The sequence below is a fragment of the Semicossyphus pulcher genome, unplaced genomic scaffold (assembly GCF_022749685.1).
Source record: "Semicossyphus pulcher isolate SPU_LCO1_2020_fin unplaced genomic scaffold, fSemPul1.0.p SCAF_22, whole genome shotgun sequence".
In the NCBI taxonomy this organism is placed as follows: domain Eukaryota; kingdom Metazoa; phylum Chordata; class Actinopteri; order Labriformes; family Labridae; genus Semicossyphus; species Semicossyphus pulcher.
In genome coordinates this window covers 7,153,901-7,298,079 of record NW_027211696.1, presented here as the reverse complement: position 1 = coordinate 7,298,079, position 144,179 = coordinate 7,153,901, and the positions used below count along the sequence as shown (strand labels likewise).

The window sequence follows — 144,179 nt, the reverse complement described above, 5'->3', positions numbered from 1 at the left end:
TCATATTTATTCTTGTGCACTTGATAAAATAATCAAAACGCTTTTAGCTGTTGCTGTAAAATGTGTCAAATTCGATCATGATTACTGTCCATTATGATTCAATGTAACTTCTTTTCATTCAACACTGGGCCTATAAAGGCATTTTGCAGTTTGCACGTAGTAACAAGAAAGTGATTTCTTAATTTAATGAGTTTATTTCAAGATGCTGCCTTTATATAAAAACAGACGACGATTTGTAAAGTCCATGTAATTACAGTATTTGCTACCTCATTCTACCTAAGCCTTGTTTCGTAATGTGTGCTCAAAGTCCATGGGAGCTGTCGCTTCTTAAAACTCTGCACATTACTCTATGTTGTTTTAGGTGTTAATGAATGCAAACATCTCAGGGACACGTGGTTTTGAATCACACACAGCTCCGTCTGACTCTTCGCTTCCCCCTGGTGGTGCAATGTTGTTCCTGCAGAAAATGTACGACTGGTTTGATGTTTATTTTAATGCATTGAACTGTTAAAAATCTGCTCTTACTGGGATATCTGATATAGTAATTATGTTTTATCTTCTTGGCAATAAATGCTACTTGACAAATATCACTTTAATGATCATTTTTTATCAATTTACCGTAAGTCATTCCCATTATGACACATGCATTTTCTGGCTCTTATCACTAAGTCTGTGGTTAATGTACACTGAGCACTCATGCAGGCCTTGAATACGTGCTCTGCTGCTGAATCATTTATGGTCACTGCCTTGGACTTGCAAGCTTTGTTCTTTGCAGTTTTATCTCTTTTTATACCTGATTAATCCCCCACATGCTTCATATTACTTCATATCAGCTGTAATCACTTGTCTGGCAGTGATTCTGCTGGCCTGTGTGGTGACTGAATGTACCAAACCACAGTCAAAGGTCACCATGGAGGCTTGTCTCACTCTCAGACATTCTTTCAGCGCTGCAACCCAAAAGCCATCTGTCAGCCGCTTTTACCCACAGTGATGAGTAATGAAGAGACGGGACGTGTTTTGAATTCTTAGAAAACTGCAAACAGATGAGTTGATTGTGATAAACAGCCTATATAAAAGCTTTGTCTTTTTCTTATGTACTTTTTTTTCTTTGTTAACCCGGGGTGCAGCCTGAGCAGTCAGTCTTCACCAAGACTGAGAAAATGGTTGAGCCGTCTTACTTCACAGGAGTCACAATCGTCATTTTAACGTGAATATTTTCTCATAAAAATGTGACCTTTTGAGCACATGAGGGCCTGTATATACAGCATTTTGATATTTTTATTTGCTGTCGTGTCCTATAATACTTTAGACAAACAGAACACCCATCACAGTGTCATATCTATATCCCAAAAGTTACCGAAATATCTCTCTGACATGGTCCCATCAAATAATACAACACAATAATAACTATTGTATTGGAGTTCATGAATCTATTCTGTTCAAAGGAGAGCACTTTGCTCATTAATCTTACTTCTGTTTATTATTAAAAGCACGCAGAACAAGATACAAAGCAGCCCCCTTGTGGCACAAGAGCCACATTACACAAGACGAGGTACATCATAAAACTGCAGTGGAAGCTTTTTAGGCCGCAGGTAGTGGAACTTTTATGTTACGTAACAGACATTACTCCTCAGGTTACTAGCACGGTGAAAAGTGTATTCAGTGCAAAAATGTAGCTTTGGCTCACAACAACGTTTTTGCACTCGGCACAAGTTGCAGAGCCCATTCACGAGCAAGTGTGCATGCAGTTGTAATAGACTGGTAGTAATGAAGGTAGGGCCCTCTCTAGCATGTGACAGGTCTCATTGCCCCAGCAGCGACAGAAATACAGGTCTTTAGTTCCTTACAAATCCCTCTGAACTTCACTTGACCTGTTACGACATCAATGTGAAAATTCTTATGGGAGAAAACAACTCAAAAGACCTTGACTCACTCCCTACAAGTTTATGGTCCAATGAATTCACGACTGCGAACCTCCCACACACAGTTTTGTAATGCTTTGGTCCTCTGACGTTTGAAAAAAAAAAATGTACAACAGTTTGCTGGGTTTTTGGTTCTTAAACAAACATCATAGTTTTTTTTTGCAATCAAAATGTTATTGTTATTGAACAAAACATACAAAATAAAGACAGGCGTGACTATGAAATATATAACATGGTGAAAGAATGATGGTGTTGGCATACTTTCAGTAAATATACATACAATGGGCCCATGAAATAAGAATGCTACTAACAATCAACAATTCTAACTGCTACAAGTGCTTTCCATATCTCTTACTTTTAAAACCTGACCTTTGCCCTATTTGTACCCCTATGTATTGAAGTAAGTATGTATTGAATCGCAATATCAAAATATTGATTAAAGCTGATTTTTTAATTCTAATTAGGTTAGAGATTTGTGAATTTAGCAAGCATGAAACTTTTGATGACTTTTTGAGTATTTTACTTCAATAAAAATTGACAAAGGATGTTTCGAACTTTACATTTGGATGTTGTCTGGATGTTGTCTCCAAGTCCTTGTAATCAATCAAACTACCCATAGGCCTAATTAAACACAGGAAACTCTGTTTCTTACTAATAAAACAACATTGTAATAACTTTTTTGCCCTTTACCTTAGTTACAGCTCTGTGAAGAGACATTTAAGCAACCTAGAAATATTCCAAAACCACAACTTGCATATTTTGTATTTCACAAGTGGAAATAGAAAACAGGAAGTTGTGGTTTAACAAGCAGCCAAGTTAACTTCAGTTTTTAGCTAATGACTGTCAACAGCTAGCTTAGCCCTGGCTCTCCAGAGGCTACGGGTTCACCCACCCTCCAACTTAGGACTTCACCAGGTGATTCACGACATCTAATTAACACAATTTTAGACATATCAAGAGCATATGCCTTTCTTCTGGTTGCTCTGGAAAGTTAGCCGCCACTGAGATGAAACCGTCTCGAAGTCTCCTTCAAACTCCTGGTAAGACGAGAAAGTTAACACAACCCCACAAACTATAGTGAAGTAACTGAATTTAAATGTACAGTGACCTTTTTACTTACCCTATTTAGCTAAAACACGCTTAATACAAGCATTAAGTTAAATGTTTAGAATTAAAATCCAGGCTAAATAACCAACTATAGAGATATAAATGCGTATTTGTATACGGTATTTATCAGTAGCTTAATTATACTGTCTGGAAGGCTACAAAAACATTTTATACTGTCAATGTGTTTTCGGCCTACTAAAGGTCCTATTGGCAATTATTATTATCTATTTATGCACCAGCTGACTGTTATGAGCTTTAGTTTTTATACATAACGTAACAGTGCTGGAATTATCCTCTTAAAAATACACCATGACTATTGTGCATAAACCATTTATGAAACGTTTAAAGGGTATAGCCTTCTGCTAATAAATGCTAATTACTGGGGCTTAAAGTAAAGTACAGCATTGTCCTAATCCCTTATAGAAGGCTGCTTGTGACAAAAAATAAAACAAATATTTTAATATGGTAATATGTAACTAATTACTGGCCAGAACTGGTTATGACTTTTAAATGTAATTGAGAAATGTATTGTCATTGGCTTTAACAACATGATTTTGAGCTATCATCCACAGCTTGTGGGCTAAAAGGGTACAGAGTAGCCTTTAAAGCTAGTATACTGTTGTACAGTATATGGGTAATACCAAGTAACCTGGGTTTCAGGAACTAATTTCATCACGTTGAGCAATACTGCAAATCATTCTTGAACGTCTGATTTCGCAGAAGTGTTATAAAAAAGCAAGCTTATTCAGTTGCAGCAACAATTTCAAAACTAGTTCAAACAGGAGATATTCGGCGTCCAGATAATCTGCTACGCTGTGTGACGTTTTGCTCATTTCATTATGCATTTGACATCCCCATTATGTAAGCACAACCCTCTTACATTGATAGAAAATCACATCATGCTCTTCTCCTCTTTGATCTGAGGATTATTCATCGGTCAGCGCGAAAGGGCTTGTGCAGACACAAAACTTATTAAAATCCTCGTTATGCAACGTCGCTGCATGTGCAGCATCAAATCTGTGGATGCTGCTTTCAAGTTTCTGTGTGAATTTATAGAAACTCAGCGGTGTCAAGTTTAGCATTGAGGTGTCCTTGTTTTTAGAGGATTCAAAGTCTGAGAGAGGGATGAATACAAACGACACCTCTCTGCTGTGTTGTTGTGGAGGATGTGCTGGTATAGAGCCATTTCTGCAGACATGAATGAGATCAATGTGTTGAGATGATGGATCTGTTTTTCCAAAGCTTCCAGTCTGATAAGGAGTTAATTTTTGAGTGATGTTATGCTTTGCTTTGCCTTCTCAGATGTGCTGCACCGACTAGATTAGATCTATGTGCACCAGCTTCCTGTATTTCCTGTGTGCCTGGTAAGTGTACTTAACCATATGTGTGTGTGTGTGTGTGTGTTAATATTTCATTTAAAGTGTGATTCATGGCTTTCAGTGCAAAGTCTTCATATCCCAGACGGCTGCGTGCTGATGTTTGTACATAAATGTGCACGTGTGTGTGTGTGTGTGTGTGAGAGAGAGAGAGAGAGTGGATGTGTGTGTGTGCATATGTGTATTTAGGTGGGGGGGTGGGGTGGCTAACATTGTCAGCGTTCCTCATTGGCTGAAATATTTTCTCTGGCAGCTAGAAAACGTGATCCTGCCTGCAGAGGCACTGCAGTGTGTGCTGCAGCGAGAGAGCAGTGAGAGAGAAAGAGAAGGAGTGTGTGTGAAAGAGAGAGAGAGAAAGAGAGAGAGAGGAGGGGGTGGGCAGACAAAACAAGCTTCATGCATAAGGAGGGAGCCAGAGGCACAGAGACAGAGAGGGAGAGTGTGTGTAAGTGTGCATGTATGTGTGAAAACACTGCGCATGTGTGACTGCCAGGCGCACTGACTGGAGCAGACGGAGAAGGAGAAAGAGGAGTAATGATCGGCAGCTGAGACAAGAGGAGAGATAGCAAGCAGAGGAGAGGGGAAGAAGGAGACGTGTGGTATTACCTGAAGAATAGATGAGAGAAAAGGAAGGAAGAGAAGGGGACGTACACGCACAGTAACACAGCACAGAATAAGCTTAATATTTGACAAGGCTCGGGAAGAGTGATGGAGAGAGAGAGACCAGAGGGAGACGCTCAGCCACGGCTCGGAGGAGAAGGAGTAAGGGTGGGAGAGTGAAGGGCAGAGGTACCAGAGAGAAGAGGAACGAGGGATGCGGAGCTCGACGGAAGCAGCCCGAGACATGACGCATCCACCTTGCAACAGCTTCCTCCATCTTACATCTCCTCCATGTTTTCCTCCCGCCGCTGCTGCGCGTCGTCAGTCCTGTTAGAATCCAATGGACAGGAGCGAGCATCCTCCCTGTGCTGAGACATCGCAGGAACAAAGAGACTGAGCGGCTCGGGCGAATCTTCACAGGGCGACATCAACAACGTCGACGGCAACAACTGGAACGGGAGCGAGGAGGAGAGAAAGAACTGGAACAAGACGAGTGCGCAGGCAGACAGGTGAGGATGAGAAAAGGCTTAGAGATGATACAGAGGATTTTCTGTGTCTTAATCTGCATGTTTTGCACCTGCATGTGTCTCATCTGTGAGGTGTGTCTCTCCTGTGTGGGTTTGATGCTCTTTTCTTTATTGCTCTCTTTGTGCGAGCATAAAAAAAGACAGAGGTGGTCTTCTGCTTTGTTACGTTAAGCTGGGATTTACATGGTTGTTGCATCATGGCCGTCCATTTTGCAGACGCACACACAGGCACACACCGATGCATGAATGGAGACACACATATGTGAAACACCTGCACACATAATCATCTGCATTGCCCACAAAGGAAGGTTAGAATCTGTGAATAGACCGTGATGATGTGTGAGTTTGGGTGTAGATGGTATCTTCAGGGTGTCATGTCTCCAGCGGTTATGACATTTCACAGACCTCTGCACAGACAGACAGCGGGGAGGCAGGAGGAGGAGGAGGAGGAGGAAGGGGTGATAGGGACAGGGCAGGAACTGCCTGTTCTGTAGCTGTCAGCAGCACTAAGGCATCTCCATATTGGCCATACATTGGCGCTGCAGTGAGAGTGCTGGGCACACCATGCTGCGATTGCATAACTGCTCCTCACCCCTCCCGCACGCTAAAGCTGCTCCATCTCGCACGGTCCAAATATTTTGGCCACCTCGCCCTCTATCTCACAGGCGATGTCACCTTTGAATCTGAGCTCAGGCGACATCAACAAAGCTTCCACCTGAAAAACTCCGAGTGCTGAAACAGGCTCCTTAAAACGAAAAAATCAATCCGCCCCATCAATCAAACCCGTGTTGTTATTGAAGAGCTGGACATTCGCTGAACCTTCCCCTCATAAATCTTCCACGAGGTCCGTGTCAGACGGGCCGAGGATGGTTATCGCTTTTATTTTTCTGCCTGCGTGTGTGTGCAGCTCTGCCATGTTGCTGCGAGAGTAACACAGGCGAGAACAAAGAGCACTTGGCTGTAATGAATTGCGAGGCAAAATGGCCGATGTGTGCCATGAATGACAGCAGGCTGAATTATTAAAAACAACACCTCCGCACATACTCACTGAGCACTTGCTGCCCATGCTGCAACACAAACATGAGACAGCAGCCTATGGAAATACTGCATGTCATCGCGTCTTGATGGATTGACTGAAGATTTAAGAGAATCAGGGGAAATATCTAGATGTACTTAAGCCTGGCATCAACGTGCTGTTTACTACATGTGCTTTAAGCAAAGGCCCACAGAAAGAGAAAGAAAGATCAGACAAAAATACAGTATTTGCTTTTGAATTTTTTCATATTATAGCTTGAACAACAAACATTTAAAACAAGCAAAACAAGAAGAAGCATCGCTCATCAGCATTCATACTTCTCATCTTGTCCTATGTGCCATAGATGCTAATCCTCCTGCATTTGAATCATTAACAATGTGTCTCTAAAGTGCTTCCCTGAGTGAAGCTGCAGCAGCCAACATACAGTCAATCTCTGGATTTGTCCTCAGATCACGCAAAGGTCACAACACGTTATGCAATCAAAACACACCATAATATCCCACACAGGTCCGAGGAGGGACGAGGCGATGCTTTTTTACCAGCCGAGGCATGAATGTGGATACACATCTCAACATAGCTGGCATACCTTACATACTGTCGGTATGTGGTATAGGGGCACAGAGACCGGACCGTCTGTTCTGTGCATGCCTACAGAATGCTCACATAGATAGATAGATAGATGCATGAGATGGATAGATAAAGAGAGACAGGTTTCCATTGAGAGAAAGGAGAGAAGGAGACAGGCTGATGCAGGGTTTCTATGACTCATTCAGAACATGGTGCCCTTCCTGCTCTTCGATCTGCACAGGTGGAATCAATCCAGCGAGATCGTGGAGATCCTGGAACGTGTGTGTGAGTGAGAAGGAACATAGTGGGAGTGTGAGGGGATGGGAATGTTTTCCTCTCTCTTCAGGTGTGTGTGTGTGTGTGTCTGTGTAATCGTTTAGAGATAAATCTAGCATGACAGATAGCGTACACATTTAAAAATACTCCTTTTAGCCTCATATCTGTCTGTTATCTGTTTGTTTGCACGTCCGCTGGAATGTAAAGGGTGGTGCCGAGTACGTGTTGGGGAGTCGTCCGAGGGTGAGAATGTTCTGGATGTGTGTGTGTGTGTGTGTGAGACTTTATACCGTGTTTGCAGCTCAGTGTGTGTTTTAATGGTATGAGGAATTTGCTGCTGAGACAGACTCCTCTGACATCCCTGCGGTCAGCCCTCCTCTTCCTCCTCTTGCTTGTGATGACGAGGTCAAATGCCCGCCATGATTTCATTAGTGTAATAATTCCTCTGCAGGGAGAAGAGCTATGTATACACACACACACACACACACAGTCAATGTCAGGACTGTGTGAGAGCCGCAGCACTGTGTTAATATGGTGGCTGGGTCGGAGAGATGAGCTCCTTACATAACATGAGAGGGCTCCGTCGATTAGGAGGAGGCTGCGCCAAAGCTGTCCCGTCAGCAGGCAGCCTGCATCACTTATCAGCCCTTTTCATAGTCCTGTCACCAAATTAGAGGTAATTTTAGCTGCTTCGTCTCCCCCAGTCTCAAAGGCTCCTCATGCAGAGTGGCTACTTTATCAACTTGACCCCTGAGGGGACCAGGCAGACACGTTTACTCAGGCTGTTTATATCCACTCAATGGTTCTAGACGTATATCTGTGAGAAGTGGAGCTGGTTATGTGAGTTTCAAACAGCAGTGCAACTGATAATTTAGGCCAACCTAAATCTGATAACGATGTGTAGGCTGACCAGTACACCAACACAAGAATATCTGCTGCCAATAATGTTGGCTAAACAAACACAGAACTTTGCCAAACTAAAAACAATATAACAAATTAATTATTTGAACTATTAGGAATCTGAGCAGTAAATAAATAAGCATGAGTAAGAGTTCTCATGTCACACATGTATTTTAATTTGGTATCTAGTATGGTTATATTGTGTGTTGTAGAGATATTTGCCCACACCAGTGCAATAAAGTATATATATGACTGTTTTTGATATCATTGTTTTCAAGGCCCGGTTCAGTACACTGAATCCTAACCCTTAAAACAAGCTGAGCTAACATTAGCAGCAGCCCAGCTTGCGGGGCCCCCTGACATCCTGTGCTCGCTGAACAGCAACATGAAACTGATACTGATCACATGAAACAGTTAGTCAGAAGTGAAAAAAAGCCTTAAAGTGATCATCTGGAAGATTTTCATTTAAATATATATTGTCACTATCTATCGCCGAATGAGATAACACAATGATTGAGCCAATAGCCCACTGGTAAAATGGACTGTACTCATATTGCGCTTCTTCCAACCACTAGTCTTCACATTCCCCCTTTAAGACTCACGTTCACACACTGATGGCAAAGGCCTAAGTGTCAATCTCCAATCAGATCTATGTCCATCCATACCCGATGGCTATGTCACCGGGAACAGGTTCAGTGTCTTGCCCAAGGTCACTTCGACATGTGACTGTAGCAGTCAGGGATCGAACTGCCAACCTTCCAATTGAGAGACGACCGTTTCTCCCACTGAGCCACAGCCGCCCCTTTGCAGTGATGAAAGCCTTTGCATTTGCAGTATTACAGACTGGGTGTCTGTGGCGACTTTTGCAGAAAAAATCACAAGCGGCGCCCAGTTAGTGATGCATTTTCCATCAGCCAGCAGTGGTTGGTCTGCCAGAGAGGGTAGGCGGAGCTAAGCGGCTGCTTGTCCGGTCTCTGCAAGTGTTGCGAGTAAACAGTAATCTACTATGGCTGAACAAACAAAGAAAAGATGAATGACTACAGATACAACTTCAACAATAAGTGAAAATCCAAAGAAAAAGAAACAAATTCGACACTCAGATGAAGGCAAACAGTCTAAAGAGGAAAGCGACCGTCAGCGAGGAAAATCAAGAGCTGTATCTGAGGCATCTTCGATACCGATATCAGTTTTGCAACAACTCGAGTGTATCGTTTTCACAAAGACGAAGATAATGATTCGAAGGAGCCAATTAGTTGCTAAATGTGTTTTGAATTTCTGGGAAGAGTTTTATGAAATATAAGAAACACAAGGAAATACAAAGAAACAACTTTGTATTGAATATAAATGTGATTTTTATTTTTGCCACTTAATGATTCATATAGGAAAAAGGTCGTCTATTCTTTATCTCACAGGCTGAGAGACTTCTCTCATAAATATCTTCAAGAGGCACCAAGCATCACCCCCTAAGTATATCACTATCATCGTGTTTGGATGAAAATAACATGGCGTTTTATTTTTGTTGCAAACAGACATCTTTATCAAAGGTGTGTGAATGCATTCTGTGTTTGAGAGAGGATGACAAAGAGGCTATTTTGGGAGGAGTGTTGCAGCACTGCGGTGCTGGAGGAGCACATTTGGTGAGATTGTGAGTGATTCTAGCTAACAGCTCTGCGTGTGTGTGAGTGTGCGGTGAACAAACATATCAACAGATTAATCGACAAGGGATGAAGGGCGAGAAGCAAACGTCTGCCTGCTTGCAGAATATGGCTCGCTGCGTCACGTGAGAGTGGTGGGCTAAAGCACTTCTGCCTGTTAGGTACATCTCTCTTATTCGGTGTGAATCTTCAGCAGGGGTCGGGGGCAGGAAACCACTAAGACGTGCATAGATAAACAAACCATAAATAGAAACCAAGGCCAGCGCTGCTCTCGCTCTTCTCTCTTTCAATCTTTTTCTCTCTCTCTCTCTTCATCGCCATGTAGGTCACCTCCTCTGCTCAGTTTTTTTCCTCCTCCAGTGAATCATCACTGTTGACAGCCGTGCACAGAATGAAAGATGCGTCATCCTCCTCCTCTGCTGGTTGGCAGCTATTGTACTGGTCAAACTGAACGATTTTTATTCATGCACTTGTTCTTTTTTCATAAACCCACACACGCAGTATGACACAGACACCTTCATGCAGATTGTACACCGGGTCCTACGCATGTTTCGGTCTAACTGACGCAACTGACGAGATGAGGGCTGGCAGGAAGCAGGAAACATGACAAAAGCAGGGCCGCAACATGTGTCACAATCACCTGCTCAGACCAGACAGTGTGGCAGGAGTTGGATTTCATTACTTGTCTGTTACAATGACTATATTTGTGCATCTTACAGCACTGTTTACCTTATACAACTGCTACACAACACAATGTGAAAGGTCTTTACATGTGGATGTTTTGGGTGTAGGATTTTCACACTGCTGACAACAATTGTCGATGTCAGATCAAATGTATCTTCACTACATTGAATTTAAGTTTTGCTTATGCATGACAGAAAAAAGGATGTTAAGAATAAACACATCTAAACACTGGTAAAGAGATTAAACATATATGATATCAATCATACAAGTAGTGGCCACATTATTAGGTTCACTTCCAAAACAAACAACTCTATAGAGCACACATAAAGCACACCGCCAAAGACGACTAGGTGTGCTGCGTTTGTGATTCTAACCTCTAAATACATCACATATCCACATAATCTTCTGACTTTGTAGTGCACTTATTATGTTCAGTTAAAAGGCGTGCTATCTCTGCCGTGCCAAAGAGCATGTGCCAACATGATAATTATCTCTCTCTTTAAAGAGACGCACCTGAGCAGAGGCCAAGCTGCAAAGGGAAATGGGACAAAAGGTTTCTGTGATCCGTCATGGCAACCTCCTTCAGCATTAAATATAAAGAAACAGATACAGGCTTTTAAAAGTTTCAAACCAATCATGCACAAGTACAAGCTTTGAAGGAGTGTGCCAAAGTATTATCACGGTCGACATATTTCTGTGAAGAGCTGACCCTGTATTCTCCACGTGTGTACATTCAGTATAAAATGTAATGCGTTATAGGAGCGATGACTCATGTATTTACACATCTCTCTACTGTTTCCACAGGTACATGGACCAAAGGAATCCTGAGTCTGAGTCACTGAAAAGGGGAGACAAGCACAGAGGCATCCTCCAGACTGTTATCACATCTGCTCTTTTGGGAGGACTGTCTGAAAGTTAAATCCCAAACCTTCACTCCCACCTCTGAGGAATTCAGGAGCCTTGGAGTTTGAAGGAGTCACAAAAACAGCTTTCCCGGAGCATTTTAGGACGCCTCCTCAAAGGAAAGGACCTCCTCCGTCCTCCTTTCTTATCAACAAGCCACACAGACCCAGGGTCACCTGACCAACCTGGACCAAGAGCAGAGAGAAAGACTGGAGGTTATTCTTTCTTTCTTAACACACCCGCGGCCAAAAACAGGAAGTGAAGCGGTTAAGCTAGAAACACACGCAAGGGCTAGTTTGAGAAGGCAAGAGTTTCCGTGGCAGGCTACAGGATATAGTTTCAGACAATACCTCTTGGACCTTCGTGAACTGCCTGAACTCAATACCCCACCCCCACACCCTTCTGTGAATGCAGAAATCAACCAACGTGTACTGTATGTATATATGTGAGCATCTGTGTGCATATGAGATTATTTATTGGTGTTATCACTGAGTGAGAACAAATCTTTGTGCTAAAGTTATACCCGTCCTTGCGTGTAAAAACAAATTTCTGCAAATAAGCTTCAGAGACAGCACAGGATCATCAGCATACGTGAGTAGAAGCAACAAAAAGCTACCTTTAAGTAGTCAACACTGGTCGGATACGGTAAGCTGGACTGTTAAATCATCTGTACATATCAGCAGTGACAGAATAAGAGCTGCAGGTTGTGGTGCTCTGGCTGAGCTCCTCTATCTGTCTTCCCCTCATAAAGACTCAGGCTGACAGTAGCACCACCCAGAGGGGAATCTGAGGGAAACATGGAGGAAACCATCCGTCCCCATGTCCCCTCTAATGGCTGACTTTAAAAAAAGAGAATAATTTATCCCCCTTGCCCAGAATTAGGCAGGGTCGTCCAGTGCTGATTTGAGCCACAGCCCCTCTCTCTCACCTCCAAAAACTGTGCGAATGTCCTGCCTCAGGCGTCAGCCCGTCACCATCCCCATGGACACCGTCAAGATCATCCAGTCGGAGAAGTTCCCCAGAGAGTGCCCTGTGCCCGTCACCCAGCCGCGCTATGCCCCGCCCCCCAGAGTGGCGTGGGACGGCGGAGGTGAGGGCGAAATCATCGTCAACCAGGCGTGCAGCGACCTGACCCTGGAGATTACAGGGTCTCCCCGGGCGATGGTGTCCTCCCCCGTCCCCGTGACGCGCAGGGAGCAGAGCTTCCTGGCGCAGCGCAAAACCAGTGCCAACGAGATCTGCTACCACCAGTTCCACTACAAGATGGAAGACGTCATCGTCAATCAGTACGTGCTGCGCTCCTCCTCCACCTCCTCCTCCACTTCCTCCTCCTCCTCGTCGGGACCCGTCATGCCCTGTGAGCCCCTGGATTGTCCCACCTGCGGTCACACCTACAACTTTGCCGGCAAGCGTCCGCGGATCCTCTCCTGCCTGCACTCGGTGTGCGAGGAGTGCCTGCAGATCCTCTACGAGTCCTGTCCCAAGTACAAGTTCATCTCCTGCCCCACGTGCCGGCGCGAGACGGTGCTGTTCACTGACTATGGCCTGGCTGCTCTGGCCATCAACACCAGCATCCTGAGCCGTTTGCCCTCTGACCCCAACGGGCCTGTGCAGTGGGGCGGGGACGCCGACCGCAGCTGCTACCAGACTGTGCGCCAATACTGCCAGTCAGCCTGCACCTGCCAGATCGCCAACCCCTTGTCCTCCTGTGGCATCATGTAGACAAGGGGGGGGCACTGCAGGCATGACTCGACGCTGCCCCCCCCAACACTCTTTTCGTCTATAAGCTCGACCCTTTCTGCCAAACTCTCCCCCCTCACACACACATACAGTGAATCAATCCCTCCACAGATGTTATCTCTATATATTTAATAGCACAGACGGATGCTGTGTGGGACTAATGGATGCCGGTGGTTCGATAAATAGTAAATAAATGTATTTTATGTATGGACTGGAATCCTATTCACCCTCTCTCGTTTGGTTGGACGTGTTTGTCATTGACATCTCTTTACATGGGAATGCCAGGGGAGGTCTATCCCCCCAACCTAGGTGAATAAAGATTAAATAAAAGATTAAAGTAACTCTGTGTGCTTGTTTTCTGTCGAGCTGCAGAAAGGACTCAGCCGCAGAATCTGGTTCCAAAGAAGGAAATGGGGATAATAAGGGATTATTATAATAACAATAACTTTATTGATCCCCAAAGGGAAATTCACTTGTCTGGCATCTCATCTACCATTTACTGAAGAATTAAACAGTCTGATGGCTGTGGGTACAAAGGATCTATATCTCTCTATTGTTTCTTTGGTCCATCAAGGTGTTATGAAGTGGATGATCCGTGTTGTTTAGAATGGCCTCGACCTTCTTCACATGATTGAAATCTCCTGATATTATTAGAAGTGCCTTGTGATGTTGAGTCTGTATCCTGGCAACTATTTCATGGAGAACTTCACATTGAACTCCAGCAGCTGCCTTGGGTGGGATGTACACCAGCATTGTTATGATATGACTGAATTCTCCTGGTACACAGCACGGTCGCACACCAACTGCCAATAATTCAATATCTGGACAACACATCTTCTCCTTGACAGCAACAAGGGCTCATTAGAACCAATAAAAACACATTAACTTTGCCACTTATGTACTCCAATATTTCTATATTTAAAGTTAGAATCTGGAAGATTTTCATTTAAATAAATGTCTGTTAAGTCACTATCGATTGCCGCATGAGGGAATACAATGGCGATTGAGCCTATGGCCCACTGATTTGCAGTTTATAGTATTATTACGGCCTGGGCGTCTGTGGCCACATTCACAGAAAAAAAACACAAGTAGCGCCCGGTTAGTGACGTGTTTTCCATCAGCCAGCAGTGGTTGGTCTGCCAGAGAGGGTAGGCGGAGCTAAGTGGCGGAGTGTTGCGAGTAAACAGTAATCTACAATGGCTGAACAAACAAAAGAAAAGATCGATGACTACAGATACAACTTCAAAAATACGTGAAAATCCAAAGAAAAAGAAACAAACTCGACGCTCAGATTACAACAATGAAATTGCCTTTTATCACCACAAGGTGCCGCCAAAGAGAACTAAACAGAACTTTGAGGTTATCACTTTAACGTTGTGTTATTAGAAAGCATAAGGTATGCAGTTATCAGATTGTACCTGTTTATTGTTCTTCATTTGTTGACATTCAGCGAGTATTTGATGGATGTGATTTTTCTCATGTTGCACAAAAACACAAAGACAAATTCATTTTTCTGAAAATGATTTATATTTACATTATATTCATGTTATGGTGAAATATACTGTGGAGTGCACTCGAGTATTCTTTATACATTCGGCAGCTTTTATAGGGAAGCATTTGTTCCCCTTTACAATGTTATAGAGAATCAGTATAAATAATAAAAGCAAGTATACAGCAGACAATAAATATACATGGCAGATTGCTACATCACATGGGCTGAATAGGAAGTCATTTTGAAGCAGTGGCAGAGCTCAGCCTTTTATTAGAAAGCTTTCTCCTCTTCAGAGCTGAAACTAAAACGTCCAAACACGCAGACAGACGCACTGTGGGGCTTTTCACGCCGGCAGAGTTCTCCTGCCCCTCCTGAACAGCTGGCTCAGGCGTCGTCGGGCCGAGTTTCTCTCAGATGGCTGCATCTGTTGGCTGCAGATAAAAAATTCATCAGCTCGAGCTGAGGCAAGACAAAAGCTGGAAGCGGTATGTAAGCCGAGTTTGGTGAAACAGGGACAAAATGTTCGAGAGGAAAGAGAAGCGCTGACTGAAGATGAACTCCCAGCGAAGCCTGTGCATGCACTGTGCATTAGCTCCGGACCACTGCGTCGGTGTGGCCGGCTGCCATGTTGGAGCCGCACACACATCTCCTCAGAGCATCATGCATCACAGGAGATTGATATTACTGCCCTCTTACAGCTTACAGTTATAAATGTAATGCCTCACCCTGTTGGATCTCCCACAGCAGACTCCTCTCTTCTCAAAGAGGCTAATTTTAACCTCCAGTTCTTGTGGGTAACATTAGCGTCCTCTTTTCTTGACTCCTGAAAAAAGACCGTTAAAGATTTGCGAGTCTAAAATAAAAGATTATGAGAAAAATACAAATAAGGTCACATATTTCTATTAAAACTGTGTTGCATTTGAGAGTATTCTACCTGCTTTTTATGGACTTCCTCTTCCTCCTGCTCGCCATCTGTACTCAAATGCTGCCCTCTGCAGTCTGTAGCCATCTTGCCTGTGCCAAGAAAACACACAAATATATAACAACAATACACACAACAGCTTGTGCATCAATGACCAAATTGAATATACAAAACAAGATCGCCAAAAGGTGCAAAAGGGAAGCAAACAGGTGGACTGTGACCCACTTAAATGCAGCATTGCAATAGATGTGTCTGAAGCCGATCTCTGCCGAAAATGCCTCCGCTGCTGGGGCCTAGCCTCGAAGCTTTTTGTATTTTCAAGCCTTCGACAAAAATCGAGCTCCTCCTCTGCAGCTTTGAAGTCGCCCCGACAGGTGTCCACAGCCTGAAAGAGAGCCAAGCGAAGGGGAGGACGATGCAGTTTAATCTAAATGAACCCTCAGGCTTATGAACGAGTGCGTGAAAGTGTGACAACTTTATACTTTATTGCAAAGGTGTGATACATGAATGCGTTCACCTGGCTCACCTCCATGTCTTGATGTTCCCGCAGGGCGTCCATCTCCTTCTGTAATGCTCGGCTGTGCATCTGCTGACGGGCGATTTCCTCCAACATTTGGCACACCTGCTCCAAGTAGCAGAGACCGGGGCTCAGAGCGCTCCCCTCCTCCTCATGCAGGACCTGCACAGATCATTAAGTGAGGAAAGTGTTGATTGTAGGATCAACATAAAAGTTCAATTTGTTCTTCACAAGTGCTCTGCAAATGTTTGAGAAATACTGCTGAAATTGTTGTTGACATTATCCAGTTGCGCTTACAGGCCTGGCTCTATGAAACAATGTTGGTCATCATATGTTTATTACTTTTCAGTTCATCATACTGTCTCCAAATGTCCAGAAGCAGTGGAAAAATTTCACGTTATGTCAAAACCTTTAAAGTAATTATCTCGAAGATTTTCATGTAAATAAATGTCTGTTAAGTCACTATCTATCGAACACAACACAATGGTGATTGAGCCTATGGCCCACTGACGAAAGCCTTGCACTTGCAGTATATAGTTTATTACAGACTGGGTGTCTGTGGCAACATTCGCTGAAAAAATCACAAGCAGCGCCCAGTTAGTGACGCGTTTTCCATCAGCCAGCAGTGGTTGGTCTGCCAGAGAGGGTAGGCGGAGCTAAGCGGCTGCTTTTCCAGTTTCTGCAAGTGTTGCGAGTAAACAGTAATCTACTATGGCTGAACAAACAAAGAAAAGATCGATGACTACAGATACAACTTCAACAAGAAGTGAAAATCCAAAGAAAAAGAAACAAATTCGACGCTCAGATGAAGGCAAACAGTCTGAAAAGGAAAGCGACCGTCAGTGAGGAAAATCAAGAGTTACAACCGTAACAAAGGGAGCCAAACGTTGACGTCTGGTTATCTGGGGCGTGTGCCACCAAAGAGAACGAAACTGAGAACTTCGAGATTATCACTTTAAAGATGTCCGATTCATAAGTATATGTGGAAGATAAAATGTAAAAGATAAGCAATATACCAATACAATATCAACATTGGTAACACTTAATATTAATGTAACTATATTGCGTGTTAGCATGCATATAATTGGCATGTTGGCACATTTAGGTCACTGTAAAGCAATTTAAATGCTTTCTTCTTCAAAGGCGAGGCCATAAATTAAGACTCATCACTCAACCTGAGCCAGCATATTAGGAATGTAACTCATGTACTTCCTTATTTACTATCAATCAAAAGTAATTGAGAGGTTTAACGAGGGAAAACTCTTAGTTCATGCTCTAGTAGTTGTACATTATGGGCATGCAGAATAAGGCATTAATAGGGGCTTTGTAATGAGTAATAAAGAACCAATAAGCGTCTAATTCATGTTAATAAGAAGCTAGTAAATGGTTAATATATGTACATTAATATAAAGTGTCTTAATCTTATACTTATAGATCCTTTATGGCGGGGTTGATAATTGCCTTTAAACCCTGGACTTAACACAGTAATTAAGTAATTAACACACACACCCAAAGATTACTGTAATAATGAAATACAACTAGTACAGTTAATCCATTCCTCTGAGAGCTGCCAGCATGACCTGTTTTCACCCTGAGCATGCACACACATGAAGAATGTGAACACAAACACTTCTTCTGTCTTCTTTTGCATGTCGTTCAAACTTTCAAACTAAGTCTAATTTCTCTCTGCAGCCTGGTTAAAGACGCGTCTCTCACTTTCATCCAGAGTTCAACACACCGCTGAACTTCCCCCCACACGTCTCCATCCATTCCTGTCATACCTGTGGGCGTAAAGTCACCTGGGCAGACTGGTTTACGATCCCTCGCACCACAGACGGCCCGGTGACGACTTTTGAGCATGAAAGAGACACTGTAATGACATGCCTCTCCTACTTTAAACGTGAGAGCAGAGTTGTGTTGCAACCCTTTAACTACGGTAAAAGTAGACGCCTCGTTGCACTGGTGGAACTTTCTTTCAGGTTTTTCCTTTTACGTTTACGAGCCCGGGCTGTGCAAGACCACACATGTTACTGTGAAACTTATGTAATGCTGGAAGTGGTCCCAAACACGCACAAACAGGAATCACTCAGATGTTTGTGTCTCCTCTGCTAAATCCCTAAATATTTGAATAAGGTTTGGTTTGTGATGGAAACAGCATCTCACCTTTGGTCTTGTCTGCGTGCCACAAATCATAGACATGGGCCGTCTGCACATTTCTGACATCTGCCTTGCGGGTACTGATGACCTTTGACCCCTCACTACCTCTGATGTGTGCCGTTTCGGCCGCCGCCTGAGCACCTCATCCACTGTAGGGGTCCCTGAGTTTTCTTGAAGACATTTAGAGTCCGTCCTCTGTAGTGCTTGCTCCAGCTTTTGGTGTAAGGCGATGGAGCTCTCCCGAGGCCCGCTGGGAGACAGGTGAGGCGATGAAGACGCGGACGACAAGAGCAAAGGAGAGGAGAGCACGGGAGACTGAGATATTGATGCGTCTATTTCTGCGTAATCAGTCGAGACGGAGCAGGATGTCGCAGGAAAAGACGTCTCAGAGCTGGCCGTCTCCACTCCAGAGTCCACAGATTCTGAGCGCAGGTTTGAGGACGGTGTAGGAGAGTCTTCATCGTTAAGTCCCAGCCATTCTGAGTCCATACTCCGTCCCCCTTCAGTCACCCAGGCCTCCATGAGATTCCCAAAACTCCTGTAGAGATTCATCCTCACCTCTGCCTCTGAGCTACCACAAGAAAATGAAGCAGTTTAGACGTCCCACACAGTCATTAGCTGAGGTAAACTCGCTGCATAGAATTCAAAACATCCTTCTGATCCGCCTCTGATCCTTCACCCCGCCTCTCTGCAGCATCTGCCCTGTCACAGCGCAGAGCTGCATGTTGATACCCGCCGCTTCCTGTCACTGAATACTGGGAAAGTGTGACTCATGTGGGGGGTTAGTAGAAATGCTGGAATTTGACTCACACCTGTTTGAAATTCAAGACACAACAAGACATGGTCACATTGCATTACAGACAGTACTAAGAATTGAAAACACATAACAAACTTAGGTAATAAAGTGCTTTCCAGGCACAAAGGGGCTGCAGAGAGATTAAAAACAGAGGACTGCTGATTGGTAAAATCACATTAAAGATAAAGCAACAAGTCTGAGTCTGAGAGGTGCAGTATGAATGAGTGTAAGAAAGGTGACACAATATGTCCTCAATGTCATACCGATATTGTGAGATTGTGAAAAGAGGAAGTGTAAGAAGAACCTGAAACAATAAACGCTCTTTCGTCATTTCAACAACATTTATCTGCGAGTGCAGGAATGTGGAGAATGAACGTCCCTGTCCCGTCTGCTGATTTGATCTACATTCCCCAGGTGATCAGTGACAAAACAGGTCACCTGATTAAACAGAAAAGCATGCTCACAATCCTGGAAAACAAAAGTATTTGGAGTCAGTCTGCTCACAGTCACGTCTGTTGTTGTCCTGAAGACTTAGAGGCCTTGTAGGGCCTCTAGTTTTATTTGCTAACAAAACAACCGCATAGAAACTACACGTTTTGCTCATTATTTACAGAGAGAGCAAAAGAACATACATTGTTTACATGAGTAGGAATACAGATACTTATTGTTGCGTTAATTTAGGTCGAAATCAGTCCTGAGGTTCAAGTAAGAAGTTCAGATATTTGTGTTAAAATGTAGGGAAGAAAAATAAAAGTCAAGAAATCAACACAGATACATGAAAACTAAGTATTTGTACTTCCAGCCTTTGATTATTTTTTTATTTAGCTTTTTTAAGAATATCCTAATACATTACACACAGGTCCATATGAGGGCTGGTCTGCAGCTACAATTGAGGAGACTGAGGTTGTGTTGTCTGTATTTTAAAGGGGGAAGATCCACCGGGACGAACTGTACATAAAATAATTAAGGAATAAAATGTAACAAAATAACAATAAACACAGATTGAAATATTTTCTGCTAGTGTAGAGAAGGCTTTGAAACACCATTTAGAGCTTTATAACAGAAACTGAACAGAAAACCAAAAGATAATAAAAAATATTTAATGAACTTTTTTTTAATGAATGCAAATTTAAAAATCTATTTATATTCTTATGGGTTTATTTACTTGACTTATAATAAAAAAGTCCATTACAGGCTACAGTAGTGACCGTAAACATTCCTCTCCTTTACAAATTAGCTGTAGAATTGCAGGAGGTCGCTAGGGGGCGTCGTTGAGCACTTCTCAAGAATAAAACACTCAAGAAGTCATTCAAAATAACCCTTTGAACAGTCGCCATCGTTGCAGTCAACTTCCTTAGTTTAGGTGTATTCGTCTAAATAAATAGAAACAATAAATTTTGTTGTAAAGATAATGAACTCAGAGGCAGCTGAGGTGATGTACTGGAGTCATTGTGTCACATAACACGCACTTTGAATACCGTCCTCAGGCTGTAAATTCTGATAAGATAAAGTCTTGGAGCAAACAATATCATGTTTGTCCCGCAGAAGATGTTTCGGTGCTCACGTCAGTTTAATGACACGGAGCTCCATCGGTGTGTTTGTGTTTAATTCTCTGTAGCAACCAGCAAACACCGAGCTCAGGAATCAGACCTGTCTCAGGCGTCAGCAGGACCAAGATGGAGAAATACGCCCCGAACTTAAGCAAAGTTATGCTGACCCCTGATCCGCACTACACCCCGGGGTGAGTACATGTCTCACGAGACTACTTAGAAAACATTTGAGGCTCGTTTTATCGCAGATAAAACTATTTAAACTTGACTATAAAGGGTTTAAAGTCAGCGTGGGATCCATATTACTTTTAAATCATTACAGTTCGAAGATAAGACACAAAGAAAAAATACATGATAACATTTTAAAAACACGGACACTATCACTTACCTAGATTGATGCTATAGGCTATTTTTGCAGCCTTATTTGCTAGTGGTGTATATGTAGCATAAGTAATGTAATAAATGCAATAGTAAACTTTTTGCTCACTATTGGACAGCACAATTATGTTATGTCTACACTAAATATGGCCACAGCGTAATCAATTAGCGTTTAGCAAAAGTTAGCATTTCTCCTTTACACCCAGCAGATTTTTCTCAGAATTTGAGTTAAATCTGATTTCCATCAGTATATTAACTTGACCTGAGTATTTCTAAAATCCCGGTCATTGGTCACCGTAAACAATACTATAAATGTACATCCCATCAACTCAAAAGCTGCTACTAAAGTACTCCAGATGCTGTTGTTTGTGTTTAAACCGATGATATTCTGTTTCCAGCTTTGCAGGTCACTGCCCTCAGCTCAAGTACAATGTGGGGAAGTCTTACGCCCGGCTCAAGTCTGAGCTGCTCAGCAGTCCTGAGGTCAAACGCTCTGGTCGTCTGGTCCTCCAAGATGCTCACGTGCCCTCAGCTGAGCATGACTCTGCTCTGACACTGAGGATGATAGCAGGATACACAGGTGGGTAACACACACTGACACAGAGGAGCCAACAGACTAACTGATGAATTTATATTGCAGGCAAACATTTAATTTACAAGATGGTTATAACCTGTTTATGAAATTTAATTGAGCGTTATGTGTCTGTTATAACTGTAATCTGGTATTTACGGAGCAACAACATGAGTCTACGAGAACCTGAAACTAATCTGTTTCCGCTTACTCAATTATTAAGTATAACCGACCAGTTCAGTTGAACAGTGTGGAAAATCAGGATAATCTTCACCAAACTTATATACCAAAGAAATAGTCCCTTGAAAACCTCTTCACACTATGTTCTCTGGTTCTATGGACCGACAAAGAGATTCTATCTACACCACCAGGAACAAAATCTATCCATCTGCAGAGTATTGATAGTTGTTAACGTTCCTTGTTGCTTTCAGGCTTCATCCCAAAGAGTCAGAACTACATTGCCAGCAGTTACTCCGACACATGTCGTAAAGCGATGTCAGAGTTTAACAAGGAGAGACAAGAGAAGATCCAACAGAGATCATCAGACCTGCCAGTTGTTGTCAACTACACCAAGCAGCAGTTTGAAGTAACCTCTCTGTCACACTCAGACATGTTGACATGGCACATCTAAACAGGTTCACTCTTGTTTAATTATCCATGGTGAAACTCCAGTGTCAGTTCACTGTAATGTAATCCACCTTGAATGACAGACTGAGAGGCCGAGGCTGGTCAGCTATACAAAGAACCCAACAGATTTAACAATTATGTCTCTGAGATACACATTCATTTGCCTTATTAATTAGTTAGATTTTTTATGGCGTAGGTTTACATTAAACCTGTGTTTATTGGTGTTTTTAATATATAAACTATAATCTTATGTAGAATCTTTATATGGAGTCAGACAATATCATATGTTTTCTTAGTCATGCATGTTTTAATGTTTCTGTTTTCTTTGCACTAGAGACCAAGACCTCCTTTCACAGCGATCTCCGACATAATTTTCACCTACAAGCCCTTGAAGCCTTTTACACCCCTCGGAAAACCATATTTGATGGATGATGACGACCCGAACAAGTACTTTATCTCAGGTACTACAAAAATAACTAACAGTTTTTAAAGCATTCAGCCGGGGCGCTGGTTTAGCTCAGCGGTGAAATCGCATCCCATATACAGAGGCTACAGTCCTCGATGCGGCGGCCCCAGGGTCAACTCCCACCCTCGGCCTGCTGCCGCGTGTCATCCCCACTCCCTCTTCCCCTGTTTCCAACACCAGCCACTGTCCTCTCTGTCTCTCAATAAAGGCCAAAAAACCCCAACAACATTCGGCTAAATCTTCAACAACAGGCAGACAAATATGATTTGTTTAGTTTAGATTAGAAATCACTTGTTTTTGTCGCCACTCGCTCCTGAGGGCATTATCTGACTCTTAATCTGGCAAATGCTCCAAGAAGACAGGTCAGGTCAAGAGAGAAAATATTGGGAGGAGAGAGCGTGGGATGACATGCAGCAGAGGGCGGGAGTCGAGCCTGCGGCCACTACGTCAAGAGCTGTAGCCTCTGTTTATGGGGCGCCTGCTCTACCAGGCCAAAACCAAAGCAGCCAAACCGGTGCCGCTTTAGAGCTGCTTTGCAGAGAACATCAGTGTGCTGTGGCCAAAACAACACACTGTGAGTGAAATGAACCTGGGAAAAAAAGTAAATAATGTAATGGAAGATTTAAATAATAAGCTGAAGGACACAAAAATGGCCCATAAAGCTGAATGTAAGTACCTGTTTGATGATAATTCTCAACACAAGCAGTTCCTGTCCAATTTAAGCAGTCATGTTTAAAATAAGAATTATAGCAGCTTGGCCACTAGGGGGCATAAAACCCCCCAAACAAGCTGACAGTCTGACATGTTATTATTTGAAAGGGTCATATGGTGGACACGTTTTGTGAAAAAATAGGTGGTAAACTTCTTAAATTAACAAACAGCAATAGTACCATCGCATCAGTCATGTTTCTAGCGCATATTTACCGAAACAGATACCTGCTTTGGCTGGAAATAAAACCACGTGTTAAACCAAAACAATGAGCTGAAAGACAGTTTTTTTCTTTTAATCTCCCGATCTAACTGATTGATGTCTTTTCAAAGGTTTCATGGGACATGTGCCGAAATCTCGCTTCCTAGAAATCGGCAAAGGTTACCCAATCATCACCAAGCAGGCGCTGAACCTGTTTGGGCAGCAGCAGCGGAGTGACCCCACCTCCCTGAACGTTACTGAGAGGAAGGACGGCGCAACAACCGCCTCTCCCTCGAACAGGGGGGTGGTGCCGTATTTCACAGGACACATCCCAGGTGAGTTAGCAACATTGTGATCAACTGTACTGCTACTTCAATTTCAAGCATTTCTAACTGTATGCCGTCCCACAGGATTTAAATTCATGCATGGACAAACCTTTGGTCAGCTTTCCCAGAATGCACTGGAAAAGAGCGGCATCAAGAGGAGCCTTCCAGACAAATCAGAAAACCTTCAATAAAACGTTAAAGTTGAAGCATGAGACAGGAAGGAAGTCGTTATGTTTATGTTAGGCACATGAATCAGTAAATATTCCTACCTTTCACTTACCAAGGAGAAGACAGGTTAATATGTTAAGTCTTTATTGACAGACTTTGATTGTCACTGGGCATCAGAGGAAGAGGTTGAGAAAATGATGCTGGGTGGAATAAACTCACAGACTTCACATTATTGCAGTACATTACAAATCCTCTATTTAACGCGCAGAGAACAGATCGTCTGTTTCTTTTCCCCTCTCTTCTAACCACCAATCTATCAAAATATACCTGACACACGTTGAAATACCTGAAACAGCCACAAGAGGGCTTAGATTTGTGCAACTGAACAAACCTCACTGGAAGACATCCTACTGAATTCAGACTTTACAGCTATAAAAACACAAACAGGAAGTCACGAGATCTAGTAGGTACTGATGGACCTACTGTATTTTTTTAAGTCATGCATCCACAGTAAATCCATGCTGAACATTTGCTCAAGAAAGCACGTAAATAAACATCACTGACAGTCCACAAGGCTGGTGTGCAGAATATTTGGCACTAGTAAAAGTGTCTATTGCTTTTTTCTTTCTCGTCCACACATGACAGGTACAGCTACGCAGATAATGACATGTGATATGAAAAGTTTCGCACCACAAGAATGTCCAACAGTCAACAGCAGGTCACTTTTTTTGATTGATATTTGTCTACAGGAAATACAAAGGAGAGTTACAGGAAACAGAAGCACCTTTTAAACGGTTATATCAGAGTGCAATTGCAAATCGGTGGAGCTGGCCCAAATTCATCAAGCTGCTTCCTGGAAACGAGCTCAAGGACAACAACTCTTCTCATTGTATTCATGAAGTTTAGTCTCACAACTAATATGAGCACGAATCACAAAAGTACACTGATGAAACAACAACCAGGGGAGGATTTAGATCAGGAGTGGGGCTCCCCAGGAGCAGGTTGCAGCAGCTGTTCGAAAGTTCAAACAAAGCCCAGGCCTGCTTACTAAGATGTGCGCATAACTAGTCAGGTTTTACTGGAGCAACTCGATGCATTTTGTTTTTTAAGATTATTTTGTTGGGCTTTTTTTGCCTTTATTTGACAGGACACCTGAAGAGAGACAGGAAATGTGGGGTGTAGTGAGTTGGGGATGACATGCACTAAATGATCGGCAGACCCGGAGTCCAACCTGCGATCAGCCCGTCGAGGACTGTAGCCTCTGTACATGGGGCGCCTGCTCTACCAACTGAGCTAAACCAGCGCTCCTTGATGCATTTTTTAAAAAGAATATATATTTGTCCCTTTTGCCTTTATTGTGAAAGGGCAGCGTAAAAGCGGACAGGAAATACTGGGAGGAGAGATTGGGGATGACATGCAGCAAAGGCCGAGGGTCGGAGTCGTGCCCGGTGCTGCTGCAGCGAGGGCTGTAGCTTCCGCACCAACTGAGCTAACCCAGCGCCCCCAACCTTATAGGCCTTCCACGTCTCTGTGTGTGCTTTCCTTATCAAAAGAAGGCGAAAAAACCCAAAGAAATAATCTTAAAACACATAAAAAAGGACACAAACTTAGTGATGAATTTCCAAACAGATGTTGCAACACAAAGCCTGATGGATACGGGCCGTGAATCCTATATTTGTTGATTTTCCAATCAGTCCAGGAGCAATTTGTACATACTGTATTTTCATGCAGTTAAGACTTTTTGTTATTACAAAACCCACAGAGGGTTTTTCCATTCAGGAGTCTTTGTCGGACTGAGCTCCTCCTAGCTTGAATGACCTGATGGATTGAGCCAAGAGTCCAAGGTGCGTCCTGTCCAAATGCAGCCACTGTGACGGTCGCTTGTACCTATGAAAGGAATGATAAAGAGGTGTACTCAGAGAGGGTAGTTTCGGTCACAGATTTAAAGGCTTAAGTCACAAAAAAAGAATACATTGGAGAAGATATTTTGACTTTAAAATCTGTTACTTCTTACCTTCTGGTTTGAGCTCCAATTTGACTCTGAAAAACTGACTCGGACCGTGTGTAAGTATCAGCTGCTCCGAACAGTTTGGCCCAGCGCAGTCCACCCTGACACGGACTCTCAGCCTTGACAAAAGCTGATGCATCTGGGGTCTCATTGTCTCTCTCTCCCCTCCTCTCCTCTTGCCGGCTGTCCATACTTATTTGAGACCAACTGTCTGTATTATTCTGGCTACAGTCCTCCCCTTCAGCTACACCGTCCATAAGGTCAGACTCTTTAGGCCACCACTCTGGAACAGGAGCCAACAACGGACTCCTGCTGGCTCCGCAATCCTGCTTACAGCAACTCTGAGAACCAAGCGACTGTTGCTGATTCAGATCTGACGTGTGTGAAATGTTAGTTTGATGAACGCTGCGGCTGATTTCTACCTTTCTGTCAGCTTGGAGTAGCGGCCAGCTGGTCACTAGGAGGGCGGAGCACGGCTGAGGTGGAGAAGCGCCCTGCTCCTCCGGACACAGCTGTCTGTTTCGTAACATTCGGGGCTCCAGGAGCAGGTTGAGGTCGAAGGGCAACACAGAGAGCGGCTGCAGGAGGAGTAGAAGCTCCTCGAACAAGGGCCGACACCGGCCGAGTGACATGGACAGGAAGCCCCAAGAATGGTAGTACGTCGTCACCACATCTGTTGGGACATGCAAGAATTTGTGGGTAAAGTTTAAAAAGAGTTTACAGACATGCAGGCAGCAACTCTAGCTGTGTCCCAATCCAGGGGCTGCAGCCTTCAAAGGAGGTGATCCACAGAGGTCGTTCTTTTAAACGTGTAACGCTCGCTGTTCGATTGAGTTGAAACCAAAAACGTTTACATTTAAAAGTATGTCCCTCTGCCGCGTAACGGTCCACCATCTTGTTTGAATTGGCGCGCAATGCATCTCGGGATACATTGGGCCGTGATGGATGCGGGTGGATCGCGGCCCTGGGAAAAGGAGGGTGCATTTGTCGGCCACATCTGAAGGAGCCTTCGAACTGGGACAGCCTTCAACGCACTTCTGTGACGCAGTCAGCCTTCAAAGGCTGCAGCCCCTGGATTGGGACGCAGCTTCTGTGAGGCTGTTATTGAGCTAAATGCCAACTTCATGATGGTCAGAATGTTAACATGCTGATTCTAAAGGTCATTCTTCACTCTTCTCACTCTTATTTCAGTGTCCCCTTTTTCACGCCTTTCGACCAAACCCTGCAGGATAAACACTGGGATACTGGGACCTTACTGGCAGACTAACGGACACTGCTACTGTTAGCATAAAGAGCAGTACATTATCTGTGCTCACCTTTTTGACTCTGCAGGTGACTGAGCCAGAATTCCAAAGCTCTCAAACTGAAAGAGAGAAAATAACCAACAAGAGATAAATGTTAATAAGTGCAGTCATTTCATTCTTAACAATCATGAATGTGATCATTTCTGTGCGTACTTCAGCAGCCCCATGATGAAGGCTCTCAGTCTCATGCAATGGCTGCCGAGCTGGGGACATTGCCTGATTTTGGAGACCAGGCTGTGAAGGACCCTGGTGGATGGACCTTTAGTGGAGTTTGACAGAGAGCAAGAAGAAAAAACATTACAAGACACCAAGCCAAAACCACCTAGAACGACCAAGCATACTGGTGCTTTATTTCCAGTTATGATCACTACTTAGATTTACCGATCCTGGTAGAGACTTCCACCACACCCCAGGAGTGGTTGCGGCGCTGCCCGATGATGACATCCAGTTTGTGATCCCTCAGACCGTCCTCTAAAATATTCTGGATCGTTGGACACAAATGTTCCAGGACCAGCCCGGCGATCGTGGGACTACGAGAGCTGTTACCCAGACGCATCTGTGGAAAGAGAAACACGATACAGCATATTTTCCTGCTGAGAGATGTCATTTGACTCCGGTCCTAGAATGTGAGTAATAACAGTTTGGCATTTTTCCATTGTGACACATCTTTTAAGCTCAGCTGGTTCATACCTTTTCTTCAGGGTCTCTGCTGCTGCCAAAATGAGCCATGATCAAATCCACCGCCCGGCTCACGGCCCTCAGCAAACCTGCAGACAGTGGACGAGGGCAGAGGTTGGACGACCTTCATACTACTGTATGGGTGGGACAAAATACTGATACAGCAATATAGTCCTCGCGGTGGCGCTTGTGACATTAATAACTGTTAACGGTTAACGTGAATAGAAATTAATTAGCTGAAGAAGAAGTTAATCAGATATCGTGATGTATCATTATATGATTGTCTTGTCGCTGTATTGTGATATTATTGTGTATCGTCTCGTGAGTTACCCTGTGATTCCCACCCCTACTTCTGCTCCAAAACATGGATATATTTATCAATACAATACATGTCACATTGCAAATTTATTATTATGTAATATATGTGTTTCATTGATTGCTGAAGGACTTATTTTGTTAAATCTGCTACAAAAAATCCTGTAAAATTCAACTTGTTCTATCATGCTAGTTTCAAGTCAGATATTAATTTTTTGAACGATCTTTAAAAAAGATGATTTGATGTAAACAGGTTTAATTGGGGCTTCTGCACTCACTGATTTTTTACTTCCTACAAGACTTCATAGAAAGCCATGTTTTTTAGATTCTCCCTCTCTAACTGGGTCAATGCACAGGAATATTTTCAAGGTTCATTATCATATTGCAGGAACGCAAATGTGAAAAAGAGCTACAGATGATCGAGTCAGTTTTCCATTTCAGCAGCAACCCTCAGTGACTTGCTTTGCCCCTGTTTTTCTCTCTTTATCTCAAACAGGCTCGCCTCTGCAAATGTCACAGTAAATTCTTAATGCATGTTGAGGCTGCCTGCAGTGCTGCACCACATTGACTGTTTTAACCTCTGCTGCCAATGTCTCCATCTTTAATCATCCATTGCATAAGGTTCATTTATATAATTAAACGTGCACCCAGTGGCCCATATGGCAGCGCTGAAACAAAATGGTTAGCTGTGTTGTAAATCACTAGCACTGTTTCTACTGCATCATTCTCCTTCATGTTCCTCTGTTGGAGCTCGCAGTCGCACACACATAGGCTACAGAGCAGAAGGCTCAGCCAATCCTGTGCAGGGAGAGTTAAAAATAGGTCATGTTTGAGAGGAAGCCCCTTCAGGGTATTGAAGACACTGCTGCAGCACAGAGAGTTTTTATTGCTGCTCTCAACAGCTCATGACTGGTGAGACAATCCAATCAAGGCGTATTCCAATCATTTCAGTTACTGGGTCACTTTTGACTCAAAGTATGGAATACACTGTATGTAACATCCCCTTTTATACAAACAGTGTGAGTCATCAGTCATTAATTAACCATATTCACACAGCAGCCATTTTCCTCTGACATCACGCTCAGATTGGGAAGCTCATATGCAGTTATAAAGTCGTACCTCAGGTTAATTGACAACATGTACGACATTTTAAAAGTGTTTCCATTGATCAAAAACTGAAAACGCAATGGACTCTTATTGGTCCATATTTGAAGTTAAAACAACTTATTTAATATACTATCAGGTACAGACAGCTAAGTCACTACAGCTAACGTTAGCATTTAACCAGTAACTTGCTAACACAACAATTGCCTAGCTAAAAAAATTGTACACCCACATTGCTGTTAGCTAGCTAGCATTACCGCTAGTATGCCAGTTGCTAGCCTTACCGCTAGCTAGGAATCAGGCATCACTTTCGTACAATAGGAGCAGATGGAGACACGTCGTCCATCTATATATACAGTCATTGCTCCTAGCTAACAGAACCGTTGGCTCGCTAACATTGCTGCCAGCTAGCTAACATTACCATTGGCTAGAAATGTATGTTTTTCCTGTCTAAAACTATGAAGTGGTAATGTTAGCTTGGAACTGGTTGAATGCTAATGTTAGATGTTTAATGGATGCTAATAAGTTACCGATTATGGCTTGAAAATGGCACATTGGCATCGGCAGATATGTCATTTTTTTGCCGATATTTTCTGCAGATAAAAAAATGCTTTAATTATGCCCAAATGCTCAATGACTCCTTAAGCAAGCTTGACAAGTATTACAGTATTATTTGAAAAATAATGTTATATGTGTGTACATATATACAATATGTTGATGTTACATACAAATAAATATGGCATTCTGTACATAACCTAAGTTCAAGTAGTTTTCTTATATTGCCCAGTGAATTTAAAAAGCACTGCATTATGTTATTTCTGCATCTGCCAGTGGGCCACTACAATAAGAGTAGGCATGACATCAATTCCACTACATGGGAGACTTTTCGACATTTAGGTGGAAAAAACATGTGCCTAATTTATTGTTATCAAAATCAGCAAATGGCAAAAAGGGTTGGAAAATATCAGCATATCGGATATCGGCAAAAAAGCTGATATTATGAATCCCTAGTTTTAACTTAAAACATGGCCCTGGCGAACTGGCTAACCTGTAATACAGACACACAACATTACAGCTTCCCACATCAGAGCAAAATGGCCACCACATGAATATTGTGAATTGGCCTTACCTCTCCTCTGGAGATGGCTGATAGACATGGACTCATAAGACGTATCGGGTGAGAGACAGAACTCAGCGGGCGGCTTGTCACTCAGGATCAGAGATTCGGTGTGTTGGCTCTGACTCAGCTTCCCGGCAGAGTCCGGGTTTTGCTGTGGGTGCAGCCCGGAGGCAGCCATGGAGATCAGGGAACTCAAGGAGGAGAGAGGAGCGACTGAGGAGAGGGCAGCTGTGAAACTACCGTAAAAAAATCCAGAGTCAACCACAGGGGCCGTACGGTTCTGAGGGAACTCCTTTTCTTGTTGTAAGCTTGTGGGAGGAGACAGGGACGCCTGCAGGTTTGGGTGATGGGTGTCAGTGATTAGGGGTAAAGTGGGTGGTGTATTAGAGAATACTGAATGATAGGAGGTGTGGTACTGATTGGGACTTTTGGCCTTAGTGTTGGCATGGCTCTGCTCCGGTGTGAGGTTAATAAGGTCCTGGTAGGTCGGGACTTTAGCGAGGCTGGACTGATTTGGGGCTGGGGTCTCATTTATAAAAGTGTTAGCCTGAGTTTTGCCTGGGCTTGTTTTATCTTGATCCTGAACCAGGTCGGGCTTTGGGCTGGTGTGAGGTGGCTCCAGGCTACTTTTCGATGTACATGGACTATTGCATCCTTGGCCTCTGCTGGACTGGCTCCATGTGTGTCTGCGGCTGAAGCACTCGGGACTCGGCGTGCAGGTCGAACAGGTATCGGAGCTCGATGGAGCCTCCAGGAAGATGGGGCAGGCGCTGCCCATTGGTGAAAGCTGAAGATTAGTGAAGCATTGACTCCTTTTGCCCCTGAACTTGAAGCCTGATTGGGTGCTACTGGACTTGCTGGACTTCTGGTTTATGTACTGGTCCAGAAGACAGCCCAAATGCTGGGTCTGGGGTTTGTCCGCTGGGGCCAGAACAAAGGGCTGGATGGGCAGCGAGGTTGGTCTTTGGGCCTTACTGTAGCGTACAACTGCGTTTTCCATTGAACACGCTCCTGGGATGGAGGAAGAGGATGAGAAACATGCATCACTTCACACTAAATATAATTTATTTTTTTCTGGTATTGTGTCTATTTTTCTCTAACAACACATTTAAAAAAAAAGCCCTTATTAATTGTCTTACCCCTCATAGCATCAGTATCACAGTGCTGCTGGTCCAGAATCACAGATGGCAGTGTGGATGCAGAGCTTGTGCTTTGGCATTTACTGCTATGTGGGCTACACTGGCTGGGGCACAGCGAACAGGGCGAGTAGAAGTTTTGGATGCTATCAGTGTGTTTCTTCCTGCAGAGGGCTTGTTCAGTGGAGGTGCTGGCTACTTGGTAATCATAGGCCTGGAAGTGCGAGGCGCTGCACTGTGCAGAGATCTTCTTTTGTTGATCCTCTTTCTCCTGATGGCGACAAAATAAATAACTTACACAACCTGAAACAATTCTTTTTGCACATCTTGATGCTTCTCTATCTTAAAGCACTATGCTGCTGACACTATGCTATTTATTAACTATAATTACATGAAGCTATATAAGTGGAATAAGGATGTTTAAAGTGTTCATATTTCAGACTCTAGTACATACATTGCCTTCTGTTCTGTGCTATCCCAACATTACCTTCTTGCTGTCTCGGTGTCCTTCTTTCTTTTGATCAGCACAGAGCGTCTCAGAAGGAGGGCAGGGGCTACTTCTGCTCTGAGAACTCTGACCCTCGGGGCAGCTGGTGACGCTGGACCAGGCCGGGCTGGGCGACTGGGAGGAGAGGTCACAGGTCACCAGCTTGTAGTACTTCTGGTTGGTCCCAATGGCCAGTGTGGCCTGGCTCTGGAGACAGGCGGTCAAGTCTGATACCTCCAGCGAGGAGAGACCCGGGGGCAGTGGCTCCAGGGAGTACAGATTGCAGTTAGAGTCGAGGCCCTGAGGAGACCAGGGACTTGACTTTTTCTTTTCTTTCATCTCATCATGTTGGAGGTCCTCAGCTGGAGTCTTGGGAACAGGTTGGAGGTTGAGGAACACAGATCCCTCAGAGGAATGTGTAGGTTGAAGTGCAGGACTGTTGAGGTCATGAGGCGTGGCGGGGTTGTTGCTCCGGTTGTAGATGGTGCAGAAGTTCACCAGGACGCCGTCGGAGCTGTTACAGGAAGAGTCGCTGACGTACTCTGGCTGAGCGTTAGACAAGAGCTCTGGGGAACATTTGTGTTGGCTGTGGATGCAGGAAGACATGTTATCCTTCAATCTGTCCTGTTCCCCAAAAGCCATGTTGCCAGATCTGCTCACATGAAAGCACTGGCACTCCAGCATGGTCCCTTCATTACCCCATTCCCTCTCCAAGTCCCCATAATTTCTGCTACCACTCTGAGGCCAGTTTGAATTTCCATGCAGCACAAAAGATGAGTCCTCGTGATATCTATGTAGATTCCCTCCATCACTATCTTCGTCCTCCTCGTCCTCGTCTAGCTCGGAGTTGGGAAGGAATGAGTTGTGCAGCCGCTGACTCCCTCTCGCTGCCGAGCTTTCCTTCTTCACCTGTGAACTCGTCTCCTCAGGTGACGAGGTGGAGTCGTATCTCCCGCTGCTGTCGCTGCCCCCTTCTTCCTCCGCTCGCTCCTCATTGAGGCTACTGTAGCTGCTGGAGAAATGTTTCCGACCACCTGTGAAGGTGTGTTCTCTGTTCAGGGACTCTCGCTCGGGGAGGGACACGGCTCGGGTCAGGCCCGCTGAGCACAGCCGGCCGGGCCTCTTAGCAGAGCTGCACAGGGCCTGAACAGGAAGTCGCCAAGTGGGGAGTGAAACCACAGGGAAGTGGCAGGCGATCAGGGTGTCCCCCGAGAGACTGGAGGTTCCAATCATGATGCTGGATGAGGCTGCACGGACAATGTCTCCATCTTCCTGAAATCAAAACCTAAAGGAAAAGGACAAAAAAATCAGTTTCTGTATCAGTATCGGTATAGATATCAGTAATGGTATCGGTATTGATATCTGTAGTGATATTAGTATCCATTTTGGTAACGATATCGGTAGTGATATTGGTATCCATTTTGGTAACGATATCGGTATCGATATTGGTAGTGATATTGGTATCCATTTTGGTAATGATATTGGTAGTGATATTGGTATCCATTTCGGAAACGATATCGGTATTGATATTGTTAGTGATATCGGTATCCATTTTGGTAACGATATCTGTATCGATATCGGTAGTGATATTGGTATCCATTTTGGTAATGATATCGTAAGTGATATTGGTATCCATTTCGGAAACGATATCGGTATTGATATTGTTAGTGATATTGGTATCCATTTTGGTAACGATATCGGTATTCATATCAGTACTGATATCGGTATTGAGACAATGTTACAGTGTTAATGTTCCAATTTCATTTAGCAGATGCTTTTGTCCAAAGCAACGGACACCGATATCGGTGCGATATCGGGCATCCGTGATAATGCCTGTCACGCCTGTATGTATCCGTGATGTATGACAATGATGCATCGGATGCATATCATGTTTGTGGATACACAAAGCACATGAAACAAACCAGTCCTCCCACTGCTCCTGTGTTTTCCTTACAAACACTGTTTGATTGTCATGCTTGATGAAAGATGCATTGAACTAACTTCTTGAGAATATCCTCATAAGAATTTAAAAATGCAATAAATAAGTCACAAGTATTATGGCTTCTGAACAAACTTCCTGGGGCTCCTACGACAACATGAGTCATATAATAATAAAGTTAAATAAAGTAGCATAAGACTCTATAAGGGATTCTGAACGACAGTTAGACTTAGAGTTCTCCCCTAAGAGGGAGAGGTACAATTAAGCACCATCTTAGTTTTAATTTGAGTGAAATGTATTATTAATTTGCACAGCTGGCCCATAGAGACATGTTTTAATGCTGCATGTAAATGTACTCTGGCTAATCTTTGCTGTCGGTGCCTGCAGATGAAGTGTTTGTGTTGCTCTCTCTGTGGATCTGCTTCTTGGTTTTTAACAATTCTCAACCCTCAAAGCTGTAATACTGTGACATTCTTAAAGCCTAAGGGACCTAATTATAGATTTTAGTGGAATAAATTGCATCTTTAATTCCAGATTAAAAGCATCCCAACAGAATAGAGAAAGATTAAAACAACTGCAGGCAGAGTGTGCTCCCTTCACTTTACACCGCTGGTCCTCCAGTCAAACTCCTGCTCTGGTGTCTGCTCCTGGCCCTCAGCGCAGCCTCCCCTGCATAATTCAGTCAACCATTAACAAACCCCTCCCCTCTCTCTCTCTCTCCCTCTCTCTCTCTCTCTCTCTCTCTCTGCCCGGGCCAACCACAGCCACTCAGCCGCTCTGTAACTAGGGCACCTGCACTGCAGAGATGCTCCGCCGGCACTGCTAAGAGTAAATACATTTACAGTTCAGTTAATTTTAACGTGCTCTGCCATTTACACACGCATGGCTCCTAATTTATAGAAGACAGAAGCTTGAAAACTAAAACTTAAAAGGTGGCATAATAATGATCATTATCCCTTCATGAGATACATGCATTAGGAATATTGCTATTAAGTACAATTAGAGCAATAAAAAAGCAAGTGAATAAAGATGAAATAAGTTAAGTAAATAGGGTAAATTATAAGTGTTATTTATGTTGTGAGGATACAAACACACTCTGATGTCTGCCTTCAGTGTTTCATAGTCTTGGTGCTACAGTATGTTGTGAATTTAAATCTTCTTCACATATTTAATATTCTAGATGCAGCCGTCTCAACGTCTCTTTCGGGCTTTGTGTTGCACGTCAATCATTCACTGACATTAGATTGCTGTGTTACTGTCTGGGTGGGGATACAGCGTAAACAACCTAAACATCTGTTCCGGATGACCACGAAGAGGTAATCCTCTTTATCATCACATCGCTACAATAAACAACTTCCTTTTCATGGCAGCAAATGGTAAACAAGTCAGTACGCTTAAAGGAAGTCATACACTTTGCAGCACCACTCTTCTGTTCACAAATACCATCCCCAATACATTTATTATAGGATATAAATTTATGTTGTGGACAAATAACACTTCTTTAAGGTTTTATGTTTATTTATATGTCATGTTATTCACAGATTCAAGTGTCTCGGCAGCTAAATGTGCCACCCAACCTGGAACGTGCTCTCTTCTTCTTGTTAAAGCAGGTTTAATTAAGATTTCTGAACTACTGAACAAGCTGCTTAAAGACTTTATTTTCATTTAAATAAATGTCTGTTAAGTCTCTATCTATCGCCAAATGAGGTAACACAATGGTGATTGAGCCTATGGCCCACTGATGAAAGCCTTTGCATTTGCAGTATATAGTATTATTACAGACTGGGTGTCTGCTGGGCCTTTCGCAGAAAAAATCACAAGTGGCGCCCAGTTAGTGACGCGTTTTCCATCACCCAGCAGTGGTTGGTCTGCCAGAGAGGGTAGGCGGAGCTAAGCGGCTGCTTTTCCAGTCTCTGCAAGTGTTGCGAGTAAACAGTAATCTACTATGGCTGAACAAACAAAGAAAAGATAGATGACTACAGATACAACAACGAAAAATAGAGTGCGCACACTGGATCATACTCCCAAGTAGTTTTTATTTAACTACCACCACGGGTAGGTAACGTTTCAAGCATATGCTCTTCTTCAGTCTGAAGAAATCCAGTGTGCGGACTCTATTTTTCGCTTCCACAGATACAACTTCAAAAATAAGTGAAAATCCAAAGAAAAAGAAACAAATTGGACGCTCAGATGAAGGCAAACAGTCTGAAAAGGAAATCGTCCGTCAGCGAGGAAAATCAAGAGTTACAACCGGAGCCAACCGTGGACGTCACACATGCGACACTGTCTGGATATCTGGGAAGTGTGCAGTTACCGTTGATCGCCACGAAACTGAGATCTTCGAGATTACAACGTTAACATTCTCAAACCAGCAGGTAAAGCCTTTCTACCATTTCCAATAACCCAGAGATGGTGATAAATGTTCAAGATGTTTTGTGCTAAGCATCAGTATTTCATGTGAGCCAAATTCAGCCTATGGAAGCAGAAGGATTGCAACTTCTTATCGGTCTAAAATTGGATGTGGCTCTGCTGCGGGAGCCGGTGGATCTTCGTCAGAACTCTGATTCAAACAAAAAAAAACTGAGCGTTTCAGAAAGCTTAAAATTCTGTTCTGCAACACCAGAGCCAGGTTTGTCATTTGGCCAACCAATCTTCATACAGTCTATTTCCAGTCTAGTGTTGACAGATAGGATCTAATTACATCACATGATCTTTACTTTAACGTTTAGCTATTCAAAAACATAAAAGAGAATATTGTTTGTAACCTTATTGCGTATCTACAAAGCAAACTATTTTTGTAAGGGCTGCAGCTCGAGGGGTAAAGCAGATAGGGCCTTAATTATGGGGTTTGTGCTACAAGTCTGCTACTGCTCCATGCAAACGTGTAGCTGTGAGACAAATAACATAACCATGCTATTTTTACCTTCAGCCAAAAAAAACATCCACATCTGATTAGTAGGATTATTGTCTCCACAATGCATTGAATCCCCTGTTCATTGTCAACAGTTCGATAGTTCAATACCACAGTAAAGTAGGCCACTGTGGCTGACTGGCTGTCTGCAGAGGACCCGACAATTCTCCTGCAAAGTGGATACAGCTCAAGTCCTATAATTTGCAGCTTTAAAGTCTGTGCTGAACGTCTCTGTCGTCTGGGTACTGGAGCACACTGAGATGGTCCAAATTAACTGAATCATTGCAGTGGAAATGTCTGTCAGGTCAAGTCAGCATCTCACATGAGGGATGGGACAGTGTGGCTCTGTGAAAAGGAAGAGTCTGAGGTCCACGGATGTTGTTTTCATGCTGGAAAAAAGACAGCTTGTTATAGGTGATGTCTCTTTGTTATAAGACAACATAATATCAGCTCGTTTTTTTGAGTTTCTACACAACCCAATGATCAGATGTGATGTTTGACCCGCTTATAAGTAAAAGACATAAATGGAAAAAAGAAGAGGAAGTTCATAGATAATAAAAACACTATACATTATCCGTGCTGGCTTTCAAAATAGTAAATAATAAAGTGGCTGAAGTAGGACAACATGTTAGCCAACAAGAGACAGTGTGAACACATGCCAAAACAGCCACCCATGACAGAGGAAGCCTCTCTTCCTCTCTCTCTTTCGCACACAAACACATACTATCACTCACAAAGACACACTTTAACCCCAGAGTGAAAAAGAGGTTAAATAAGACGCAACTGGATAATTGAGTTCAAGGCAAAGACGCTAAAGCACATCAAAAAGATCACAATTTAGGGTGAAAACGTGATATACATTTCAACATTAACACCTACTTGAACACAGTCGTCAGTTAAAGGTGATATAAAGCCTCTTCCTTCAGGTGACTCTAATTTAAATACGTGCTAATGTCCAAAATCATGCATCAAACAGAATATTTTCAATAAATCATGCTAGCCTGCGTCCTATTTGACGTCAAAGCTACATTGAAAAGCGAACATTATCAGCTGACTTACCTGAGTATCTGCGGATAAAACCAAATATTATCCCGGTATTTTACAACTATATCCTCGAGTAGCGTGAGACCGGTCCGACACAGAGGTCCGGACAGACACAACCGTCCCCACGCCGCCGCTTCAGCACGGCTCAGCCTGATGGAGATGTGACGTCACGGCGACGTTAGCCAATGAAGATGAAGAAGCGCCTGCCGCTCAAACTATCCAAGACACCTGGTAGGAGAAGAGTTCATCATGAAGTCTGTTTCAAAGAATGATAAAAATAAACATCACGAGTAGGCTGATCACTTCTGACCTAGTTATTACTACAGTACCTATAGGCTACTTATGTCTTTGTTTCTTATTATAATGATACACATTACTCACTTTGTTGTAGGCTATAGCCTGCGAAGGAAACAAATATATTCTACATTATCTATTATTAACTATGTAATGAGTTAACAGTGTGGCCATATTATTCCAATGTCCAATCCTTATTTTTTTTAAATAAACTTAAATTATTTTCACTTTTCCATAAAAAAACAAAAACAATAATACAACTTCCCTAAATCAGTAATATGGTTTTGACATGCTTGTAGTAATAATTAGTTTTATTTAAATGCCCCCCAAAAAAACCCATAATTTATAAAGTTACATTAGGGTGACTATAAAACAAAGTAATTGCAGGATTAAAAATTTAAGCTGTTTATAAAATACTACCATTTGTTGGTCAAATCGATAAATGTGCTGATGGTATATTGTCAGTAACCCTGGCTCATGTCGCCCTCTAGTGGTGAAAACGCGCAGTAAGGTTTCAGCTATAGATTTTCAAGGCCAGTTGTGCAATATACATCATGTGGTTACCACTTCTGTATCATACAGGCAACTAAAGGTAAAGATTACATCTAAGTGTATAATCTACATCGTGGTAATGGTATCTGTAGGCATCAAAAAAGTCATCAGTAACATCGGGGACGCCGGAAGTCAGTCAGAGTTTGGGGTGCTGAGTGAAAGTAATGCATCCCGTTGTCACACCACTTCAGCGGCGCATTTAGACACACAAGATATCCTCTTGCGTCTCTCATTGACGCAAACGGTAGCTTCAAATATTATATTTGGTTAGATTTTGGCAAATACAACTACATCGGTTGAAACGATGACTCCAAGTTTACTTTTGGTTTCTAAGACTAGAACCCTTCCCTCTTTTGTAAAGATCCTGTGTTGATTGGTTAAAAAGGGTGGGGACAGTTTAGACTTTTGTATTAGCCTGTTTATTATTATTATTATTCCTAATCTCAAGGGGTGCTGCAAGGTCTTTTATACCACTGGGTGTGGGTCTGGGCCTGAAGGCCTTTAGAAAGAAAACACAGGTCTGAGAGTAGCAACACCTTAACATGGGATATATAAACAAGGGCATCACTACATGTTAGCATATATTCCAGAGAGAGGGGAAGCCTCGCCAACTTTATCTTGTCTAAATACTGGACTGATGAATAACATGAGCATATTTACTTTTACAATAAATATCAGTCTTTTGTTTAACCAGCCATCTTTTTCCATTGCAGTGACATAGAGAAAGAAACTGTGATAGACATTTTAATTTGTTCTGAGCTTGTTTACAAAAAGAATTCTGGCAATACAACCTCGTAAAAAAAGTTGAATATATTTAAATATTTACATTGTTTACAATATGTACAAATAACTATATAATAACAACAAGTACTAAGAAAGTCAGAGCACCTCACACACTTTTTGGAATATTTATATTTTCTTATTAAAAACATGTTGACAATAATGCAGCCTGTCTGATGTCCTGCAAGTGACTTCAACAAATTAATGATGTAAATTATTTTTCGCACTAGATGGAGCCATTGAGCTGAATGCAGTCTGATGATCTTATTGCAGGTGTTCGGTTCAAGCCAGTCATTTCGTGCAGGGTTCATTTTGAGGTGCTTTGGTCCACCAGGCAGACGTTTGTTTTGTAGACGGTCAACCTGATGGAGTTAAGTTTGTGTTTCCTCTTCAGCTGGAGTTCCAGAAGGAACAAATATTTTTCCTGTAAAGATAAGGAGCAACTTTATGGCAGTGTCATTACTTTCTGACTTTTGCCACACCGTGCAGAACACACGTGGACAAACTTTTTACACTACACAAATACATACACAGATTTAATACACTATATACAGAACATGCAAACTTTTATTTTAACAACATAAACATTTCAGTTGGAGTAACATGGTTTCTCATTAAAATGTCACATTTCTTCTCTTTATGCCAGATGTCTGTGGACTTAGGCGCCAACATACCTGCAGTACTTAGTGCCACACTCTAAGTGTTCCCTGCAGCTGGCACCTACAGGCTTCATGCTGTTCCACCGCCACAGAAGTGAGCGTTTGGTCCGCTGGATCAAACCTCTCCAGTCTTCTGTAACTGGCATCAAATTGACCTGTAGGGGCAAATTAAACATCCTTAAAGAATCTCATGTTGTATGGTGATAAAATCCTGTTCAATTAAAAAATAAAAGCTGTGATGTTCTGTTGAGCAACAAAGCAAACTCTCAGGGCAAAAACAGTAACAGTAGAAAAGTTATTGGCTTACCTGAACAACGCAGATCAGACAGAGAACAATAGAAAGGACGACGACTTTTTCCTGAAAAGTCCCCATGCTGATTCCAGATCAAGTTCAAGAGAGAAGTTGCTCTGCGTCGCGGCTGCTGTGTTGTCCCATGCAACTTGTATTAAAGGCTATAATTGGGTCTGGGAGGAGCTACCATTTCATAGATACGAAAGATTTATTCTCCTATTCCAAACTTTGGTGATAGAGGCTGAGGTTTGGCAGAGAAGCTGGTCTCAAGTCAGAGCCAACATAATGTAAGTCTCTTTGAACAATGGTACCTATCAGTTTTATAATGACAACCCAGGTCAAAGGATATCTGCGGGGAGTCAAAGTACACCTTAAGCCAGTAATTGAGGACAATTCCACGTCGGAGGAGCTGTTAACATGTGTCAGGGACTGTAGAAAAGCATTAATTTATTTCCTTCTGTTTCCTTCACAACTGGTGTTTCCAATTTAACAGCAAGTTCTATAAGTTCAGGTGCAAAAACTAACTTTGGCCAGACACTAACTCCTTTTTCTATCCTAATTTACCATATTGACGCAGTCGCCATTTCTCCCTGACATCTCGCTCATAGTTAGAAGCCCAAATAAAAGTTATAATATTGTTCTGCTGTGTTTCCAGTTTGTAAGTCGTATACATTTAGAATATCTGACAGCAATTATCATCTCACCTCTTCCTGATAAATTAGCGACTGACATAATTAAAGCCAAAAAACTGCTGAGTCATCATCCCATATTTCAAGTTAAAACAACATATTTGATTAGATACGATTCGAAAACAGCTAATGATAGCATTTATCTATTTACTAGCTAACGCTACGTTAGCAAGGAAGTGAATTCCTAACTAAGGCTACGCTAGCAATGAAGTCAATTCCTAGCTAACATTTCATCAGCTAAGAATTTAATTCCTATCTATTGAATAATCTAAAACTACCAAATGGTATTAGCTTTCTAACTAACGATAATATTACCTAGGAAGGCTATCGGCTGTAGGTTCACAATAAGCTAGTTTTTGTTAGGTCGGAAAATTTAAAAAATGTACCCCCTTGAGCGCTGAGTTAACACATCTGTAATCATGCCCATTAAACCTACAGAATGAAGTGACCCGTTGAATAATGAGATGGTCGGAATCATTAGTCCCGTGTTACGATGGATTAATACATTTGAGAGTTTAAGCCAGGCCCCTCAGATGAACTATATTGCTGTACATGCTCTTACACAAAAAGGCCTTCACCTTTGAGTGAGGGAGTTGCTCACATGCTTGACTGAATGCAGACATCCTGTTGAGAAACAGATTTGTGATTGAACACAGTTGCCATGGTTGCCTGGGAGACACTGATAACGAGACTGCAGAAAGTAACAACAGGAAAGATAGCTACTTATTAGGGAGACAAAAACAGAGCAGGCAATGAAAGAAGTTACATCTTTGAAGGTCAAGGAGTTTGAGACAGATGAGTGTAGATGCAGGTAGGGAGGATCTTTGTTTACAGGGTGTGGACCCCTCTGATTGGATAGATCGAGTGGCTGGGGGCATGGACTTGTCCCTCCACCAACGACGAGGGAGCGGAGTCTAATCCATCGCTTCCCTCCATCAGTTTTTAGCTAATGATTGAAGCTTAGTTGCTAAGGCTAATTTGCATGCCACATAGAGTATATAACTTAGAAATGTATTAGGAAAGGTTATCCCTCTTTGGGCGGTTGAGTGCAGATAACGGGGTGCTGACTGCAGTGAGCCAAACAGAAAAGGTCCTTGTACAAGCATCAATTTTCTCAGCAATTTCAATAAATAGATGTGTTCATCTTACGTAAGTGTAATGGTCCTTTCCTTAAATCTGAACGAGGCAACATTTGACAGACATAGAGTTGCATTTATCCAACTGCATTTGCTTATCCAAAATGCAAATAGTGGAATTAGCCAACACTATTCGGTCACCTATTTGTCCTGAGTTCTTTAAATGGGAAGACTGGCAATGAAAATAGCCCAAAACACTGAAAATGAAGTAGCTAATAATGACCTTTATGCAGGGGTGTAATGTAACGAAGTAATAGTACTTTGTTACAGTACTTGCAATACTAGGCAATAATAACATTGAACACACACTGGTTGAGTAGTGTCCAATAAAGTCTGTATGTGGAAGTGTTTTACGCCCGGACAGGAAGTTAAACAAATCCACATCACATCCGTGAACCAGAACAGCAACAAAAGGTCTGAGGCACCAAAGTTCGGCTTTGAGTATATTTTTTAGGACTTATATTTAACGGATATATTTAACTGTTCACAGTTAAGGTACGCTTACGTAAGTTATTAAATAAACCAATACTATGCTTGCAGCAAAGGTTTCTTGAATATTCTGTTTATTTGGTGATGTGGCAGCAGTGGTGTAATCTAAAGAAGCATTACTTTGTTACAGTACTATTTTCTCGGAATATCTGCACTTTACCTGAGTTTTTACATTTCTGACAACTTCTACTTTTACTCCACTAAATTTAAAATGTGTATTTTTACTCCGATACATTTCCCCGAACAGTCTTTGTGATTCGTTACATGGTCAGACATTTGGGAGACATTTGTTGGGCCAACATGAGTGCGGATTTTTAACTGAAAATACGGTTTTAAATGAACAGAAACTGAGAGGTTAAACTCTGATGGTGGCAGTAATGTAACATCGTGGAAGCCAACTGGTGTAAACCCCCCCGACACAAGTAACAGCAGATGGACAGGAGAGATGTCGCAGCGATCATGCCTTTGCGGAAATAAACAGTCTCTCCTGGTTGTTCCAATACAGTAGTACGAGTAAGAAGACCCTGAAGTAACTTCTCCAAAAATGTCGATAATAAGATTAAGCACTTTTCTCTTCATCATGAAGGTGTTAGCGCGCCATTAGTGTGTGATCGCACAGCTTGCTTTTATGCGAGCCTGTGAGTCAGACAGACAGACAGACAGACGTAGATTATAGATAGAGAGAGGAGAGAGAAGAGAGAGACCTCATTAATGTATCTGAAAATGTGTGGGATTTTATGAAAACCCTTTAAATATTACAATAAACTTATGGTAACATAAATGTATTTAACGCATTCTCCAACTGTAATCATTAAATGTTTAATAATAATAGCTGTGCATGAAATGTGAGGTACACACCTCAAATTATTTTACATGATGAAGACGTGTTCTGAATGTAAACAAGGGGCCCAGAGTGCACAAGTCATTTTCTGATTTGATATCTTTTACTCAAGTTTGGCTTTCAGGTACTTTATTCACCACTGGGCGTGTGTGAGTTCAGAACACCAACTTTCGTTTCATGCAAATAATAAATTAGTCAGACCAGCTCCTTCAGGCTGCCTTAAGGTGACTAATGCTTGATATCTATACAGTCAAAAGGGGAGGAAGTGAGGTATGTCATGACGTGTGATAAACTAATTCACAAGATTTCGCAATGTGTGATGGTGGGAATTCAAACACACCTTTACAGAATGTGAAGCAGGTTTATTTGAGTTGTAGCAAAAAACAAGACAACGTGTTACCTGTTAAGAGTATGAAAACAGTACATTTACCATGCAGTAGTGTAAATAATATTCTTTTACTTTTATAAAAAACGTAACAAAATTATCGCAAGAAAACTGTCAGCTATGTGTGCGAAACAGTGTTGATACAGATTGCAAAAAAAAAACATGAAAGTGGCATTCTGTTAAGTGCGGTTTATCAGAATAATTTGATAAAATGCTTCAGACAGGCAGAATCCAACCATCAAAATCACCCATAATTCCTAGAGGTTTAAAGGAGAAACACAATTTTCTATTTGGTTTATATATCTGTCAGTAGTTTCAGAAGGATGAAGCTGTTTTTACACAGAGTATCAGTAGAAATACAAAATCACACCAACGGCAACATGTTGGAATAAGGGGAAAGAAAATACGCTTTACACTAACATAAGACATGACGTCACGCCACATCAGCCAGATATGTTCTTTTATACTGCTTCAGTTGTTTTAATACTATTCTGATGTTATTCCACATGATAGTATTTTGAAAGGTATTGTGAATTACAGGATTCCCACTGAAGGATACAACAGAGTACATGCTTTCAAAATGAAGCTGGTCCTGCTCATGATAGAGTCAGAGCTCCAGCCCAGCTTGGCTTTGTTTTTCTTACTTTGCTTATTCTTTACGACAATACAAAAGATGTGAAATGTTGATGTTATAGCATTATTAAAGCTTCTGTGAGGAACTTTCGGTTTGTGTTGACTTTGGCGCCCCCTGTGGACAAAGCCTTACCTCGTATCTCTTTGCTGATTTTGCCCTGTACATGCTTAAGTGCTGGTTTTAACAAAAATCTCATCCTGCTTTCTTTAACTCTTCACCACTCATTTATTTTCCCTGCAAAATGTAAACAAAGGCAGCGTGCAGTTAATCACTTCATCTGACACCTACCTCCACCAGCAGTTTCAGGCATTAAAAACAACTACATAGAAATAATCCATCTTATCGCTGATGGTCTGGTTTGCTTTTGTAGCTCATATAGAGTAATCAGAATTAATTTCAGTCTGTTTCATAACCAGCGAAAAACTTTAAAACGGAAGAATATTCTTCTTTCTTTAAATTAGCTGGAAAAACTTTTCTTTACTCACAATCTGAACAAACCACGCTAAAAACGGATGACCTCCCTCAGTTTGAAAACACATGCTGACTGAATAACGTCATTGTTATTTCATCTGTTTTGTGGACACACACTCAAGCACACACAATTTATGCTGTAAACTAAGAATGCTTTCAAAAATGGAAGTGTTAATAGGTTATTTTCATCAGTTAACAAAATGCAGTGAATGAACAGAAGAGAGGTGTACCTATAAGACTTTGAAAGCAAAGGGTAGTAACACCAAATATTGATTTGATATAGATTTTTCTTTTGTTCGCTCACTTATCATTTTGTAAATTGATAAAAAATAAACTATTATTATTTATATTTTCGAAAGCATTCTTAGTTTAGAGCATTTTTTCACACCTGCCTAAACCTTTTGCACAGTACTGTACTCCGAAAGGCCGCAATTTCGCACAAAAATATGGGCTGTCTTTCAATAATTACATTATTGTTATCTTAAATTCCTGGAGGATGGATAAACTCAGAGCTGACTTAACAGACAATTCAAAAGTTCGACTCAATTTAAGATATGATTAAAAAAATAGGACGACAGCATAATTAAAAAATGGCTTCAAATGGGGACGAAAAGCCCAACCACGTAACAAACAACACAAACTGTTCCTTCACTTTGTTTCTTATAAACATTAGATTGAAAATAAACTGCGGTATTAAAAGTGTTATATGTTATTTGGGAGTTAATGTAAATTGAGGATTCACTGAACTCTTGAAATGATGAATGATAATGCGAACGTGGTGATCCTCATGATGTCTTGTTGTGTTTGGTGCTACGATGACAGCAGGGGCTGTCGTTCAGCTGCAGTGCTCTGAAAAAAACACCCCAAAAAAATTGTATTAAAAGAGTGTTGAAAAACCTTTTTAAATATACACATGTATATACACGTTATACAGACTAAGCATGGCACTATTAGTTTGCCACTATGCAGGGCTTTCAATAAGCGCAGCTGTCGGTCAAACAGCCGAATATTCACTTAATTGCAGCCGGCTACTTTTTTCTATTGTCTGATAAAATAGTTTTGACTAACAAGCCCTCGCCTCCACTTTAAATCAATACAGTCATGGGAAACATGCCTGTCTGTCTGTGTCAACCCCGCCCCTGCATGCTCTGAGTGTGTGAGCCTGGGGGGGCGGGGCGCTCAGCTGAGAGGATTGGGTGGAGAGCAGACTTCAGTGTACGATAGATATTAGCAAAATAATTGAAGACAAGAAGAAGAATTACATTTTAATGCACACGGAAAACACCGGTGGCAGCAACGTGACGCTTGTGCAGTAAGCATTAAAACGTTTTCCCAATACGCCGCGCAGACGTTTATGGGCCTACTGAATAAACACATCAATGAATTACCTTTATATCGCCTACACTGCGCTTTTACAGCAGAGCAATCACTGAGATGCATTACAAATGGTAGGCAGCACTGTATTATCATGACATCATTGCCCACATTATTTCTCTTAAAGATAACCATCTAATGACATTTGTAGCACAGCCATGTTTGTGTGAAGTAATAAATAAAATGCTAAAATTTACAGCGAAGGTCTAATAAATAAAGATGAATAAATAAGGTATTTTTTTTATAGATTAAACAATTAAAAGCAACAAAATTTCTCAAAAAAATAATGCCAATAATTTTTCATTGTTCATAATGGAAACCCATTAAAGTCTATCTCAAACACTCACCTCAGGGATTTTGTGCCGACACATAAGGAACATGAAGATCCCGCCCAGAATGATGCCTACACCAATCAGCATGAACGGAATGTTGTCCACGACGTTCTGCCCGGTGACAACCTGTTTCAGCTTCGCGGCTGACGCGTCGTCAATGACGACGCTCTGAAACGACAGCAGGGGAGAGAGAGATTAGAGACAGGGGCTCGTTTTGAATGAGTCAAGTTAAACACACCAAAGTCCAATGTGATAAAAAAAATTCAAACTGGAACATCTGAGCTCAGGATCAAACCGACGAGATGATCCAAGAAAAAGGAGCTTAAATGAGCATAAACAAAACTCTACTTCCTTCCAGTTGCACATAAAACTCAAAATATTTTAACCCTTCTTTGCTTCCATACACATTATATATTCTCATAAAAGTTTTACAACTGTAATTAAAATAATTTTGTGTATAAAATACATCCATTCTTTCAAATGTGGGTTAACTAGCGTAATGATTCAATTGTGGAATTCAGCAATAAGATGCATAATTTCTAAATCAAATTAATTGTGTCGATGATATAATACATTTATGACGAGGTCAATGACCTCTCTGCCCTTTGTAATGGCATCAGTTTGGAGTGGACTCAGATTGCTGATGGCGGTTTGTGATCTCTGTGCTCACCGGTGTTCAGTGTGTGACTAAATCAATGTTTGTGTGTTTTCATACCTCATTGAGATAAAGCACCGGAAAGACCACTGTCCTCACGTTTCCTGTTTGACTGAAAGAAAAAGAAAATTATTTACAATGTTTTATCTTCTCTCATAATTATGTGTTTCTTGATAAAAGGGAATAGACACATTCAGAAAGATGTTCATGTCTTTCTACATCTTTATAGGCATGCTGGTCTGTATATATATAGCTACAGTATAGTTTGTCTGCATGTACAGTAGAATTCAAAAATATAGAATCACCTGTTGTGATGTTTTTCTTCTCCAATGATAACTATTTTAAAATAGTTATAACAATAAATTCAGATACCAAATGTTTCACTTTCAAAAGAAGAATAACAAAATGATTTAAACTTCCATTAAGTTGATGTCTCCACACAAAAACTGAAGGCTACGACAGAGAGATCTACAAAACTGAAGACGACAAATGAAGTAAACTTTAAATAGAACACAGTACAGGATACGGTGGTGTTTAAAGACGGTGAATGGAAAAGAAAAATGTCCACAGACATTGACGAGTCCGGTTCACTTCACCATCAGTGGAAATGTTTAATGTGAGTAAAAACAGCTAGCTTAGCTCATTTTAATGTGAGTAAAAACAGCTAGCTTAGCTCATTTTAATGTGAGTAATAACAGCTAGCTTAGCTAATTTCAATGTGAGTAAAAACAGCTAGTTTAGCTAATTTCAACGTAAGTAAAAACAGCTAGCTTAGCTCATTTTAATGTGAGTAAAAGGTGCTAGGTTAGCTCAGTTCATGAACGCTACAGAGTTAACTCTTGCTATGGACGCAGCTCTCAATCTGAGTGTAACAGAGTATTTTTATGGAAATGGAAATATATCATTTTTAAATTAATAAAATAATTTCCAAATCAATATTTTGTGTCCAATTATTGATTTTGTAAGTAAATAGTCGTGTAATAAGCTGGTTAATGTCTCTTACGTATTCTTATTTTATTGTTTCTCTGAGGTATCATTGTCACTATCTGCCCTTTCAGTTTCATTGTACACTATTTGGTCCTCCATGTACAGACCATTTCTTTATTCAGAATAACATTATTTTAATTTTACTTTCTACAATGTAAACACATTCAAGACCCTTGAAAAATGATGAATTGTGAGTTTAAGTAAGTAAGTTTATTCCAAACTTTTAAACAGTTGTTTGGTTTGTTCTTGTTCCTGCTGGACTCAAAATCATCTCGCTGTTTGTTCCCTCAGATGCCTCAGAAGTGCGTGCATAACAAGCAGGGCAAAGTCCAATAATACTGATGATGGTGGCACAAGTGCATTACAGTATCTTACTGGCAGCCCTTCCTGGTCTTAGGTAGTCATACGGCTGTTACAGCTTGAGTAGAGCCAACATGGTGACGGTGGGGTTTATGAGCAGAGGTGTGGAAAAAGCAAAGAGCTGATTACCTGAAGGTGGGAAGCTTCTCTACGTAGACGTTGATCTGGAGCCGCTTTGCTGCTTGCATGATTATTCCAGTTAGCTGCAATGCAATGATATAATCAAATGTTACTTTATTAGGAACACATTTTTTAAGAGAAACTTAACATACTGACTGTGTGCTGAACTGTCACTGCTGATGTCTGTACATTTATGTCTCATTACAGCATTTCACCAGCACAAGTACAACACATTAAGCTTCCTGTAAACATTTTTCTTTTTCATTTATTTTTACTTTCTGTAAACATTATTACTGTAGGTGGCACAACCGAGGTTTGTTCCACCCATGAAGTTGTACAGGGCCGTTGCAATTCAGTATTTATGACAGAAGAGGCAGGACTTTGACAGGGTGAAATAATCTCCTGCAGTGGAACAGTGGAGATGGTAGTACGGGATAAAGGAAGAAAACAGGAGGTTGTTTACTGGCTTTGATGTCACCACTTTACATGCTTGAGGCACAGTCGTAGGTTCAGTTGGGAAAATACTTTCAAATAGAGCTTTCCCTAAATAATTCAGCACCTTCTATATTCATGCATTCCTATCTGTTTTTCACTTGCTGTTTAAGCACTAAGCTGCAACATACTGGATCCAAGCTGGATCAATGCAGAGCTCCCAAAATGATCTGCAACTATATTTGAGGAAAGTCTGCATGCAAAGCTTTAACTGCAGGGCTGCCAAGTAGAGACAACAAGCTGTGAGAGATTCAAACAGAACTGTGTTTTATAATTAGACCTGAACTTCTTTTTCTCTTTACTGTTTATGTCTTTGTAGTCTCTCTGCTTTCATATTCAGGACCAAAATCTTTCTTATTTTTCTACCAAAGGAAAAATTATTATCTCCTTTTTTTCCTGATCCATTGACAGCTGAAATCTGGAAGTGCATCTTGTTGTTAGCAATAAGGTGCAAACAGATGCACTGATATACATGTCCAGTGACACTGTGTGCTCCTGGAAGTGTTTTTATTCCAGTCTGCTCCCCCTTATCATTGATTTACAACAAGTCATTACAGTGTCATAGATGATAAGAGCTGTCAGAGCTTATCTTTGGTGACAGCTCCGTTCCACGTACCTCTGATTTAATTTTTAACACCTGTTTTAAAAAATAAGAACGTCTGCTTCCTGTCTGGTCCAAACAACTGGCTTAAAGTCACAAAGCTGAGGCTGTTCGCCATCTGGTGGTGAACATGAGTCACCGGCTTTATGCTAACTGTGCACAAATTACATGTTTTAAAGGATACCTTCAGTGTTTTTAAACCTGGGCCCTATTTTTTTTTTTTTTTACAAATTTGGGGGTCGAAATGACTCATAGAAACAAAAACTGTTGGAAACAGTCCAGTAGATGTCCTCCTCTACTCCTCTCTCTCTCTCCTCATTCTCTCTTCAACTTCTATGATCTCTTCGTCCACATACTCTGGCTCAAATAAAAAGGGACGGCCATCAAATTCAAATGCCTCATCTTCATCTTCATGAAATATATTATTGCTGGCAGTGCTCTACGTAAACAAATCCTCTCTCCAACTCTAACTCACATCTCACCAGCCGCGGGATTTCAGAGCGAGACTTCTGTTTCTGGTTAAACAAAAAGGATCTTACTCATTAAAAAAAAAGGATGATCTTTGTAGGGATCATTTCCTTAATGCTGTCGGACACCTGGAGTAACAATCTGAGCCTGTCAGTGGCAAAAACAAGCACTTTAAGTGGACGTTCTTTGAACGGGCGCATTTACCTCAGGGGATTATGTTGCAGCCATTGCGGCCGTATAGCAGCTACGGCGGAGGCCATCTACTGGACCGATTCTAAAAGTTTTTGTTCCTATGAGTCATTTCCACACCCAAATTTGTAAAAAATAGGGCCCAGGTTTAAAGATACTGAAGATATCCTTTAAAACATGTAATTTGTGCACAGCATAAAGACAGTGACTCATGTCACCACTAGATGGCGAACAGCCCAGGTTTCAAAATCAGTATCGTGCCAAGTAGACTTGCACATACAAGGAATTTGTTTTGGTAATTTTGGTGCAAAACAATTAACACAGAACTAGAATGCACGCCTCAGGGTCCTGGAGGTGTACAGGTCCTCGAGAGATGGCAGACTGCAGCCAATCACCCTCTCTGCAGAGCGGATGATACGCTGCAGCCTGCGCTTGCCCCTGGCAGTGGCAGCAGCGTACGAGATGGTGATGGAGCAAGTGAGGAAGGACTTAACGATGGCGGTGTAGAAGTGCACCATCATTGTCTTTGGCTGGTTGAACTTCTTCAGCTGCTGCAGGAAGTACATCCTCTGCTGTCCCTTTTTGATGAGGGAGCCGATGTTCAGCTCCCACTTGAGGTCCTGGCTGATGATGGTCCCCAGGAAGCGGAAAGACTCCACAGTGGAGTCACTGATGGTGATGGGGGCGGGTGTGGCTGCTGTCTTTCTAAAATCCACATCCATCTCCACTGTCTTCTCCATATTTATCCTGACTTCAGTGCTGCCCTGAGCAAAAAACATCGGCAGTTTGATACTGTCAAAAAGAAACTCTGTGCCGCTGATATCAGATACTCTCTGCTGTATCCCTGTACACTGAGAGTGGTGGTGGATGGGAAGCCAAAACTGTTCCGCTGTCCTGAAGAAGCTGAGACTTTTTACCGAGACGTTCCCTCTCCTCCCCCGTGACTGTTAGCACCATGAGTAGATATCCTGCAACCTGCTTGTCTGTGCGTTTTTCTATTCTTCTTCACTGGATGACATCACGTAACTCTAACGTTATTAATGACTACATTAATTAAGCATCTTCAGTGTACTCTTTCCGTCCCGTTTTGTGCATAAAATAACTTTTTGGCAAACCTTAACTTTATTTTGGCTACGTTATGACTTAATAACGCCGTGGTGTGTGTGATCCAGTTGTTTGCCTTAAAATGTGAGGCTGGCTGTGTTCAAGTCAAGACTATCGTAACGTTGCATTGAAATAAAATCAATGGCCTTCCTTCTTTTGTTTATTAAAACTTTTTGTTTTATTACTGTGAGTATTGGAGGTCATGTGTATAACTCTTATGGATGATCTATATTTTTGGACTGTGAATAAGCAGGGTCCCCGCCTCGTGCCCATTTGTAAACGATGTAGCAGTCTGAGCCTGTGGTTATTTGCTCTCTTTCTTTTCTAGTTCACCTGCTGTTTAATTCCTCTTATGTTTTCGTGTGCAAGTTTGTGTGTTTGTCTGTCCGTCCTCTTTGCTGCTCTCGCTCTCTCCCAACTTCTTTTTCTTTTTTGACCTGTTGTATTTATTTCTTCAGTGAGACACAAGTGATTCAGTAAAAGGTTTAAAGATTATTCATCTTAATATTAGGAGCCTTGTTTCAAAAATGGATCTCCTCAGAGTATGGATTAGTCTTTACAAACCCAGTATTATCACTATATCTGAAACATGGCTACATGGAAATTGATCATTTTGTTTTATATAAAGCTGAAAGGCCTTCTAGAGGAGGTGATGTGGCCACATATGTTGATGCATCTTGTCTCTGAGTGTGTCCTTCCTGAGTTTATTTTGAATGTCTGTTTTTTAATATTATACTTCATGAGAACAAACATTTAACTATTGGTAACATTTATAGGCCTCCCTCTGCCTCAACTGACTCTACAAAGTGTATTTTGTCAACTATTTATTCTCTTGAGAGGCAAAATGAAATTATTATTTACACTTGCTGCTCGTGTAATCATGTATCCCCTTGCTGATTTATTTAACCTGTCTCTGTCTACTCATTCAAGTAGTGCCAGAGTTACCCCTCTTTTTAAAGGCAGAGACCCATCTGATAAATGACTATCTACTTATATCTATTATTTGCTCTATTGCAAAAGTATTCAAGAAACTTATTTATAATATAATATAAGTATTTTATCTTCATTCCAATCAGGTTTTAGACCCAATTTTTCCACCACCATTGCTCTTCTTAAATGTACTAACGATGTGTTCTCATCCTTTGATAAAGGCCATCTCACAGGGGCAATTTTTATTGATCTTTGGAAAGCTTTTGATATGGTTGATCACTACCTCCTCCTCTATAAGCTCTATTCTATTGGTTTAAATCAAAATGTTCTCCTTTGGATTAATGCCTATCTGCATTATAGACGTCAGTGTGTTGTTTTTCAAGGCTCTCAGTCCGACTACATAATTGTTAAAAGGGGTGTTCCACAAGGTTCCACTTTGGGACCATTTCTTTTTTCTATCTTTATTAATGATTTACTGCTAATATGTTCAAACTGTCTTGCTCATCGTTATGCTGACGACACTGTTATCTACATTTCCAACTCAGATATAACACAAATTCAGCATTCTTTACAGCTTGATTTTAACTCGGCCCAAAAAAGGTTTCAGCATAACAGAATTTTACTGACTAAGAAGAAGTCCTGCAGCATGGCGTTCGCTCATATTCCTTTGATTTACACATTCATTTTAATGATGGGTCACCCCTTGAGAAAGTTGATACCTTCAAATATCTGGGACTTTGGGTTGACCCTGAACCCTCCTTTAAACCCCTCATCGATTTTATTACAAAAAAAGCATATGGCTGTCTGAACTCACTTTATCGCACAATTAATTGCTTTACATTTCAAGTCAGAACAAGAAAAATTTCTCAGTTGATTTTACCGATAATTGATTATGTTGATATTGATTATCAGAACTCCTTGGACAGTAATCTTAAGCCCCTTAATGTTGTTTATAATTCCCTTTGTAGATTTATCTTGAGGTGTCCATACAGAACTCACCATTGTTTCATGTTTGAATAACTTAATTGGCTACAGCTTAAATCTAGACGACAATTTCACTGGGTTCAGTTTATTTTCAAATGTGTTCATTTTAACTGCCCCTGCTGCTCACACTCACTCAGACATATGCAATATCCCTTTTTCTTTGTCCCAAGAATTTTCAAAGAAGTTGGTCACCGCTCATTTCAATACAAAGCTCCATTTGACTGGAGTAATCTTCCTCTATCTCTGAGATCCATTACCTCTTGCGGCTGCTTCAGGACATCTTTATTTTCTTATCTTAAAACAACCTGTTCATGCTTTTGATTTGTGTGTACTTTAGACTGTATCAATTATTCTGTATGTTTATGTAACGATCCAGGTCACTGTATTTATTGTAAAAATTCTGATCGGTGGGGTGTGGGTGAGTGAAATGTCTACACTGCTGTGTATGTTTGTTATGTTCAGTTGTTGTTTTTTGTTTTGTTTGTTTGTACATGTTTCATAATTTTGTATTTGTGTTTATAGGACCCCCTCGAAAATCAGATGCTGCATCTTAAGGGGCCATCCTTTGAATAAATTGAAATTGTAGGCGAACTGCAGGGGGTCCAGGAGGGGGTCTGTGATGTCCTTTAGGTGTGAGAGCACCAGGCGCTAAAAGGACTTCATTACCACAGAGGTCAGAGCGATGGGTCTGTGGTCCTTGGGCCTGTTCACATTTGGTATTACGCATCTGTCCTGGGTGATCCGGTCAGCTCTAAGCCTGCTGTTCACACCTGGCATTAACGAGCCCCTCGAATGCGTCTTCAGTGACCACCTGTGATCGGATCTCACTTTCCCGCTCTGTATGCGATTAAACACGGAGGCTCGGTCTCCGTCATTAGACTTATCATAGAATAATATAAAACATCATTTAATGAAAGAAAGTGTGATGCAGACTCGCACCACAGAGAGGGGGAGAGCTGCTGCGCCCGAACACAGAGGGAGGGGGGACGGAGCGGGTGATCGCGGACTAGAGTGATGACGTGATATAAAACTTAGTTTGATCATGAAGCCTGATACTCCTCTACCGCTCTGTGTTTATCAAATATATGATACACAGCAGGCTGGAGTGTCTTGTTAACAGTGACAGACAAGCATCGGTCTCCTCCCCGCGCTGCATTATAAAAAACTATGATGATCTGCATGCGGGTTATGGCTCCTGCTCGTGTCATTCACGCCATGTGATGTGAAGATGTAGTTTATAAGTACTTTATGGTAACTGTGCGCGAAAATACGGGACAGATCGCGACTAATATTAAGCCAGGAGCAGAGCCTGAAACACACACAGATCTGTGTCCTCCTCAGTGCGCTGCATGTTTAAAAACTTCATGTGGATCACTTGATTTTTAAACTGTGATAAACTGCTCCTGGATCATATCTCCGACCTGCGCTCTGTCTCCCTCCTTTTAAAAAATGAAATTCTCTCTCTCTCTCAGTGAATAAACACAGACACGATCTGTCTGTGAGTGGGCGGTGCTTAATGTGGCCCAAGACACATGTGCGTTACTACAACACGTATGTGGATAAATGCGTCCCAGAGCACCTCCGTATGTGGCCTGAGTGATCGGATCTGAATGCGTCTTTAATCCGTCCTGAGAGCCACTTGTGATCCGATCACAAAAACCACATGTTGATACCAAATGTGAACAGGGTCATTAAGTCCTGTGGTCCTTGGCTTTTTGGGGACAGGAATGATGGTGGAGGCTTTGAAGCAGGCTGGCACGTGACAGGTCTCTAGTGTGGTGTTGAAGATGTCTGTGAACACCGGAGACAGCTGATCGGCACAGTGCTTCAGGGTGGAGGGGGAGACCGAGTCTGGTCTGGCTGCTTTGCTGGGGTTCTGTCTCTTCAAAATCCTGTCTCCATGATAGAGAGGGTTGTTGCTGTGGTGTGAGGGGAGGGGGGCGTTGAGGCGGTGGAGGTGATAATCTGTAGCTGTTGAGTGGAGTCACGGGGGATGGTGTCAGGACTGTCCCATTGTCTTTCAAAGCGAGAGTAAAACTCGTTCAGGTCGTTGGCAAGGCGCAGGTCCTTAACAGAGTGGGGGGTTTTCGGCTTGTAGCTGGTGAGCTGTCTGAGACCCTTCCAGACTGAGCCTGCATCAGAGCTTAGCTTCTCTCACCGCCCGGCTGAAGGCGTATTTAGCCTGTTTGTAGCCGTCTCTGTCCCCACTCCTAAATGCCTCCTCCTTTCACTGCCTCAGCCGTCCGAGTGTGGCTGTGAACCAGGGCTTGTCGTTGTTGTAACTCCCCATGGTGCGTGATGTTACACAGCAGTCCTTGCAGCAGCTGATGTATGTCGTCACAGCCTCTGTGTACTCATCCAGACTGTTGGTAGCAGTGCTGAAAGCTTCCCAATCCGTACAGTCTAAGCACAGCTTCACTGGTCCACTTTTTAGATGTCGTCATTACAGGTTTACAGAGCTTTAATTTCTGCAGATGGATCATGACGTGGTCAGAGTGACCCAGTGCAGCACAGGGGCGGCGTGATAAGCGCTGCTCATGGTGGGGTAACAGTGATCTTAAACGTTTTCCTTCTGGTCGGTATCTAAGTTATCCTTTAAGCGCAAGAATTGAGATTTCTGGGAAGAGGGCGACATCTTATGTCCAGAAGTTAAACTTTTGAACTTAATAAAACACGCACATTCATAAATTATTGATTTTTTTAAAAGAGAAAGACGAATTAGATCCGATTTAAGATTTTAAAACCACTAATTTCACTTGATTCCACATGACTGGAGGATATCTTGAAGAATGAAAGTTAAAATTCCTACCGGATTGATATCAATTGAAGTCTGGTGCAGGTCCTTGTTCGGCATCATGCCAAACACATCATTAACAAACTTCTCATCCCCCTGGTAGAAGTGTGGCGACGACATAATGATGGGAGCTCCTAAACAAACAACAGATTGTGTTTTTAAAGCATAATTAAAGATGTGAAATGTCACGACTGCATTCATGCTGAAAGAGCTTCTAAAAAAACCATCAGGCTCTGTGACTCGGGTTTAACTTCCCACCTTGTTTACACACGCTAACGTTCAGAACGCCCGACCCGAGGCAGTTTCCAGCCGGGACGCAGAAGCCTGCGTTATTTGCGTTCACGGTGTGATTGGCAAAGACCATGCTAGGGGGACTGAAGCGATACCCAGGGATCCCTTTCACTGTCACATCCTCCTCGTACAAAGCGTACAGAGACCTGGGGAGCAGAGTAAAAGCTGGTTAAAGTTTGCAGGCAGGAGTAAATTGTATACATGTACATTATGTACATGTAAGGCCAAAAAAGCTGTGTCTTTAAAGAGGGTGTGTTGGTCATTGACATGTTACTGCCTCATAAACACACATAACAGAGCATTGAGGTGACCTGCCTATGCTGCACTCCTAGCTCTGATTTATCAACAATCAGAGAGAGCTGATACTAGGTGTTTTACGCAGCACTAAAGAGGTGGTAGATCTCATATCAAGACGTAAATAATGCTTGTAAGATTTTGACATACTGCTGTGAACATACACAGAAAAGCGCACTAACCTGCAGAGGTCAGAGGAGAACATGTAGAGCATCTCGTCCTTGGTGATGACCGAATGGAAGGATGCTCCGTTCGTTCCATTGATCATGTTGCACTCTTCAGATGTCCACCATCTCAGATTTCTGCATGCAAACACACACAAGACAGAATATTTCATGTTTTTCTTTATCATCTGTTTATCATCTTAAGTCCAGGAGTTTGGGGAATTAGGAATGCCCAGCATTTTACGCTTGCACAAGTTCAAGTTCGAATGTTTGGAGGCTAAATCTGCTGCAGCTTTTGTGACGGAAAACCTTTGCATGTTAAACGAATAGTGTAGCTAACCATCTCATATCTGTTGATTCATATTTAAATGCCATTTTTGACAGCAGCTTCTTCTACTCAAAGACATGTTTTCCTAAATGTCAAACTAGTCCTTAAATAAAGATTGAAGAGTGAGAATAAGCTTGCTAACAAGTCCAGTACAGGATATCCTTTTTATACTTGATTGATGGACACAACAGAAGATTCTAAAACAATAAGGTTTAGAGAAAGAAAAGTCAAGAGTATCAAGAGTACCATCCAGATCAAGATCAATTAAGATAACTACTGTACCACTTTTGTGCCTCATAGCTGATTTGCTTAATAATGACATAGACAGACCCCGGGGTTTGGCTTTGTGATTTCTTAATGTTGTCACACAGGATGAGCCGTGATTCATTTCCTGTCTGCTACTGACAGAGTCTATTCTGTGTAATCCAAGTGTCATCTATATAAATGAAGTCAATTGTTATTTCTGATTGGACAAATTCTCTCTCGTTCATTGTTCATTTGTGCTAAAGGTGCGCGAAGGCGGTTACCTTTCACCGTTCCAGGTATCCACTCTGGCAAAGTCCTTGTAGTTTTCTTCTCCGGTGAAGAACACGTATTCACCATCGTTGGTGGCGTTGCTCTGTAAGAAGACAACAAACAGTTCTCACACAAAAAAGAGGAGCTGGTCCCATGAGAATTAGCAGAAAATCATGCTTGGCTCAGGGCAGTGCAAAGTATAATGTGTTCATATGACACCTTATAGAAAAGTCCAAAAATATCATCCAGATTGGGCTGGAACGCTTTGAGAGCTTTGAGCAGGCCGTCTTCGTATCCCCACAGCAGCTGTCCCACAGGGCGGGTGGTGAACAGGCCGCTGCCGGAGGACCTCATGTAGGAGCTGATCAGATTGCTTAGGATGGCATCGTCCTTGAACTTGTTCATCACCGTCTACGAGGAGAGAGAAGGGAGGGAGAGAGGGGCTTGTTGAAGAAAAGCTGCCATGTAAAGTCCTGTAAATTGCATAAGTTCAATAAAAGACGACATAATAGAATCAATCATTGACTAAAAGAATGTATAAAAACCCTGTAGGACAGTTCACATTATGTTAGCATATTACAACAGAACATATTTGGATGTTTTAGTGCTGAAATCATCATCTTTCACTTTCAAAGATCTGTGACAGTTTAAGGATTTTATAGGCTAGAAAGAAAAGAATACAATTACTATATAAAACTAGCATGTACCAGACTGTACAGTGTACTCTTAAAATACTTAGTAACATAGTTTAATTCTTATAAGTGGCTGATAAAAATGACAAAACATGCATAATATTAATTATTAGGGGTGTAAGAAAATATTGAGACACTCAAGTATTGCAATTATGTCATTTGATACTGCAGTGATATTAAATATGGATTTTTATTCAATAATTTAGCTGCAAAATTCACATTTTTTCTTACTGATGGAGGAAAATGTTAACTCCTTTGCTCAGATTTCACAAAAACTAGAGCTATGAGGGTTTTTTTTTTGTTTCTGATTTTTCTATAGGACAGTAAAGATGTACAGGAAATGTAGGGAGAAAAGAGTGAGGTTGCAAGTGCAACAAAGTGCGGCGAGTCTGCGATCAGTGCGTCGAGGACTTCGCCTCTGTACATGGGGCGCCTGCTCTACCAACTGAGCTAAACCAGCACCCTGTTTTGACCTTTAAAATCCTATTGTATGTACACGTTGTTGTGTGGCAGATTTCCTTCAATTATATATATATTCTTTTAATCGAAATACTGCTTATAGTAATGCAATACATCGCAATATATTGAATCTTGACTCCTGCATCATGATACGTTTCTAATCACAAGATCATTGCCAATACACAGCGTTAAGAATGATAAGAACATTATAATGCAATTTACTGTATGTCATGTGATAGATGAATGTATGCTGAAAATAATAATCAATTTAATAAAACACACCTTCCTTGTTTGTATGTTGCTGTTGATTAAATACACAAAGCTAAACAACTGTCCTACTGTGACTAAATGTACAACTCCCGTAATTCATGCATTACTGTGGCTCACCACTGCAGGAATGTTGACTGTCCTGATGAGTTCGCTCTCCGGACCTCGGGACATGTTACGCTGGAATATGTAGGTCTTAGTGTTGACAGCTGCGACTTTAGTGCCATTATTGTGGAAGTTCACTTGCTCCATGGGCCGGTACTCTCTGTGAAGGAAAATATAATTTCACGGTTATTATACACACAGCATCTGAACCTCAGGCTGCAGAGAAAAGGCTGTCATTCAATAATTACGTTGTGTCATAATGCAATAGTCCTTTAAAGTAATTTCACTTCCTGATTTTATTTAATGTGACTTTAAAAAAACAAGAATCCACATGTTTGCAGTTGTTGAGCAATGACAGTAGTTGCTCTGATTAACTCACTGGATATATGAAACTCTTCTCCAAAAAGCTGATAGCTTATCGCCAAGTTCACGTGAGGTGTCTGAAACGGCTCCAATTGAATTGATCAGAAATTCAGAAAAGAACATTTGGGACTTTATAGCTTTCAGTGTGCCAAATGTGAAAGGAAAACCACCTCAGTGTGTGAGATGTAATCTACCAAATGTGGGTTTATAGAATAATAAAACCTTCTACAGGTGTGTCAGTGGATCACAGAGTTATATCAAGTAATGGAGAGGTAAATAAAACGTTTGCAATACAGTGTTGTTAAAGATCATGCCTTTTGACACAGAAAGATGCTCCGGAAAAGAGGGAAGAACAAATATAGAAATGGAGTGATGCAAGTCTTATGTTTTTTAGAGACAAATTGCTGCGCAAAGCTTCTGTGTCAGTGTCGATGGGTGGATTTTGTGACCCCCTCCTTAAGATCTGTGATGCTGTTGTTTGGTAACAGATATTTTTCCTATTCAACCCTCACCTGTACGTGTATGGTCCAACCTCCACCACCGCAGGCCTGTCCCCATCCAACACCTCCATTGGGTTGGTCACATTAAAGAAGTAGAACTGCATGTAAATCGGGGCTGGAGGACTTTCCCAGGCCTTGTATGCCTCTGTGCCATTCTTCAAAACTATTTCCTAAGTAAGGAGGGTAAAGAGCAGAAAAAGTGTGACTTCAGACGAATAATCTGCTGCTGACTTGGCTTTCCTCCCATCATATGACAAAAGCCACTGCTGCATGGTGCATGTGGGCTAGCAGTCTTTATAGGTCATTCACCTCACAGTGAGGTTGGACAATGAGATGAGGATATCATAATGTAGGAATACAATTAAATAGCTTTAAAATATGTAAAACAAACTGCTGAGTTTATGCGGCTAATGCTGCTGCTAGCAAAATATCAACAGACATTCCATTTTACATAATAACACCCCACCCAAACAGCTTATAACATGGTTAATTAAACAGATATAATAGTATCAGCAAAAGTCTTCACAACCTGTCTATATTATAAAGTCTTTTAACTTCTATCACACTCCTACTACACAAATTTAACTAATTATTAAAGAAAAGTTAAACTTCTCAGGTCAGCTAAAGACCGAAAGCTATCCAGGAAACACGTTCACGGTGATACTCACGCAGGCTGTCTTTGATGTTTTGTCAATTCACGCTAGCTCACATTAGCTGTCTATATACTAGCTGTCTAACTATAACGTAAGCATATTTATAGGAAGAGATTATGTGACGTTGTTACAAAATCTTAGCATTAATAAGATGCTTACCTTTTCAACCACCGACTGTAAAAAGTGGGGAAACACGTTAGACAAGACCAAGGAAATACCCAGGATCAAAAATAGTATGGAAAAAACGCCGGTGCTGTAAATGCAACATGATTTCAGTGGCATGATGATACAGCAGACTGACTTCTAACGTAAACAGGTGTTGCTGTCAGTGACATTAGCCACAGTGCCTGTTTGTTTTGATGGCAAAGGAACATACTCGATGGAACAAAGACACACATCCGGTACGAAATTTTTCCTGTTACCACTTCCGCTGTCTTTTACAGTCGGCGGCTTCTCGGAGCCCTCAGCCGTGACGAACACACTACAGTGTTTTTTTAAATAGCCGAATGAACGCAAGTTCTTATTTACAATACCAAAATCCAGTAGTGCCTTTTTATCGATTATACAATAGACAAAACAACGGGTTTCCTCCTTAGCTAGTTGTTGAAGCCCAAACTTAGCGCAGCTATTATCTTGTAGAGTATGACTCTTTGGCTTTAATCACATGTCAGTAACGTCATTTACGAAACCGCAGATTTTGTGGACCATTTTGTTTCAAATATAGGCTATAAGACATTGATTTAGCTGTATAATATGGCTATGTGTATTCATATGAGATAAATAAGCTTTTAAATATTTCGTGGAAGCACTAAAGTAAAATTAAAACCCAAAAAATAATCCAGGAAAGGGTTTTCTTTCTATAGCTAAACCACAAGAGTGCAGTGCTTAAACAAAGCTTACTGAGACATAAGTAAGAGTCACTTAATGTGTGTCCTCAAACATTTGACATGTAAAGATTTGCAGGTGACAATTCAATCAAATCCAATAGTTTGAATGTTAGCCTAACCATGTTGAAACTTAGCTTAAACGCAGGTTATCTGAGGGCAAACAAACCCAGAGATCTCAGTGCACAATGGTTTCTCTGAAGAAGTAAAAATACAGATTCTGCTTCTATTGCATTTTGATGTAGGTTCAAGCTTACATTATCTAATCTGCAAAATTACCCACAATGGCCACATATTTATTTTCTGACAGTTGGTTGAAGGAAATTTGATTTAATGCTTTAAGTAACTGCTTTTCAATATGCACCCCTAAAACAGAATATAGTCTTAAAGACCTTTCACATAGGTCCTGAATGATTAAAGGTCTAATTTCTTAATATTTGCAAATAGAATAAGATGTCTGTCATTTATATGGTAATAAGTGAAGTATTCTGTGCATGCATTCAGTCATGTTTCAGCAGGTGTATGAACACAGGCCTTGTACAAGTTAATAATTGTCTTATATATGCAAAAAGCCTGTGTTTTTATTTTATGAGTGACCCTTTTGTGTGGAGACGTGCTATTTTTAGAAACACCATTTTAAAACCTACTTATTTGCATAATTGATATTATAGAGAAACATTGTAGTACATAGCTTGCCCACTAGATGTCACTGTGTTGACTGTGCAAAGACTTCATGCCTGGCCCACATTCTTTGTTTGCCTATAAACTGAAGTCATAATACTTGTTGAGTCAAAATATCATATAGGATGGGCCACACCTTGGCGATGCATGCCAACCTATGAGAAACAGTCTCCATCACAGAGTTTATTTTTCTCTTACGCTTCTCTTTCTCTGATTGTTTACATAGATTTGTGTCCTTTGTCTGATTGTTTACACAAGATTAACAAGTTACACACTTTCAAAGATATAGCCCATACATAGGAAATAATTGCTAAAGATCAAAATAGAACACTGTACACTGTAGATATACACATTAAATATGTTGTGTATGCTGATTTATTCAACAGACATTTGCTGTAAATCACAAATATGGACATATGCTGGTATGGGTGGTTTTGGTTTATGACAGACACAGACAGTGAAGTAGCCTATCATTACCCCTTCTTACCAAATAGTATCAGCATTACGCCCTGACAATGTAGACACGTTCTAACCTGCATTAATACGTTTCATTGCCGTGCTGTTGCGTCAGAGGCCCATCATCAACATAACTTGTCTGACTGAGAGTTTCTCAACCATAAGATGCACAAGGATTTTACACCAATTAACATTTTAGGGATTTTGACTACATTAAAGATATATTGTACATATTTGATATAATATTATGTTAAATGCTTTAAAGTTTATTTTATTTTATTTCAATTCAACTACTTGCTTTCTTTCTTTAAAAAAAATAAAATTCAATTTTTATTCTTATTGCATGCGATAAAACCTTCTGACCTTGCAAACCATTCAAACCCATCTTAACTAGTGTCTTCTGTAGCTCTGGTCAAGTCTGAGGTGCATTGTGGGAAATGTATGAATCAAGCTTTCTGGAGTTTAAAGGGACAAAATGTCAACAAATATTCTGATTTAAAATCTCTCTCCAACTTTACAAGGGCATAATGTTGGAATACCTTTTGAAGCTATAGACACATTTGCTGATTTATTTTTCTTCATGAAAAACATTTGAAATGTGTGATGTGTTATATTGGAGCTCCCTCTACATGGAAGTAGGACAGTCAGCCATGTTTTGAGGGGTCATGGGGGTTCATGGGATGGGATCTATCAAACGAGATAAACACTGTGGTGCATAAAGAAAAAGTAATGTAAGTGAAAGAGTAATAAGGATTATATAATACTTTAAGTTTTTCTTTGTTTGAGTGTGTTTTTGTGTGAAATACCCCTTTAACCAGAACATGAATGGGGCACAATGGAGAACAGAAGAGGGCTCGCTCGCCGCGGTCACGAGAGCACTTGGGGAGTGACGTCACTTTCCTAAACCGGGCAACAGCCGCTGAGTTGAGTTGAGTCCCGAGCGAGAGACAGACAGGAGTCCGTGAACAGCTCAACTTTTAATGTATGCGGGCCGAGTCTGGCCAGTGTGTAGCGGCGCACAGTTTTTTCTCCTTTATGCATGCTCCTGCTCGGCTTTAGAAACACAACGGCTCGCTGTTTTCTCACCGGTTCGATAGCTAATCTGTTTTTGGCTCAAAAAGCGGTTGTGTGTCAGTTTCTTTTATGTGTCCAGCCTTCCTGCGACTCCAACTCATTACAGGGTAAGTGTATCCAGCAATTTCATATCATGTAAGTAGTTGTCGGTCGACACGCTGGCTATAGTCATTTTAACTAAAGTGTTTATGGTAATTCAAACAGCTCGAGTGTAGTCGCACGACGCAGCTACAAAGCGTCCAATCTGATATTCAAATGTTTGGTGTGCAATGATACACGTCGCGCGCATTTGATTCTTCTGTGTTAAACGAGTTGTACCCATGTTTTGTGCATGTATTCATGCATGGCTTCCATTGTTTGAGGAGCATAATGCAGATGTGCACAGGTAGCTACTTGATAAACTGTAGACTGAACTGCGTTGGCAGCAGTGGACCTGATTCGTGCTATATTTGTTAATGGATTCATTAGTAAAGTTTCCTTTCCAACAGTGACACAACAGTTTTGTATGACAGATTTGCTTTTTCAATCAACTTCTGAACTATGGAGATTTTCACAACACACTGCCAGTTCTTGTCTGTGTTTGGATTTGGCATCGTTGGACTGGATATTTTACAGTTAATCTCATCAAGAGGTATCTACAAGGAAAATGTGTACATATACTTTATATGTTGGGAAAATATAGTTGAATCTGAATGGCTTGAATGTTGCCTGATAAGCGCAGACACAGATGTCCTTGATGCACCCACATGCACATACAATATACCCCCTCTGGCACATCACTATCCGCCCACGAAAATACTTTTTCACATATGAATAACTTGTGCTTTTTTTCCTGCATAACACTTATGAATACATTAATGTTTCCTCACTGCACATAACTGCTATTGCAAAGAGGAACCTGGGAATACTAATAATGAAGTTGGTAAGAAGAGATGCTCACCAGGATGTTTTGGGAGTACATCTTTCACAAGGTCATTTCAGGCATGAAAATAATGGAAATTGCTTGAGGCGGTTATGGCGCAAAAATACAGTCACCAGACGTCCCCCAGGGTTTTGTGGTGATTTAAAACATCCTTAGAGGAAACAATAGAAAGGCGGATGCAAGGGACAGGTTTAAACTTTTATACATAAGCTTTTGTGTCTCAATGTAGACTAGAAATTGTGCTGCTTCGATTAGCAGAAAGTTTTTATAAGGAAATCATTGATTAGTTTCGTCTTTATGGAAACCTAAATCGCATTTGGAATGAGAGCAAACACCAGTGAGTGTAAACATGTGTGCTTTCTTCTTCACAGCCCTGACTGAGTGATAGAGTGAGCGACTGCATGGACCGGACTGATCATGAAGAGCCTTAAAGCAAAGTTCAGAAAAACTGATGTAAGTATTGAAACACATGTTCCCGTGTGTGTACATGCTACCATGTGTGTGTGTGTGTGTGTGTGTGTGTGTGTGTGTTTGGGCTGAGTCAGTGTCTGCGTATGTATGTATGTATGTATGGAGCGGTCACGGATGATTTATGGCAGATTTTTGCAGCCTTGGGGTCAGATACGCTCCACGGCTTGTTGATATACTTTTAGAAAAAATAAATGGATTGGAAGAAACAAAATAAATAGATTTGAATTATTATGTTCAGTTTGGAGAATCCACCAAGTTCTTGTAAACAGATAAAGTATGCCGAGCTACATTTCACATGACATCTCTCAGCTGTAAATGCCGACGTCATGAGAACTTAAAAAACAAGGTCATGAGGTTTAGAAACCCTGATTTATACAGTTAGCCACATGACACAAACTTTTATACAGTGTGTTAAGTCACTTTAAAAGGTGACTGTTCTGTTTGATGCGAGTTCTTTGGACCACAAATACCTTCACACACTCTCTGTGCGTCGCTCCATTTGAGGATTAGATCCGTCTGACTGTAACTCAGTCTTTAGGGAAGATTTTCTCCGAGCTGATTCAGTCATTCATTTGGTCTGTGATACTTTACACTCACAGGAAGTGAGGCGTCTCCAAAGCGCCTGACTCATCTGTTGTCACAGCGACCGGAATGACACAGCTTAAAGCCAGACAGGAAAAATCTGGAGGGTTGCTGGATGAATGGGATTCGTTTGAGGGGATGGAGGGGAGTGGAGAAGTTTGGGGAGTAGAGAGATGAATGCCAAATATATGAGACAGCTAGGAGTGTGTGGCGGGGCAGGATGGTGAACTCTGGTTAAATGCTGAGAGAGAGACGGTCCCGCAGGGGAAGAATTAGGTGGAGTACATCTCTGCTTTCACTTAGTTATAGCCACAATATACTACTAATGCATGAATGTGTAGAGAGTGACTAGAGAGCAAAATCAAACCCACTTAAGCCGCTTTCCCACTGGTCAAAAAAAACACTAACACCCGGCTTTTTTGCTTAATGGGACAGGCTACAATCGGCATTCAGACCCGGGTCAAATGACTCTGCAGTAGACCCGGGTAATTCTCGGCTCCAATCGGCATTGATGGGAACACAAAACCCGCCTCGACGCGCTAATCTCCGCCCCCCTTTCCGGTGCATTCCACCCGTCTTCCTCCAAGCAGCGCTCGACAATCGTTCCGAATTTGTTGCCGCAGAGTTTGATAAACAGACTGAATGAGTAATAGATATTGTAAAGACCTAACCACCGTAACATCTTCACTGTTTACTAACCCTGTTTCGAGCACGTTTGTGACGTCAGATGGTGACGCAGAAGAAAAGAGACTGAAAGGTGTATACTTCACTGGCAATGGGAAAAGAGACAATCTGCATTTTTAGGTGGGTCTTCCAGTGTCTGAAAAACCAGCGTCAACACGCTAAATTTAGGTGAGAAAGGGGTATTATAAATCATCTTGTAGGACCTATAAATATACAGCTAAAACTGTCTTTAAGGACTATAAACGTTTATAATTATCAATGGAAAGCTGGGAAAAAAACAGCAGTTATCCAAGTGTCTGATTTAATCTTTAATAGCCTGCAATTTAACATGCTCTAAAGCCTAATATCAGTGAATTATTGCAAATTCACTCAGCTATGTGGGGGAGCACAATAGCGTCCATTGTTCCAACAAATGTGGACTCAAGCATTAAACTGCAAGGTCTGAAAAGTCCCTCCTTGTTCGGTAAAAAGCACGGTTGCTGTCTCACCCTCGCTGTGTGTGTGTTTTCCAGCTAAAACCTGCAACGCTTCTGCGAGAGTTGTAAATAGTTTTGAGACGGATGCTCTCGGAGCGAGATGCCCGTCCTCGCTGAAACAGCCAGTCGTAGGCGGCATGAGAGAGGAAAGAAAAGGGAAGAGCAGTGGATGTGAATGTTGCTTGGAAACACGACTGTGGCCATTTGCAGTCATGCATGCCTTTGCAGACCTCACACCCACATACACTGTCACTTTTGATTGCTTGGATATCTTCTAATTATTCAGTTTGTCTCTGTTTTAATATGATACTGTTAGGAAGAGGAAGTGACTGCACTGATGGGCAAGTAAAAGACAAACTGCAATTGTTATTAATGTGCAGATTCTCTTGCAGTCAAAGTGCAAACACATTATATAATAAACTTACAACAGTGAGTGATTAGTGTTTGGTAATTTGATAACTGATCTGACTGCAAGAGCAGGTTTATATCTGTGTATATTTTAAGTCCTGCCCATTGTTAGAGTCAATATCACACCGTCAGTGTTGTATTGTCACACTAAGTGTATTGATTCTGTATTATAACCAGAAAACCAATTGTGTCCAATGCAGTCAAATAAAAGAAAAGAAGTACACGTACATTTTTCTCTGCAGAGGAGTCCTGTGTAAAACAGTGCCAGCCCTCCAGTGCGCACATGGTGATTAAAATTAATGGCCAAGATTAAGATATGCAGAAAAAATGCTCCACAGACCAGCATGTTTACCCCCTGAGCCAGAAGTCATTCCATTGCTTTTTATAGAAAACCCTGAACAACCGTAATAGTAAGAAAATCTCTCCTTGCTTCTATTTCTGGCAGCGTGTGTCAGTGTGACAGATTACCCAGGAATGCTCCCCCCTCCAAAAAAACAGCCCCCCCATATTTGAACAATAACAGAAACTTCGTAATGCCTTCGTAAATAACTTTTCCGTGAAGTCAAGACATTTCCAGATAATGTGTAATAGTCTGTGTTCCAGTGTCAAAACGTTACTGATTGTTTTGCTTTGAGGATCCTCCTCCTGCCAAGAGAGCTGAGCCAAACCTTCAGTCAAACACCTCGACACCATGAGGCCTAAATAAGGTTTACATGCAAGAAATGGGACTGAGACTATAAGATATATTATTACTGTAGTATAATACAGGCAGTACATGTCGAGCTGAAGATGCAGCTTGATAAGAACACGTTGTTTATGTATTTTTCCAGCTTTATGGATGGTTAATGAAGAGTTGTGTGTTTCTCTGCTAAAGCTAGAAAACCACAACAAAATTTAAACAGGCATATTCAATATACTTTGATATCGCAAGTAGAGATAGACCGATATGGTTTTTTCAGGGCCGATACCGATTATTAGTAGTCAAGGAAGCCGATAACCGATATTTGAAGCCGATATTCCTTTGCAGTAAAAGTGAAAATATAGTGTCAAAATTTGGAATAATACAAACTCCAACACTTAACTTTGTTTAAATGCCTTTAAGCATATGCATCAGAGCCAAAATAACCCGGTTTTAAATTGATCTCTTATCAGCCGTCGGATAAAAAAAAAAAAAAAAAAAAAAAAAAAATTTTAAAAGGCCGATGCCGATAGGCGTCAAAATGTCGAATATCGGCCCAGCCGATAATCAGTCTATCCCTAATCGCGAGTGTCAATATTGATATTTAACATCTAATTTCATAATGGTGCAAGTTTTTGTAGTATCCCAATTAATGATGGAGGACTGATGAAACCAGGCAGTTCATTCAAGAACTTAAGAATACAGTTATTAACAAGGTAAAGTTCCCTCACACATTTTAAGATGTATACTTTTTTTTTCAAGTAAAAATGATTTAAAACGGGGAAAAAAAACACTTAATAAAGAATTATCAAGTCTCTCCAACGCTCTTCTGTGGATACAGCATGTTTTGGAGGCTACATGCTGAGCTGCCGCTAACATTAGATCAACTTGTTTACATTAGGATTCCTCATCTGTTCATTGTCCACTAGGTTTTCACCAGGAGCCGAATGATCTGCGACAGTCTCCTCCCCTTCAGAACTAAATCAAAGACGTTAAAACTCTAAATAAAGCAGCTCCTTGTTAAAAATTAGAAATAGACCAATTATCGGCGCCGATATTCGGCATTTTGACGCATATCGGCATCGGCCTTTTTTTTTTTTTTTTTTTAATCTGACAGCTGATAAGAGTTCATTTCTATGCAAATTTTATTTAACTTTGTTTTATTTACTTTATAAAACTTCAGGAAGTTATTTATTTATTTATTTAAATTTTTAGTTCACTTTATAAGAGATGCTGCTGACCCTGGGAACTCCCTGCGCTTTTTGTTTGTTTGTTTAATAAACATATGCTTAAAGGCATTTAAACAAAGTTAAGTGTTGGAGTTTGTATTATTCCAAATTTTGACGCCAATATTTTAACTTTTACTGCAAATGAATATCGGCTCCAAATATCGGTTATCGGCCTCCTTGACTACTAATAATCGGTATCGGTATCGGCCCTGAAAAAACCATATCGGTCTATCTCTATTAAAAATCGGTGTTTTTTCAGTGATCTTTGGCGTACGCAGGATGTCCGTTGCGCGGGCTGCTAGCTGAGCTTCCACCGATGCCCACATAATGGTCTGGTTACCATTTTTTGTCGAGCATTTCCTCGTCTTTGGAGGATAATGGGAGTGTACTTTTATGCTTCTATGCCCTTCGATTCCACTTGTAAAGAATCACAGGTAGCTCACTTTGTAGTACAAAGTGGGTGTGCTCCGGCATGTACTTCACGTGCAAGCTTAAAACGACAGACGCACTGGCTGTTGCTATTTCTGCTGTGTATTAAGCTATTTGATCCATATGGGCTAAAAATACCAAAAGCTTATCGTTATTAGTGACTTACATTTTTTGCAATCCCCTATCTAGACTGTTTTATCTCCCTGCTCTTGGCGTTGGTATTCTTTATCTACAAGACATACCATGTTCTCATCGCACTCCACTTAGTTTGCTAACTAGCTGACAGGACCAGGGCGTTGTGTTGCTTTAACATGAGAGTCTGGGCTGTTTCTTATGTCTTCTAGTCTTGTTTTACACTGGTTAAGACATTGATATTAGTGACACTTTTAAAGATTATTGTTCTATTTAATCTTTTTTAACTTGATGCCGAGCAGCTTAAAGTTCACATCCCCTTTTTAAACATGACAATCGCAGACATTTCTCACCACACCATGTTTTCCTTCCATTTCTGACCGTCCTGCAAACGCCTGTTTTCTGAGAATATGTTTGGCAGTAGAAATATCATGCAAGCCGGCCCACAACAGTACAGCCAGGCAGACTTGGCAGAATGTGTCAGCAGGTTAAGCAGATCAGCTTTCTCAAATGCTGCTCTGTGAACGCACTGCAAGGCCAAGTAGTGTGAAAGCGCTGCCTACGCTTAAGGTGCTCATGCCTTTAAACTAGCCTTAATATTTAAAAGCTTTATCGCTGAAGAAAAGATTAGCCGAGAACACATTTTCTTACAGATTACACAGCACTGCGTAAGAACTGTATTTGTCCTGCTGTGGGATCATTGTGGCTGTGTATGGGTCTGACTTTTTCCACATTAAATTTGTCCACCTAAATTCTGTGCATACCTGAACCTAACGGAGAGGAACGCCAGAGCTGCTTTATCAGACTCTGTGGGCAGGTGTGTAGTTATGCAAGGTCAAAGTGAATCAGAGGAATTCTTCTGTGTGTATGTTTGTGTTATGTAATGTGTGCATGTCTGGCTTTGCTTCTGTTTGTCTGCCTGAATATGCCTTCGGTACATCATTGATATTCAGGGATTCCTTTTAATTTTACTTATACTTATTTAGATCTGCTAAAAATCAATGAAATATTTAGTCCTGAAATGAACAGCGCAGCAGGCTGGTGAGGTGGTTAGCCCTGCCGCCTTGAAGCCAGAATGTGGAGCTTGCATGTTCTCCCCGTGCACGCGTGGGTTCCCCCGGCTTCCTCCAAGAGTCCTCGTTAGGTTCAGTGGTGACTCTAAAGTTTCCAATAGCTGTGAGCAGGAAAGGTTGTCTGTCTCTGTGTGTCAGCCCTGTGATTGACTGGCGATCAGTCCAGGGTGTAACCCCGCCTCTCGCCCAATGACAGCTGGGATCGGCTCCAGCCCCCCGCGACCCTGAACAGGATAAGCGGTATAGATAATGGATGGATGAAATGAGCCGCAAGTAGCTACATAAAAACTTCTTGTGGGGACAATTTGCATTGATTTTAAGTTAATTAATAAATCAGGATCTGATTAAAGGAAAAGTTAACATAGCTCAAAGGGCGGTGCAATAAATAGCTATTTCGTCATAATCGCTATATGAACCTTCTCGATAAACACATCACAAAAGTCTGAATTTATCGCAATAAATAATACAAAATATTTGATGTAAACAAGCCATGCTTTCTCACTCAGCATGCAAAAATGTTACCCTTGGATGGAGCCGTGGGTATCATGGCCATGCTATTTTTGATCAGATGAAGCCCAAGCTAGCTGTCAGCTACTCTCAGATTTAACGGTGTCTATTTAGTGGTGAAAAAACAGCTTTATGGATTCAGGAGGGACACGTTACAAACACCAGTATTGTGTAAAGGAAAACATGCAGAACAGCAGATAGGCATAGTAACCAAGAGCTACTGGGTGCCAGTTTAGCTCAAGGGTCAAATCGCACGTCCTTTATACAGAGGCTACAGTCCTCAGTGAGGCGGCCCCGGGTTCGACTCCCATCCTCGGCCCTTTGACGTGAGTCATCCACACTCTCTCTTCCTCTGTTACCAACACTTTCACTGTCCCAAAAGAAATCAAGAGCTAAAGTAGGGATGCACGATATTGGATTTTTTGCTGATATCCGATATGCCGATATTTTACAACTCATAGCCGATTACCGATACCGATATTTTTTTCCTGCACACCTAATTGCAGAGATCATCAACTCTCTTCTGTATTGGAATTAGCGTACAGTATAAGGGTGATACTCTTATCACATTTGTTACAACGGTCGGGGTGACGGGTCTTGAGATGGTTAACCAAGTTTGTAGTGTTGAAAGACTTTGCCTTGGCTCCTCCTCGCATCACCGAAGCTGAGCAGTCATTGCAAATAGCAGTTTTGCTTCTATTTCGGACACTTTAAAAAACTTCCACACCACGGACAATTTGGCTTCTAACTCTCTCATGCTGCAGGTAGACACACGTGACGTCATCACGCTGCGCCGCGCAGGTCTTCTTTGCGCCGGGGACATTGCGCCGAGGTCGAGCATTTAATCAAGTATGCAGCAGCCCATTATTTTATCGGTTAATTATATCGGCGGATATCGGCGTGTTGGCCGATATCTGATAGTTCATTTTTAAGGCGATATCGGCCAATACCGATAACGTGCCAATAATATCGTGCATCCCTACTCTCTCTCTCAAAAAAATCAAGAGCTAAAGCTAGCTGAAGACCTTAGCTAATCTGCACGCATATTTGTTTGTTTATCGCACTTCATATCGTTTGAATATTGAACAAAGTAGTTTCTCATATTGTGACGGACTAATAACTACAGGTCTTCAGCTCCAGCTTGCAGTATTTTCAGCACTACAGACACCTTTCTGTTGAAGCTATTCATGTTCGATTTACCAGCCCTAAAAGTATCTCACTCTGTAATACTTTACATTCAGTTTCACAATACACAACCCATTCTATACGGAAGGAAATCACTGTAAACACATACATGTTTTTTCTGGTCGTGTGTAATTACTCTGACTCATCTTAATTAAACCTCGTAGTGTGCGTCGCCCCTTTGAGGCCACATTAACGACTGTCCCTGCTGTTAGAGCGGAGCTGCTCTAAATTGGTTAATTTGCTTAGACTATTATCTTCCTCTCAGCTCTTTACTACCACCCCCTCAAGCCCATTACTCACTGGCTGTGCTGTTGTGCGCACACGTACACAATCTCTGCCCGTTATTATGTGTGTATTCTATTGTTTACAGTCGCTCTGGTATTAAAACCCTCAGCCGGCCCTTCGTACTGTAAAACTACTTAAACCTGCTTCCCCAGCTGCTAGACTAAGCGGGATTACTCAAGGCTTTCATACACACATACGCGCACATTTTCCCATCCATGTCCATAGAACAGTATCCACAGCATATGCGCAGACACACACACAAACCCCCTCTCCCCCTTATCATCCAGACTCTCTGTGTCTAATTGATGTGCGGATTATGCCGTCTCCTCTCACTCCTCACAGCTGTTTCATGGCTTCAATTCATCCAAGCTACATGACACTGGAGACTAAACTGAACATATATTGTGCACGTATTTAAATGAATGTAATCTGAATTTAGAGATGTAAATATAGTATGAATATCAGGACGTGTGTGTGCTGTGTAAAGTGGAGCAGCTTTGCAGAGAAAATCACGTGCTGATCATTTGAAAACATTTCTAAATAATGCATTGCGCACTGGTTACATTAAACTGTGATATTTCTCCTCCTCCTTCATACATCAAAGAAAATCCAGCCATTAGAGAAATATCACGCCCTACTTTTTCCATGAAAGTTGAAGCTGCAGTCGCACGATACAACTCATTTTATAGTAACACAATAATGTAAAAGTCCTTCAGTGTTTTTAACTGAAGCACAGTCTGAAGTATTTCCACTCAGCTCCGTTTGATTTGGCTCAGTCTGACTTGGTTTGGCATGGAATGGTTTGTTCTGGCGGGGTGTAGTGAAAGGGTATTAGCACCCAGAGAGACAGTAAAAACCTCAGGGATGGCGCGGCATTAATCTGACAGAGGAGGAGGAGAAGGAGGAAGGGTGTGTGTCTGTGTGTGTGTGTGTGTTGTCATTTGTCAGCAGGAGATACAATACAGTATTCAGAGGGATAACAATGGCAGTGTGCACACTTACTGTAGTATTTTATCACTCTTGATATTCTCTCTCCATCCAGCTGAGAGAAATTAACGTGTAAACTTGATAATCATCAAATTGTTTAAAAATGTCATAACGAGAAAGTCGGGGAGGGCGATTAGGTTTAGAGCCGAAGCGATTAGTCGATTAATCAGTTAATCACAACGCTAAGAGTTAATTGTGTAAGTCATCTTACAGCCTCTCAAATGTGAAGAATTGCTTTTCTCTGTTAAATGAACATCTTTGGGTTATCTTCTCTTTCTATAGACCAAGTGGTTTCTTCAGAATACAGCCCTGAAAAAAATAAAAACAATTTCAATTTTTTTTAAATGTATAAAAGTAGATAGAAACAAGTTAGAAACCTGAATTTGAAACAGTTCTGACAAACAGTAAAAAGGGAAGTGTTCTCGCTATGTATCGTTGATTTATTTCAATTGGAAAACAAATTCAATTGTGTTGCTGTCTCCCAAGCCAGGGGCTACATCGTTCGAAGGACATATTTAAAGGCCGATTGCGTCACAGCGGTGCGTTGAAGTCTGTCCCATTTGGAAGGCTCCTTCAGATGCATCCTCCTTTTCCCGGACCGCTAAGGATTAGGGATTATCGGCCGGGCAATTATCGGCGCCGATATTCGACATTTTGAAGCATATCGTCATCGTCCTCTTTTTTTAATCCGACGGCCGATAAGAGATCAGTTTAAAACTGGGTTATTTTGGCTCTGATGCAGCCGCGCCTCTCTGTCTGCAGTCACTACTCTGTCTCCAGCATTGTCCCACCCACAGCACTGATTGGTTACACGCAGAGCCATGGCTCGGGTAACAGCCATTTAGCAGTGAAAGCTGTGCATGCAAGCGTGCTCACACACACGGCGGAGAGGAGAAAAAGTTCATTTCTTTGCAAATTTTATTTAACTTTGTTTTATTTACTTTATAAAACTTCAGGAAGTTATTTATTTATTTATTTAAATTTTCACTTTATAAGAGATGCTGCTGACCCTGGGAACTCCCTGCGCTTTTTGTTTGTTTGTTTCATAAACATATGCTTAAAGGCATTTAAACAAAGTGTTGGAGTTTGTATTATTCCAAATTTTGACGGCAATATTTTAACTTTTACTGCAAATAAATATCGGCTCAAAATATCGATTATCGGCCTCCTTGACTACTAATAATCGGTATCGGCCCTGAAAAAACCATATCGGTCTATCTCTACTAAGGATACACCCGATGGATCCTTTGTGGTCCCGAGACTTCTCCCGAGATTCATTGGCAACAATTGAAACAAGATGGCGGACTCTTAAACGGCCGAGGAATACAGTTTTAAATGTAAAAGTTTTTGGTTTCAACTCAATCGAATAGCTAGCGATATAAATGTAAAAAAAACAAAAGGGGCCTTGGAACAACTTGTTTTTAAAATAATACGTTAAGTTACGTGATGTCAGTTATGATAGCTAGTTAGCCTGCTAGCTTCCTGTTGCTAGGCGACAGGAGTGGCATTTGGCGACGCAAGGTTAAGGGTGGGGACAGCTGGTGACACAAACAGGAAATCTTCAGTAGACCAGACCGTCTCATTTCAGTTCAGCCTTAGCGGTCTATGCAGTCTATGAATGACTCCTCTGTAGACCGCGTCCTTGGAAGGATGCAGCCCCCGGATTAAAACGCAGCTATAGATTTTTATTGCCTTGTAAGGCACATTCAGCGTTGTGTCTGTAACCTGTAATCATCTCAGTGGTGTATTATTACATCATTACTGGTTGAAAATACAATATGTCAATCTTGACCTAAGGCGTCAGCAGGAAGTAAATGTCATCTCGTCAAATGTTTTTGTCTCCTTCACAGAACAGGCTTCATAGTCTCATGATGAAGTCTTTTCTGCATATTTGTGGTCATGTTTATGTAGGAGACCAACTATGCTGCTACTTCTTTATCTGTGCCTCTTATTCTGACAATGAACCTGGAAGAATACTTTTAGAACTTAAAGAAAACTCCTCTCTTGAACAAGCAAAGAAAAGCGTGAGGAAAACGTCTGTTTAAACAGGGATCAAATTAAAGCAGGAAGTGCCCGTGGGATCTCTTTATTCCTTATCTTCTGTGTACATGAACTACAGACACACAGCCAGGAAACCTGCTCGTCAGCAGATACATGGAGCTCTGAGCCTGGTGAGAGCAGGCGGGTGTGATCCTTGTGTCTGTGCATGTGTTTGCATGCTCATTTATGTGTGGGTGTGTGTTTGCGTATGGGCTTGTTTCTTGTCTGGAGTGGGCGTGAGGACATCGGTGATGATGCAAGGTGCTTGTCTGCTCCTGTGTGTGTTTATGAGAACTGGTAAATGAATATATTTATATCAGTTTAAGTTCTTTAGAACTTTTTTTGCCAGTGAAGCATGACTAAGGAGACTGACTTTTCTTGCAGATGACGTAACGGTGTGATACGCAACTAATCCCTGATAAAGATGGCGGCAGCACAAGAGAGATAGACGAGCGCAGATAAGCTTAATGAGGGGAGTTCGGTTGAAAGGTTGTGGAAAAAGACTAATGGCAGAAGAGAGGAATAATGAGGAGCAAACACACGATAAAAGGAGGCGATATTTGGGATGATGGGGTGGGGGGACTGTGGGAAGGAGAGGATCCCTATTTGGGCGTCCAGGCTCCCCCACCCCCAGTTTGGTTCAGACGGCTTGTTTAGTTTGGCCTTCGCTGAACAACTGGAACAATATTCATGCTAGGAGGAGATGGATGGAGGGTGAGACTCAGTTCAGCTGAAAAAACGATGAGAACTTTGCTTCACGAGACACTTTTGGCACCGCACTGCGTTATTTGCGGTGTGCTTCCGAGAACTGTCTTTGCACGTATAACATTTACGGGACGGGGGTTTGTTTAAAGTTCTCTTTAATGATTTCAGCGATGCGAGTAACAGACAGTTTTATGGATTCAACTTTAAAGTAGAGTTGGCAGACAAACACTGTTTCCTGTTTGCTCAAAACTTGAGCTCAGAATAATCAATACGTCTATTTAACACATTTTTATCTGCTCGACTTTGACTGACGTGTGCATCTGCTTCATCAGTGCTGGACGGAGGGATACTACAGTATATTTTTACCCTACTCCACTGACTTTATAAGCACTCCTCGGCATAATGAGCCTGGTTGCTTTCCAAGTCCTGCTGTGTTTATTTATAGGGCAGGAAAGGCTATTTGTGTCGGCAGGAAGTGTTGCACGAGGGCTATTTTTTACTGGAGCTCCGTTTGCGCCCATAAATGTCCGATGGCGGACCTCTGCATCAATCCTTCAGCTTTGAAAGAAGTGCATTCAATGCACAGAGCTGTGTGTTCCAGAGGTTAGATCATGTATGTTTAGAGAGGCTGTTGCAACGTCGAGCATCGTCAAGGTGAAGTTAAAGTGATGATGTCACAGCATCTGTGAATAAGCACATGGGTACAATGGCTCCTAAAAGTCATGGTGGTCTCATAGTTCTCCTGAAACTACACCAGTTGTTTATGAGAGGAGCACTAGAAGAGCAGTGAAGTAAGAGGTAAAGAGAGAGGTCAAAGGGATAAGTCGACTAATGTGAGTTCTTAAAGTGAAGTGAAGAGAGGGCACGAGAGGGCACGAGGGGGCTGATGGATGACGTGATGATATGTTTTCCTCTCTGCAAAGACATAAAGCTGACGTCCTGTCAACTGTGGAAAGGCGAAGAGAGAGAGAGCCTTTCAACAATAACATCACATCTTTAGTTTAGCAGTTAAATGAATGAATAGCTTTAACATCTTTGGCAAAGAAAAGTGGTGTTCAAGGATTCTTTCAAATACTCTGAGTGTGAAGCATGAACAGTGCTTCCATGAGAGAGGCATGTCTACACTGCACAGCATTTAGCTTTCTAAGAAAAGTCCCAGTAAATACTGAATGATTCTCAGTATTTATAAAAACATGGAGCTAAAAATAACTCAGATAGGGTTAAGACGCAACTACCTTTTTACATAAATTGCACAAAGATGCACCGAAGTTAAACTTGGTGAAGTGAGCCCAAAGTATTGAACGCTTTGACTGAGCATCTGTCCGCCATATAGAACTACTAGACTTTCTCCAGCATGACGCAACAACAATGCAAAGTCATTGGCCAACGCCGGTCTTACCCTCACTAGACGACGGATGCCAGCTACGTTAGAATGAAACGATTTAATGGAAACAACATTAAAGAGGGGGTATTATGGTGTTTCAGATTTTAAGACATATATATATATATATATATATATAATGTTACAATGTTGGATGTCCAGACTAAACGTGGGTGAAGTTTAAAATCTGTAGGTTAAAGTATGTTGGAGTAATCCCCAGGCTTCTCAGCTCAGTCTGCAGGCTGCTGTGAACGCCAGGTTTCACAGTTTTTTCTACACTTTGTGACATCACAAAGCCTCAGCAGGCTTCGGAGAGCTGGCCAATCAGAAGAAAGTGGGCTTGTAGGGGGCGGGATTTCTTAAAGGGACAGAGCTGACTGAGTCGTTTCAGGCGGAGGCTGTGTGAGGGCGTGCACAGAGCACCGGTGTGAGAACAATGCTAAGCTACTCCACAGGTATCACAGAGTGAAATATGAAGCATGAAGTTAGCCTAATAGCCCCCCTTTAAATAAGACTGAATGCTAACATTAAATACCGATAGGAGCACCATTTGTCTATGAGCTTATCGGTACTTTCGGTACAAAAAAATTACCGGTTCTTGATGCCCATCCTTACTGACTCTGATGTCGGCAAATTCAGGGCAAAGAAGCACCCTCGACAGAGATTGGGTGCTATCAGGGGTGCCATTCAGCTTGGCTGTCTTTAGTGTTTGTAAAGGGGAACTCCACTGATTTTACACATCAAAGTTTGTTTACATGTCTTAAAGAGTTCTGCTGCATATGTGGCCGAAGTTGTTTACAGTAAAGGCTTTTGTGGCTCCAGAGCCGCACAAAGTCTGATTAATTGCCCCGAGTGATGTCACTTACACGGCTGTCAGGGGCAAAGCAAAAATATATACTTTATTTTTCACACTATTTATCCTGAGTTCAACAGAGGGAGTCATCCCAAAGGGATCAATAAAGTTGAGTCTAAGTCTAAGTCTATTGCAGGAGTCCACCGCTACATAGATCTAGCACTCCCGCGCTCCAGGTTGTGCATTATAGCGAAACACATGGCTGCATCTTTCATTATGAGCGCAACCATCTGGTCTTTGTTTAACCGTTCTCTCTACTAACTCTCTTATTCTGGGTTTGAGTTTCAGAGTCTAGTAAACTATTGTGCTGTGTGTTAGTGTGTGTGTGTGCTCTTGTCCATGTGTGTGTGTGTGTGCTGCAGCGGGGCAGTAAGCGGTTTCAGCTGTGGCCCGAGAGAAAGGAAGTATTGTTTGAGGACATTCGAGCATCTGCTTTGTTGCAGATAAGAGGTCTGAAGTTAACAGCCACTGCTGATCAAAGGGCAGAGATATTGTAGAGGTGCCAATCTCTGTCCTTCAATGTTTCTTTCCCTTTTTGTTCTCTTCATTGTTCCCTCTTCCATCCTTTCCTTCACTTCCTGTCTGAGGTGTCCTCCTCTGTCTCTCAAACAAAGAGAAATGTAACGTGTACCGAGGTTATTCCCCTCTGGAGTTCAGTCTGTGGTTGTGTGTCTTTCCTCCCAACTAACCTACTTTTCTTCCTGCATTAATTAAGCTTTATCTTTGATCTTTGCGTGTAATCCCTAGAACATGTAATTCTCAGTTGTACAGAAATGTGTTGGGACCAGTGGACGGTGAAAAAGAGACATTTTCATCCTCACACTTCTGCGTCGGTTCTTTTCCTTCTCTATTTGAAACGACGTGTTTCAGCCTTTTACGATTGGCCCGTCTGTTTGTCCGACACTTCAGTCCTGAGCAAGATTTCCTCACAATTACTGCGCCGAGCAGCGTGAAATTTGTTGGGGATACTTTTCATCCCCTGAGTATGATTAGCAGTGATTCTGGAGCCACCGTCGGGTCACATTTCCCTCAAGCAACACTTTAATCCATCACAAGACATCTGGAAAAGCTACTCTTTGGATACGCACAGTCCTGGTTTGGCCTTTCATAATTTCTACTAATCTTTACCTAGGAAAGGATCTGCATAACATATGTTTGTACAAAGTGTACAGACGCAGCTCATTAACTGTGCTCTTTGCTTTTCAGGTCAAGAGTCATGTAGAAAAGTTATTTTAAAGGCAGCGAGAGCAAACTGGACTACCCTGAAAATCAAACACCTTTTTATCCGCGGCGAAACAAGGCTTTTATTTGTCTATTTTGGACAGAGATATTAAAGGTTTTCGTAAGTAAATGTTTTCCAGTTAAACTCCACAAGCTCTTAGTGGCTAAACTCTCCAAACATACAGAGCGTGATTCGGGAATTACTGTTTCCCTATCTCAGTTTATTTTTCCTTCGGAGAACTGAGGAAGTTCAGAGTCGCAGAGAAAACACTGAGCAGACATGTTTATGCAGAAACCATACGGTTAACAAACAGTCACTCACGCTTGATGAGCGCCTGTTTACTTTGCAATTCTGAAACTGTGGTAACGACTGGATGTTTGAGGTTGTGATTCCAAGAAATTAAAAAAAACAACATAAAAAATCAGACAAAACAAGTCCAACATCTCTCTGTCGCTGTCTTTCCAGCGTGTCCAATTAAATAAGTCCTTCCTCTTTCCTCCTACCTCCCTACCTCCTGTGCTCCTTGTCCTTGAAGCCAGTTGAAGGCCTGGACAAACAGGAAACACTTAGTGTTATCAGCCGCCTCTTTTTGTGTCTTAATGAGTGTCGGGCTAAACTAGAGAGGGAACAAACACTACCGTCCACACCCGGATCCCACTGTAAACACACTTATCACAGCACAAGAACCTGAAAAGAGCGGGACGACCTGAACAAGAGGCAGGCGGGCAGAAAGGGCCGGAGAGAGGACGGGGGGAGGTCAAGGAAGCGCAACTGAAAGTAAGACAGGAAGTGAGATCCTTTTCACTTCCTGTTGGCACACAGAGAACACGGGCCTTTCCCAAATAACTCCCTAAACTCTCTCCCTTCACACTGCCATCCCGAGCCACTTTGCTGGATGTGGGCGTGTGGAAACCCTCCAATAGCAGGTCTACTTCGATAAAACTGAGTGACCATGTGCAAGGCCGTGTTGTGTTCATCACGGACACAATTAAGTTCTGTGCGACTTGCTGTAACAACGTAGCGCTCGAACTACGATAGAGACGTTTATTTACATGTTACATTATTGGATCAAATACACCATATACTATACTAGAAAAGAGTAGATGTGTTCTTTTGTTTATAGAGTGTTAAAGACTATACTTATAAACATTATAGAAATCAACATAGAAATAAGTCTTTTCCTTCTACTGTTGAGTGAATTCAATGAGGCTGCAACCTCACCATCCTCACTGTAGCTTATGTAGCTTATAAATAAAGCTGTGATACGAAACCGTGGATATGAAAAGTTTCTGTTTCCACCGAAGAGAGGGGAGTTTAGCCTGAAGCGTGCTGCTGTATTTTCTACCTTAAAGGAGCTTTGACCCCTGGAAAAAGCCACCGTCAGTCACAGCCGGTGTTCTCTGTAATCGACAGAAGCAATCATATTTAAATTGGCGCCATAGCTGTGGAGAAAGTTGTACAAACAGCTTGTGGTTTCGCCCCTTTCTACATTCCTACAACACCCAGCATGCATTGCGCCCCTCCCTCTGAAGGAACGGCCCAGTGAGAGACGCTGGAGTTAAATACTACCGTTTCCGTGCAGGCAACGGCTCAGAGTGGTACAGAATCCAAAATACAACGAGAATATACCGGTGGAGCGTCTAAAAAATCTTCATGTCTGCAGTCTACATTTCAAACCTGATGATTTTCAACGAGACATGACATCGGAGGCGGGCGTCCTAGATTGAGGAAGTATAGTTTAGCGAGCTCCCTGGCCTCCCCCAGATGACGCGTTTTATGTAGTCTGGCGGAGGCATTTCCAGGGCCCATTGGAGACGCGGAAAGCATCCTCCAAAGGCACAGCGTGAAACTGCTTTTTGTTTTCTACCATAATGGCATTAGCTCTCCATAATAGCATGATAGAACTGAGGTTGAAAATCAGCACACTGGCCCTTTAATGAAGGCTGCTTCGTTCAGCTGTGAGTGTGACTGCACACTGAATCACACCATGACGAAATGGTGAGTGTGGAGTTTGCGAAAGGCCCCAACTGTGGTTTTACTGGTTAAGCATCTCAGGATTAGTGACCTGTGACTTATTGCCGGTGCAGACTAATGTTGGCTTAACCCATGTTGTCCAGTGCGAGCCAATGTAGGCTAAGCCCTCAGTGTTCAGTACAAGCAGATATTGTCTCGAGTCAGAGTTCACATTTGGTGATGTGGGTTAGCGGTTCTTAAATGTGCTGTGTTTTTTTTGACATGGTCTTAACTGTGCTGCGTCCAGGGATAAGACAAAGGACAACAACTAATAATTGTGAAGCTGGAACAAAATCATGTTTGTCACTTTGCTTGAAAAATGAGTAATGAATAGTTTATCAGAAGTGTTGCTGATTAATTTCCTGTTGACTGTGGCGACTGCTGTCTGACTACTGTTACCTTTTAGCACAGATATAACAATATAAAAAAGAGGAAGGTTATTTCTCTGAATGAACCGTTTCAGCAAATTTAAATGTCTCAATTATCTCCAAACTAAACTTTCAATGAGAACCACATACTTGCTTTTCTTACAGATTTCAATCACTGTCTTCTCTCCCTATCTCTCTCTCAGAACAGGCATAATGTCTCCTGTATAAAGCCTTTACAAAACTTTTTAATACACGTCTTTCTTCAATAATTTGAGTCGAGGCCTGAAGCTGATTTCGCACCGTCTCTCCGGCACATGATTATTTCATCAGCCTCCCTGCGTCGACACTATGTGTGTCGGCGTCCGAAACTGGAGCAGCGCATTCCGCTCCACTTAAACCTGTCCATTACAATGTAGTCTAACACTATCGGTGTCATGCTGCTCTATCGTGACGGCCCTTCACTTTCGGTTGAGCCTATTAAAATCACAGAGGCCATTAGGCCCGATCACGCTCTACAACACATCAGTGTTTCCCCTCTAACTTTTTCTGTAAGTGTTGGTCTGGGTTCAAAGTACAGTTAAGTGTTTCTCCCACATGCAGTTCCTACGAAAGAGACCGTAACTGTATACTTTTCAGTGTTTATATAGAGAAGAGTTATGTAGTGTTCAAGAACATAAATAAAAGCAACCAACAACTTATTTACTTCAACCAAAAAAGGGACACTACAGATTTAATTACTGTAAGAACCGTCGTACAGCTGCAACAAGCCAACCAGGTGATTGACAGAAAATGAGCTGATTAGGGCCTGTGTCCACTAACAGCGTTTGTTTGCGCTGGCAGCAACTACTTTCTAAACAAAACCAATGCAGTTTTCAGCTCTCAGCGTCCCAAGCGCATAAACGTTGAAAATAGTTCAACTTTTGGAACACCGCCACGCTCATCAATGTCACTTCTCCCTCACCGACCAATCAAAATCAAGAAGGGGCAGGACTTCAGATATGAACTTTGTCAACAACAATGGCGGAGGAGAGGCTAATCCTTTCTTTTTTTCGAGGGTACTATTTCCAGGTGTCGAGCTGCTGCTAATGCCCGGATGAGATTCTTTTCATTGTTTTAAATTCCCATGAATAAAAGTAAATATTAAGCACACAGAGCAGTTCAAAACAGACAACTGTCACTACCAAGGGAAGCAGAAATTCTGCCAGAACTTTCGTTTCCTAGCAACAGCTCAAAATAAACTTTTTTACTTGGTAGCACTGGTGCTCCCAACTTCAAATAGTTAGGAGCTCCAGGATCGGATCATTTTTCGGATCAGCGAAAAAAAAAAAAAGATTCAACATGCATCTCCATATAACCATATGCTATTTGCAGCGCTATGTAAAGCAGTATTTCACGCGAATCACCACGTAGTGAGTGAGTGGTTAAGTGAGTGAGTGGTTGAGCGTGAGAGAGATCGGTAAAGTGACGCTGCATCGGGCTAAGCAGAGGTACTTGTGAGAAAAAGGAGCAGGGAAGTTAACAATCATCCTTTTGTTCTTCGATTTACACCAGTTGGCACGATGTTGCATTACTGACACCATTAGGTTTTAACCTCTCATTTTCTCCATATTGTGTCCTAATTGGCAAACAAAATGAAAAAAATAGGTTGCAACCACAACAATTATTTGCACTCGCACAATGCATGCTCCCAAATATATTTTGACGTCGCACAGATTCAATTTTGGGCGCATTTGCAACCAAATTTTTATCCCTGGAAGCGCTCTGAAATTTAGTTTGTGGGCGCTGCCGGCGCAAAAAACGCCATTGGTGGACACAGGCCCCTATTGTTCAAATTTTCAAGCAAAACGTGAAAGTTCTAGCTTCTCAGTTGTGCTGCTTTTCTTGGCTTTTCATTGAACGAATCATAGTATGTTTGTTTTTTTACAAACATAACGTTGGATGACTTCACTTTGGCTTTTGGAGATTGTGAGGGACTTTTGTTATTTTTGTAGTGCAACTGATACATTTTCAGGAAGCAATACTTATTTTCAGTCCTAAATATACTCTTTATTTTGATTTGCAGTCGAGCATGACCAGGGTGACGCTTCAGTGCAGAAAGAGGAAGTCATGCTCAACATAACACGGATTAATCGCAGAACAAGGTGCATGTGTGACAAATACACAAACCCTCTCTGGAAACGAACCGCTTTGAGCAATAAAAATAGCACGGTAATAATCAATAACCGTACATATTTGTGTTATGTTGACTCTACTCTGAGACATGGTGGAGTTTCATACGAGGTAAAAGCTTTTGGGAGGTTGTTCAGTTTTGGAATAATAATTTCCTGTATGTGCTCGTGGGCCTCTTTCATGTGCCCTAAATGTTCTGCAGCGCCTTGATTCAAAGCAACTGACAACCAACGACAGCATGATCAAATCCTTACTGGAGCGAGTGCACAGAGCACTGGGAGAACTGGTTGCCTCGTGTAACTGTTTTTTAATGGCGGTACGAAGATTTGAACCAAGAAAACATACAGTTCTTTAGATCCCTGGGCTCATACGTCGTCTCTTGTTGTTCATGTCTCCATAACCGCACTGTAACTGTCTAATTGCCAGGTTTCTCCTCTTACTGCCCTCTTAGGTTGGACAGATTCGCGTGGTTTACCATCGTTCATGGTTACTCTGCTGTCTCCTCTGTTTTTATCTGTAATTCTTTGGTTGGTACATCTTAAGGATATACTTTGGTAGTATTTTTATTGCATGGTGCAATTAAAAGCTTGTCTCTGAGACAGTATCATTTTAAAATCGTTCTGTGTCATTTGACAGGCTCCTCTGATTGTGCAACTCCGGAAATCATTTCATAGCAGGAGTTAAATATTTGCTGCTTGAGTGGAAACTAGGAGTTTGAGTTGTCTAATATCATGAGGGAGGATTAGTCCTCTCCTGCTGCACCCTTTAGTGTGTGAACAAGCTCACTGAGAGATGCAGAATCAGTTATTTGAAAGTATTTATGAGTATTGAAATGTATATATTTAGAAGATTTTACAAGTGCAAGTACAGAGTCTGGTTTTATCAGATAGATCACCATGATCAACATGCAGGCGGTCACAGGGTTTCACACATACAAGCAATACAGAGTTTACTTTAAGGGTAAAAAAAAGTCAGACCCATCCTGTTCAAGTAGGGCTTAAATTAATCTGCAGAATGAAGTCACATTAAAGGACACCTCACAGTCTGCAAGATGTGATTTGTCCTGTTATTAGATGTGTCATGTAGCTACAGCAGTGGGTTTGTTTTGCTGCTGTTTCCGGATCACAAAGGCACTCAATTACAGCAGCGAGGTCCACCCTTCCTGATGTCCACAAACACTGATAAGAGGATTACTGGTGCTATGACTGATCATGTAAACAAACCACTCTCAGTTCTTTTTCTCTATTTTCATATGTTGGTAGAAATGAAACACATTTCTTCATACTGCAGTAATTTCTGCCTCAGTTATGTATATTCATCATTTCCTTCTTAGTTCCTCTCTTATCCGCCAAGTGTTCCTATTTTTAGTGTTCGGCTGCCTCAGCGCGCTGCACGCAGGCTGAACACATGACTGCCTGTATGAAAATCATGAGACTTTTCATACCGGCACCCTGGGAGGCAAATCCAGCCGACCCCTGTGAAAACAAGCGATCCTAACCACCGCACCATATGGGATATGTCCTTTATAGCTGCAGCTATCTCCTGCTGTGTCATGTTTCACTGCACACCGATCATAGTGACGGACAGATGCACCATCTCTGACTCCTGTGTTACACTTTCACTTAACTCACAGCCCTCATGGTACCTTTATGAAGGTTTTGCTCAAGCTTAATAGTTGCCCCCCTGGGAGTTGTTTAGTGGAGGATGGAAGATACCCAGGTCCAGATTTCTATCATCTAATGATTTATTCTTTTAGCAGGTGTCAGTTTAAGCATTTGCCACACTCATGAGAATGATGGTATTTGCTGTGAGAAATAGAACCTCTGCTCATTCCCATGAAGCTTTGGGTTTTATCTCATAAAGGCCTGCTTATTTAGATCACAGTTGCATGCACCATTTTTTAAAGTTATGGAGGGTCCTTAATGCACAGCAACTTGCCCTGAAGTGTTGTCTCGTAAACAAGTGATTCTTTCATTCAGCCTTTCTCACTGATACATCATGTGTGAATCCTTGAGGCCTAAAGCCTGCTGGCTTTCTGTCTTGGCTAGTTGTCAGCTTCCCTCAGATTAATTTATGTCAGACCGAAGAAGACAAAGACATACTTCAATGTTTTCACTCTGTTAGGATACAGATGCACAAACAAAACCCTATGGACATGCATTAATGGAGGGATGTTAGGAGGCTGCACACAGACGAGCGCCCCACAAGGTCTGTTCCGGGACCTGAACCGGCCACCCTCCGGTTTCCAAACCAAGTCCCTACAGACTGAACTACTGTCTACCCCTTTTGGTGGGCAAACGTGAGATAGCTAACATGATGGCTGAGGAAGGAGAGAAGTACGAGGAAAATGTGTTTTAAAAAGTGCTTTTGGTTTAAAAGAAACTCACTTCTGCTGTCTGGAAGTATACGGGTTTCAGGAGAGAAATAACAGGTATTGCGGAACAGGAGGCGAACAGCAGAAAACATGGAAACTGTATCTTATACTGTAAGGAATTTCACTGTAATTTATTTTAACAGCATAAGACCGTATTTTATATTACAGTACATGACCATAGGATAAACGGGTTTTACGATAATTTTGCAGTGAATGCTAGCATGTTACAGTTTATTTACAAAGCCTTGTTGTTTCCCATACATTGATTTATTTAGCCACAATATCAACATCCACCGCCACATATTGATTTTCTATTTTTTTACTATTTAAAAAAACAAGTTCGCTCAGCTCCTCCTTGCCCCGCTCTCGCTCTCAGACACACTCAGGTGATTCCAGGTCCCCACTCCTTTCAGTAACTCTATCCGTTTGCGGCTACAGTCGACTCTATAACAGCACACATAAACACAAGTCAGCTACATCTTCACATTGTAATTAGCGAGTAACTTTAATGACGCTAACTTCACTGGCTATTTTTTCCTGCTGGCTTCACTTGAGTCTAAGGATACCGTAGGCCTACCTTACTTACAGAACTGTTTAATAAAAAGGGTGGGAAACAGCTAACGTTAGCTAACAGCAAAGTTAACAGCAAACATTGCTCGAGCTACAGACCCTGCTTCGCCAATTTTAGCAACCTGCCCTGATGAAACATTATCTGAAATGTCAACAGCTCAATAATCATGCACACAAAACGACACGAAATGCCAGTTTCTAGAGATAAGCTTAACGTTACATCACCTCCTTGGTTGAACTCCCCGTGGACTGCTCTCGCATCCACGCTGCATCGACCAGAAGTCACGTTCAAGACCAGAAATGTATTTCCACAGCTTGACAGAAAATACTGTTTAACGCTGATAAATAACTATTTAGTTATTGCCTGTTATTTGTAAACCGACCACATTAACTGTTTTTACATGCGAGGGATGAATATTTAACAGTATTTTACAATTATAATGAAAAACTGAGAGATACTGTTACAGCAATAGTATGCACACTTCAATATTTGTTTCGTCATCGCAGTATTGTACAATGTTAGCACACTGCGGAGTTTCCTCATATTGTGCAGGCCTACAATGTTAAACTCAAGCTAACCTGCCTTTGCTGATTTTCCAACACGACTGACAAGAAGTTGAACTCTTTGATCTCAGCAGTTTTTGCCACTTTATATATGTTGCTAATGAAGCTTGTCCCTGCTCCTGCGTACACTCTGTAGTAGCTCTGAACTTGTCTTGGATATTTTTGGGAATACTCGGAGAAGTGTGCTTATTAGTGCTCATAATAGACGTGGTAGAGCACCTGGCGGATTCATATATCTCTTTCACATGTCTCTGTCAGTGTTTTTTTTATATCCAATCTGTTATTTCCAGTCTGTCAGAGAACTTTCTCATCTTACACGCCTCCTAAATAGCATCTCACCTCTCGCTCAGAGCTTTGAAGCCTGGATCACAAGGAGTACGTTTTTACAACACTTTCCACATCTCCTTGCTGGAAAACAATGTTTCTTAGTAATTGCAGACTTTATTTTTTATTTATTAAAACACCAACAGAACTTTTCTCTTTAGTCCACATGAATGTTGGTTTCAGGCTGCAGCGCTCAGTGGTCATCCTAGCTGTGTCAGTAACAGAGCGGATTTTTATAGCCCTGCGTTTTTCCACCAGCTGTGCAGAACGTATTGCTGTGATTGCATGTGGATGTTTGCCACGCATCACTATGTTGACTTATTGCTCTCTTTAAACAGGGTACAGTTTGCCACCACATGTATTTTTGGAGTCAGAGAGTTCGCCCCCCTTATCACGTGTAGGTCAGTAGGCTATCGGGTCAAATCTGATACTGTGCTGGATGCTAATGTGCACAGGTGGCTGCAGGGAGAGCTGACGACTCAGACTGGAAACTTCGCACCATATACTGCATGTTTATGGCCACACTCCTTCTCTTCTACTTTATTTTGCTGATTTGAAATTTTTGTTTTAGTTTGTGTTTCCATTTTCTTCTGTTTTATGGCTGCAGTCGATGTGTTTTTATGATGGTGTTTCAGCTCTTTTGTTTTTGGCCAGAGGAACGCTGTGGTGGACGTCTCTTAAAGCTAGCTGTGCTGTATTTTGTGCCATCAGTCTGCAGAGCAGCAAGACTCGCTCTGTATGAGATCATGCTTGAAGCTTTCCAATTGCTGACTTCTCTTTATCTGAACAGCCTGTCAGTGATACAAATGTGGGGCCGTTTGGTTTGTGTGGATGTTGTGTGTGTGCGTGTTTTGTGTGGGCCGTAGCAGAGCCAGAAAAACATTCTCTCCCCCTGAGAACCATTACTCACATTAAGGGCATCTCAGCCGTTTGGGCTGCACAGAGAGAGTTGCTTATGTGTCACTGTCTCATTGTTATGGATGTTTATATTATTACAGATAAGCTGAATGGCTGATGTAACACGCTTTCCTTTACATAAGTCACAAAGATAACAAAATTAATATCGTGAAGAGATAAGACTTGCATCATATTGTCCTCCCATCCTGCTTCCCCATTCCCCTCTGATTACATCTGATATCAGATTTTCTCTAACCGACATTTTTCTCTCTTTCTCACCCTTTTTTTTTCAAATCAGACCAATGAGTGGAACAAGAACGACGAGCGGCTGCTTGCCGCGGTGGAGCATGGCGAGGTGGAGAAGGTGGCGTCGCTCCTTGCCAAGAAAGGTGCCAGCCCTGTAAAACTGGACAGCGAGGGCAAATCAGCGTAAGTACTCTTACTAAAATCTAAACCAGTGCTTCTCAACTGGTCTACCTCAGGACCCCCCACCACCTCCTTAAAGAGTAACACTTAAACATGTGTTAGAGCTGTAATCTAAATTATATTGCTGTACTGAGATGAAACCAAATCAAACACGCCATCTACTGTTTTAAATCCGCCCTGGACCTCGCCAGCCGATGGTGACGTAGAGGCGAGCGTTTGGGACAAAATTACGTCATGAAATTTATAAAAAACCAAAAGGAATCTTAACGCCTGTTGGTGCATGCGCACCTGCATTGCCTCGGCTCTGAAAGCTCCGGCCTCAGGCATTAGTGGGGCTGGAGCCAACGGCTCAAACTGATATGGCTCGGGACCACCACGGTCCTCCACCACACCAAAGTGCTCTTAAAGGGACTCCACCTCAAAAGAGCCCTCGTGGCATATGTGCCGTGTGACTCTGTGTCGCTCTCCATTTTTCTCTGGCATGGGGAGGGGAAGTCACTGAGCTGCCGGGCACACCCACCCCCCCTCAGCCCCTTGCCCACTTTGAGCATTTTTCAAAATTGTGCAGTGGATGGAGTTATGGTCAGCCAAAATGACCAGCAGGTAGCAGTGCGAGGAAAATATTCTCTCTCGAGTTCATTCAATGAACAGCCTTTTTTCAACAGACGTTACATCTCTGCACGGGTCCAAGCTGCTATAACGTCTCTTATTTACAATACGCCGCAGTGCTGTTTTGTGTTTTCCGCTAACGCTTCATCATGGACATGAACCGTCATGATCGCCATTGAAGACGCCACCCTCACAACACTGTACTGTAGGCTGCCAGCTACCGCTAGCTACAGCATTGGTAGCTAGCAGGATTGCAAACTCGACATGGCGAAAACAGATGGTAGGCTGTAATTTGTGTTTGTTTTAAATGAAAATAAATTTGAAATAACTTGTTTACACGTTTTAATTACCACCAAAAACAGTCTTATATTCCAGATTTTACGGTAAACTAAAAAAATGCAACTACTGTCGGGCTCATCAAGTTCAAGCATGTAAATGTAAGTGTAGCTGGGATTATCCAATCAGTGGATACATGGAGTGTGAATAAACTACACTACTACTACAAATGTCCTTCAAAATAAAAGCGCAGCATTGACTTTTTGCCACAACTCCAAGCACACTTCCGTGACCCACTGAAAACAGCTCCGGGACCCACTTTTGGGTCCCGACCCACCAGTTGAGAACCACGGATCTAAACAAGAATAAGGACCAAATGTTTATTAGCTTGTATTTGTGCTGTATACATTGATTTATGTCTTATATTATAAGTGCATGAATCCCAATGGAGCTAATTACCTTTCAAGGACAGTAAAGAACATCAGAATCACAACATGCCTGCTGCAAAAAAAACCCCCAGCAGGGTAATTAATTGGCAGAAACAAAGAGAGAAGTCTCCTGTGGCTGCTGTAGGATGTGTGTTGTAGGAGCTGGGGGAAGCAGCCAAAACACTTGGATTCAGATCTGATGCGCTGACTCAAAACAAGAGCAGAATAAAATGTGCAAATATACATCTGATAAGTAAACACAAGTGAAGCTACACGTTAGCAACAAAAGTGTGATGAAAAAAAGAAAGAAGAAGAAGCAGGAAACACATGACCCCGTCTTATTTCAGCATCACATCGCTTCAGCATATTCTCATCCTCCCATGTCTCGAGCTTATGAAACTACTGTCACGCTTCACTGCACAATGTTAAAAATGAATGGCCCATCTAAAAATACGTCTGTTTTTCTTGGTTCCTGAAAGGTTGACATTTCCAGCCATTCACTCAGCCTCCCTGACATTCTGTGTTTTGAGAGCCAGCTCATTTCTTGCAGAGGCAGTGGAGCCCGCCGCTTCACCGGTGCAGATTGTTGATAACAGAGAGGCTCAGTGTTAATATTTGACCTCTTTCTCTTTCTGAAACACAACACCCGCTGACCTCAATGTGCTAAGCAGCTCACGCAGGGCCAGGAACATCAAAACACAGGAACAAAATGCGGGGAGAAAGAAATGTGCGGATTCGCACATGCCGAAACAAACACACTGGCTTTTTTGTTCCCCCGCTAGTTCACATCCTTGACCTTTTTCTCTGTGTGCGACTGGAACACAGAAACACACATGCAGATGCAGACCCGCTGCCTTTGTAAATCAGCATGAATGTGAATGTGGTTCGGGATCTCAACGCTCCAATCTTTTCAGAATGCACAAAGGAGGAGTCTACAGTATCTCTATGGTGATAAAACCTGAGTGAAAGGCATGCGGGCATAGTTGTGTGTAAGAGTGTGTAGCCTACGCACACACCACCAGGGGAAGGCTGGGCATGTGTAGTGGTTTTTTCTCTCTGCTCGCTGAGCTGGAAAACGGGTTGTATTGATTGCCTGCTGCACACATACGCACAAACAGACAATTAGGTAAAAAACTACACTTGTGGTTTTACAGTGGGTTATGTGCGGGACTATTTCATGACAAGACAATGGTGTCCTCAAGTCCTGGCTAACGAAATGTTTCTTGAAGATTGAAACAATAAGACACAGCTTGTTAATTACAGGTCTTGGTAGGAATGTATTGTTAGGCTTAGCTGTTTCCCTTTGTTTCCTGTGTTTGTGTTCAGATAAGCTAACAGGCTGCTGACTGAAGCTTGCTAGCCAAAATGCTAGTGTTCCTTTTTAATGTTTTTCATTTAGACAGCGAGGGATCAACCCTCAAAGTAAAACAAAGTGCTATTATGTATGCTAATGTGAATTTTTTTTATAACTTTATTGGTAGGACTTTTTATTAACAGCCACTCGTGCAGTGTGAGGTCACCACTGGGAATGTTCTAAAGCAGCATTTAAAGGAAGTTGCCAAGTCATGAAATCTTTAATCTTACTGTGATAACTAGCAGGGCTGCACGGTGGTGCAGTGGTTAGCGCCATCGCCTTGCAGCATGAAGGTTCCTGGTTTGAATCCCAGTCTGGGCGTAGGGGGCCTTTTTGTGTGTTTGCTAGTCTCCCTGTGCATGCGCTAGTTCCGTCCGATTACTTCCTCCCACAGTCTACGTGACTCTAAATTGCCCGTAGGTGTGAATGTGAGTGTGAAAGGTTGTCAGTCTCTATTGCTGTGTTGGAAATGCCGTACCATACTAGCAGTGCGTACTGATTTGGCCAAAATGTAGTATGCTGTATAGAAAAGCAAAATGTGCAGTATGCCAAAAGTACCAAGATGTCGTACTGATTCAGAAAAAATCTCCAGTATGCATCGGACCAGTCTGCCTTGCCTACTGTATCCCACAATGCAAAGCGCTGAAACGGCACAACGGCAGTTGAAATGGCGGACAGCAGCAGAAGAGCAGAAGGGGGCGCAATAGCTAAAGAAGCAGCTTTTTGCTACTGGCGGGCTAATGTTTACATCTGCTTTCCAAAAGCATGCTGCAAAATACATTTGAACAGCTCCGTATTACATACTAGTGTCGAACACAGTATGTAGTATATAGTATCCGACTTTGGACACAGCCGAAGTATCAGCCCTTTGATTGACTGGCGATCAGTCCAGGGTGTACCCCGCCTCTTGACCAATGTCAGCTGGGATGGGACAGGATAAGTGGTATAGATAATGGATGGATGATAACCAGCAAAGTCTTACTTGTGATTGTATAGATACTCATAATTAACATGTATCTAACGTGCTCTTGGCTCTCTGTTTGTGTACAGCCTTCATGTGGCAGCTGCTCGCGGTCTGACAGACTGCCTGTCTGTCATCCTGGCCCATGGAGCTGACCTGTCAACCACTGATGGTGCAGGTACGTACTGTCGTTATAAACTGCTGTGATATATGAAATATATGAGTTTGATTAAATGTTAATAAGGGAATTTACATTGATTGTAAAGAACATTTGACGTCAAATTTAAGTACTATTTTTAGTTTACCTTCGAAGGTGCTTTCTTTTGGTTTTTGACTTTTTTTTGTCACTAAATCCTTCTGCATGATGAAGATCTTAACTGCAACCTGTCTTGATTTATGTTCAGGTTTGAATCCGTTACACCTGGCTGCCAAAAACAATCACATCGAGTGCTGCAAAAAGCTCATTCAGGTAAGATGGATACATTGAAGGAGGCATATTGTTTAACGTCAGATTTGATGCCCTGAATGGCCCTATAATGGTTGGACGATATTTGAGCGAAAGGTTTCCATGATGAGTCGAGCAACAAGAATAATACGGAAGTAGGAATGTTTTAATGGCAGAGCGTCTCGTCTCCCAGCAGGACCTCTTCTTGGTTGCGTTAGCTGATGTAGCAAATAAGGAATGTGTGAAAGCAGCAGCACGGACCGAATGAAACCTCCTCTCTGATGAGCCTCTCTGTTCTGTGCAGATGTCTAAACCAGACAGTTTCTCTGCTTCATTTCTTCAGTCTGCTGAGTGTCGGTGATTATGTTTGTGTGGAACAGCAGATCTTAGCAGGACAAACACACAGGCCTCCTGCTCTGATCTGCTGACCTTACTGTGCCATCAGATTGGCAATTAACATACACCTGCCTGCTCAAACATCCATGCAAGTCTACTTGTGGTACACACGTATTTTAAAGCTCTCAACACTCTTTTACTCTTTACCCTTAAACGCGTCTTTACAAGACCTTAACTTGCTGCAAGTCATACAATTTATTTGCCTGAATAAAGCTATGCTAAAACTAGCCTATCAGGGAATAAGCAGCAGACCTGGCTCTACTACATTTAATGTCAGAAGTACGTCTCTTTTTAAGCACTGAAATGAAGCGCATGTCTGACTTTGACAAAGGAAGTGTAAGAGTATTTAACAAAGGAAGTCTTCCTTCATAATCCCTGTGTAAAATTAATTTGCACATCTATTCTGTCTCTGTTTCCCCTTCAGAGTAAAAGTCCTATCGATGCTGTCGACAGCTCAGGAAAGGCTGCTCTGCATCACGCTGGTGAGTGTCTCAGTGTCCCGAGAGTTAATTAAACCTGAGTGCTTTTACTGCAGATTAGTCTGCTTAGACAAGGACGTGGGAAAATAACTCGTGAGATTAAGTTCAAGCTCTTCTTTTATTCGTTTGAAAACATCTGCCATATTTAGAGTTACGTAATTAAATGTGATCTCATCATCCCATAGCACTCAGGTGAGTGATGAGAACATTTTTCAATCCTCATCTTTTGGTATTTAATGAGCTACTTTGTGTCTCTAAAAACTAGACGTCTACCTACTCTGAATTAGGTTCTCTTATGAGCTTCTTTTCAGTCAGTCACAATGCAGATGTTAGCTAGTAGTTGGTAATCTAGACCTCACAGCTACACGACACATTGTTTTATTTTACCCTCAGCTGCCAGCGGGAACATCCAGACCGTCCAGCTGCTGTGTGAACACAAAAGTCCCATCAACCTAAAAGATGCAGTGAGTACTTTCCTTTATTCTCCCGCTCTTTCTCTCTCAGACAGATTCTTCTTGGCTCCCTAGTAAAAGAATCAGAATAAGAACCACAGAAATGCTCCATTAAGTCTCGAATTGACTCATACTGTGTTATTTGAGGAATTTGTTCAAGGAAGGTTAACCACTGTTTGTAGGCTGTGGATTTCCTTTAAGATTTACCTGTCTTCTGGGCTTGTGTTTGCAACGGGATAATAACTGTATGTGTCTGCTGTCAGATGTGTCATTTCCCAATTATAGTTTAGTCTGCAACACAGTATGTTAGAGGAGGTAAATTAAAGGGGGGTATATCAAGCTATTTTCAGGCTTCATATTTTACTGTGTGACACCTGTGGAGTAGCTTAGCATAATTTACAGTTAAAAAACTCTCTGCAGGCCCTCATACAGCCTCTGCCTGAAAAGCTCTGTCCCTTTAAGAAAAACCCGCCCTTACAAGCCCGCTTTCTTCTGATTGGCCAACTCTCCGAAGCCTGCTGTGATGTCACAAAGTGCAGCGTGTAGAAAAAACTGTGAAACCTGGTGTTCGCAGCAGACTGAGCCTGGGGATTACTCCAACATACTCTCACCTACAGATTTGAAACTTCACCCACGTTTAGTCCGGACATCCAACATTGTAACATTATATATACGTATATACCCCCTCTTTAACATTGATCGCTCAGAGCTGTAAACCAACAATATGAAGGGTCCTCGTTGACTCCTTTGTCTGTTTAAATAGTGATGAATATTGTACACTGTGTGTGTCTGTGTGTGAGGTAGAGGGTCAGTTTACTGTGGGAACTCTGCTCTCGAGCCGCAGACATGTGGTCTCCATTGCAGCGACGCTCCATGCCTGTGGTTTTTTAACCCAACTGGGGTGTGTGAGCGTGATATTTCATGTGTGTTTAAAGGAAAAGAGGGCAAGTGAGAGAAATGGGCAACACGTTCCCTTCTCCATTTCTTTTATTTCCCTTTTTTTGTCACGCAACAGCTGGCCTTTAAGAGATAAACACTCAGTGGTTTCTCTGCCTACACGCAAAGACGTTGTTTCTCTTATTAAAATTCATTGCCACCTTGTGCTTGTGTAATCCTGTAAAAATTGTATGTTGTGGCTTTTCAAACTGGTTCCACTGGCTGTAAAGGTTCAAAACTAAAGTATAGGGCTTCTGAAATCCTGTTACACTTGGAGGCGACACAATTAGACATGTAAGGTTATTTCTCTTACATTTACACTTAAAAATGTGCCTGAAATCATTCCAAATACGTGTAAGCATTACCACCAAATCTTGCATCAAAATTCAGTCAGAATGCATCCACAAAATGTCAATGTTTTCTGCTGTTTTCTGTTCACATGAACATAAAACTTTATCGAACATCATTTTCTTTTCCAGCCGTAATCATCTGCAAATGTGTGTGTGAGTCTGAGCAGCTCGCTCTCTGTAAGCAGACGTGTAGACTGAACCACAGAGAGGTCTGGATCTTATTGCTGAGCGGAACATGCCAGCTTGTTAGCCCTCGGGCGTACATACTAACATGGCTGTAACAAATATCTATACCTGATATATATTTGACTTAAATAAACAGAGAGAGAGATACGGAAGGAAGCAGAAGAACATCTGCCAGCTCGTACACGAGTCGGATAAAGAATGTTTATAGAAATCAAGTTAATGTAAACTTAGACTCAGCTCAGAGACACTGGCACCATGCAATTTAAAAGCTTCCTCATGTTGTCAGTTGGAAAAAATCCATTTCTTTTAAAGAAGCTCTGCCTTGACAAAATTTGGCATCCATGCTTTTGGTTTAAGTGGGTCAAAGAGTCTTGGAAGACTTACAAAAGAGGCAATTTGGCAAACATGACCCAACTTTCTTCACCCGAGAACAGAGCTATGCAGCTGATAATATGCAGACACTTACTACACAGTATTGCCTTGCTTTTTTTTAGAAGCAGAAATGTATGAAAAGGGATAATGTACAGTGAGCAGGTTGTCAGAATGGAACCCCGACAGGGTGAGCAGGAGCGGAGGGGTCTTGTCTCACCCTGAATGTTTCTCCGCTATAACAACCTGCTCATTATACATTACCCCGCTTATTACACGGCTGATTACTTTAGAAATCAATAAATAACAAATGATTTTATTAATTTAAGGATGATAATATTTCTGTTTAAAAATAGTCAGTTTGAATCGTTTTACCATTATTGCTTTCTCTCTGCTGTTTTCGTCTCTTCTTTTTTCTCCCTCTGTAAACAGACCAATGTCAAATTTACCGGACTTCTTTCTGCGGATTGATATGACTACAGTTAGACCTCTGGGCTGTGTGATTAGAGCCGAATCCCTAGCAACGGTCTGTTCTTCATAGCAACGGTCTGTTATTGATTAACCAATCAAAATCAAGTACTTAATACAGCCGTGTAATAAATTAATATACTATTTTGGACATTCAAAATTTCTTTTGAATGTATCTATAAATGAAGAATATATTTGATAGCATTTTAATTTAACAGAACTGAAAAAGTCAACAGATACGACCGTCTAAGCTACTGAAAACATTATCTAACCTTGTCGGTAATAGCAATAAATTCGAAACAATTGTTAGAAATGTAGGCTTTTTTCTTTGCTCATCAGAAGGCGTCATTGAGTGCTCATCTTTATAAAGTTTAGATCTGTGGAAATGTTGGTCGGAGAACGTAACAGTGGCTGTGAAAACTGCTGAATTGTCCGTATTGGGCAGCTGTATCAACATGGACGAGAACCTGCTCTGTCTGTAGATTAAAGGTCTCTTTCTAGCATAATGAAAACACAACAAATCTTATTTTCAGGTGATTTTACACGAATAAAAACAAAGCCATTAATATTATATTACATTTCTGCCAGAAGAAAGTCAGCAGGCAGCTGTGGGATACATCAGATCATACGTTTATTGGTAGATTGGGGGCTTGATCCCCGGCTCCTGCATGTCAAAGTGTCCTTGTGTAGGATACTGAACCCCAAATTGCTCCAGAAGGCAAAGCCATCAATGTGGGAATGTGTGATTGAATGAGATCAGATTCCGATGGGTCGGTTTGTACCTCGCATTGCAGCCTCTGCCATCCCGATTGAGTGTGCATGTGAAAGGGTAAACGCTTACAGCAGTCTGAGAGGTTGAAAGACTACAAAGGTGCTATGTAAGTGCACTCCATTTACCATTGACTTCAAACAGTCTTTGTTTGTACAGTTCACAATTCATTAGACATGCAGCATGTGCTGAGGGATCACAAATAGACATTACTTCTTTTACAGGCTCTCATGTTTAAAAGGTTGAGGAGCACTGGTTTATAGTGTCCGTCACCTTCCTGCTCATTCAGCACATAAAGTGATCTAGCTAGCACGCTCGTTTTGGCACGGCCACTTCGGTAATTTCCCCGGTCATTTATCTTCTGTCAAATGCCCTTTTCAAAGTAGTCCATCACATGTTGTACTTCACACTGTTACACAAGCATACGCACACACCTGTATGTAGAGTATCTACATCAAGTAGCAACGACCAAAGTTTGATCAGGTTTTGTTAGGTCATCACTGTTTGCTTTCCAACTTTAACTAAAAACTAGAAATAATCACTTTAAGTACACATTGTTAATTAACTACATTGTCATTGAAGGTATAATACGTAGGATTTTTCCTAACACATTCAAACTGGGCCCCTCCTCCTCCTCCTGGGCTCTTTGTCACCAGAAGCACACTCTCACGTGCGAGAACACACCCACCCCGCCGAGCTTACACCGACAGGATCACGGTTACCGTTGTGCTAGCATGCTAACCGCCGGTTAGCTTGTCCCACGCGGTTTGAGGCACCTACCTGTCCAACAGAAAGAAGGCCAACTCTAGCGACGTACATCTGAGAGTTAATACAACACAAGCAATGATCAAGACAGGAGGGAACAAAGTCAGTAAGTGACAACAAATAGCTTTAAGTGCGATCGGACACAGGCTATGTTCGCTGGTGTGAGTGGGGCCCAGTTGCTAATTTGAACCACGCCCACACTCACCTATACGCTGTGATTGGCTCAGGGAACCACAACAGCGCCCCTCCTGAAAACGTCCCGTGCAAAGCCAAACAACAGAATAGATACAGAGGGAAGGGCCTCATAAGGGTCTGCACACACACTCACCAACACACATGTATAGAGGCCCGTAAGTGATGATTTATATTATATTATATTTGTAAAAGTCTATATTTTATTTTTCAAGTAAAATCCTACTTATTATATGTTTAATGTCATGATACAACATGACAGACTCAGCCTGAGAAGTTCTGTTATTGCCAAAGTTTGATCATGAAGATCTTCTTGTTCATGTGATGCTTGATCCAAAAGTTCCTCCAACTTTTCTCTGGTTTATTTTCAGTTTTAAAGTTAAACTCCAGTGTGTGTTTGAATGGCACCTTTGTGCATCATCGTCCCATTAGGAGTGTATCACGCTTTTAAAACGGGCATGTTTGTGTGCCTTGATTGACAGGCCGTTATGAGATGTCACACTAAGCTGTGATCGTTGCTGCTCTACTTTGTTGCCCACATTTAGTAATCTGGCTTTAATCTGGCAAGATGGCAAAGAACTCGTATAACAAGCGTGGACAAACATGCATTTATACACCTGTGCTTCAGACACCGGATCTGTTAATCTGGGAAGAAAAGATGGTGTTCTGTCGTTTGGATCCCAGAGAGGAAACAGTTCAGTAGGAACACAGACGGAGCAGAGCAGACACGAGTCTGTTAAAGTCTTTAGCAGAGCTCAGAGGAACCCACAACATAGTTTTGTTCTCTGCGGTGTGTGGAAGCAGCAGCCTTGTAATATAAAACACAAAACTATGCTGACACACTTTTTGTCTCATCTGCCGTGACTTCAGGTTTTTCTTTTTCACTTTCGTTTCACTTTCAACAGAAATGTCTTTTAACACAATCATTCAGCCCCTTGGCGTTCCTTTCCTTTTATTTCCTCGTGTCACTTTAGGGAAGATGATGCAGAGTTCTTGGCTCAGCTCCTTAAATGCTGAACGCCGCCCACCACGAGCCCAGCCAATCAAACGTCTTGGGTTAGATTGAGGTCACAGATGGTTAAGGTTAGGTTAAATGTCATGCTTGGGGTCAGGATCTGTCAATCCTGGTGAAAGTATGGGATGCTACGTTGCATGAAACACGGCCCCAGTTGCCCGAGCTCATAAATTTCACTGAGCCAGCTCGTTTATTTAGAACTGAACGTGTATAATTTTGGGGATTTTCCCAAACTATACACCACTCCGGAGAGAAACAACATTTGCTTTACTGTTTATCTTCTGGGAAATCCATTAAGGAGACATGCACTCCTCTTTTTCACATGGATCTGAGATTTCTCGCACCACACAGACACTTTACATACTTCACGTGTAGGCCCACGTCCTCATGTCATACAGGATAAGTTATGCTTGTGTGTTATGTTGGTTTAAGGTCCCTCTATAGGAGGATTACAGGCATATCTAATGTTTAAAATGTCTGTTTGTCTTATAGGACGGGCTCGCCCCCCTGCTGTTGTCAGCCAAACACGGTCATGCTGAAGTATGCAGCACTTTGCTGGACTGCGGTGCTGAAATCAACACTTCTGACAACAGTGGCAGGTACAGACACAGTCTAAACACAAAGTGAATTCACGTGCTACATGAGTGATGACATGTCATGATCAATATGTGTTTCTTTCTGTGTTGCAGGACAGCTTTGATTCTCGCCTGTGAGTCCAACGCCGCGTCTGTTGTTGAAGTTTTGGTTCAGCGAGGAGCAGATCTCTCATCTGTGGATTCACATGGCCACGACGTCGCACACTACGCCAAGCTGTCGGGCAACCCTGAGGTCAAAGCTGCGATCACCGCCGCCCTGAACAGACAACACGTCTCAGGTAAGAGCCATGCAAAGAAACACACTCTAGAGAAACTGTGTGAGCTTTAGGCCCTAAAACATGATCAAATGTGCCTCCTCTGTGTGGCAGAGATTTGCACTGCTTTGGGTTTAACACTACGTCAACACCGCCATCTGGAGGAGATCTCCTGTTAGTGTTACTTGCTCTCCTTTATATGTTAAATTTCAGCCTTATGCGATCTGCAAAATGTAAAATATTAAAAGGGAAAGCAGTAATTATATCACTTTTAAATGATTTATTTTCTTCTTTAACAGATGCAAAGTCTCCTAAAAGTCCACAGGTAAGACAAACCGTCAATCAAAGTTACTTCAACAGCTGAATTTACAACAACCAACCAATAGTGTGATTTATAGTGAGTAAGAGAAATACATGTTTTGCCGCTTGGGTAAAATCTCTTAGCTTGTAACGTTGGAAAACAAAGTTAAAGTCTTACTGTAGCCTCATTGATCGACTCTTCTTTCACTAACCGGCACTGAACCCCACCTTTCTTTCTCTCTTCTCTCTCCTCCTTCCGTCTCTGTCTCTTCTGCTGGCTCCTCAGCATGATCAAGTAGCTAAGCTAAGTGATGAACGGATCACAACCCCCAAAAAACGAAAAGCACCTCCACCTCCTATTAGCCCGCTGCAGGTAAATGCATGTCTCTTTGTACCTGTCTGCTTGTATCAGTGTGCCACCTTTACATTAATGCACGTCTGCAGTGTGTTCATACGATGAGTAGTCAGACCTGTACGTGTCTTGTCATAATGTGAGAGACTAAAATACTACAGGTAATATGAAGCTGTTACAGACCAAATATTTCACTCATGTAGTGTGTGCCTTTAATTTATTTACTAATCTCTTTTGTTTTCCAGAGTTTAGGATTTCAAAATGTGCTTAACACAAACATCGAGAGCTGTAATACCTCATTATTGTTGTTACCTCATGTTTAAAACTAAGTAAACATAATGCATAATGTGTCTTTAATCCTGCTACCGCAGTCTGTTTGAAGCAGCTCAAGAAAATCTTCAACCAAGCTTTTGAGATGAAAATAAATGAATCAAAGTAAGACCAATTACCTTCTTCTTTCTTCAGAGTTCTGGACCCTCTTCTCCTTCATTTATGACCTCCTCTGGGACCCCTGCATCTAACAAAAGTGACACTCCAAAGAGATTCATCTACAAGGTAAAACTGTGGCCAGACAAATATTACAACTTGAAAAATGTGAACAGTGCGGAAGCCCTAAGCGGACATGCATCCATACATTTTATTTACTCAATTTTCCCATGATAACGAGTCATTTCCGGTTTTCTCGAGATCTTGACTAAATAATTAATCTTTATCTCGTGATAACAAAGCTGGTTTTCTTGAGCGAACGGGATAATTTTCTGGCGATCTAGAAAACAAAACAACAGCTGGTCACTGTGATATTACAGACTAGGACATCCCATGCTGCCATTGCCCACACTAATGATGCAAGTTAAAGGAGCAATTCTCCCCAGGAAAAAGCCACTGTCAGTCAAAGCTGGTGTTCTCTGTAATCGATAGAAGGAATTATATTTGAAATTGGCGCCATAGCTGTGGAGAACGTTGTTCAAACAGCTCGTGGTTTCACCCATTCTACATTCCTACAACACCCAGCGTGCATTGCGCCCCTCCATCTGAAAGGAACAGCCCAGCGAGAGACGCTGGGGTGAAATACTACTGTTTTCCAGTCAGGGACATTGATCGCTGCAGGCAATTGCTCAGAGCGGTACAGATTCCGAAATACGACAAGAATATACCGGTGGATCGTCTAAAAAAACGTTCAGGTCTGCAGTCTACATTTCAAACCTGACGACTTTGAACGAGACATGACATCGGAGGCGGGCGTCCTAGATTGAAAAAGTGTAGTTTAGCGAGCTCCCTGGCCTCCGCCTGATGACGTATTTTACGTAGTCTGGCGAAGGTTTTCCAGGGCCCATTGGAGAAGCGGATAGCGTCCTCCAAAGGCACAGAGCAAACTAGCTTTTTTTTCCCCTACCATAATGACATTAGCTTCCCATAATAGCATGATAGGACTGAGGTTGAAAATCAGCGAACTGGCCCTTTAAGCCTATTTCTATGTTTGTTTTGTGCCTTTGCCACCCCGGTGACATGAGTTATGATCATCTGACAAGGCGGTGCAGCGCTGTTATCTTGAGATAATGTGATTAATAAGTCAAGATCTTAAGAACTGGAAATAAACTCAGGAAAACAGAGTAAATAAAATGTACGGCTGCATGTCCGCTTAGGGCTTCCGTAGAAGAGATCTTAAAAAAGGGTCTTATTTATTACTTCAGAGATATTTATGTGATACAAAATTATCAGAGGGCAATAAGTTTTAAGAAAAATACAATTATGTAATCTATTTACACTAAATGTGTAATAAGCCCCAAAATAAGTGGTTCATACCGTCCTTTTTACCCTGCTTGTCTTACCTTGTATTTTTTTCTCCCTGTCCATCTTTTTCTCTCCTCCCCTCCCCTTCCTCTGCCCCGCCTCCCCTCCCCTTCCTCAAAGGAGGATGAGGTTAGAGGAACAGCTCTGAAAGAGGAGGTTGAGAAGCTCCACGAGGAAAGAAACATGTTGCTGGAGACGATCGAGGACCTGAAGCAGTCGGTGGAGCAGACGGTGACTTTTCCTGAAGTGGATACGAAGGTGATTAATGACTGACGCCGTGGTGACGTATTTATGTTACGTATGAGCAGAGCAGAAAACACGGTCTAAGAATGTGACGTCAGACATTTAACTTGAAAAGTAGGGCATTTGTGTACAGTAAGGCAAATGCATTGAATTGAGGTATTTGTGTACATGCAGCTATCTTATGTGTTTCACTTTACCTCTTTTGACCTTTGATTCATTTCCCACTGTTTTCTATGTATCAAAAGTTTCCTTAAAATCCTACATCATTCCTGTTTGTCGAAGTCTAATCCTAAACTACACAACAGACAGCTGTGCACTGCTGAACTTTTTCACCCTGGGCATTCTTGAAGGAGCTCTAACCTAAGCTCCAGACATGTCACAACTCGTTTTGTTTTTCAGGAGGCAGCCAGTGGTCCTAAACGTTGCTTTTATGTCTCCGTGTGCCTCTGCATGTGAATCCATGTGTGCCGTATGTGTTGACAGGTCGAGCACAGTTTCACAGCGTCTGCAGCTCTGGTTTCTGCCCTGCAAAACAAGATTGCAGCTCTGACTTTGGAGAACCAGCAACTTGCAAGCAAACTCAAGGTATGCGAGCCATTCATTCAGGCTTCAGAACAATGAATGAACACACTCAGGTGAGGGCAGCACACTGTGTATGTCAACAACAGCTACAGGTCTTAAGCTAGGAACTCTAACTACTATAAAAATGCATTTACAAAATCAGAGGACAGTTCTGTAAGTATTTGGACACAGCAACGCGACGTAAGAGGATAAATAATGTAATATCTAATATGTCCCAAAATGTGCCAACTCAGACCTTTGGATAAAAGCTAACATAGTCTAAACATGATGCTAGTGACCCAAAATACTTACAATATACTGTACATAAGAGCAGGTGAGAATTGTTTTAAGGTAGAATGGAAGTATTTATCTTATTTTTTTGAATGCCTAATGTTTACTGTATACCTATAGAACTTGTGTAGGGGCTTGAACTAACAATTACCTCGATATCAAGTTGATATCTTCCAGATTTTTTTTTACAGATTAATAGTCTATGAAATCTAGAATATGTGAAAAAGTAAGTGATATATTTAGAAAGCTTTTTTTGACAGTCCAAATATATTCCAAAAGATATTCTGTTTACTATCATATAATAATATAATTATAATAATGTAGTAACTTTATTTATATTGCACCTTTGTAAATGGACTGTACTTATATAGCGCTTTTCTAGTCTTTGCAACCACTCAAAGCTGCTTTTACACTACATGTAACATTCACCCATTCAGAGGCTGCTACGTAAAGTGCCCAACTGTCAATCAGATATCACATTCATACCCGTTGGCTATGCCACCGGGAGCAATTTGGGGTTCAGTGTCTTGCCCAAGGAAACTTCGACATGTAGCCTGAAGGAGCTGGGGATCGAACCTCCGACCTTCCGATTGAAAGACGACCGACTCTACCACTGAGCCACAGCAGCCCCGCGTCCTTAAAAAACAAGAGTTTACAAAGTGCTTTTACAGCCAAGCAAAGAAAATGCAAACCACTTATATAGCACTTCCTTGTGAAATGTTAAATGCTTTTTAAATAACAAAAGGTATCCTTCTGGCCTCTCAAATTAAAAGTAATTCTCGATATTACACATCGATCTATCATCTACACTAGGTACTTCTTTTTTCAGTCATTGCTTGGTTAGGGATTGCTTACAGGCCCTTTTAAACATTTCTTTATGCAAGTATAAATCATTTTTAAAGCTCTCATATGTGAGAATTTGCTGCTTCTCTTGCGTTTGTCCCCTCAATGTAGTCACAGGCTTTTGCCACATATTCGTGCCTTTATTCACCCTGCTCGCTCACCTCACAGAAACATCCGTCCCTCCAAGGAAACGAGGACCTAAAGGAGGACAGCCGTCCAAACAGCATGGCCTCCAACTCCTCCTTCCACTCCACCCGGGATGAGTTTGAGTCCCCTCAACAGGCGGAACGGGAAGAAGGTTCGGGAGGTGTTTCTAAACGAGAGGATGAGGAGAGTGAAGGAGGGAGAGGAGGGGGCAAAGAGGAGATCAGGCTGTTGAGGCAGGCGCTCGAGGGAGTTCAAATTAAACTGTTGGAAACCAGGAAGGAGAACCGCTCGCTTCAGGCCCAGCTGAAACCCGAGCGGGACCGAGAGGAGTGTGAAGACGTGAGGGAGAAAGGGAGAGAGGCGGAGCTGATGGAGAGTCTCGCAGAGCTTCAGGCGAAGCTGACAGACACTCAGGAGAGATACCACCAGGCTGTGGAGGAGGTGGAGGAGCTGAGAGTGCACATGGGAAGGGGAGGAGGTGAGCCGATGGAGAAACAGGAGGTCCAGAGACGCAGGTCATCCTCACTGGAACAGGAAGTAAAGCAGCTGAAGGCCCAGCTCGTCCAGTCGGGGTCCGAGCATGAGAAAGCAGCACAGCGAATCAGACAGCTGGAAGAGGAGAGGCGGGACGGAAAGGAGAATGAACAGAGGATGGCACGGATTGAGGAGCTGTACAAGGAGGCACAGGAGGAGATAAGGATGCTGCAGGTATGAGCCTCTCCTCTTCCTGTACTTCTTGAATTAAAAAACATACAGTACTTTTTCTCTTTAATTATATTCTACCTTCCTTCCTGTTGTGTAGGAGGCTCTGAGGGGCACGGTACCGGTTGAAGCTGCAGCCAAAGACTTTGAAGAAATGAAGACTGAGCTAAACGAGGTGATCACCGGGCTGCAGCGCCGCCTGCTGGAACTCTCGCACTCCTACAGCGAAACTAAAAGCCAGCTTAGCTCCACACAGAAACAGCTGTCAGAGGTCCAACCTGAGAGCAGCGCGGCCTCGTCTCCGTCCTCAGAACAGCAGCAGGTGCTAAACGGCAAGGTGGAGGAGCTGCAGACGTTGCTGGCTGAAACGGAGAAGAAGTTTGCCGCTGCTCGAGAGGAGATTTCACAGCTGAGGCAGGACGCAGAAGCTCAGGCGCAGAGCTCCGTGGCTCTCGCCGACCACACACACGTGATGTCATCTCTGGGAAATGCAATCAAAGAGTTGGAAAGACAGTCGGAGGCACTGAAGGAGCAGCTACAACAGAAAGCCCAGCAGCTGGAGGCGCTACAGAGCAGGTGAGGGAGGAAGCTGTGGTGGCAAATGTGGCTCTTCCTGCTTTTATTAGAGACTACAGCTGGATACTGTGGGGTGATGGGTTTGTAAAATGCTATAAGAGAAATGAGAAAAGCAGTGAAAGAATGTAACAATGTACAATTCAGTGTGTATGGGGTAAAAGAAAACTTTGTGCCCACTAGCCAAACCACTTACTCAGCTTTATCGTCTTCATGTCTGCTCGCTAAAATGTACTCGAAGGCGAGTTGTCGTCACCTGCTTTTGGTGTTTTAATTCCTCACTAAGGTTGGCGGCGGAGAAAGATGTCACCCCAGATGATTCAGTGTCCCGTTTGGAGCACGAGACCGCGCGTGAGCAGCTGGAGGGCGAGGTGAACCACCTGACGCAGCTCCTCCAGGGGGCCCTCAGGAAGCAGGACGAGATGGCTCTGGAGGCTGCTGATGGGTGGCAGAAGGTGAGAGGAAACAGGCGGATAAATATTTGTATTTCTTTACTTTGTTATTCAATATACTTTATATACTTAGTGGTCACTTACTGCATTCTATAGTCTTTCTGTATAGCAGAGCAATACCATGACCTCAAGACTATCTTCACCTTATCATATCAATGAGAAAGAAGTCCCATTAATTTGTCCTCAGCCCGGTCAAAGAAGTGTGTCAATGAGTCAGGGAAAAGAGCAGAAAAAGGATGATGGCAACTCTAAAAAGTGAGAAATCTAAAAGAAAAGTTTAACAGACTTGGACAGTTTGACAATTTCCCCCCAAATTTTTGTATTTAAGTTGCTAGTAGGCAAGATAATCTACAGCAAGGGGCTCAATATAGCAGAAAAATAACCTTGAAAATATCCTGCATTGAGTCGTGGCTCAACTACCGTAAAATCTGGAATATAAGTCGCACCGGAATATAAGACACGGTCGGTTTTTTGGTGGTATACAAAAGGGAAAAGGGTTTTCTAGAGCTCTTTATTATAAAACCTGTATACATACATTTGAAACACATTCAAAACACACAAATTACAGCCTACCATCTGTTTTCACTATGTCGAGTTTGCAGTCCTGCTAGCTAGCTGTGCTGTAGTTGAGCTCAGCCTACAGTAATGATTGTTGTGAGGATGGCGGCTGCACTGGTGATCATGATGGCGCGCGTCTGTGGTAAAGCTTTAGCTTGATTATCGCGGCATGGTCTGGGTAAAATACCATCACACAATAAAATACCTCTCTCTGGATTTAATACCGGCATATTGGTTGGACTGGTATAAAGGAAACAGGCCACTTTTTAGATGCAAAACTGTATTAACTGTGCGTCTTATACACCAAATTTTACGGTATATATAACTGGTTGACTCATATAATTAAAAATAAAGTATTTCTTAAAACTCACCGATACACACTCTCTTTCCATCAGGCGCGGGAGAACCGTGCCGAGCGTGAGGCCCTGCAGGAGCTGGTGATGTCGCGTGAGAAGGAGAACCAGACGCTGACCTCCAGGCTGGCCGAGTCCCAGGATGCAGTGTGTCAGCTCAAACAGCTGGTGGAGAATCACGTCGCCTCGGAGAGAGAGAAGAACAAAAGGGTCGGTGGTCATAATCTGCAGAAGTGTTAACACTATTAAAGCACTCGACTGTTTCATTAAGATGTTTTACGTTTCCCCTCTCAGATAGACGACCTGTCACGGGAGGTGGGGAAGCTGAAGGACGCCTTAAACAGCCTATCACAGCTCTCGTACAGCTCGGGGTCTCCCTCCAAGAGGCTGCAGCAAAACCAGCAGCTGGAGACGATGCAGCAACAAATCAAACAACTACAGTACCAGCTGGCTGTAAGAGTCATTCAGCAAATCCTCAGAGAGAACACACAACACTTAAGAATCTGTACTTACTCGTGTTTTCTTTGTAGGAGTCGAAGAAGCAGCACCATGAGATAGTGTCAGTCTACAGGATGCACCTCCTCTATGCTGTCCAGGTAAATCCATGCATTAGTTTGCTGTAAGCCTGGTAGAGGCATAAGAGGCTGTAAAATGACCTTCTACAGCATGTGGGGTCATTTCTTTGGTACAAGAGGTTCCACTGAAACCTGTTTATAGAGAGGCTGGTGTATACTTACTTACTAATCAATACACAGCCTGTTCCAGACAATCTTGTTGCGCCCTGCCGTCTGGGTTAGAGGTTACGGGGCCATGATGGGGCCAAGTTGTTCCACTGTTAAGTCCACCAGCAGAGTTAGGAACAGCGTCTGTGTAAACGACAGAGCCAGCAGGATGGAACAGCACTGTGTGCATGTATGTGAAGATCGCACTGTTTGTTTACATGCCTCTTTTGATCCCACAACACTGTAAAGTCACACACTGGGACACCAACATTGCGCTGTTTCTTCGTTCAGTGTAAAAGTATAAGGCCGGAGATATGCTTTTAACTAAACGCTACGCAGACGCGAGATGCAGTATGCACATGAACGGTATGGGGCAGTGTAGAGGCAGAGGGGATGCGACAGCGTCAACTGCAGCGGGAAGTTCTGAAGACAAGCTGAAAGACCAAGGCCGCAATTATCCACATCTGTACGGTGTGTCATTGCCCCTGCGACAGATAAGTTCCATTTTAGAAGTTGCCATGGAAACCTATAAATCTAAATGGAAGCAGGTCCGGGACCGTTGCATCCGTGCACGGAGGGAAGTGTTGGTACCCTCTAGAGGTATCCTCCAATAACAAGTGTAGTGCACAGACTACGTTCATGACGCAGCCGGTTGTGTACGCAAACGCAAGGTTGAGCAGCAAGTATATCTCCGGCCTGTAGGTGGCGCAGTGGTGGAGCTACATTAGAGCACTGTTGTGGAACTTCTTGTGTAGAAAGGGTGAACGGACTGAGCGCCACAAACACAGGAGTGGATCCCACAAGTTGTGAGAAATTATGTTGGGCTTTCTTTTTTTAAACAACACTGTAAATTCTGTTTTACTGACTGTGAATTTAATGGTGGTTTGTTAATTAAAACCTCTGCTGTGTTGCCTTCAGGGTCAGATGGACGAGGATGTCCAGAAAGCCTTGAAGCAGATCCTGATGATGTGCAAGATGCCAAGTCCAGCCAAGGAGGCCTGCTGAGACACACGCGGGACTGCTTTACAAAGAGCATGTAGTGAACTCAAACTGAAGGGAGCTGCTGCTGTCAGCTGCATCTGCCAACACATGTCTACTGGTCCGAATTTACACGTTGCTTGTGCTGCTTACAAGCAAGGCCAACAACACATGGTGCCTCTGGAAAAACCTTGAGTATTTGTTAAAGAGGAATAGGTTTACAATCTTATGTTTATTGCCTTTGCTAATGTCATTTTGACCTGCTAAGATCTGCAAACATCAGCCAACTAACCACTGAAGTGAACGCGGGGAAGCAGGTGGTTTTCCTTTGTGTACCAGCCAAACGTTAACACTACACAGTCAATGTGTAACCTTAAAGCACATCCATTTGAACAATGCAAACATGAGTGTACGCTGACATTAAAAAAACACGTACGTGTGCACTTATGAGTCCAATTAAACCAGTGAGTTTGATGTGGTTTGTTTCTGTTACAATGTGCGCTTAGAAAAATACAAGCCTCAGTTGGCGTAGCTGTTAATAGTATCTATTATATGATACAACAGTGTTTTTATGTTGTCGTCCCAATTTTCCTGATACAATCTAAATTATTTGTGCCCTCTTTATGCATGTGACTTTGCTCAACGCCCGCCCGAAACATCACACCGTTTTCGGCCGCACTTCTCTGAAGAATAAGCATGATACTGTTTGTATTGCTATTTTCCTATCAGCACAAAACAATTTAAATATGTATTTTTCTGAATTGTATTAATGTCATGTTTTCTAAGTTACTGTACTTTGAAGAGGTTTGATAGCTGTATTTTTGATGGCCTTGTTTTGTGTGAACGAGACGCTTTTTTCCTGGAGTATTACAACGCACTATCGAGTCTAGTGACGCCTGAATTAGTCTATTTTCCTGTTACCGTTTGTTTTACAAGCTGTTGAATAGAACTGTATACTATAGTAGACAAACATTTCACTTTAACAAATAACCACAAAGGCTCAATATTTCATTCAAAGATTAGTTAAGACATTACGTCATCACATGACCCGGGCTCTTGTCTACTCTTACACTTTTTTTCTTACTTGAAAAAGCATGAAAAATGTGAGTCATAGACGCCTCACATGAACCTTATTATTAATTTATTTACATCCACCAGGATCTTTTCTCCCTCTATAAGTGTTCTTTCTAGGTACGGATATAACTGTGCAGTGTTACGTCTTCTTAACTGTTCTCAGATCACACTCCTTTGCCTTAGTCTTGTACTTAAAGCCATACGCCCTCAGCAGTGTCTGACAGTAGAAATAAACTCAACACTAAATCTGTTCATCGGTTATTTACACGACATTGTTCTGACTGAAACTCCCGCCCTTATGTCTCACTCAGGAACACTTGTTTTTTACTGAATGATTTACACCTGACTGAGATGTGTTGGACCCTGAGTAGAGCTCAAACTTCTCTCTCTTTCTCTCTGCGCCTTGACTGAAATGTTTTGTAACAAGAAAGGGAAAAGACAGAACTTTTCTGTTCATTGTTTCTCCACTAACAGTTTTGTAGTGAAATGAAAAAATGCTTTTTGGCCAACTGCTTTTTTTGCCCACATTAATAAATTTTCAAGATACTGTACCAATGTGTGTTCATGTTTTCCATCTCTTATTACTCACTTAAAGCTCCTGTGAGTTTTTTTGCAAACAGACTGAAATTAATTCAGATTTTCCAGGGCACAAATTTAAAGTGAGGGATACATATGACTGTTAAAGAAAGCAGGATGAGATTTTCTGTTAAAAAGCACCACTTCTGCATGTAACAGGCAAAAGAGATAAGAGGTGCGACTTTGTCCACAGGGGGCGCCAAAATCAACATAAACCGAAAATTCCTCACAGGAGCTTTAAAGAAAGTAACAATTCCTAATTTAAAGATTTTTGGGGAATTCATTGATAGACAGGACAGTGGGTACTGTTAGAAACATGGAAGGGGAGAATAGGGGATGACAGGCATCAGAGGGTTGAGGGTGGGAGTTGAACCCGCGGCCGCCGCATTGAGGACTGCGGCCTCAGTTTAGAATAAAATGACAAGTGACTGCCAGGACAGCATATGTTAGAACCATAGATTCAAATGAACCAGTTTAAGAACGTCACCTACTCCCTTTCAGAACATCAAACACTGAATAGTTTATTTGTACACTTTTAAATCACATATACTGTATGTCCAGTACAGTATAGTCCAAATCTACAAATCTCACTGCTCAAAGGAAGTTCTCAACTTTGCAGCTTAAGATCTATGGCTTCTAGATAAACAAAATATGACATTACACCGCGCCGTAAAAGACTGTTTGAGGCCTGTTACATTTTAAACCTTTGCCTGCAAAGACAGAAGCTATTCCTGAGACACGGTGCCTTTGTTCACTCAAGCATCATTGTAAAATGTACTTAAACTTACTTGTGTTGTTAGATACAAGAGCAAGAGTGGGAGAAGACTGAGCAGGACTTAAATGACCACTAGATGGCAGCATCTGCCATAATTAGATATATCCCTGCTTCAGAGCAGGCCCTCGCACAACTTACAGATGGGTGATAAATTACAGCAGAAAGCTGAATAACTGATATAAAATAACATGAAACATAGGAAACAAAACCCAGCAGCCAACATTGTAACACAAATGAGGGAAGAACAGAAAACATTTCATCTCTACAGTGGCGTTTAAGACTCATACTATCTATGCAAAGTGACACTGAAGCTGTTCCGAGGTTTGGTGTTGGTCCAACACCTCACTTAGTGGCTTTATGTTGTTTTCCCTTCAAATCCTCGAAATCTACAGATATATTCACATGACAAAGCATATCAAATCTTCTGTTTCCATTCTCTGAGCACACACATTTACAACATTTTCCAGAATGAGAGCACGACACGCTTTGAGTCTGAAAAAGTGGGTGAATAAAAATAATTAGATGCATTGTTTATCTTCCTGTTGGGTTAGGCACGTCACCCTCCATGTCAACACTCTGTCCACCCTCAATGTCCACTCAGCTTTGGCCTTCAGAAGTCCTGCCAGCCCAACTCTGGGTAATTTATCTGCCGTTCGGTTTCCTTTAACCGGTGGCACAACCACTTCGTTTCCTGCCCTGGCCCTGTGTTCTGCCCGCTGGTAAAACACACATACGCAAATGCACGCAAGAAAGCACACAAATACACACACACACACACACACACACCTCTGCCTTTACACGACAACTTCCTGTCAATCTTGCTTTCCCACACGTTCTGCCCTCCGGCCTCTGGGGTTAGTGGAGAGAGATCTAGTGCTGTGATCTTAATCCAGCTAGGTCCCATATTTGTCAAGCATCCCAGGCTGCGGTAAAATGTCAAACTCCGGAGGCTGAATGGCAGAATGAACTCTGCTTGGCTTTTAAAATATTCAGCTTAATGATATTTACTGAAGAGGTTCAAACATTGGACTTTTTTATTTTAAAGTTCCTGTATTTCTCTTGGTTATGTAACTCTAATTAAGTAGAAGGTTAATTTTTTCCGTTAAAGTCTAATTTCATAAGGTAGATTTAAAGTCAATATGTTCATATATGTTCTTCATCTGCTTGTTTTGATAAAAGTCGGACCAAAGGAAAAAGCCGTTTTATCAACTCCTGATTGACAAATAATGTATCATTTTAATTATGACGTTAAATTTTTTAAGCAAAGAAGAGTTAAAAGAAACCCCTCCTGAATATGTTTGTATATCTTTAGGTTTGAGACAGTTACAAATCAAGGATTTGAAGCGATGCCTTCTGCACTGGAGGAAAATCCGACTTTATGAGAATTCACTAAGAAAATAATGAACATTAATCTGTGATAAAAGTAATGTTGGTGCTGCTGTTGCCCAACCTTGAGGCAATATTGGCTTGAATGATGGTACATTCAATCGAGAGTTGAAATATCTTTCATTTAATTTGACATTTATTTGTGACCCAGAATGACGCTGCCTATGTTTGCACATTTACTTATCTTGAATAGCATGTCAAATAAAGCATTAGAATTATTGAATTATTAAAGGTTGAGGGGTTATAGATTTTGCCCATAGAATGCGCAATTATAGCAATTAATGAGGGGATCCAGAACGGTACCCTGAGGAACTCCAGAATACAAGTGTGATGATTCTACATTTGAATTATATAGATATCCACTACTACTGGATAAATTTGAATAGAGTGGAGTGGAGACAGAGTTTAGACATTGTGAAGAAGTCATAGCAGAAGGTCAAAGTAGAAGAGAGGAAGACAGCAGCTAAAGAAGCCCATTCCGGGAGGAAATGAGAAGAGGCTGTGGCCAAGAGAAAAAACAGGGAGAAGCAGGAGCAGCAGATCAGAAGAGAGGGACAAGTGTATATGCTGAATCACCGGGAGGATGACTAATCTGCTACTAAGGGACTCCTTTAAAGTGGCGTGCAAACCTGTATCAGCTGCAGGAAGCATGAGGGGAACACGCTAAGGAGGGAAGGAGGAGCTGAAGAGGTGGCTACTTCTCTGAGTTTTCTTGACAACCATGGCTCACTGGTGATTAAGCATGGCGGCAATAAGGAAGTGCAGTTTCGGCTGACAACTCGTCAGTTTTCGACCATTTTTTAAATTTTCTATCCGTGTCTTTTCTAATGATTTGTTTATACACGGCATTTCCTGGTAATCACGGTCGGTATGCTTAGTAAATATTGTTGAATGGCTTCTCACAAATGTGCGTCATATGGCGTATGTTTGGCCTCAGTGAGGGCGCCTGCCAGTATCTGCTCAAGTGTTGGTACTTGTATCTACAAGTAGCTTGTGTGTGTTGCGTCGTTTCTGCTGTTGATTTCCTGATATATTTGGCTACTTTTAAAGGACATCCGGACTGGAAATCGTTCAGCTAGCTATTGCAAATTCATACAGTTGTTGTAACTGTTACAAGTCAACACACAAAGCTGACTTAAGCTGTTCAAACCTGCAGCCTTCAAAGCCGAGAGCCTCTCCTGCCATGTGACGACCTACGACATATCTGGGCTGCAGCTGAACTCTGCCCTGGGTCTGATAAAACTGTGGTTAGTTGTGCCCACAATGAAATGTGGTATCAAGAGGACTATCAAAGAGTATCACTTCTCTGTGGTTTGCATTTTCCACCCACCACAGGAAGTAAACAGATTGACATCTGTGCATAAAATGACGTGCACACACCAACACATGTCACAGTGCAGTACGTGTGTGATTTTACAGGCCTCAAAACTGCTCCTCTGGTGGGAAGGTGAATTAATCATGTGTGAGAATGCAGGACGGGTCTTTGCCAGGATATTCGTTATCATGGACAATGTCACAAGAGGGCCTTTCTGTGTGGAGTCTGCCTGTGTGCAGGCTTCCTCCCACAGTCCAAAGACATGCTCGTTAGGTTCATTGGTGACGCTAAAATTGCCTGTAGGCGTGAGCATGAAAGGTTGTCTGTCTCTCTGTGTCAGCCCTGCGACTGACTGGCGATCAGTCCAGGGTGTACCCCGCCTCCCGCCCAATGACCCCCGCGACCTTGAACAGGATAAGCAGTATAAATAATGGATGTATGGACTATGTGGCCAAACTCAGGGCACTGCAACCAGCCTGTTCTGTACTTTCATCCTGGGGTAGGTTTTCTTAACAGTAGAGAGCCCTGACCCCGTCCCCATCAAACACCTCTTGGTGAATTGGGCGTAGGTGGCACTAGGTTGGGGCTGTGTGGGACTAAGACCAAGATGTTTTATATACAAACAAATTCACAAAAGATCTAAGTAAGGGAGCTTCATTCTCAGCTGTAAGAAGCAGGACTTCTGGCTGGAATATTTGGTCGCTAAAGATGAATCCTCTTTGAGGCATTTCCTGTGCTCTCTGTCTGTTTCACTGGTTTGTTGAACAGTGAGCAGTTTCATTTTTTAGTCTCCTCCTTTTTGGTATTCTGATTCTCTTATTCTGAAATGATTTCAAAGGAAATCTGCCTATCGTCTGTCAGCAATCGAATCTATCAGTCCTATCAGAGTGCTAGACGTTATACAACACGCCACAGCGAGACAAAACCTCTGCCGTTCCTCTGGAAGCGACTTCACCGCCCCAACATCCGAGTCCGACCTCTCGAGACGCTCTTGCGGCTGAATGTGATCACGTCTTCACTGCAAAGTCACAACACGACATTAGCGCGCCTCATGATGCGCTGATGAGTGCGAAGAGCTCGCCAAGGTCTTTTCAGTCCACCCATTGTCTCCAAAAACAATTCTCATGTGAGTCTACATCTACAATGGATTATTTGTTTGTCGTTTATCCCTCCAACTGCTCTTAAAAATAATTATATTGTGACATTTAGCTGTGATTAGTGCCTCTCAGCAATACTGGGACAATTGACATTTGGCATCCAGGCTGCTATAAAGAGGGGAAGGGTTTTGGTACGTCAATAATCTCTGCCACAATAACTACTTGCATGGTTACAGCCGTGTTGTCATCGGGGGACTTGATGGCAGAGAAAGAGAGTGATTGTCAGCGATCCGCGGTTCTCCGCTTGGCAGAAAGAGGAGACCACAGGGGTGTTTACATGTGTACTCTGATGTGAGAACTGACGGTAATGAACGCTGGCAAAGTGAAGGAATGAAGAAGGTTGACATATTTCCAGATCAGAATCCTCTGTTTGTTCCTTTCATCTTCTTGTCGTGTCCTCTTTTCATCTTCTTTCCTTTCACCTCCTCCTCTCTCCCTTCTGCTGCGTGTCTCTCTGGTTCACCAGCGTCATTAACATGCTTTCGTTGCATCTAAATCAACCACATTTTACTGTCGAGTAATTAACCGATGTGTGCAACATGTTGCTGTGTTCAGCCGCTAAGCCGTCAAACGTTCTCAGTTTGTCTAACGCGGGCCGGCCTTGAAACACGACCCCGCGGTAGACGAATGGAGGGGCGTAAGAGACGCATGCAGCTTAATTGCTGCAAGATGTAACCTCGCCTGCAGCCTACTGTGGCCCACAAACACACTCACACACATTCATGCAGATGAAAGCACGCGCATTTAAAGAAAGCACACAAACACATCATCAAACTTGTGTACACATAGTATACGCGGTAAAGACAACAAACTGATCTAGCGTGTTACTAAATTACAAAATATTGTCATATCATGCGTCACGGCTCGGAGTCAAACTTGGTGAACACGTTTTGTTTGTTTGCTTGTGAACAACAAGGTTTTTATTCCACGAGAAGACGGAGAACATTCGAAAGATCTGAAGTCAACAGAAGCGAACCAAAGAGAAAGGATTCAAAATCTACGTTTTGTTTCCGTAAGGCATCTTAAGGTGGAAGTCTAATGGATGGATTGTTGATGCCATGAAGCTCGGCTGAAGAGAGGAGAGGGACAGGAGGGACGCTCCGGCCTGGTTTCATCATTCCTGACGCCACAAACGGAGCTCCTCCACATTTACACCATTACAATATAACGTTTCTACGATTGTTAAATCCATATATTGTGTGGAAACATTAGAAGCAGCCCCTCACAGTCGTAAAGACTCTGTGACCGGCACATGGGTCCATAGAGAATCAATTGGGAAAAGTTGGAAAAGGCGACTGGAATGCTACGCCGGAACATTCCCTCTGGGATAACATACATTTTATGACCTTAGATGTAACATCAGTCTCATCTTGATCTCGTCGTTCTGGGCGGCAAACCAGGATGACATCACGGAGCACCGCCTCGGCTCTCGGGTTTCTCGCTTCGGGAGAAAAAGCGATCAGGGTGGGTAAAAGAAGAGGTTTGACGGTGATGATAGCAGATTTCTTTAATGGAGCGGTATTCCCCTAAAACCACCGTACCATCTCTGGGCACGCCGAGGCTTTGCCTGACATCACTGAGCCGGCTGCAGATCTGCTGGCGGCAGTAACCCCGGGTCACTGAGATACAGTTACACTCACGGCTCTGGGAGACCACAACACAGCCGACCACAGGGAGTCCTGCACAGGAAGACTGAAAGTGGCGTGTTACCATTGTAATGATCACTTTAATAGCTAGAAGGGGAATGTGTGTGTCCGTTTTGATTTAGAAAAATGGACGTCAGAATATGAATTTGGAGTTGTGTTTGGGAAGTGACTTTAGCTTGCTTTATATTCTTTTTGAGTGTCAACAAATGTCGTAATTTTGTGTAAATATTGCTGAAATTCAACCTGTCATCATTAATTCGCACATTATTTTCTACATGTGCTGCACCCCAGATCTGAACTGCTCGTCTCCCATGTATTGCTGCCGGATACTTGGACGGGATCCCTGATGTGAGCGCGTTTTGGCTGCAGATTCAAACCCCAGAGATGTTTATTTCTGCATCTGATTTAGTCCAGAGTGATTGCAGCACTACGGTCTGGAGGTGGGGTAACAGCGGGGCCTTTGATCAGGCGACTTTCTTGTTTGTGTTTTACGTTATGGCATCTTACAAATATGTTAATAGTGATGTCAACTTACTCGTGTCCCAGGGCGGCTACACTTCACTTTGTAAAACAATCGTTTAAGACAATATAATTATATGATCACTTGTATACGGTGAAAAATATGTGCATGTAAATATTTGGCGGGGCGCCATGAAACTAAAGAACCTGGAGGGGAAATGTTTTTGTATCACTGAGGCCGGGACTTTGACTATTTATGCTTTCTGCAGGCCGCACTATCTTTCCTACAGCTTTAATAAGCCTTCTTATATCGCGTATAAGTGTATACCTGCGTGCTGAAAGAGCTGCGACCCTCTGCTTTAATTACCTCGCCCTGTGCCGCCGTTCCCACTCCGGGCCAGGCTTCCCAGCCCGAGTCCCTCTCGCTCACTTCGGCCTCCCCACATCAGGTTCTGATGAGCCTAACTGGAAACACGTGCTCCACGCTGGCTCCCCCGACAGATGGGACAATATCATATTATTAATGACAGAAAGAGAGAGACGGAGGGAGGGAGGGAGGGAGGGAGAGAAGCAGGGGAAGGAAAATCCTCCCTCCTCAAAGGGCTTGCTGGTCTTAAATAGCTCAACACTGAGCTGCCGTAGCTGCTGAGGAAGTTATTATAGGAAGGCAGCACGTCTGTGTTTGCATATGGAATATCCTCTTGATCTGACTCAATGCTCTGCAGGCTTAGCCCCATGTCACTCCTGTTAAAGCTGCTGAACTATGAACCTTCAGGCCCAATAGGGTATACTAGTATGGCAGAAGTATGTGGGAATCCCTTTGTGTTCTTTTAGTTGTTTAGTTTCATTAGTTTAGTTTACTTTTAGCTGTTTTTCAGTTTAGTTAAAGGGCCAGTTCGCCAATTTTCAGTTTTCAGTCCTATCATGGTATTATTGGGAGCTAATGCCATTATGGAAAAAAAACAATTGGCTCTGTGCCTTTGGAGGACGCTATCTGCTTCTCCAATGGGCACTGGTAAACCTCCAGGGAGCTCGCTAAACTACACTTCCTCAATCTAGGACGCCCGCCTCTGATGTCATGTCTCGTTCAAAATCGTCAGGTTTGAAATGTAGACTGCAGACCTGAAGATTTTCTAGACGATCCACCGGTATATTCTCGTCGCATTTCAGATTCTGTACTGCTCTGAGCCGTTGCCTGCAGCCGTTCCTTTCAGAAAGAGGGGCGCAATGCACGCTGGGTGTTGTAGGAATGTAGAGTGTGTGAAACCACGAGCTTTCTCCACAGCTATGGCGCCAATTTCAAATATTATTGCTTCTATCGATTACAGAGAACACCAGCTTGACTTTCCAGGAGTGAATTGCTTTAAGCTCATATCATCCGATACTATTTGCATTTTATTAAATCAGAAGGGCTCTATTAAAGAACGCCTTCAATTTTGGCATAGCAGTGCAACACCCCTGTATGAAATAATTTTACTATGGCAACAGTGGCTTGATGCTGTTGCTCAATTATCTGTTTTAGTTTAAAAAAAAGGTCAACTAGTCGTACGTAATCATTTCCGTCTTTGGATGCGTCACCGCCTGCAACACTTTTATCTCCCAGAAAGTCAAAAACAAAGATCAAGTGGAGAAGCACTCGTGTCATTATTTCATTATGCGCGCTGCTATCAGACTATACTCATCAGCACCCTGAACCTGGAGGGTGTACACTACAGGCTGAGTCACAAAGGATGCATTCACCTGCACCGAATTACTCCGGAAGCCTGAAGCCACGTATCCAGCTAGGCAGCAGACACTGAGCGTGTAGCGAACGGGCGGTGGGGGCGTTTTTCAAGATGCCAATTGAGGGAAAAATGTCACGTAAAGCCTTTGTAGAAAAACTGAGGCTGATATAGCAGCAACATAATTAATATGGCTTTAAATAAAGCATAAAGTGTGTGGATTTGTTGGTGCAAAACTCATACAAACTCTTTGTCTTGAACTGACCTGCACAGATATTGTGGAGAACCGAACACATGCCGAGCGACAATTAGGTGGTCTGCTGATTTAATGGCTTTTTTCACCCCCAGTCACCACTGATTCACTTAGTATCAAAGTGCCGGAAACTGCGTTCACACTGACTCAACCACCAGAAACCACCTCTGTCTCTCTCTTTCATTTGCCCTCCCTCTCACACACACACACACTCACGTACAGTCCACAGGAAGGGGGTCTCCGAGTTTGCAGCCAGGTGACAAAGAATTTACAGGCGTGTTGTAAGGAGGTGTAGATCTGAGTGTGTATGTGACAGAGTGTGTGAGAAAGAAAGAAAAGGTCTGACACTTGTCTATGAGCGCCTTATTAAAAAGGTGAGAAGTGAGTGCAGTGTCTGGAGGAGGGGGTTAATTGTGCTCTTAAAAGAGGACTTCAAAGGGAGGCTGGTGTCAGGGCTGAGGGGCATGGGAGCGAGAGAGGACGAAGAGGAGGAAGAAAAGATACTGGGGCTGATGTGGAGGGCCGGGAAAAGGCAGGAGACGGGGGGGCACGCAACCAGGTTGTTTAAATAGAGAGCAAAGGTTAGTGACGGGTAAGAGAGGACAATCTCGTCAAGGGATGGAGGCAAGAACAACAACAACGTCATAAGCAAAGTTAGAGATTGTTTGCTGAGGCACACCAAGTTGAATAAGTGATGAAGAAGGGTGACTCTTTACAGCGAACTGCTTTACAAATTGTTGCTGAGAACATCCGCCATTATTACTTTCAAATACTTTATTATCAATTGGGATGGCAAGAAATCCAGTCCAATAGGAGCAAAACATACCGTTAGGTTGAAGGTTGGTACAGACACTCATGGCCCCCAGAGGATGAATCTTAAAGGAGCAGTTCTCCCCTGGAAAAAGCCACCGTCAGTCAAAGCTGGTGTTCTCTGTAATCAAAACAAGTAATAATATTTGAAGTTGGCGCCATAGCTGTGGAGAAATTTGTACAAACAGCTCGCGGTTTTCGCATATTCTACATTCCTACAACACCCAGCGTGCATTGCGCCCCTCCCTCTGAAAGGAACGGCCCAGCGAGAGACGCTGGAATGAAATACTACCGTTTAGCTGCAGGCGACGGCTCAGAGCGGTCGGAATCAGAAATACGACCAGAATAAATCGGTGGATTGTCTAAAAAAACTCAAATCCAGAGTCCTAATTTGTTTTTACAGTTCTATAGTTGTGTAAATGTGATCTACAGACTGAAAACACTTAGTCTGTGTCAAATTCTGTAAAAGTGACACCAAAGTGCAGCAAATAAATATATTAATCCTGCACTTTACCTTTTTTGGGAAATATTCCTCAGTTAATCAGATATCATGATGTCTCAATATATGATTGTCTTGCAATATATCCATCAGCGCAGAATCGCTGTATCCTGATATCATCATTATCGTGGGCCATGTATCGCGTATCTTATCGTACTGTGAGTTACCCTGCGATTCCCACCCCTAGTTGCCAGATGATGGACCCAACATTAAGCGCTATAATAAGGTTGATGTTTGTCTCAAGAGCTATAAGATGGATTGCCATTAAAGTTGGTACCCACATTTGCATAGCACCAGGAGGAATAGAAATCATTTTTTGATGCCTTAATTTTCATTGTTATTTGGTATTTGGTCTTAAACCAGTATCTGCTTTACTTTGTGTATACTGTGGACCAGCAAATGTTAGCATGCTAACATGGAAATCTAACGTTAGCCGCGGGATTTCAGAGCGAGTCTTCTCCTTGAGCGAGACTTCTGTTTCTGGTTACACAAAAACATGGACGATCTTTGTCAGGATCATTGTCGTCGTGTTGTCGGACACCTGGAGTAACAGTCTGAGCCTGTTGGTGGCAAACACAAGCACTTTAGGTGGATGTACTTTGATCTGGCGCATCTACTGGACTGATTCCAAAAGTTTTTGTTCCTATGAGTCATTTCAACACTTAAATTTGTAAAGATAGGGCCCAAGTTTAAAAATACCAAACTTCTCCATTAAGTATCTTCTGGTTATCAGGCTCATTTATTTAGTTGACTCCTCTATTTAACTATAAACAAAACCTTCTAATAGTTTTATGGTCAACATCAGCAACCAAAACATTAAAAATCGTAACCAGTGATTCCTTGAAGGCTCCTCATTTGAGCTTTAATCCCTGATGCTCCCTGACCTCCTGATTGGTAGCGTTAGACGTTAGCTTAATGTAGCATGGATGATTGGACATTATCATTGTTCTAATTAGCGCCTCTGACAGGCAGCTGTAGAGCAGATGGAGAGAGCCGCTCTCAGACTAAACACAGAGGCAGAGGAGACGGAGTCACATTCTCTGATATCAATACCTCAACTCTACAATAAGTAAGAAAAACAGCTGTGTATTTGGCCCGACATTATTATGATAGATTCGCTTTATCCAACAGGTTTGAAACAGAATCCATCAAAGATTATATTCATATCAGTAAAACATGAAAGCACGAAGGGGAGATAAAAGGGTTTATGGTCAGGAGAGCTGATAATCCTTTTATAGCAGAGGGACACAGTGCAGACACTACGGTACGTACTGTTACTACATGAACTCGTTTGCTCTTTCCAAGTATGCATTTGTTTATTTTTGGGGAAATTCTTGGCAAACTTTCTCCATTGAAATTTTACATTGGGAAAAAAAGACGTTTGAAATACTCGATGAGGCTTCCGAGAAAAATATGTAATAAAATAATCTGAGGAGAAGCAGATGCATACTCCAGACATTCCCGAAGGTGTCCGTTAGGAGCTCAAATGAGAAAATAATTTGGATAAATTGAGAATGTAAATGCAAAACACAGAAGGAAACATTTTTACTCATTACTTTTTAAATTAAATCTCTATTTGCTTGTAAGGCGCTAACAGTCTGTCTAACAATGATAAATCTTCTACAAAAGCAGAAAGAGGCAGAGTCCAACGTGTCTGTTTGCACAATCTTACTATTAATTTGGAGGTGGTGTTCAAGTTCCTGAACTTCAGTACCTAACAGTACTAAAATAATCTTTTAGCCACTACGTCTTACTTATTTTCCCTCGTTACTTTGCAGATTCCAACACGGCATACAATATCTTAACCTAATTTCAACCTCAGTCCTTTCATGCTATTATGGGGAGCTAATGTCATTATGGTAGAAAAGAAATGCAGTTTGGCTCTGTGCCTTTGGAGGACGCTATCTGCTTCTCCAATGGGCCCTGGAAAACCTCCGCCAGATTACGTAAAACGTGTCATCTGGCGGAGGCCAGGGAGCTCGCTAAACTACACTTCCTCAATCTAGGACGCCCGCCTCCGAAGTCATTTCTTGTTCAAAATCGTCAGGTTCGAAATGTAGACTGCAGACCTGAAGATTTTTTAGACCGGTATATTCTCGTCGTATTTCGGATTCTGTCCCGCTCTGAGGCGTTGCCTGCAGCGAAAACAGTAGTATTTCACTCCAGCGTCTCTCGCTGGGCCGTTCCTTTCAGAGGGAGTGGCGCAATGCACGCTGGGTGTTGTAGGAATGTAGAATAGGCGAAACCACGAGCTGTTTGTACAACTTTTTCCACAGCTATGGCGCCAACTTTAAATATAATTGCTTCTATCAATTACAGAGAACACCAGCTGTGACTGACAGTGGCTTTTTCCTTTAAAGCAATTTGTGTTTTAGGTCTCTACAAACTCCGGAGGAAAAATTTGTTTTTTTTAGCGTGGGAGTATACACCTGTGTTCACCAGCTATTTGCAAACTGGATGCGCCCACCTGTGCAGGTGGCCTAAATTCAGTTTTTGTGCTTTTCCACTGAAAACAGCTGCAGGGTTCAAATGTGGGGGTGGGAATCGCAGGGTAACTCACAATACGATACGCGATACGTGGCCCAGGATAACAATTATATCATGATACAGCGAGGACGAGGATATAGCATGAGGAAACCTTTATTGTGAAATCTAACCTAGTAAATATTCATCAGTGACTTACTAGTTAACTTCCCGCTTGATTTCTTTTTTTCTTTGTGTACCAAGCGTTTACAGCGACATCGATCACGCTGAAATGTAGTGATGATGCTCAGCCCTTTCTGTAGACCAGTGAATGAAGCTGGCTTCACTCATGTCGCTCAAAGCTAATGTTTAATGGAATTCACACTCTATAGTGAAAAAACATAATATTGTTTCACTACATGAGTTACAGACTTCTGTTATTGCTTAACTCAGCGATGTTCATATTACTAAATGCTGGCTCTCAGGTATTCCCTCCAAGCTCCCGCCTGACAATAATTACAATGATTCATTTACTTTACTACACAATGGGCGTCTTCCTCTGTGTGTGTGTGTGTTGGCCTGGGGAGACCTTAGAGCCTCTAAGTGACGGGTCTTTAATTACCAGCACAAACAAACGACACCACGTACATGTGTTCTGGTTTACTGTAATGAGGGAGACACCAGCAGGAAAATAATGTCATCGCACAAAGGATTACTGCGAAGGAGGTATCGTGTTCGGCTTTTTATCGGCCTCTTTCTGTCTGTCTCGCTGTAAAAGGCAATCATCATTACTGTACGTTGGGTAATCCAATCTGCTGATATTGCTTTGATCCACTGATGTTGCTGAGGCAATGAATCAACATGTACTTAGAGTAATGAAATAGATCTAGAGTATCTGGCCCTTAGTTTCGCTTCTCATTAGGGCCTTGCAGCAGTTTAACCATGTGCTTCTGATCAGGTGAATTAATCATGTTTATTCGGCTGAGGTTAATTTCTCACTGGGAAAAAAAAACACACAACAAAAACACCAGCTTTTGGTGCGCGTCGTGCGCTCTGTCTCTGTCACCTGCTTGTCAGACGTTCAGCGGAGAGAGGGTTTTGGATTACAAAGCAAACTCGGTCTGCGAGCTGCAGTCAGGTAACAGGCCAAAGGAGCCTGAGAGCGGTATGCACACATGTACAAGCTCTCAGTCGTGTTTTTGTGCATCAGGGTATGCATGTTTTTCTGCCGGACTGAGTGCATGTACGTGTGTGTGTGTGACCAGAAACACCAGGCGGTGTGAGTAATGCGTTAGCCTCTGGATGTCTCTCATATGCGGCGACGTCAGAGCCTGTTAGTAAATGATTAATCAAAGACGTTATTTGGGCTAATGCTGTCTGATAGCATTTTTTCCTGGAAGCTCTGGAATTCGTCCTCACAGCTGGACTTTTACAAGATCTCTCTGCTCTGCAAGGGAGCGACGGAGGGAGAAATGCAAGAGCGCCGCGGTGTTGCAACAGTTCAGAAACCTCTTGGACGGCAGGAATAAGACGATAAATAACCCACCGAAAACAGAAGACGATGGTGAATCTCCACTCTTAAACTCTGCAGAACACTGGAATAACAAATTAAAAGAAGTCTGTTTACAAAATAAAAGCGCAGAAAGTTTGCCCAGTCTCTTCTCTTGAAATAAATGGAGGCCAAAAAGTGGCTGAAGGTTATCTCACACTGCATCCTAGTGCTGATGTATTTCTCTCCCTCCATCGCTCTCTCTTTACTTTCATAGATAACAGCTTCACCACTTGTCTTTATCTCCCAGACAAATTGTTCTCATGACATCATTGCTTGTTACATATATGGCAGCCCACCCACTACTTCTCAGTACCCCCCCCCCCCCCCCTCCTCGCACACAGCCCTAAAAGCTTTAGCTCATTGCTTCACTTATCACTATCCATTACCTCGGTTACTTTCTCTCTTTGGAACGGTTCCTGTTAGAAGACTCTTTCAAAATAAAATCAACTTTAAATGAAAATGTGATTAGAAAGACTTTGTCGAGAAATTTTGTCGTATTCAAGTGTTTGGTTGCAGCCAACGAGTCGAGGTTTCTGCCTGTTTAAGGACGTTTTTCTTGCAGCAGTTGCCAACTGCGTGCTGATTGGTGGATTGCGTAAATGTATACAGTAAGGTCTAGACTTCCTGAGATAACTGTTATCAGGATTTGGTGCTATATACATTAAAATCAATCGATTGAAAAGTAAAGCGATGCATTCCAGTGGAGGGGGGAAAAGAAAGTTCTCTCCATCCCGAGCCGAGTATTTAGTGTCTCCGGCACCTTTTTCCGCCTCCCAACATCAAGCAGACTCCTCCTGATTTCACGCTAGTGGCTAGATATGCTAGATATGCTAGATGTGAGGGACAGACGTATATAACGGCAGACATATTGACAGATTTACCACCGCAAGGATCACTTCAGCTGCTGGGTTCACAGTTGAACAGATGAGCATGCTGGGAACTGGAGTTTTGGGGGGGGATTTAGGTATATAACTTGACAGCACCAAACTATTGCTGTAACTCTTGCTAAATTTGCGATTTTGTGGTTGTGTGTTTGACATGTTTACAGCTTACATTAGAATAAACATAATGATGCTTTATTATACTACTTTATAAAACTAAACACATTCTTGCAACAACACCACAAACCGTCTCTGTCCACTTTTTCAGCCAAAGGGGGTTTGATGTTAAGCTGCATGAAGAAAACTCTCACTGCACCATTTCTGTCAAATAAAAAAGAAGCAGTTATCCGCTGAAAACCATCGGAAAACACTCCAAGAATTCATGCAGGCGATGAGAAAGACAGACAGACTAAATGAGCTCACTGGGCTGGCATGACCCGCGGCTGGAGGTCCCTGCACGCTGAACAAACTGTTCGATGGCTTTAATGGGCTTCACACGGGCCAAACAAAGCTGTTATGTTACTATTAATTCAAATCACCGTGAAGAGAAATCTTTCCCAACAGACGCGTAAAGTCACAGATTTGGCAGGTGCTTTGAAATTGAGGGTTTTAAAAAACCTAACAGCACATTTATCAGGACCCGGAGCAGCTTTCTCTCAGATCTGATCGAGCTCGTCCAACCAAGCACGTCATGCGATCAAAGTGCCAGAGGTTTCACCATGATTGACAGCCAGCTGCTAAAGATGCTAAAAATCTCCCTCCTTATGAGACTTCACTTGTCAAACTGCAGTGACCTCCTGAAGTATTGAAACCATGTGTAGCTACAGGCAGCACTATTTCCTACTCAGAACAAGAGCCATAAAATTCAACCAAGTGACACCTACAATCCTTCACACTTAGATGACAAAACGCACCATCAGCAGGGCTGTGCAATTTGTCCGTGCCTTCCACAACAAAAATAAAAGCCTTTTCTGATCCGACACCACCATGGCGGAGGTTTGGTTACGTTTTATTGCCCGAGCCGCTTGGTTGGGTTAAGGGAAAGTCACCGAAAATGGTGGTTTGGGTTTAAATAAGTATCCGGTTTAAGTTAGGGAAGCATTATGGTTTGGGTTAAAATTACAACTTTGTTTAGGTTCGGGGACGTTCGTCATCATGGTTACAATAATAACCACGTGGTTAAGGTCGGGGAACGATTGTGGTCATTGTAACTAGAAATCAAATGTTGACTACGAGATAGAAACTGGGAAAGAACAATTGACTCCTATGCAGAGGTCCAGCGTTTGATCAAGTCTCTGCAGACTTTGCAGAATAATGTCACACTATCTCATTTCATGTTTCAGACATCCTGATGGGGGTAAGATCGTTTTGTCAGATGATGATTGATTTCTTGATTTTCTTGGAAGAAGTCACGACGCTTGATGGAAGGAGGAGCCGGGTTGTGTGATATCATGTAGCGTGCACGAAGAGTTATCTTGTGCGCAAAACAAACTTGAGTGCTGGAATAAAGATCTACTGTTCTGCCTGCATCCGTCCATTCACTCAACATTTACTACTGTTAAACTTAAACTAACTCCATCTTTAGTCTGAATTTCTTCCACATGTGGTTACACAAAAGTGTATCATGCTAATCAATTCAATCTGCAGGTTTGCCGTCTATCGTCCTGACGAGTGACGAGTCTAAATGTGAGAATTCGAGAAGTTTCAGCGGACCGAAATCCAGGTCCCTCCTGTTGAGTGAGCGCATGTCACGTCTCGGTCCAGTGGACCCGTCAATGTCAGGTTCAGGAATAAATCCACAAGCAGACACGATATAATGAGGTTTCAGAGTACTGTAATCCCCAGCAGTGAAAGCTTGAGTAGGCATTGAATCATGCGTGTTTGCTTTAGGCTCAGCAGGAAATGGTGCAAGGTTCCAATAATGTTATTTCTCACATTAGTTTGTTGCCTCTCGAGAAGGAGATGTAGTCCCTCAAAGTATATTACATTAATTTAAATCTAACAGACTAGCTTACTAGTTAATCATATTTGTCTTCCCTTATTCGATATCAATGCATGTCTAAAGAAACCGAATCCTCAGGTGTCTTGAAGTGATCGAAGAATTAGTTTCAGGAGGTTAAAGTGTGTTTCGTGTGGTCTCTTTAGGCGGATGCAAGAGTGAGGGATTTAGACATTTAGTGTCATACTGGTAGGTAGAATGGGAAAAATTATAGAAGAACTGAATGGGCCCTCGCACATATGAGCACGTTTGGGTTTGTTGCAGCCGCTACACATTTGACAGGGCTCTGAATTTTAATCCCTTACTATGTGACAACATAGATCTTGCAAAGATAACGCATTATTTAACATCAAGTGTAGAACAAACTACTACTACTACTAAAAGTGTAAATGTCATGTTAGATGACTGTATTTGTCACACAAGGCCTACTGGGTGTAAAGAGCATGTAGATCTTTGACCATAGCCCTTTGTACACAGAGATTCCGCAATGCAGCTCCGCCATTACGCCGCCTTTATATTTTAACACTGAACCAATCAGCGCCATAATATTGGTCTCCCAGTGTGCGACTTTACAGTGTTGCGGGAGGAGGTGCAACGTATAAACAAACAGTTGTTGTAAAAATAGTGAAACATACTGCAGGAGCTACTTAACTGAAATTTTTGTAGGGGGCGCTACTGAGCCATTTTGCCACACCCGATCCTGAGATCAAGATAAGATATTATGTTGTGCGATTTCTGACACAAGTTTTACAAGCCTGTGAGCATCCATTGGCCTTCAAAAATGACTTAATGTTTTGAGGTTGAGACATCAACGTTTGGGACACGTCTGACCACATTTAAGGTGGACATCTTCAACCGAGAAGACGCGTAATGTCCTGTTTCCAGTCGGTGGCACTGAGGCTATAGGCCAATGTTAGCATTTAGACGTGTTGAGGCCTGGACTCTTATCATACATGTGATATTTGGAGATTCAACACACACACACTTTGTGGTGAACATGTGGGGAAACCTGCTGCGGGGGGGGGCTGTGGTTTTGAAATGTTGTAGGGGGCCATATTATCAAGCCATATTACCACACCCATGTAGAAACAACTGCATCAGATTTTCATGCTTTCTAATGTGTGCCTCAATGTCAATGAGTTTACGAGCCTGTTTGCCAAACTTCGCTCCACTAACACACTGCTACACTTAACCAAACATTTAGCAACAACTAGCCCCATTAGCATCTCTGCATCAATAAATGAAATCGGTTTTCATGCGCTCGCCCTGCTGCCCTCTGTAAGTGGTAAATCTCCCACTGATCCACAGCTTGCTTCCACATTTTGCAGGAAATTCTGCTTCACTAGAGGCCTACAAGGTGTGAAAATTCAGAGTCTCTTGGCAGCAGCATTACAAGTGTTCCCGTTGAGTCAGCTGAGCTGCTGGGAAAAAAAAAAATACAAAAGCTATGAAGTTATGAAGAGAAGAAAACATCTCCCGAGTTTGTTGTTGAAGAAAAAAAAAAAAAACGTGTCCTCGACAGCAGCAGGTGGTTAATGTGTCTCTGGTGACACGGTTTCATTTTGTAGCATGCTCAGCTGTCTCAGCCTGTCAGTCCACATGGCTAGCAAACATGCTAAGCTAATGCTGGCTTGTTAGTCTACCCATGATACGCTTTACTTGGAACAGATGCGAGACAGATCACATCAAAGATACACTGCTGACTGTGTCCAATCTGTGTTGTTTGATTGTAATCCTGCCACATCTTAACAGAATGTGTGGAGCTGATGTCGGAGGCAACGCGGTGGTGTTTCTCTTTCTAGGCTGCTTTTGTGACGACCAGACAAAATCATGTATCGTCTTACCACCAGTTTATACGCAGAGGGGGTAGAGGGGCTGCACCATCAGCTCGATGTTATGAAGCAATACATAAATATGACAATAAATATGAGTTTGTCGTCTTTTAATAAACTTTGCTGCTGGTTTGGCTTCTACTGGTAGAAAAGATCCGGTCCTTTCTACAGCACCACAGTGTTATATTAATGTTAAAAGCCAATACAACTCCTGCTATAGCTAACCAGCTGTGAAGCTAATTATCTTATCTGGGCTAGTCTGCATTATCCTCAAGTCTAGTACGCTTTACAATCCTTTTCCTTGCCCTTTCCTGGCGCTGTTTTGCATGTGCAACTCTCAGCAGAGATAGTAAGAACGTGAGATGGCTCACCCCTCAGCAAACTCCTGTAAACAATGTTATGTCCGCTCACAGCATGATGAATGGGCGATGACGTACCCAACTATTCTCGACAATCAAATTTGTAGGCAACTAATTTCGTCATTGATTTTTGTCGACCATGTCCGACTAATTGTTGCACCCCTGAAGTAATCCTGTGCGTACATGTTCTTTATTGGCCAACGCAGCGCCTTGCTGGATGATGACGCATTATGACGCAGCAGAAGTTTGTTTGTTTTCCAGGAAACCCCTCACCGGACACCGCTGGAATGGATGAGTTGTCTTTAACTTTTTTTTTTAGGGTGCTCAAGTCGGTCTTAATACTTATCCTTCCTTCAATGTAGTTACATATGCAGGGGAATGTATTTGTGGTGTAAAGTCGGCCAGAGTCCTTTGTGATGTGAGTAACCGATGTGACACAGACATGCGAGCTCAACACGGCAGTTTTTTCCTCTCTGGAAGCTCCCATGTTGCCTCATCATTCATCGACATCTCAGACAAGACTAACAATTAAAACCGCTGTACAAACAAATGTGATGTGACATGTTAGTTTGTTTTGAATAGAGTTCATGACCTGTATCTGCGGCTACGATTGTTAATCCCCCTCTGTTCTATTAGCCATTAGTCATCTCTTGGAGAAACATGTGGACTCGGTTGGGTCTGCATCCAAAACATCAAAGATGATTGTGTGTTGCTGCCTCCATATGAGGGAGCTGGCCTGAGCAGACGCTGCTTTCACATACTGCAGAAGGGTGATGCAGATCGCGTGTGTGTGGGAGAAAGAGAGAGAGAGGCTGCCAACCTCAGATAGAGGAACATTTCGCAATGTATGTTTCCTCCATTACAGAGAAGTCAACACGGCAGTCGCACTGGCCACCAGATGAAAAGAGCCTTTGAAGGTCACAAAGATGCTGATGTCCCAGCTCCAAATACTGTTTGTCACTGTCAAATCTGTAAGATAACGTGCAGATCTACAACAGCTCACTGTCCTCATTTGGTCTGATTGCTAAATGTACATTATACATAATACAATAAATGAGCCTTTTTTTATTCTTATCAGTTCCTTTGCTGTGACTCGAGGTCAGCATTAGAATAAATTGTTCACTGTTGCGGCTCTTGGCTCTAAAGAGACTGTCTGTCAACCACGGTCCAGGATGAGATTTCTCTACAAATGCTTAACTGATTGACATTTTGTACAGATATTTAAGGTCGCTACAGTCCCCTGGAATTTGGCACAGACACGATTTCTCCCGTTAGAATCAATTGTTATCAATTTTGTCAAGCACCAGCACGAGGTATGATTGCAATTTATCCGTCACATTTGTTAACCAAAGACCTGTAAATGTATTTGGCTGCACATTGTATAAAATGTGGCTGCTAAACATGTCAAACTATTAGGGTAAAAAAAGCATTTCTTTGTCCTTAGCATTTAGCTAAAGCGCTTTCAGTCTCTGAGAGTTACTAGCATCGCTGAAGACTCTTTGTCTTGTTTAAAGAAAACTAAGCAATGTCCTAAAACCCAGGGTCCAAAAACAACACCTGCCGCTCGCCAAATGCAGGCAAAAATCTACATAGGCGTATAATAAGGCCATACACCAATGTTGGGTTGCAGCAGTATTTACACTAATCCACTCTCTACCTTGTCTATGCCACTCTTAAACTTGCATCACTACAACACATAAGTTGTAAGCTAAAGTTTAGACTTGCGTCTGTGAGTTTTAAGTAATTGCGTTGTTTTAAAGACATTCACACATTGATGTCAAAGGTCTAAGTGCCAATCTCCAATCAGATCGGTGCCCATTCATACCCAATGGCGGGAGCAATTCAGTTCAGTGTCTTGGCCAAGGACACTTCGACATCTGACCCTAACAGCCAGGGATCGAACCACCAACCTTCCAACTGAGAGGTGACCGACTCTACCACAGCCGCCCCTTACAGTGGAGCGAGAGTGTATGTGGGATTGGAATAAACTAGAGTGCCTATGGAAACTGTGGCTCATATATAAACGTGTTTCTAACAAAGGAATAGGCTTAATCAGGCTTTGTCTAAACAGACATCACTTGATGGTAGGACCAATACATTGTTGGCTGTCTCTTTTTTTTCCAGAGGTTAGGTTGACACTTAAATACATAACAATAATATCACCAGACTTGCTCTTTGAGAAGAAAATTTTCTTTTTAGAACATTTTATGAAATATTCTGTATGTGAAAATGTCTGAATCAGAGAGCAGCAGTCACCAACTGTTTTAGGATCGTATGATTCATTAAACGTAGGACCCATCACAGCGTTTGCTTCCTGTTGAGTCTCAGCCTAAGAATCACTGAGATAGAGTAGAGTGGGATTCACCTCCAGCGCGGACATGTGAGGGACAACCGCTGTGGGAACCCGTGAGTCAACCCATCAGCAGCCAGACCAGGGGAAGCCCAGCCTCGCTGTCCTCATTACGAGCAACAGAGCGCTGTGATGATGAAGCGGGATGACTCCTTTTATGTGAGACCAAGTCTCATGTCTAATGGCCCCTTCATTACCGGAGAGTGTAAACAGGAGAAAACACTACATACAGACATGGGATTAGTCCTGGAGTAAGTGTTTGTTGTGGTTTTGGAAACCACAGGATCATGTGTGTGTTTTATGTGTTTGTGTGTGTGTGGGTGTGTGCCATCTCTGCTTGCAGTGCTTCTTCAAGCGTGGATTCAAAGCGAGTAAGAGCACATGATCACAGGTGTTCATGCTGGCCTTGTAAAAACTTGCATCACAGTTATTACAGACAAATGACAACTTATTTCATCAACCAACCATAACACGACAGTTTGAGACTGAAAGGAGAAAGCATCACAGGCGTTAAAGCCTTTTCATCTTTAGGGTCTCCTCTGTATACTGACCAAATTTGAGGCGGATCAGATGAAAGTCCTTGGAGGAGTTTGTTCACGTATGAACCCTGGAAATGGGAAAAACACACCCACATTTCAAACCAAGATAGAGGACTTCCTGTTGGATTTAGAGTTTGGTCGCCATAGACTTTTTTGTAGCTCTGTACATGATACATATATCTACCAAATTTTGTACATGTAGGTGAAACGCACTGCATGTTGTACTTGATTGAAAAATTGTAGGGGGTGCTATGGTGCCATTTTTTTGAGTTTTTTTGAGTTAATGAGTTTTTGAGCATGTTCAGACCCTCAAAAATGCGATTAATTTTGGACAACTTGAGCAAACTCCTTTGAAAAGATTATATCTGAGGAGAAGGGGAACTGTAGTCAGCTGAATAGTTTCAATTAATTTCAATCACGGGGAAAAACCCTGTCAAAATGTTAAAAAATTCCTTGTAACCCCAAAAAACATCTCCTGCATTGTAAGTAAATTCTCTGTCGTGTCATTGATCTGTATGTTCAGTACGTTCCACCAAACAATCTTCGGCTCAATAGTTCAATACCAAAAGTTTCAGAACTTTAAGTCAGCAATGGTGCGACATCCCCTATGTTGATTTGAATAATGACATTAGCTGGAGGAGACAAGAGAGACTCAGAACCCTGTAATTATGCTGCAGTCGTTCTTGGCAGTGAACTTTGGTGGGCGCTCCACCTGAAATGTCTCTAAAATCCTCGTATAGCTTTGATTCTTCTTTGTGTCTTCGGAAAAAATAACATGTTTCAAATACCTCCTCGAAACTTCAAGAGCCCTTTGAAATGATCTTTCTTGATTGATCTTTAAAGTGGATTGCCACGACTGAGACAAGTGCTTAACAGGTTAATTCAAGTGCATTTCAAGTGCTTCAAAGTACTTTCAAAGCTCTTTCTGCTTCTCTGCTCTTGTCTCGCCTACAGTACTAATGAATGTCTCCATCCTCTCTGTATGGACTCTTTTTGCTTTGGTTTGTTCGCGTGTCTAGACAGAATGCATTCTGCGGGGCTTTTCACTCTGCTGTCTATTGTCTACCTGTGTACCTGGGGATGGTTGGATGGCTTCACCACATCACAGGGCTTTGTCTGCCTCAGTTTGTTCTCTCATCAGAGACCAGACATAATTGCCTTTCAACTCCTGTGGGCCCCTTTTCGGCTCACTAATGTGTCTAAGGGGGAGATGGATCGTCCATTCCTGCCGTGCCTATATGTAGAGGATAAAGCTGCAGGTACACTGGTCACCTGCTGACTGAGCGTGTGCAGGAGAGGGGAGGGAGGGAGGTTTAACATGATACCTGAAATCCGACCTCGGTGCATGGAACAGGGCAGGTGTCTGGTTCCAACTATGGCCAAAGTAATGGACCTGAGTGGACAGGGGGTGGGACGGTGTGTGTCTTTGTGTGTTAGGGTTGGTGAGGTTACATCGTCCTTGGTAACACTAGGAAGGAGCTCATCGAACTCCATCTGACCTCTCTCCATTATTTGACCTTTATGCCATTTTGCGTGTGCAGCCGTGACCGTGTCATTATGTGTCAGTAAGGCTTGAGATGCATCTGCAGCGTCAAGGTTAAGAGAGCACTGAATGAAAGCCATCTTTAAAACGTAACAGTGCCACAGAGCAGGATGTTCTTCATGCCTGAAAAGGTCTGGGAGCATTTTGGACAAAAAACTCTCAAACTTCGGCTTACACAGAAACACCTGGCCTCCATTTTGCTTCCATCCTGCACATCATGGGAACAGTGCCAAGGACCAAATGTGAGACAAATATCTAAGCAAGAATGCCAAACCAATTACCTGGCACCAGCTTCTTACATGCAAGTATGTGCTGCTTCAGTCATATACTGTGTAATAGTAATATAGTTTTGGACATTTGGTCAAATAGACTATTGTTTGCATAATACAACAAAATAACTGGGACCTTCATCGCTGCTTGATTGGAAGTTTGCCCAAAGCAATATGAAAGCAAGTGGGGATGGATAAATACTTCTGTAAGCTGTCAGCTGAATGCTAACGTCAGCATGCTAACATGCTGGTAATTACAATGCTGACATCGCTGTTTAGCAGGTTTAATGATTACCATTTTCACCATCTCAATTAAGTGTGTTAGAATGCCTTCTTTTTGGCATTAAACACAAGGTACAGCGGAGGCTGATGGGAATGCCATATGTTTTGCTGGTATGAGGTCATAACCCAAAGAATTATACAAATTAAAACCTTGACGTGAGGATGGTGCTAGGTGTTAAGTTAACATTGTAATTTTAATGGTAAAAGAATGTACCAAATTCCATGGTAATCTATCAAATAGTTATTGGGAGATTTAAGTCCGGACCAAAGTCGTAGACCAACAGGCGACACCATCGTTGCCATACACAAGCCATGTAGCTAGCACGGATACAAAGAAAGGTATTAAAAAGTACACGTAAATGAAGTGTTGTGTAAAGTCATAGGGACGTTTTAAGACTTAAAGACAACATGCCTTCAGACAACATGACCACCTCGCTCTTCTTCTGCCTTCTAATAAACCAACGTCTGATTGGTTCTGGCATTCTTCCCTCCTTTAATGATGACCACTGATCGGTCACAGGCCTACTTTGTTTTCAACCTCCCGCCTGGTGAAATAAACAAGTAACCCACAAGAATCATCAATCATCAAAGACAATCACCTCTCTCCCCCCCTTTCCTCACTCATGCGTCTCTCCTGCAGTACATACATGCCTGGACTGTGACAGATGTGCCAGTTTATGCTGAATGTCAAACTTCATTATGGTCACGTCAAGGTGCTCACTTAAGTCCTTGAAATGTAATCTAGCAAATTATTGCTTGGCGTGAGACTATAACAGAATTAAGAGTAGATTTAAACACTTATGCATGCTTGCAAAAATGCTCTGGACATGTCATGTTATTCATGCATGCCTTCAAATAAAGGAGACAGAAGAAGAACAGAAGACCTGTCTCATATGAGTTTAACAAGAAAACCAGGATACCACCAGATTGTGAGTTATTTTGAAAGTGTCAAATTTGTGTGACCAACATTTTCTCTACTGATCTTTTTTCTTCTTCTCTTTTATTGTTTCAGAATGTGGATGGAAAAGCTATAATAATTAATTTATCCATCCGCTCGCTTTCTCTGAAACCAGAACTAATCCACCTGTTGCATTATTCACCCGGAACCAACACTCCTGGCCCCTGCATCAATATTTCAGTGAAGACCATGCACCTCCACTGGACAGTATGATGGCATTGGCGTGGATGTCAGCTCTGTGCATGGTGGAAAATAAAAAGCATAACCCAAAGTTTTTTTTTTAAATTGGCAAGGAAGAAACAAAGTAGTTTTGCATTATTTTATGCACAAAGCCAGAAACAAATCGAGTCCCTGTTTAGCGTTCATAAAAAGTACACCCCAAAAAATGACTGGGTCAAGTTACTAATCCAGTTTCTGGGTATTTTGGCTTTCGGTCAATTTATTTGGTTGTTTTCTCATGTAAAAGACACTGATCAGCCATAACATTATGACTACTGACAGGTCAAGTGAATAATATTGATTACCTCGTTACATTGGCACCTGTCAGTGGGTGGGATATGTTAGGCAGCAAGTGAACATTTTGTCCACGAAGGTTGGGTATGGGGTATTCCGGGCTGCAGCGGTCAGTACCTACGAAAAGTGGAAGGAAGGAAAACCTCATGGGCCATGGGCGGCCAAGGCTCATTGATTCACGTGGGGTGTGAAGGCTGGCCTGTGTGGTCCAATCCAACAGAAAAGATACTGTAGCTCAATTTGCTGACCTAATGCTAGTTCTGATAAAAAAGTATCAGGTCCGTTGTGCATCGCAGGTTGGTGAGTATGGGGCTGTTTAGGCCGGGTGCATGTGCGTCGCTTACCTGGGGAAGATGCTTTGGGCAATGTTCTGCTGGGAAACCTTGGGTCCTGCCATTCATGTGGATGTTACTTTGACACATACCATCTACCATCCACCGAAATATTGTTGCAGACTGAGTACATCCATTCACGGAAACTGTATTCCTTAATGGCCTCTTTCAGCAGAGTAATGCGTCCTGCCACGCTGAAAAAATGGTTCAGGAATGGTTTGAGGAACACGACAACGAGTTCAAGGTGTTGACTTGGCCTCTAAATTCCTCAGATCTCAATCCAATCGAGCATCTGAGGGATGTTCTGGACAAACAAGTCCGATCCATGGAGGCCCCACCTCGCAACTTACAGGACTTAAAGGATCTGCTGCTAACGTCTTTGTGCCAGATACCTCAGCAGACCTTCAGAGGTCTGGTGGAGTCCATGCCTCGATGGGTCAGGGGTTTTTTGGTAGAAGGGGGACTTACACAATCTTAGGCAGGAGAGTGACAGAAGACATTTCCAGCACAGTGTAGAGGGCATCAATTGGAGAATATAGATTGTTTATAGATCCTGAAGGAGCTCTTCAGGTCAGTGAGTTCATTTCCTTGACAAGTTTGCTGCCAGTAAGCTAACAGCTCGCCAAGTGATGGTATTGATCATCGTTGTTGTGAAGTGTAATATGTCTCACTGCAAATGTATCATGGGAATTCCAGTGGCAGTCATGTTTAACATTTTGACCTTTTAGTCTCATGCATGGGCCACAAAGTGATGACTTCCATTATTAAAACATGGAAGCTACCTATGTTAGCAGAGGCACTGTTGGAAGAAACTGATAGTGATGCATTGGGAAACATTTCAAAACTTGAGGTCTACGTTTCAAAATGTAAACTCAGGCGTGGAAGCGGAACCATCTGATACGGGGAATCGCAGATTGTAATTGAAGCCAGAAATTGAAAAGTTTGAAACCGGAGATGATGAAGGTTTGTGATGTCAAACTTGAGTCCAAACTATCGTCATTCATTCCTTGAGCAGAACACTAACTGCACCATAAAGGTTAAATCGGGGCCAGTTTCATGCATGTTTGCCATGTTGGTGCTGTTTCCACAGTAATTCGTTATCCTAAACCACATCCATCATTAATGATGTTAGTTTATGCCAGCCTTACAGAGCCGATACACAATAAAAGTGTCAACTTCCGATCGATTCCGCAGCCATTAATAAACTCAACACCTGCCGCACACACTTCCTATGTGCTCTGTGACGTTAAACCTTCGGAGTGTTGTTTGTTTGACTGTATGGCTCATTAAGGCATCACTGCTGTTGGTGTACGGGCGTTTCTGTGAGGCAGATGTCAGAGGGTTATGTCTGGTTCACAGATGCGAGGTTTGGTGTCTAAGAACCAAAATATGGCAGCACTTTCCTTTGAGTGTATAATTAGCTCTGTTATGACTTCATATTGAGTCATAATTTTAAGCATGACCCTTAGAAATAAACTATTGTTTCTAACTGTCGCTTTTAGAGGACAGTTGTGGATGAAGAAGAACAGCAGCCCCGCTCTGTGCTGTTTGTTTCTCTTGGTAATGACCTTTTAGTCGTCTGAAGTTTAATCCGCCAGTCAAGAATTCGCTTAAGGAAGACTTGTTGTGATATTGTTGTTCAAAATCAATCATCTGGAAGTCCTCACTACACAAGAAAACATTCATGTTTGGCTCATATGATGTTGCATAATTTGAATATTTGAACAATAAAAAATGACAGAAACCATATTTTCAAGACCCTAATATGTGACGATCGTGACGTTAACTGGAATATATTATGACTTACTGCCTTTATGTGTTGTTTGTACCTTTAAGGGCAAGAGGAGTCCATCGGAAATACTGCAGTGTGTGATTCATAAAACACCCTTAAAACAGAGCACAAGTCTTATATTTCCCAGAACATCTTTGTTTATGCGATCTGAAGGTCGTGTCTCTGAGCTCAGGAGTCTGGCGAACCTTCTGAGGCTTTCTTAGAAAAAAGGTGTTTATTCGTGTTTCTCTTATTGCTGAAGTTAACACACTTATCTCTGTTTGTTTCCATTTCAAGTAAATGGGGTTAATTCCAATGGAATGACATAAATGACCTCAGTGAGAGGGGGGGGGTGTAACTCGACATCACTATTTTTCATGCTTCAAATTAAAAAGCTAGATTGGTGTTTCTAATCCGCTGAGAATTATCTTTTTTCGGCAGCTTGACCTTGACCGTAGTGTAACTGTAACTTAGCTTATCATAAGACCTCCTTTCTGTCCCTAAGTGCTTTAATGTGTCTGTAATTAAAGTCAACTGCCGGGGCCGTTTCTGCAGAGCCGGTTTGAAGACCGTAATGCGTTCAAAGCCACCAGCTCAACCGCAATGAAACAATTAGAATCGCTGAGCCGAACTGCTGGTCCCTAATGGCGCTCTGCTTCCAGGCATGAGCAATCAAGACCTATCCGAGGCCTGACAAGCGCAGCCGGAGGGGACCCTTGTCAGCTCGTCTTGGCCGGAATCATTAAAGTCAATCTTTATATTGATCGAAAATCTGTGTAGTTTTTTTTGGCAAACATTTAAGATCATAGCCGTTTGCTTTGGACGCCGACCCCGGATCAGCACCTCCAGTACAGTCGACTTTGAAGTTTGGCCTCAGAAACAACCAAGTTTAAGCCAAAACCACGAGACAATGAGACTGACTCATTTGTTTCCTATGCGGGGGAAAAGAAGCATTTTAGGAATTGTGGCCACATCTAAAAAAAATATTTATTCATCATTAGAGAGGCATGACTTTTGCATTGTGAGCTAAAAATGTACGAGACCCTTTACGATGTATAACTAGCTCCATATTAAGCCTATTTTTCTGTACATTTGCCATTTAAATTTTTAATGGTCATTTATGTAATGTATCTTTAATAATATAAAACAGCAAGAATATAAAGTGGTGATCTGCTCTGTACAGCGAACACATCTGAGTGACAATCCCTTCCAGAGAGGGAAGCCCCCTCAGCCTTCCTAAGTAGTTCAGGGGGAAAAAAGCCGAGTATGCGGTGCTTCACTGCATCAAACAAATTGTTTTCTGGTGTGACGAAACTTTTTTTTTTTTTCCCTCACGGACGACCGACTTCCAACATCTGAGTCTTGTTAGGTCTGCTACACAGAACAACAAGACTGCAGGGCGAAGCAATGAAGAGATCAGTCAGTAAGTGATCAGCAACTGATAATTAGTTCAATAGTGATTCGTGCTTACTGGTACAAGAGAGTGATGATTAAAATTCCAGAGACGAGTCAGGGACATGCTGTGTGTGTTTGTTTGCCCGTGTGTGTGTGTGTGTGTGTGTGTGTTGTCATTCTACTCTCTAAATCCAAGCCATAGAGCCACTGAGCAGATGTTTCTTCTCCCTTTCTCCTTCCATCTATCACTTAGCTATTTTCTGACTCTTCTCTCTTTTTTGTTCTTTCCCTTAGACTTTCCATTTTTACTGCTTCACAATGGATAAATCATTTATTTATTTACCCACTGTTCTCCCCTTATTCCCGTTATTATTAGCTCAGTGTTCTGCTCGGTGTATGAACTTCTATGATCAATAACACAACAATACTTCAAGACCCAAAAATATGAAACGAGTAAAAGATCGCATTGGTTGATTTTCTCTATTATTCAATGAAACTACAAAATATTCATTACTTAAATAGTTCCTTATTCTGACTTACAATTAATTAAATTGTCTTTTTATAATTGAATAAATTTAGCTCATCCTGAAATGCTGCGCTGATGTTTTTGTTCTACCTGTGTCACAGCGCGTCAACACGTTAGCTCCAGAGACGATCATGTCCGGACATGTTCATCTCCTCACAGCCGGCTCATTGCATAACAATATGAAACCAAATGGAAAGATACATCGGGAAAGTATCTCATATCTAAGGCGAGGATGTTAAATTACATACGGCATGTTGAAGAGCCACATCGTAAAGTGCTGTCCGTGGTGCTGAATTCTCTCAGCAGGTGTCGACATGTTGATGGTCTTCTGGTCCCTGAGCGCGTGGCTGTCAGGTCGGCAGGTTTAAAAGATTTGAGATTCTTTAACGATTATTTTCACAATCAAAATTTTCACAATCAAAAAAAGCTTTTGCTTTATAAAAGGTCAAAGGTGATTAATGTGAAAATGGGTTAAAAATATGCTAAAAATCTTCAAGTTTTGGGCTGCTCTATTAAGAAAACACAAACAATTGAGAAGCTGTAACCAGGGAATGTTGAGTATATTTACTCACAAAGTGACTTAAAGGATTGATTAATACTGATAACAGCTGAAGACGATGTGACCCTGGTAGACTAAGCAAACACAGGACCCAACCATGACCACATTGGAAAGCCAGGGGAGTCAATTCCCAGCTCTCTGTTTCTCCTTAAAGGCCTGCCATCTCCGCTTGGTAGGAGAGACAAAACGCCTTTGAAGATACTATTAAAAAGTAACTGAATAATGTTCTGACAATGTATTAAACAAATAAAACAGTCTTTTACTGCTCGATCTTCTGTGGTCAATTACACGAGTAGAATAATGTAAAAAGTTGATCAGCAATATCTACAATATAACAGCATGAATTACTGTTCATTATATGACATTATAAAAGTACATTACACAGCCCGCAGCCTGATTCTGCACAGTAGTTCGTCTTTCACCAATACTGCTCATCAAATCAATCTGCCATGTGCACACTCGGGCCCGAGCTCAGCGGGAAATATGAGGCTGTAAAATTGACTGAATGACAGATTGTTCGCAGCACCCAACATCTGTATAATCTTAGTCAGAGTTAAACACCTCCTCGGGCAAAGCCAGCTGACTCGAGTTTACAGGTCTTTCTTTTTACAAAGGAACACTGGCAAGAAGGAATTGTATGAAAACCCTGAAATATTAATGCGTGACCGATTGATACCAATGGACTTAATGAAGGAAGGAACATGGTAGAAGATGGTGACTAAAATCTACTGCACACCTTGGACAGGAGCCAGTATTTATGAAGGGAAGAGAAGAGGCAGCGGCGGAGATATGGCTGTTGTCTGACAATGTGAAAAGGAAATTAAACAATGTTGAAACCAGACAGAGGACCTAGATTCTTGACAGGTCAAAGCACATAAAGGTAGAGCTCCTTTCATCCAAAAACACAGAGATGTTTATCTTAAGATCAGTCCAAAGTCAAGAAATCACTTGACAGTGTCTGTCAAAACAGCCGAGGGGAAGTTGACTCAGCTAAAAATGTTCGGTGCTCGGGCATGTTACGTGTCTTTATGTGCAGAGAATTCATACATTTTTGCTCCGTCATAAAAACTACAGGAGGTAATTTCACTAATGAGCATCCTGCCAACCAGAGAAGAAGACGTAATCAGGCAAATTAGCACACAGCTTCAGTCGGAGACACTTAATGAACCGACCATTTATAGCAAATGGCTTGAAATGTACATTTGGCAGAAAGCTTCGCTCTCGAGTCTCTCAAAGAATCTGAGCGGCAGCCAGGATTCTGCAGGACGAATAGGCCCCCCCCTCTTTGTAAACACGTACATCAACATTAATTCTTAGTGAAATAAACAATACTAAAAACTTCACACCTCAGAGGGAGGCGGAAGTGGTGGAAGGAATTCATACCATGAGTTCCAAACCACAGATGTACCACATCTGCAAATGACGCACATACTTTGCATTAAGCATGCGTAAAATTGGGACATTTTACTTGTTTAGAACATTTCCCATTAAACTTTGATACAAACATCTGTTGCACCTGTCTGTGCAAAAATATACACCATCAGCCATAACATTATGACTACCTGTAGGTCCCCCTTTTGCCACCAAAACAGCCCTGACCCGTCGAAGCATGGACTCCACTAGACCTCTGAAGGTGTGCTGAGGTATCTGGCACCAAGACGTTAGCAGCAGATCCTTTAAGTCCTATAAGTTGCGAGGTGGGGCCT

At 42.2% G+C, this 144,179-nt stretch overlaps 6 protein-coding genes across 6 annotated transcripts; 3 read left to right on the top strand and 3 right to left on the bottom strand.

The window, feature by feature from the left end:
• Positions 1 to 4,708: 4,708 nt before the first annotated feature.
• On the top strand, positions 4,709 to 13,634 carry rnf208 (ring finger protein 208). The gene is made up of 2 exons (XM_069673528.1): positions 4,709 to 5,514; positions 11,455 to 13,634. Exon 2 carries the CDS (start codon positions 12,499 to 12,501, stop codon positions 13,273 to 13,275), a length of 777 nt encoding a protein of 258 aa, XP_069529629.1. The 5' UTR covers positions 4,709 to 5,514; positions 11,455 to 12,498; the 3' UTR covers positions 13,276 to 13,634.
• A 1,205-nt stretch (positions 13,635 to 14,839) lies between these two features.
• On the bottom strand, positions 14,840 to 18,996 carry LOC138602266 (uro-adherence factor A). The gene is made up of 6 exons (XM_069673711.1): positions 18,388 to 18,996; positions 16,234 to 16,386; positions 15,933 to 16,092; positions 15,720 to 15,799; positions 15,511 to 15,608; positions 14,840 to 15,216 (listed from the first exon to the last, which is right to left on the bottom strand). The coding sequence occupies exons 1-6, from the start codon at positions 18,931 to 18,933 to the stop codon at positions 15,129 to 15,131; spliced, it is 1,125 nt and encodes a 374-aa protein (XP_069529812.1). The 5' UTR covers positions 18,934 to 18,996; the 3' UTR covers positions 14,840 to 15,128.
• A 1,857-nt stretch (positions 18,997 to 20,853) lies between these two features.
• cimip2b (ciliary microtubule inner protein 2B) lies at positions 20,854 to 24,196 on the top strand. The gene is made up of 6 exons (XM_069673857.1): positions 20,854 to 20,918; positions 21,504 to 21,685; positions 22,108 to 22,262; positions 22,638 to 22,764; positions 23,811 to 24,014; positions 24,090 to 24,196. The coding sequence occupies exons 1-6, from the start codon at positions 20,854 to 20,856 to the stop codon at positions 24,194 to 24,196; spliced, it is 840 nt and encodes a 279-aa protein (XP_069529958.1).
• Positions 24,197 to 24,238: 42 nt separating this feature from the next.
• Positions 24,239 to 33,390, bottom strand: LOC138602380 (AP-4 complex accessory subunit RUSC2; the record flags this gene model as incomplete). The annotated part of the gene is made up of 9 exons (XM_069673856.1): positions 24,239 to 26,060; positions 26,188 to 26,854; positions 27,498 to 27,544; positions 27,639 to 27,744; positions 27,867 to 28,041; positions 28,176 to 28,252; positions 30,712 to 31,713; positions 31,842 to 32,109; positions 32,326 to 33,390. Coding segments are annotated over 9 exons (3,519 nt in total), but the record flags the coding sequence as incomplete, so codon positions are not given.
• Positions 33,391 to 44,298: 10,908 nt separating this feature from the next.
• Positions 44,299 to 61,834, bottom strand: scarb2c (scavenger receptor class B, member 2c). The gene is made up of 12 exons (XM_069673768.1): positions 61,623 to 61,834; positions 60,823 to 60,980; positions 59,963 to 60,107; positions 58,644 to 58,835; positions 58,436 to 58,527; positions 57,599 to 57,718; positions 57,090 to 57,268; positions 56,847 to 56,965; positions 49,279 to 49,352; positions 47,863 to 47,914; positions 47,163 to 47,315; positions 44,299 to 46,290 (listed from the first exon to the last, which is right to left on the bottom strand). Exons 1-12 carry the CDS (start codon positions 61,743 to 61,745, stop codon positions 46,252 to 46,254), a joined length of 1,446 nt encoding a protein of 481 aa, XP_069529869.1. The 5' UTR covers positions 61,746 to 61,834; the 3' UTR covers positions 44,299 to 46,251.
• Positions 61,835 to 64,425: 2,591 nt separating this feature from the next.
• Positions 64,426 to 111,725, top strand: rai14 (retinoic acid induced 14). The gene is made up of 21 exons (XM_069673867.1): positions 64,426 to 64,665; positions 65,852 to 65,933; positions 90,386 to 90,516; positions 94,231 to 94,319; positions 94,546 to 94,610; positions 95,407 to 95,464; positions 95,855 to 95,925; positions 101,456 to 101,562; positions 101,653 to 101,837; positions 102,113 to 102,138; positions 102,400 to 102,486; positions 102,931 to 103,020; positions 104,377 to 104,514; positions 104,983 to 105,084; positions 106,363 to 107,049; positions 107,144 to 107,619; positions 107,903 to 108,071; positions 109,022 to 109,189; positions 109,274 to 109,432; positions 109,510 to 109,575; positions 110,620 to 111,725. The coding sequence occupies exons 2-21, from the start codon at positions 65,898 to 65,900 to the stop codon at positions 110,704 to 110,706; spliced, it is 2,997 nt and encodes a 998-aa protein (XP_069529968.1). The 5' UTR covers positions 64,426 to 64,665; positions 65,852 to 65,897; the 3' UTR covers positions 110,707 to 111,725.
• Positions 111,726 to 144,179: the final 32,454 nt, after the last annotated feature.

What these genes read in the sequence shown, in the direction of transcription:
- rai14 (XM_069673867.1), top strand. Translation starts at nt 65,898, where the DNA reads ATGAAGAGCCTTAAAGCAAAGTTCAGAAAAACTGAT. An exon ending in TTCCTGAAGTGGATACGAAG is followed by an intron (nt 104,515 to 104,982) that starts GTGATTAATGAC and finishes ATGTGTTGACAG; the next exon opens with GTCGAGCACAGTTTCACAGC. An exon ending in AACTTGCAAGCAAACTCAAG is followed by an intron (nt 105,085 to 106,362) that starts GTATGCGAGCCA and finishes CTCACCTCACAG; the next exon opens with AAACATCCGTCCCTCCAAGG.
- LOC138602266 (XM_069673711.1), bottom strand. Translation starts at nt 18,933, where the DNA reads ATGAATCTCTACAGGAGTTTTGGGAATCTCATGGAGGCCTGGGTGACT. An exon ending in TATTGCAATGCTGCATTTAA is followed by an intron (nt 15,800 to 15,932) that starts GTGGGTCACAGT and finishes TTCTTGGCACAG; the next exon opens with GCAAGATGGCTACAGACTGC. An exon ending in GCTGTGGGAGATCCAACAGG is followed by an intron (nt 15,217 to 15,510) that starts GTGAGGCATTAC and finishes TTTTATCTGCAG; the next exon opens with CCAACAGATGCAGCCATCTG.
- rnf208 (XM_069673528.1), top strand. Translation starts at nt 12,499, where the DNA reads ATGTCCTGCCTCAGGCGTCAGCCCGTCACCATCCCCATGGACACCGTC.
- cimip2b (XM_069673857.1), top strand. Translation starts at nt 20,854, where the DNA reads ATGGAGAAATACGCCCCGAACTTAAGCAAAGTTATGCTGACCCCTGAT. An exon ending in GATGATAGCAGGATACACAG is followed by an intron (nt 21,686 to 22,107) that starts GTGGGTAACACA and finishes TGTTGCTTTCAG; the next exon opens with GCTTCATCCCAAAGAGTCAG. An exon ending in TTTCACAGGACACATCCCAG is followed by an intron (nt 24,015 to 24,089) that starts GTGAGTTAGCAA and finishes GCCGTCCCACAG; the next exon opens with GATTTAAATTCATGCATGGA.
- scarb2c (XM_069673768.1), bottom strand. Translation starts at nt 61,745, where the DNA reads ATGCCACTGAAATCATGTTGCATTTACAGCACCGGCGTTTTTTCCATA. An exon ending in GTTGGACCATACACGTACAG is followed by an intron (nt 60,108 to 60,822) that starts GTGAGGGTTGAA and finishes TTTCCTTCACAG; the next exon opens with AGAGTACCGGCCCATGGAGC. An exon ending in TTCTCCTCTGACCTCTGCAG is followed by an intron (nt 57,269 to 57,598) that starts GTTAGTGCGCTT and finishes TCTGCTCCCCAG; the next exon opens with GTCTCTGTACGCTTTGTACG.